The 144,179-nt window shown below is 42.3% G+C and overlaps 4 protein-coding genes and 2 long non-coding RNA genes across 6 annotated transcripts; 3 read left to right on the top strand and 3 right to left on the bottom strand.

Annotated features, from left to right (window-relative positions):
- Window positions 1–7,005: 7,005 nt before the first annotated feature.
- On the bottom strand, window positions 7,006–8,079 carry waif2 (Wnt-activated inhibitory factor 2). Its single transcript, XM_041953030.1, has one exon. It carries the CDS (start codon window positions 8,077–8,079, stop codon window positions 7,006–7,008), a length of 1,074 nt encoding a protein of 357 aa, XP_041808964.1.
- Window positions 8,080–23,027: 14,948 nt separating this feature from the next.
- Window positions 23,028–29,033, bottom strand: smyd4 (SET and MYND domain containing 4). The gene is made up of 10 exons (XM_041952755.1): window positions 28,854–29,033; window positions 28,387–28,531; window positions 27,926–28,015; window positions 26,178–27,153; window positions 25,515–25,781; window positions 25,127–25,317; window positions 24,852–24,999; window positions 24,632–24,748; window positions 23,355–23,478; window positions 23,028–23,211 (listed from the first exon to the last, which is right to left on the bottom strand). The coding sequence occupies exons 1-10, from the start codon at window positions 28,988–28,990 to the stop codon at window positions 23,088–23,090; spliced, it is 2,319 nt and encodes a 772-aa protein (XP_041808689.1). The 5' UTR covers window positions 28,991–29,033; the 3' UTR covers window positions 23,028–23,087.
- A 515-nt stretch (window positions 29,034–29,548) lies between these two features.
- Window positions 29,549–66,801, top strand: LOC121617082 (replication protein A 70 kDa DNA-binding subunit-like). The gene is made up of 17 exons (XM_041952102.1): window positions 29,549–29,675; window positions 30,193–30,240; window positions 30,700–30,778; window positions 31,093–31,201; window positions 31,306–31,397; window positions 31,488–31,586; window positions 38,401–38,695; window positions 40,537–40,639; window positions 40,766–40,834; window positions 43,322–43,514; window positions 47,711–47,847; window positions 48,422–48,570; window positions 50,587–50,716; window positions 57,594–57,770; window positions 57,915–58,022; window positions 58,253–58,339; window positions 66,131–66,801. The coding sequence occupies exons 1-17, from the start codon at window positions 29,643–29,645 to the stop codon at window positions 66,230–66,232; spliced, it is 2,010 nt and encodes a 669-aa protein (XP_041808036.1). The 5' UTR covers window positions 29,549–29,642; the 3' UTR covers window positions 66,233–66,801.
- A 43,511-nt stretch (window positions 66,802–110,312) lies between these two features.
- Window positions 110,313–118,096, bottom strand: LOC121617576 (reticulon-4 receptor-like 1). Its single transcript, XM_041952768.1, has 3 exons — window positions 118,066–118,096; window positions 112,181–112,629; window positions 110,313–111,212 (listed from the first exon to the last, which is right to left on the bottom strand). The coding sequence occupies exons 1-3, from the start codon at window positions 118,094–118,096 to the stop codon at window positions 110,313–110,315; spliced, it is 1,380 nt and encodes a 459-aa protein (XP_041808702.1).
- A 17,250-nt stretch (window positions 118,097–135,346) lies between these two features.
- Window positions 135,347–136,354, top strand: LOC121617796. The gene is made up of 3 exons (XR_006007411.1): window positions 135,347–135,435; window positions 135,955–136,153; window positions 136,297–136,354. It is a non-coding gene; the product is annotated as an uncharacterized LOC121617796 (long non-coding RNA).
- Window positions 136,355–138,276: 1,922 nt separating this feature from the next.
- LOC121617797 lies at window positions 138,277–139,284 on the top strand. The gene is made up of 3 exons (XR_006007412.1): window positions 138,277–138,365; window positions 138,885–139,083; window positions 139,227–139,284. It is a non-coding gene; the product is annotated as an uncharacterized LOC121617797 (long non-coding RNA).
- The last annotated feature ends 4,895 nt before the right edge of the window (window positions 139,285–144,179 follow it).

Consider the following 144,179-nt stretch of genomic DNA (forward strand, 5'->3'; position numbering starts at 1 on the left):
GCAGCCAATTAGCAGAGCTACAGTAGGTGGTGGGGAGATTAATGGGAAAGGAATTTAATGAGCCCCAAATATTGAGTCATTAAGATGAATAATTGTTAGAAGGCATTTTAATACTTTATCATTTTTTCTAGAATTGCTTCAGTGATTAATAAACAAACAATGTTTTTAAATACATTTGGGTGTTGCTGTAATTAAAATGAAGCCACAGTGGTGTGCTTCTGTTAAATGTACCACAGAAAATAGAAATAGAAATCTTTTCCCTCATATATATATATATATATATATGTATATATACTTTTAAGGAACACAAACACATTGCATATCTGCGAAAGTTAGGACATTACTTATAATTGTAATTTACTCTTTATCTGTATTCATAAAAAAGACAGAATGTAGCTTTTATGTCCCACAATTCGGGTGGATTTTTCAATTTTTCTTCATGTTTCCTCTAGTTTTAAGGGCTCATAAAGCTTTCAAACATAAAAAGTGTGAGTTATTCTCCTACTAAAATTTACTGTTGAGCACGGCCACAGTCCACAGAAAGTGTACGCCTTAGACATCTAATTATTCATTCACATATTGATGGAGTGATTTGTGGTTGTCCTTCAGAGGACAGTGCAGCCCGTGAAAAGGCTTAATTAAGCAGCGAGGCAGCTGCTGAGTTGTGTTCAGTACTGTAGACGACAACCTGTAAAAGCTGCTGGAAGGTTTTTCTGAAATGATAGTGCCACAAGGTCATCGGGAAGTCTGCCTGTGATGCACGGAGAAGCACCCGTGGTAGGATGGTCGAGCTCTCAGCTCCGTGAGAGTCCCATGCTGATCACTTCCATGGTGCCTGGGTTTGTGCATCAGCTGCACCTTTTCAATCATTCTGCTAAGCACGGACATGAAGGATATTAATGGTTCTATCTAAGCGATTTATCTGATCCAAAATGAGCACCTGTGCCCTTCCTGCAAAGAACTTGATTGAAATTATGTGTGAAATGTGAGGAATTAATGTTCGTCCTGAAGTGAGAGACTAAGGTCAGGACTCTCTCTGCATCTTTCCCATAAGATCATTCCTCACACTGACTGTTTCTTTTTAGAAATTTACAGGCAAGTCAGCAGGTTTTAATTAGTGTATAGATCTGAGACACCGGTACAGCTTATTAGCACAGGATCTGTTCTCCTGGTCAAAGGCGAATCGACCAGCAAACTGTGTTTACACACGCTGTCCAGGGTGAATTTTAACCCAGGCTAGGACTGCAGTTATCCTCTTTATGAGCTGATGTGGACCTGATCAAAACACACATGACCTTTGATCCTAGAGGCCAGACAGAAGTTCACAACATCAGACTTCAGCTCATCGGTTCCCATCGTTTGTAATAACACTGTAGAGTCCCCAGAAAGAGGAAATATTTCGGGGAGTGGTGCAGGTGGAAACTGAGATTGATGCGTTATTTCCTAATTACCTTCCTGATTCAGACAGAACCCTTTGATGTCTTTCTAATCTGATCTTGATCTTTGGATGCATGAAGTAAATCAGCAAAATAGAAATAAAATGATGACATACCATCCCTTGGTTGTATTTATCACCAAACAGGACAAGCTAACCTCAGACAAAACTTGTGGGAGTCTGTTTAATGAGCTCCCTTTATGATGACATTACGCCCGAACGCTGCTTAATGACCTTGCCTGTAACAAACAAACCTTTTACGGCTCAAATTTAACCTTAATTAATCTCATAAGAACTTGTTAGACGCCCCAAGATGGCCCTCTAACAATTAAAACTGGAAGGAAATTTGTGAGGGTGCACACTAATAACGAGTCATTAAGGTCGTTCTGGAAAGCTGCCACATAATTTAAAGCAAACATGTTAATTGTCAAATGGACAACCCTTCTGTGACACAGATTCAAAGCTATGCAGCGGTTTAACGAGCCCACGCTGACTTCACACCCTCCGTCAGTCCACCTGAGGGCAGGCTTCAGATTTCAGAGGACTGAACCGTCAAATGAGAAGAGAAATGTCCTGTGAAAATGCATTTTGGTCGCGAATAGCCGATATTATTAAACCAAATATTGCGATCTAGTATCAGCTGGGCTACACTAGAGGCACATTTCTCTCAATACCCAGAAACTACTGGAGTTTGATTTCCAGCACTAAATGTAAGAAAACCAACACTGTGATATTTGAGGACCTGTATATGAAAGTAACACATGAGGTTTTAATTATACTTAACATTTAGGTGATCACTGTGATCATTTTCACTCCTGTTGCGCTTCTCAAACCCCTGCTCCTTTAGTCTGTGACGTACTGCAATAACCCAGCGCAGAGGAGAAGTAAAAAGCAATGTCAAATGATGTCTTTGTACGCCATGACAGGCCCTCCATTGACGTCCTTTTTTCTTTCATATTAACAGTCCCCGTCTGTGCGTGAACATTTCTGTTAACACTGAGTCAGGCTTGCAATAAATTTCTGGCTGTTGTGACTGCCTGCTCGAGATTTATGTTTTGAGTCAAAGACGCTTGCAGGAGAAAGTTCTGCTCGCTGGTTTTGGTTAGGACACTGATAGCAGAGGAGGGAAACAGAAAATCACATTTGCTCTCAGTTCATTTCACACAGTGCAGACGAAGATGCTTGTACACAGTAATTTCAAACATATTATGTAAAGTTGCACTGATGAAATGACACTGTGAAACATTAACCCTCCTCTGCTGCTGAGAGTTTAACTTGAGCTGTGTCTGAGCAGACAGATGAGACCCTCAACCTCCTCCTCCTCCTCCTCCATCTCCTCTCCTACAGAGCTGAACCCCTTCCCTTATCTCTCGACAGCAGTTGGGGCACATCCAGCAATCAATAACCAGTAATCACACTATGGACTTGCAGATTTATTTCCATACGTCACATCATGAACTTCTCACAGTCTGCTTCCCAGGATGCCGGCCTCACCTGGGCAGGCGACAAACATACACTCACATATGGCTATGTGTGACCCACAGTGGCTTCACTGCACCTTCAGTCTGCAGCACCTGTAAATGTAACCACCCTGTTCAATCAGTGGTTGATGGGCTGTGAGACAACTCATCTTCACGCCACTTTCTGAATGTCATAAGAAGTGTCCAGAAGTTCAGATGTGATTGAAATTTCTGGTCGCAGCAGCTGTTCAAAATAAAGCTAATATTTCACCCCTAGTTTGCAGTTGGGCTTTGGCCACCCAGACGTTCATATATAGAGCAAGACGATGAGTCATCCCTTTGCATAAGGCAAGGACATTTGGTGCCTGGACTGAAGAACTCTAATGAATCTTTTCTCTCCTTCTTTTTTCTTTATCTCTCTTTTCGCGTCCTTCCTTTTCGCTGGGCTCAGCCTAAACCCTACCCCCGCGTCCTTACAAAGTCACTCAACTGGATAAAGTCATTTACCTGGATGAAGAGGAGCAAGAGAGGGGAATAGACAGAGGGAGAGCGAGAGGGAGGGTTGGTCGTGCAGGGCGGAGGGGATGCATTTGTGAGGAGAATGTGTGCAAAATGGAAGAGGAACAAAGAAATGGAGCAATGCCAGGTGAGGTGCACGGAGAGTGCAGAGTTGAAGTACTTTGAAAGACAAGTTCAGTCTTGCCTGTTTGACCAACAGTAGAACATTGTGTTATTTCTTCCCCTTTTTTTATGACCTGGAATACCAGAAAGTAGAGAAAGCCGATTATTTAACAGAAATACGACACAGGGGAAGGGAGAGGGAGCATGGCAGCGAAGGCAGGTTGAAGATTGTTAAAGTAGCAAAGCAAAGATCATTAAATATCTGTTACATACAGCAGTGTCCATTTGATTATGTAACATATGTTAATGTGTGGTGCAGTTGCTTACAACACAGTGTATTCTTAAGCCTTAAAACTGTGATAAACAGAGATGTGTGTGTGTGTGTGTGTGTGTGTGTGTGTGTGTGTGTGTGTGTGTGTGTTTTCAGACTTTTTGAGGCCAGGTATTTCCAGATATTAAATGCAGTACATAACCATTAATCTCAGCACTTGTGCTGATGCAGCACATAAGATCCTCTCTTTTCGTTTTATTGTGTCTGGCTCTGGAGAAAAATGTGATCGTCTCTGCGCTTTGTTTTGTTTTTTTCACCTGGTGTACCTCTTTGATGGCAGTACTCGTTTTATCGCGAGAATCAAATGTTACTCCGATCTCACTCAGCTAATTATCGGATGACAAGAAAAGTTGTGTGCTCAGTGGTGTGTCGTTTCACATCTGGATTTGGTGCATGCTGTCTGATCCAATTCTGACCCATTTTCTAAAACCCAAAGAATTACCCCACAGTCACATTAAAGTGTGTGGCACATTATAGACACAGTTGCACATTAACACTGGATTGTTTAAATTAAACCTTGAGACTTTATTTGTAGCCACACTAGCGGCTCTACGGGTGGCAATCTCAGTCTGTCGGCTGCTCGGTTGGTTCAGACTGAAAAATTTCAATTTTGTGCAGGAATTCAAAGCCCAAGAGGATAAATCTCAAGGCCTTCGGTGACCCTCTGACTTTCAATCTACTGCCACCATCTACATACCTGCAAAACTAATGCCATTCCCATCAGCCTCAAATGTTCTGTTTAGTGCTAATTAGCTAGCATGCTAACAAAGTAAACTAACATGGTGAACTTTGCCAACATCAGCACTGTTAGCATGCTGATGCATACAGCTCCGAGCGCCAGTCTGACTAAGCACAGTCCTTCAGATCCACGAGCACGGCTGCAGACTCTAGTTAGCACAGTCCTCCAACTTTCAGCCACCGTCACAGCATATTTCTCACACACTGTCATGTCTAATTTATATCATTTTCATCGCAAAGTTTTGTCTTTCAGTCCCATCCTTTTCTGACTTTTCCTACCGCATACTCCCCTCCCACACACACACGTGGGTGTTTCAGTTGTTAGCTCTGTTCCTTTATTGATGGATGACTTGGCTGTGCATCTCTCAAAGCTCTTAATACAACACCCTGGAAAAGAGTTTCTCAGAAGTGTGAATAGATTTGAAGTGTACGATGTCGGATTGAGTCAGCATACTTTTATTCTTGAACATTGCTTTCCCTGTGAATCAATGCATCTTCTCAGCCCTCATATACAACATGACAGTGTATGGTGTGCTGTCATGTCACCTGACATAACAAGTGACATGTCTCTCATTTTGATGTCGCTGTTATGTAAAGGCAGCTCCTACGCTGCTGACATAGTGAAGTACTCTCAGCGCTAGCAAAAAGCCATGAATGCATTGTCTTACTGTCTAAGTTTTCATCTGTAATTCGTTTTGAAGTGTTAGACGCTGTCTGTTTCAACAGTATTCATCTATGCATTTGATCTGTGCAGCTGAGAGCATCCGGTGCTAATCATCAACACCCTCTTTGTCACACAACTGCACTTCAAGTCTACTGTAGATGATTAATTTCCTGCCTCGCTGTCTTAAATCTGATGCGTTTTTATTAAGATTTACAGGCGAGTGAAATCTCACTGATCGCAGATAGTTTTGTCGACCACTTGTTTTCACGTGCAAACACATTAATTACATTAGGAGAGATGCAAACTGTTCCTTGTTAATGAAACAAATTGAACAAATGTGTCTTTCATCTGTTCTTCGCGCAGCATTGTTACACACATGGCTTAGATTAACATGCTCACACAGACATTCCCCCTCTCCTGCTTTTCTCCCCAGCTTTTCATGATTGACCTTGGTTTCCAAAATCCCTGTGATCGTAACTTTAGTTAAGAGGGTTGATGAGCTCCGGGCTATAGAGAGATACTGACTCCACAGGTCGATCATCATTCACCATGGTTTATTAGTCACAGTGCTGATGAGATTAAGACTGCCTTTCTGTTATATATCTCTCTGTGCAGACCTCTGCCAGCATTGCACACTTTGGTGCTTTAAAAAAGAAGTGGATGAGATGGTCGAGACCTTTTCTGCTGAGCCCAGAGGTGACGATGTGACACATTACAGTAGTTACAGATGCACTCACACCTGCTTCTAGCATATTAACTTTTTTTAAAAACAAAATACAACATTTCATCTGCTTAATGTCCGGCAAAGTGCTGCGTGAAGGCAACATTTCCTGACAGTGATGGTAAAATGTACTGACGTAAAGAACACTGCTAACTCACCATTTGTGTTTGACCTTTTTTTTATTAATGTTTTGGTTGGTTTTCTATGCCTAAAACAATCACATGCATGGTTAGATTCTGTCTCTTCCCCTTCTTCCCCTTTACTGATAAACCGCCCTGCTGTTCAAATGATGCACGTGTGCTATTTTCGGAGATCAAAGGCTGCTCATAAAGACGAGGTTGGTGACTTATGCCATGTGGCTGATGATGAAACCTGACAGTTCACTCTAGCATGGCCTGCTTGCACAAACATCCCTGCCTCATCTTTTCAGCCTTAGTGTCCTTCTCTACCACTTTTCTCTCTCGCTCGCTCTCATTGCATTATGCGCTCTCCCCGTCAGCAGATTGGAAACAGAAATACATTGTTTTCCCTGCAGGGTTTCCTGGATGCAGACTATTAGTTTGCAGCAGTTTGCAAGGGCTGCAGTTTTCAGTAATCACACCGATTCACCATTTCATTCCACCTTTGCAAATCAGAAATCCTGTATACCTTTACTGTATATTTGTCACTTGGTTAATAAGATAAATAATGCTAAGTCTGACAAGCTGCTGTAGACTGTGTAAGTTGACATGATGCATGAAAAGCATTCCTGTCTTGAGGAGATACCACGTATTTGTACAATATGTACAATAATAGTCTCTTATAGTCATTTGAGTGTCTTTGGCTCTGTGCATATTCCAGTGTGAGAGGGATAATTGCAGTTAATTGGCCAGCTGCTGAAAATGATGAAACTGGTGTTTAAATCGATTGTGACAGGACTCTGCCAGGAAATCCTCCCAGTCTTTTCGATTAAGTACATCTCCGGCTCGCCATCCTTCCCTGAAGCACTGCCTCCCCTGCCCCCTCTCTACAGAGGTGGTCTGATGTGTCAGCAGGTCAAACAGCCACGTTGGCCAGTCTTGGGTCTGAGTCCTGCTCGTAACGGTAATGGTAGACCTCCATCTGGTCTCTACACGCCTCTCTGATGTTGTTGAGCCACCGTTTGATGCCTCCCCGGTTCAGATACAGCACCATGAGAAACACCACGCCTATCAGAGCCAACACTATACCGAGGAACACGTACGAAACCGCCTCAAGGTTCTCGTTCATACAATCCACGTCCTCCCCCCGAAGCTTCTCCACGGGGAGCCCCCTCTTGGCCTCCGGCTCGCTGCACAGGAGGTGTCTTGCATCCGGGCACTGGGATGAGTTCTTCAACCAGTAGTAAAACGCCTCCAACTCACAGTTGCACCGAAACGGGTTTAAAGACAAGTAGACGCGTATGCGCCGCTGCTGGTACAAACTGGTTACGTTCTCCCGCCCAATGCTCTCTATTGAGTTATTTATCAGCACCAACGCGTGCAGGTTATACATGTCTAACCTCATCAGGGGTATAGACATCAGCCTGTTTCCCGCCAACTCCAGTCTGTGGAGGTTGCGCAAACTTTGTGTGCTGAGCGCATCCGAGAGCTGCGCGGTGGCCGGAGGCGACAGAGAGTGGTTCAGGTAAAGAGAGCGCAGCTCCAGTAACCCGTGGAACGCCCGGGCGGAGATAGACTCCAGCTGGTTGTGGCTCAGATCCAGCAAATGCAATCGGGGGAGTCCCAGGAAGGCGTAGGGTTCAATAGCCTGTATTCCGTTGTAGGACAGCGAAAGTGTGACAATGTCCGACTCCGTGCCGTTGATCATGAACGCACCGCGCTGTAAAGTTGAGATGTTTCTCCCCTTGAGTATCAGGGTGGACGTCCAGGCCGGGATGTCTCCCGGTACCTCAGCGTCCTCCCCGTCGCGGCAGGTCACCGTCCCGGAGTCTCTGGCACAGATGCAGGACGACGGGCAGGCGTCATCCGTCCTGACAGGCGAAAACAACAAACACACCACCGCTGCGTAACACAGACACCACTGATTCCAAAGAGAAAAAAGACACTTTGAGTGGTCGGCACTGTGAAATATCCACATCTTCTCCCTCATCTTAGTCTCAAAGCAGCTCGCCTGGATGCCGATGCGTCTCGCAAAGATTTGTCCGACTACAATCCTCTCAGGCATGTAAAGTCGAATCGGTCCGCCACCGGTTACTTTGAACCATCAGGACAGGAGAAAGGCGCTTTCCACGGTCATGTCGGCGCGTTGCGTCCCCGTCTGGAGAAAAGATGACTTTTCCAGGAGATATTTACGCATCGGACGGTGTGGAAAGCTGCTGATCCGCGCTCCCTTGGTGGTATTTTTGACGCCTGTCACTAAGAGAGAGAGAGAGAGAGAGAGTGAGAGAGAGACAGAGAGTGAGAGAGAGACAGAGAGAGAGAGAGAGAGAGATATGCAATACACCAGTACAAGGACTCCCAAGCCATCCTAATTTATACTTTTTTTTTTATATACTAGAAGTAGGATCAGCAGAGGAGGCCATGTAATACTGAAGCAGTGATTCTATGAATGTTATTGAGAGTAAAATAATTTTAATGTTCACATGTTGCCTGAAGACAGACTCTCTTGAGTTCCTGCCTCCTCAAACCCAATTCTCCCAGTCTGAACGACAAAATGAGCCCATTTATCATGTCCAGATGGTTGTAGGATAATTTACACTCCGAGAGAGTTGGCGGTTTCCTCCCCACACCACGTTTCCATTATTACGGCCTTAATTTATGGCGTCTTGTGCTTGTTGCAGATCAGTCGCTGTAATTATGTGCGGGCATTGGAGCCTGTTTAATGGGGCTCTGGTCGAGAAAACTCTCTTTTGGGGAGTTGGTCACGCTCTCCACGTCTACAGTATGGAGTTGGCAAACAAATCAATAAGCTTGAATACATAAGCCGCTTTCAATGCAGATTTGCATGGGGTGTGTGGCGCTGGACTGACATGGGACTGATCCCGCATTACTTGCCAGAGATGAAACAGGAGAGTTTCACATTCAGGCCTGGAAATAATGAGAGTGAAGTGAATTGTACTCTAATTAAGAAATATGGTGGCTTGAAGGCGGCACGGTACAGAGCATCTTTTATCTTAAGTGGAAAGCGCTGACAACATTTTCACCAGTCCCCCCAGCAACCAGGATAATTCTGTGCTGAACAAGGTGCTTAGTGAAGGACACATAAATAAGTTAGAAGTGCAGAAGGTATCAGTTTAATAAAGTATGTCAGTGGTCAGCAAGAAAGAGAGAAAGAGAGTGTTCATAGGAAGAGAGAGAGAATTTGAGGTCCAGCCCTGTGGACAGCACAGAGCGCTTCAGTGCTGCACCTTCAAGGAACTTGTGTCAAATGGAGGCAAAAACAGAAGCAGCTTCCAAGTGGAAAGATGAAAGGCAGGAATGAAGAAAAGAGGAATAAGCTTTAGTTGTTTTTTTACCAACAGCAAATACCACATGAGCTGAGGAAGGAAAAGAAATAACGAAGGAGACAGGAGAGAAGTCAGGGAAGACGAGAGGTTCAGCACCACGGATAGCTCCAAATGGCAGAACAGACACTGGATACAGAAATAACTTTCAGGATGACAACCCAACAAGCCAAGTTCAAACCAAACCATTTGGGGTTTACTTAATTGGAGCAGATGCAGAGTAACAGGAAGCTGTCATTGAACATCCGTACTGACTCCTAATCACGCTCACAGAGAGCACCACTCTTCTTCTTTTTCACTCTGTCTCTCTGCATGTGTGTGTGTGTGTGTGTGTTTGCTGAGCGAGTGAGAGCACACACCAAGACAATGAGCATCAGACCATGTGTGCGTTTCCTGTCCTGATAAGCAAAAGGTGCACCTGCAGTCTGCTTTGTATTTAAGTGCCGGCTTTTTCTTTTTCTCTGGACTGCACAGAAAAGGAACATGTCTGATGCAGAATGGTAATTGACTTTTTTTTTCTGCTAAAAACATATTCAAAATATTTTTGAACATCATCTGCATTGATTATTTGCTTATAATTCATTATTTCAATGATTTTGACCCTTAATGCTATATATCCAGCCTATATATGCTGGCCTCAGGGGGCCAGCTGTTTATACGCAGGTATACCGCGTAGCTAAAAGTGTTAGCTACAAACATTGCACCCATTTGTCCTTGTTAAAAAGCTCTCTCAAAACTCCATTAAAGCCGCAGCAGCACAGGTTAGGTTGGGGAATGATGGTGGACAATAAACTCTTCAGGTCTCAATTCATAACGAAGGTGTGGTATAAGGCGGAGGTCTGGCATGTTCTTCTCCACCAAACTGTGAAAACCATTTTATTCTTGGACCCGAGTGTGTGCGTTTTCATGTTGAAACATGAAAGGACCTTTCCCCAAGCTGGCGCCACAAAGTTGGAGACATACTGTTAGTATATGCTGTGACATTGAAATGGAACAGATGCCAGACTTACAGCAAGCGAGCAAATAAGTGTATTTCCCAAAAGGACAATAGGAACCATGGAGGACATTTAGACCTGTAGTGTTTGTTCGTATTTGATAGGGGCCGTGGCACTGGGGAGTCTTGTGCTTATTGCACTTTGCTGTGATGCCCAAGAGCACTAAATCTGGAGCGTATGGACAGAAATGGCTTTGGTGGGGATGTAAATATAGACACTGGGAGACGGTGAGAATAAGAAACCGAGACAGAGAGACAACAAGGCAGGAAGAGATAGAGAATGATGGAGAATGGCCTCACCGCTGGTGCTCCCGATAAGCACGAAGGGCCGTATTAACGTCGGGTTGTTTTGCCTATTAAGGCATATGGGATAGTATTTCTTCCTCCAAACAAACAAGGACATCTGCTCGGCCCTCTTCTCCTCTCAGGAGCCCTTCGCCTGCTCCACAGGTGTCCGCTCTATCTGCCGGTGCAGAGAGCAGATTTAGTGGTGGCTGCTATTCACAGGCCGTTGCTGGGATATTGTTATGGTGCCCTCCTCGTGGCCTTCAACTTGACACTGAACCTCGTAATTGATTTCCTCAAGGCTGCCCATCCCTATCTCCTGACTACAGTTTGTGTGTGTGTGTGCAAACTTGTGGGTGACCAGTTGGCAGTAACCTTGGCAGGCGAGTTTTCCTCCTATCCTCAGGTGTGTCGTTATGTCTGACAGCTCTGGTGCACATGCTAAATGAGCAGCTGCATACTGTTTTTGCTTGTGTATGTACGCACAATGACATTTTATGTGTGCTTGTGTGTAGAATTTATATTTCTGCTGCAAATTGCTCCTGCAGCCTGCTCTCACATTGCGATTCCCTCCTTCATCTTTGCCGCATCATTCGTCATTCATTAACCTTGTTTTAACGGCCAACCTGATCTGTCCTTCGTCCTCCCTCCAGCTGGTACATGACTGACACATGCTGGACTTGCTCATAATTGAATACAATCCAGTATGACCCAAGGACACAGGCATGCATATGGCATATAACAGTCAAGGCCTGAAGGTATCACAATGCAGAAAATAGTTGGTACAGTAGATGTAGACCTCCCAGTATGACTCAGTACAGCGTGTATCAGTTCATCAGAGACATTTTCTGCTCCTTGAGGATCTCTCTGGCACAATATCAGACACAAGATGCAACATCAGAAAATACTGTAGCCTAAAGATTATGTGATACCTTTATTGACAGAACTGACATTTACATATGTTGAGCCTTGCCAAAGGGTGTTTTTGGCCAGTTCTCTCAGCGGTAGCTGTTGAAACGAGCATTGCTGTTTATGGATAAATCGGGATGGACTGTGCTTATAATGCTTATGATTTGCAGCTTTGGTTGTGAAACTGCCAAAGAGATGTTATTCAAATAATGATAGAGGTGCTGTTCCATTACTTTGCATTATAATGCGAGGCGTAAAACAATTCTGCCCTTCCGTTTCTCCTCTCCAACGTCTCCCACATTCGTGCTGCACTCAGAAACCCATTCTGAAATCATGACCTTTAACTAACAGATCGCTCTCTTTAACAGCCACGTCAAACTGCTTTCCCCTTCACCCAGTGTGCAGTATGCCACCTTCAATGGATTCTGCCCCTCTTCTTACCTTTGACGGATTAGCAATGTTCGTTTAAGTTTTGCATGAAAAGGACTTAAAGCTTGAGGACTAACTTTAATAAAAGTGAAAATTTCTTTCCTTCTTTCCAGAGGCATAACTCTGCTAGCCATGAAAGTGACTCTAGGAGCTTTTGTATGTGCAGGATCATTACTGGCTGGAGGCACACACACACATACACACACACACTTATCCCGCTGCTGTCCATTAGATGGGTCCCAGGGGACATACTGTGGTACACCAGGGTGCTCATGGGTAACAGTAGTTTCATCAAAAATCTTCTTTAATCTTTCTCCTTGCACTGTGTGTATGTGCGTGTGTGTGTTTGATACTGTCCATCACTTAAAAAAGCAACCGCGGGTGAGAAGTTGAAGGACTCTGTAGCGACTGTGAATAATGTGGTTTACACACATACACACAGACACACAGAGTCATGTTTCCAGCACTTTTGGGGACATTACACAGACTTACATTCATTTCTTAGAGACTTACCATAACCATAACTACTCCATGCCTGACCTTAACTCTAACCTTAACCGAAACCTAACCTCACCTTAACCTTAACCCAAGTCTTCACCCTAAAGCTAAATCATTTACATTATGATGACTTGATGTTTTGTCCCCATAATAAAGGCAAGCCCCCACAATATGACTGTGCAAACACATTTATGTCCCCACGCGAGTCATTCAGGTCCAAACACACACAGGGTCTGAGTATCTATCTGACAAACAACATAAAACTCTTCAGAGAGGAGTGTGGGTGTGCTCTGCTCGTAGGCAGGTGGAGATCAGGGTTCATCTATCTCCCCTCCAGACAAACGACTGCAAAATACCTCAGAGTTGAAAAGAGCAGTAACGATAGTAGCGCATCACCGACCTCGCTATCTCTCTCTCCCTCCCATCCCAAATGCAGCTGTGCCTCTATTTGTCCGGTCCACCTGTCTCTCAATCTTCCCCATCCGTCTGCCCGCAGACCTGCTCCTTAAACAGTACTCCACCGCCCGATGAATAAGAGATGAGGGGGATGAGTGAGGAGAGGAGAGGACGGAGGTGAGGGAGAAGTGAAGAAGTGCAGTGGAGTCCAGTCAGAGCCCTTGTGGCGATGAGGGTGTAAATGGATCTTGAGGAGCCGGTGTCACCTGTCCCAGGACCATTAATTAGTCATTTAGACTTGTAATGGAGTGAGCCGAGGCCAGACAGACACAACCGGCCAAACAAAGCCAAGTCACTCAATCAGAGGACTTAGTTGTGGCTGCTGATCACTCTGTGTGGCCAGAGTGGAAAACTATAAAGTGATCAGAGGAGTCACTGAGTCCATGTCATAACATAACATATATGATTAAACACATGCAGATGCACGTCAAGGTGGATATATTGCCTTTGTTGATTCTGGGAATTTCGGAGACACAATAATCATGATAATAATAATAATAATGAATAGCATGTTTCCAGTGTGAGGTAACATCAAATGCAAAAATAAGTTACAGGGTACAATTAAAACAACAGCAGTAAATCACATTGACTTAGATGTATAAACAAAATAAAAACATTTGTAGTGGCAGCTCTAAAAATAGGGTGGCAACATTAGCAGCTAGACAACGTTGACACGTAAAGACAACAACAAAAACACAGAGCGACAAAAGAGAAAATTTAGACCTTTTCTTGGTCACTTCTTTCCTTCATATATTATTATGTAATATAGAATAATTTATTTAAATAATATGATAAATCTAATATTCCATTAACCATCTTACTTGCCCACCAAATATCCTGCATATAATGAAAAGTTAATATTCCATTTCAAGGCTGCAGATGAAGGATGCTTTCGAACCTTTTCGTCACTGTGATGCATAAATTCATCATTTTTCACATTACAGTCTTGACTGGGGGCACGATGCATCAAATTCATTCAGTGGTGTTCCACAGTCCTCAAACTCTTATGATTTACAGTCTTAATGTAATCTGATCTGGAAATCAATAGTTCAGGGGAGTAGTGAAGACCACATTCACACACTTTCCTCTCTAAATCAATATGCAGCTCTTTGAAATCATTACGTAAGCAGGTAATTCAACTTCACCTGGACAAGTTATATTTTTATTGATTCAAATCCACAAGGCCATTTTTGCTCTCAAGTATTATGTAGAAGTTTTGAACCGTGCCTACACCCTGAAGTTTTTTTTAACGTTTTACTGACATATCTGTAAGTTAAAGAACACTCGTTATGTAATGATCATGTAACAATCGATTGATATAAGAGTCACACAAGAGGCCTTCTGGGTTATAACAGCGTTGCTTTGGTCCAAAAGGTTTTTGTAGTTCCTCTACCCCCACTTTAACACCTAATTTGTGTATTAATCCAGTTTATTTGGTCATAGAATAATCCATTAGAATATAATGAATATGATGAGGCATTCAGGGGTGATAGGAGGTGATACACAGATAAAAGTCCTGATGGGTTTACACAGTATTACACAATAGTGACTTCTCCAGCAGCCGGTTGGATAAGTTTACGTCTCGTCCAGGCCAATAATGAACTTTGAGTTTCTAACGATCACGACAAACGATATGGATACTTGGCTTGCAATTACTCTATTTAGATCAAATTACAAAACGGTTGATATCTGATGTTCAGGTGACCGCCGTTTGTCCTTCTGGCTGTCATTGACTGACGACACCGAGGTCCCCATGGCAGTTAAGACACTCATGCTGAAGGGTGAAGTGTATCAGTGACACCTTGGAAAGTGAACCTACTGCCTGAGTCCGGGCAAGACGCTGGCCTGCTGCCAGTCCTGTTAGAAGGGGTTAGTCAGTTCCATTGGTAGGTGATCCAGTATCAGTGCCACTATACGGATAAAATGCTTTGGAAAAGGGAGAATTGCTTCCATTCGTCTATTAGATAATTGCACTATAAATACTGTATGTTTTCTTTCTTACTCAGTCACTCGTTTGAGTCCAATAACATGGTGGTCCCATATAACAAATCGGGGGTGCCCAACATTCTTCCTCTGGAGGGCCAAAGTTGAAAGTTAATGGTGGGCCTGAAGCAAAAGCCAACACCTAATGTATTGTATTAAGATGCAAAATGGTACTGGGATCCCACTCTGCCCACTGCCCCACTCAGATTATGTAAAATAATTAATAAGAAGGGGTCCTAGATATTAAAAGAGCACATTTTCCCCTAGAAACATCTGGTGGGTCAAATCAAACTTTATAGCAGACCAACTTTGGCCCACGGGCCCCTCTTTGGGCAGCCCTATAATAGATGGTCACATTTTATGAAGAGACAACATTACAATGTTGATACTCAGCTTGCAACCACAGTAAAAAGTCTGTGAATATGAACAGACCTTATATACACTCTGTTCAAGTGTGCAGTTGGACTGGGGTCATAAGTAACATTAGTCAGGGGCAGGGTGAGTTTCCAGAGTCCATAGAGGTCATCAGATAATCAACTGACAGTGTGTTGAAACCAGTGACCTAATCGTTAAATACCAATGCGGGGCTATCCAAATATAGACCATAAATTAAAAGGGCAAATAAACAGAGTCTAGATGTTCATTGTGGCATAGCCAGCCTGACATCACTGCTTCAGCCTCTTTCAATAAACCTTGATGCTGTCAGGCTGTGCTGAAGGGGCAAAGTAAGAGAGAGTATTTATGTTTGGCAGGGCCAGGCAATGAGAGCAGTTGTACCCTCCATCCATCAGCAACCACTGTGGACTGCTCATCACTTCTACCCACAGTCAGGGTGAACTTTGCAGGGCACGCCGCCGCTGTGCTGCTCTGCACCCACAGCAGCAGGACACTGCGGGGATGGACAAGCAGCGACCAGAGTCTGGTGCTCTCGCCTCTCATTTATTCAGTAATTGATGCATTTGTAGCTGCTAGGAGATGTGACATCTGTAGGACTGTGTGTGATACAGTTTTGGGTTTTGGATACTTTATGTGAGTATTTCCATTTACTCATGCTCTATACTTCAACTCCACATTTGAGCGGAAGTGTTGTACCTCTTCCTCAACGACATTTATTTGACAGCTGTAGTTAATTCATTTGGCCATTTTCAATTTAAAACTTGATAAGCTTATAAAATGAAATGCAACACCAAAGATTCTCAGCCTTTTGGGCTTGTGGCACCTTACTAAAAAGCAGTGCCTTGTCACATTTCTCGTTAGTAGCTCCACCAAAGACACATTTCCTCTGTACATTTCTGAGATGGTTTTATTTAAATGACTGTTCAAAACCCACAGAGGTTAAACTATCTAATAATTCACCAAAACAGCAAAGCTTATAGAAAAGAATATGAATTAAAATGTATGCAGCTGAGCTTCTTCTTCTTTCTTGCCCCATTAATCATCTTGTGACCCCCCCAGATTTATTTTGTGACCTACCCCTACTGAGGTTGGGAAGCACTGGACTAAACTACCTGTAAAATCAAAACTAGCTCCACCTCAACCATGTTGCGTCAGTATTAACAGTCTAAAAATGCCATTTATAATCATACTGAAGTAGTTTCATTAAGGATTATCACTTGTAACAAAATACTTTTACTTCAGTTAAAGGTCTGAGTACTATCACTACCACCATGATTAACTGACCAAGCTCTTTAGGACTAAAAAGGCAGCCAGGAGATCCTTTGTCAGCAGGAGAACCAGCAAGCACATCCCTGCTAAAATGTCCTTGCACACGACACCAAATCCCTACCTGCTCTTTAGCAGTTCTGCACTCCTTTTATGAAGGCAGAAAGTGAAAAAGAAATTTGCCTACAAAGAGCGATAAAGGATCACATTACACATTACAGGGAGGGACAGCTGAAGGAGAAGCATGAGCGGTCATCGAGGGAAATGTCTTCATCATCCATCCACGTTTCACCACGTTGCTGAAAATACTTGTGCCATTATGGCTGAGCACAGAGCAGGACATTTGCAGAGAAAAGGAGCCTAGGATAGATGGACAAGGAGGAGGGAGAGATTATCTTACATTTATTATGGTGGAGCTTATTAAAAAGGGGAGGTCATTATTTTTATCTGGAGAGGAGAGAGAGAGGGACCTATTCTTAGCTCTTACCCCTTTGGCTGGACAAGATAGATCTACAGTTTTATGTGAGCCTGTTTCAGAAAACCCAAGCCCCACTGCAGCTTCATCAAACACACACAGAGTATGTCCTGCTTGTATTATCATTGCTTTGTCAGACGAATATACTTTTATGGCAGTTATGAAAAAAGAGAAAGAGTTGCAGACCTTTTATTCTACAGTTAACATATTTAGTGCCCCAGGCGGCAAAGGGGAGTGCTGACACCACAGAATATAAACTAAGTAAATAAATAAATTTCCCCAAGGGCAACTCTCTCCTGAATATTTTTTATTCGCTTTTTAAGGTTCGAAATATGTCACCAGGGTTATTATCCCCTGGAGTGGGATGAATAATGTCAGCAATATTCTGCTTTCATATCTTGGTACATCATAACAAGTGAGCAGACAGTAGTCAGTGGGCAGGAGAGAGCACTCCTCCATAGAGTCTGTCAACAACAACTCCTGCCATTGTGGAAGATCATGTGAAAGCAATGACATTACAATAATGCTAAAGTAAAAAAGTTGTTTAGTTATTTAGATTTAAATGACGAGAATCAGCTGATATAAGACAGGTCCCAAGTTCATAGACAAAGATACTGGACTAAGAGTCTCCAGCCATGAGCTCTGTGAAGCTGCACAGTGAGGTTTTGAGCTAAATGCTAACTTCAATATGCTAACCACACACATACAACATACTCACAGTGACACGAACATGCTGATGGTGTAATCTTTGCCATGATCATAAAGTTTTCTTCCATGCTAGCACGCTAACATTCACTAATTAGCACTGTAAACACAAAGCACAGCTGAGGCTGATGGACATGTCCGTTTTGCAGGTATTTGGTCATAAAATTGAACATTTGACCTGATGATGGCGCTTGATGAAAAATTAAATCATCCTGAGAGGGACATGAATGTGCACTTGAAATTTCATGGTAATCCAGCCGACAGTTGTTGAGACATTTCCACTTGTAACCACAAATGTCAACCTCTTGGTGGTGCTAGGGGAAAACTCATGGGCTCACCAAAGTCAGTAGGATTCATCCTATGGGGAGCATGAATAAGGTCACTAAAACAAACAGTTGTGAAAATGATTTCAGTTGGAGCGAAATTAGTCAGCTGAACTAATGACCATCCACAAAGCTGCTACACTAGCATGGCTGAAAATGCAGAAGATTAGAGTGCCAATCAAACCCTAACCTTGAATGGTTCAGGCTGTTTATTCACAGGTGTGTGACTGTGTTCCAGCAAGGTGAACCGTTTTGGGAGAGTGATTGCCGGCGGGTCTGCCGTCCCGGCTGACCCTCATCTTGTCCAGCAGTGCACACGTCTCTCATGCACACATGCCAAATTTAGCAAGCCCCCGTCTCTCTGCAGCCGATATTACACCAGCCCTCAAACACATAGATCACGATTCTCATTCAACCCACAATTCCTTTCTCTCGCTTTCTAATAATGATTTGGATGTTGAAACTGTTGCTTGCAAGTGCAAGCAAGAGCAAATGAGCGTTTCTATTTCTGTTCCAACAGAAATCGAGACCATCCCGAGGCTCTCCAAACTTTTAAACACATCACTGTACTTAACATTCAGTCTTGAGTGACCATTATTTACTGTCATCCATTTCCATAATAGTCAGTAATAACCTTGCCTGTGTGAGGGAGTGATGGGGATTTTATTTTTACATGAGCACCAGCCACATTACCATCGTCTGCATCATGTATCAGATGTCCTCTGCTGTGGAGAGAGGGGCTGAAAGATGGAGCATCGAGGATACTGACTGAGGGAACAAATCCACTTAAAGGCAGGTGCAGACATTGGAGAGCTCGAGGGGGTCGGAGCTTTCAGAGCGTAGAGTGAGGGGCTCATGTAACTATCAGGATGGGAGGAAGGCAGCAAGAGGGGAATTTTTTTTTTTCTGTCCAATAAAGGTGAACATGAAACCCTCCACAGGGGTTTGCACAGGAGGATCTGAAGTGCAGGTTGATGGATAAGTGGTGAAAGGGAGGTCTTGTTACTGTGTAGTGTAGCAACAAAAAACTGTTGAAGCCGTAAAAATATGGGGTTAAATGTGAGCAGTTTCAGCATGACAACATAGCTTGCCTTTTGGTTTACGTTTTCGTTTGTCTTTTGGGCTTTTGTGACCTTGACCTTTGCACTCTAGTGGCAGTGATTTTAAGTCTCATCCGCCCTTCTACTGTCAGACAAACTGACAGTAATGCCTGAAAACTAAACTCCAAAGCAAAAGGACACAGACCGAACGGCAAGGGGGCACGCCACCGGTTTTACACGTCAGGATCAGTTTACTTGTAATGAGCAGTACCTGTGAAAACAGTTGTGTAACGTCTCCTGAGGCTTTAAACGAGCTTTGTTAACTTGAGAAAATAACATGAGTGGGGTCATCGAGGTAATCATGGCTCGGGCTTGGAGGACACAACTTTTCGCTGCAAACCTGCGTTAGACACTAGGAGTTTGAAACATGTGGGTGTTTATCAGACATGGCGGGTCTAATTTAAAAAGTCATGAGTTGCATTTGTGGGACTCATAGTTTCTGCAGCTTGATCCAGGTTGAGGGTTAAAAGTCAAAATATCTCCACCTCTGCTGCTTGGATTTTGACCATTCTTTGTAGCCACTACTTTCACAGTCCTAGGATGAATAAATCTTGCTGACTTTGGTGGTCCCCTCACATTTCCTCCAGCACCACCATGTGCGTAACATTTGTGGCTCAGAGCCAAATATCTGGACTATTGGATGGATTACTGTGCAGTTTGGTGCAACGCTGGCGATCACTTTTCATTTATATTTCGTTTGACCAATTTAACAGTTGGGCTTCCTTTACAGTGAAGCCTCACAGAGCTGCTAGTGCAGCTATAGACTCCAAGTCTTGTTTAAATCTGCCTCTTGTGGCAGCGCAGTACCAAATTGCTATATTAATTAGTGATTTGGGATGGACAACCAGGCTCTTTTGACTCTCAAATATGCAGCTCTTTTTGATAGACGATCTCATTACAAGTTTGCTGTTTTCCAAGCCGTGACAGAGGCAGCCTGTGTTTACCAGAAGAACGGCGGGCATTACCAAGTGCCGGGTGAGGACTTCACAGTCAGCGTGCTGGTCTTCTCTGTCCGGTCCATACCTTCACACTGAAGGTCAGACTTCATTGTTATGGTTACAGTGGTGTGTATAATTCATGCAGGGGTGGTTGTAACGTTGAAGACCAGCAGCTCACAGGAGACACGCTGGGTCAGGCCCGCTCAGCTGTTAGTAACTCTGTCGGTCTGTGTTACAGATATTGACGCAGGCCTTGTTACAGAATACACACGCGACAGCTTTTTGTTTGCGGTCTGGCCAGTTTTGATTGCATTATGTATAGCAAGACATCTGATGAGGCCGAGATCGCGGCCACTGGAAATGGCCTCGAGTGGCACCGGACAGTCAAATAAGGAACCTGTGATCTGATACTGGAGCAGCAAGGAGATGTCTGCAGCCTTATTTGTGCCAGCTGTGGTTGTCTTCCTCCCTCCTCCCGACTTCACAATATTTATTTTGCTTTTGTTTTTCCTTTTGAACACGAGCTCACATTTTCTCCCTGAGCTCCTGACATGTATAGAAGCACACAAGGCTTATCTTGCAAAAGCAAGCAAACAAACAGAAACATCTCAGAGAAACATGAACAGGCAGTTTGTGTTTGTGTGCGAGTGTGTGTGGAGTGCAAAGACGTACAACTAGAACCTGACTCATAATCAAAGCATCAGTGTATTTAGAGAGGGGCATTACTGGATTTTAACATTCAAACACTGCAGCTTTAATATCTCTGGGATTACTATGACAACTGCGTTATGACAAGCTCTTACATGAGGGAATGTTAAGCTACATTAGAGAACATCTCCCATTGTACGCTGCATCAATTCACGTCTGTGTAATCAATGTTATCTCCGGCTCTACGTTTGAGGATTTTAAGCTGCATCAGCGGCTCTCCCGCTGTAAGAAGACATTATCTGACACGTCATGTTAACATTGCGTTAATATACAGCAGCTCATTAGAGGATGAACTGTACAAAGGGGGGATTTGAGCAATTCCATACTATATCAAGTTCATTGGAATATAAAAACTCATTGTTTGAGGAGTGGATACAGACTGTATATCAGCATGACTCAGTCAGTCAAAGCTCTGAGAAAGTGTTTGTTCTACATAATACAACATGGAGTTACTTTGACTTTATAGCCCACTGAGGTATGTCTTGCATAGTTAGTTGGGACATCTACTGTTCTGTAAGGCAAAATAAGCAGCAATAAAATAAAGATATCAGATCAATAATAACAAAAATAAACTAATGGAGCCATTGAAAATTGATTTTGAGGATGCGGGTTTCTATTTGTGGCACTGATTGTCTGTTAGATGATATATGCTCTTAAGAAGGTAGGGTCAGCCTTCTGGCTTTTCAGTTCCAATGATTATGGATTAATTGCTAAATCATTGAAAAGAAAATCAATCCACGATTATAAATAAGTCGTTTTTCAAGGAAAAATGCCAAGCATTTGATGGTTCAAGGTTCTCAAATGTGTAGTAAATTCAGTTTTATAGGTTTGTGAACGTTGGTCAGACAAAACAAGACAAGTCACCAATCGTGATTATTGATCAACTTGTGCTCTGGGATGTTATGATGGGTATGTTTAACAGTTTTATGATGTTTCCTCAACCAAAAGATTAATTGAGAAAATAATTAGTGGATTAATAGATAATGAAAATAATTTTTAATTGCAGCCCTACACTGACAGAGCATGGTGATATTTATGTGATAATGCCTTATTCTTTCGACTCAAAGTTGACCCCAGTTAAGTTCCAGTGATTTATGAGTGACCTTATTTGGTCCTGGACCTGCAGCAACCTCGTCATGGAAATAATCAGCAGGAATCTGTCCCGTGGAGCCCTTTCAGTTCCCCCTTACACAACATCTCAGCTGATCCCACCAGCTGCCTCTCTGAGTTTTTTGACTTGACCTTGACTCCCTGTAAGCACGTATCCACGTCTGTTGGATTGGCTGCCCTCCAGATACTGGTGATGTCTAACTGGCAGATGCCTGAGGAGTTCCAGCTGTGATTGTGATTTTATTGTCTTTGCTTTACGGGAGCGGTCCCTCATCTCTGGAAACCAATAAACCTCTACATCAAAGTTCACTGTGATTGGGCCCCTTATTTTTTTGGCAGTTTATGTGGCACACCAGGAATTAGTCCTCATCTACCAGTGAATGATTGATTACAAGCTGAGAAAGAAAATATTCAAACATTAACAGGTTCATAAAGACTTTTAAGTTGAATGTATAAGGTCTTGGAGGACATGGGGTGGGTACTGTAGGTTAAAGAGCCAGAGCTGCATCTTGCTTTCCAGCCATCGAAGCATGAAATTGAATTTGTCGGTGGATAACTGCTGCCACCTAAAGGTCAGAGGGCTACCTATTTATGTATATAGTAGCTGAGGGTATTTGCAGATTGTATAGATTGATCAGCTTGATGGAGTGTAAACCATTTCTTAACCACAGTCATGAAAAAGGCACACAGTTGCTTCAGTCTCACGTAGAGAAGTACATGTAACCTGGAAGCAGCTGGTGGATAAGTTGCCTCACGCTGCAGGACCACCACCGAAGCATGAAATTGAAATTATTGATGGATACATTCTGACACCAACAGGTCAGAGAGCCACAATCAACTGCATGTATACCTGTGGCCATTTGGTAGCTGTGCAGACGTGCATGTCGCCTCTAAAACAGTAAACTAATGTATATCAGCATAAAGGTGCCTGTATATATACACACACGCACAAGTGCTTATAAATAGTAATATATCAATTTCTTAAGACATACAGAAGTACAGAGAAAATGTCACAGATTTTAATCAGTTCAAAACTGTAATTACAGCCTAAAGATTTTCGCCCTTGTGTATGAGTAAGACTACCCCCGTAGACAGTCCTCCATACATTGCAGCTCCTGTATTTCATGACAGTGAGGGCCACAGTGAAGGCAGAGGAGGCGTCTGACCTTGGGGATGACAGAGAGGGCTGGGCCTCTGGCACCGCTGGGAGAAGGAGAGGAGAAAGACAGCAAATAAGAGCTGTCATTTGTGCTAATAAAATCATAAAATTACAGGACCTATTTGTACAGTTAGTTAGTTATACATTGAAAACAGAATTTTCATGGCCATCTGCACAACGCACTCACCCATTGAAGTGTAGCTGAGCTAATTTGAAGAGCTGACGACCCAGTTCAATACTATCTTCGCCGTACTGGGAGCCAATAGCTACAGTGCTTCGCTCTAAATGGGAGGCGGCGCTATTCCAGTCACCTGCAGAAAGAAACAAAGCAGTATGAGGACTGAAAAGTCTTAACTGTGCACAACTCTGCTCATGACTAAGTAAAGGTCACAATGATTTATTTGGCACCCATTTGGTTTCTTGGGTTTAGCTAGATGTCTGGAGTTAAACGTGATCCTGTGAGGCATTTAGGCTAATTATCACAACGCCTTTTGGCAAGTCATCACTGTGGTTGTTCAGTAGCTCGTAGTACTGCTCTCCTGTTGAAGTCTGCTGCAGTACCAAGTGTCAGGATGTTTTTTCTGACCTAAAAATAAGCTTTCCACTGCCATGCTGTTGCTAGGGCTACATTTTTTCATTCCTGCTGAAACACACAAAAAGTTCCTGCTGTTACAGACTTTAATGAGCTGTGATATCTTGTGATACCAGGAAATAAGTGTCAACATCATGCTAAACTCATCAGGAGAGATGTCAAATAATGATAAAAGTGCATCTTTCCAAATTGGTTGAAACTTCCACTGATTTCTTTTCTTTACAAAAGCTGACTACTGCCATGGAATACAGTATCTCTCATATTACAATGTAGAAAATCTGATGAAACTAATGTTATCCCATTGTACATTAGATGAAATGATTATATCAGCATCATATCACACTTTTAGATGTTTTCAGTGAAAATACAGTCACTGTTCAGGTAAATCCACTTGATACTTTCATTCCACACTTTACCATTGAAATGATCAAGAAATAAAGGAAATATAGTTTTCTTTTGGTTTTATACAAGTCAGCAGTGGTCAGCACAAGAGGAGAACCCATAACTCCCCTCCTCTGGTTTTACTAGTTTTACTGACTCACATTGTGTGTGACTTTCTATCATCTTCATTTTACCATCATTTCTATTTAGTCATCTAGATGTGTAATTAAAACATGGCTTTAATTTCACTTCAACAGAGACAAAACGTCAGGCATCCCTGCTGCTTGGCAGAGACGTACTTTTACTATAATGACCATTAGAGGGTTTTCATGAATAACAGACACACAGAACAAAGCACAAACAGACCCCCTGCACCTGCCCATCACCACCATTTAGGTAAATCTACCTAAACAGATGGGCACCACATGAAACAGTAGGGGTGTCTTAACTACAAAGCTCATCTGTAAATACTCATGCGTTGTTATGCTCACCCATTGTAGCATATGCTCTGGCCGTGGCATCTGCCAGCTCCCCCTGTAGTGGGTGTGTCTCTGCGAGGATCAGTCCAGACTGACACTGGGCCCTCCTCAACAGTTTCAGAGCCTCATCTGATGGAGGGCAGAGCAGAATAACATGGAGATGTCAGAAAATGCCCCTTGAACAAATGGCACACACATATATTACTGGATGTGCAAATTGCATCACAACCACCTGGCCTTTCTCCCTCCATGAGGTCCACAGCCTTCTCCAGGTGGACCCTGATCTCCTGCAGCCTGAGGCTCACTTCAGATGAAGACATGCGATGGCCGCAGGATGGCTGTGAACATATAAATGCTGTTCCTCTGTCCTCACCGCACTTCTGAAAATCACATAAAGGGTCTCAAAGGTCAACGGTGATAAGGTAAATCTCGAAAGAAGAGCAGCGATCACAATAAATCATGTGTAATTGTTAGAAAAAATCCACAAACACACAAATGAAAACCTACTTTAAGAGATCCTTTGCACTTGCCACACAGGAAACCAGAGTCACGTGGACTTCCTCCAGCACCTGATGACTCCTGTCTGCCGTCTGTACCCTCCTCCCCCAGAGTGCATGCCTCACACTGACACAGGAAGTAGTACTGCTCCTGCAGGAGAAGCTGGCGTTCTTGGGTTGCCGTCCTGCTGCTGTGGGGACCTGAGGGAGGGAGAACAGGGGTTGATGGAAGCACAACAGTTATAACTCACACTCACAGCGAATTGGAAGCAGTGACATAGTAATTCCAGTGGAGAGTGCTGTAAGCGTTCTGCTACTCACCCCTGTGTCTCATGAAATATGTCAGCACTCAAACAATCCATTTTGCACTCACTGGACTCAGCAAAATGACACATTACCATAGCAGTGCAGGATCTCTTGTCCAGCAGGGATCTCTTTGGCTGCTCTGACAGTTACACAGACTCCACGGGCTGTGCTTCTGTCCTCAGCTTCACTCTCACTCAGGTGTGCAGACACATCTGAACCAGAGGGATCAGCGGCGACTCCAGTGCTGAACACCAGGCTGGTGTTGGGACAGCAGGAATGATTCAGAAGACTAAGAGTTGGGAATATTGCCGTAGCGACGCGGATTTCCCTGCTGGACTGCACTGGCAAGTTTGCTGCCCCTGTAAGATACAAAAACCGGAAAGTAAAGGTCACTCATAGCTATCATTCAAAAGCATACATTTTGTTATAGTGTATTGTACTACAGTCTAAGCACTGGCACAGTTATGGTAGAGCTGAATCAATAATTCAGCCACCAGAATATTAATTGACAGCAATTTAGATAAACAGTTACAAGTTTTTTTTTAGGCAAAGGTGTGCAAAATTATTGTACACTGCAATATTTGCACTAAAACAAGATAAATTACTGTTATACCTGTGGAATCATTTGTTTCCTACTGATTCACTGAAAATATATGTTGATGCAACACTCATTAAAAGAGGGAACAAACTGTTTTCATGTTTCTGACTTTCAGACAAACCTTGAGGCAAGGTGATGCCAAATCTATATGAGTCACCTGTATCTTGCAGCATGACAACTGCCTGGGCGTTACACCTCAGCTGCAGGATGTGTCTCAGGACTGCACTTCCCAGCAGCCACAGCTCCGAGCTCCGATCTGCAATACCTCCCTCCTCGTTTCCCCCCGGAGGTCTGCTGAGGTCCCAGGATGCAAGTGGAGGTCCAGCCTGACTGAGCTTTAGGTAGAGAGTCGCTACGGTGACTGCACACAGGAAACGCAGACCAGGGCTGTGGCAATTCAGGTGGTGTAGCAGGTGAAACACGCTCAGGTAAGAGTCACTGTAGTATGAAGTGTGACATGGATAGGAATCACTGGACTCTCTGATAAAACAGCTTTGCACTAACTTTGTGTGCTCGTCTCTGACACCCCTGGCCATGTGGATGTTTTTTAACCCCGCCTTCAGTGTTACCCTCAGAGCGAGCTGCGACATCACACCCATCATCCTCAGATCTGCTCCCAGTGGACACTCCCAGCGGTGATGTTCCTCCCAGGCGTCTCGCTGACAGGAAGCTGAGCAGTATCGGCTGTAATTGCACCCCTCACACGGCACAGGACACAGTGTTTCCATTAAACATCTGTGACAGCGCCTGTGTTCCATTCCAAACAACAGTCCTCTCTCCGTGTCCTGCCTTGCTCCCTCTCCTTTCACCTCCACCATTCCTGGTATAAGGACACAGCTGTATGGCCTTTCATTGAGGATGACTTGCCCAGCTGCTATTCTCTCTGTGGCCACTAGGTGTCGACCTTTCTCCAGAATGAAGTCAACAGCAGCTTGAGGACTAATCCCAAATGTGAGCGGCCCCTCGCTGTCTGGACCTTTATGATCGTTTGAGGCTGGATTGTTATGATCCTCTTTCTCCTTTTGACCCGCAGAAAGGTGCTTCAGGCACTGTGCGCGACGCTCCTCCAGTTTGTGGACAAGATGAGAGGGATAGCCGTTCTTTAGAGCTTTGTCGATGTCATGACAGGATTCCTGAGGAAAAGCAGAAACCCTGGACTGTGAACCACAACCAAGTTCAAGATTGTGAGCTACACCAAAAGGTGACTGACATTATATTAATTTATTAATTAAAGTCAGCATTTTATCTTTAAGACTGTGAGACAAGTCTAGGAGGAGAGCGGATCTAAACCTTATCCAGCCCTGATTTAGCCAGAGACAAGTAGTTACAACAGCACATAACGGATTCTGGAAGAAATTAAGTTGCAAAACAAGGCTGAGTCAATTCACCAATCACAAGGCCGATAGACTTCAATTAAATAAGGCATTATGGAGGATGAGGCCCTGGTTTCAGAAGTATATCTATAATAATCTCTCATTTCATGAGTTCCTGGAAAGATTTCCTGCAGTGAATATCATATATTACCAGGGCGGTCTAGTAAAGAATGCACTTTAATGTCAGTGATACATGTGAAAAGGTCAAATTAAGTGATAAAACTGTTTTCCCATAAAACCACTTATGTGCTAGTGCAAATCGTCTGTTATTTGTGTGGACTTTCAGTACAAACAGCATGTGAGGGTCCATATAATTAAATGTAATTAAACATATAATAAAAAAATAATGAGAAATTTTCCCTGCAGGATTCCTGCAATCAAGCGCTGTTCAAACTCATCACACAATGGCACAATCTGTTGAGCATCTACAGGCCAACTAATAAGAAGCAGAACTGATTTGAACAGGTTTTAATGATGACCACAAGTACAACACAGCGTCATTACTTGATTGCGGAAGATGGCGCCAACTCACCTGGTAGTGCTGCAGATGGTAGAGTGCAGCCGAACGGTTGGCATAGCACAGAGACAGCTGCTCTGAACTTAGGGGGGCAAAGCATATGCCCTGTCATGACAGGAGAAAAAGAAGCTGGAGGTCGATACATGTTAATTAGGACTGGGAGGCATGCCATGTTTAAGGCATACCGCTATGCAATCCCAAGTATATTTTTATACTGCTGTTGGCAAAATACACACACTTTATATTTAGGGTACATCTGATTTTAAATTAATTTATGAAGACATTGTCTTAACCAGCTATATACAGCTTTATCAGATGAATAGAGTTACTTTTGCACTGCATCAGACCTATTAGATTAAGAATCATGTTCAGCCATCTTCTACTGATCCCATAACTAAAGAATAAATTTTAAACAGCTAAATGAAAGTAAAAGAAAATACCAACATAATGTGATCATAGTATTATTTTCCTTTCACCTGTGAGTAGTGCAGAGCAGCTGCAGTGTAGTCTTTGATCTTGAAGCTACAGTTGCCCCTCTCCCTGCATTTGGCAGCTTGCTGTGTGTCCTTCTGTACAGAGTGTCCTGCAGAGACTGACTGCACAAGGTCCAGATCATCTTGGCTATGAAACAGAAATGGAGAGCACAACTAAATTAGTGCCTCTGAATGTGCCCCAGCATCATGGATACATTCACAGGCCCACAGTTTACTGTTTATATTCCTAGACCTGTTCTGAAAAAGCCTATACTCACTTTAGCCAAGTGAATTTAGTCTCTGCAACAGTGACATGAAGCAACATGTCTATGTTCCCTGTGTATGTTTGAAATAGTTCATGGCTGTAATAACTTTATTAAGATCATAAACTATGGTCTCAGATTGCTCAGATAGTGACTGGAAACTCACATGTATAAAACTACAGAAGTAAGGCTAAGCTAGCTACTCACGTTGTCAGAGTTAGGGCACATTTAAAAACATCATCTATTTCATCCAAGGATGTAAAATGTTCCTTTAGATCGGGGTCGAGTGCGGTCCATTTCTGGGAGACATGGTCTTGCCACTGGACGCACGGCAGGTCCATCATGCACTACAACAATACCACATGGGCTAAACTGGGGTTTGTTTTTAGTCGGTTTCACGCCAGCTCGCAGCAGTCAGAGAAACTGTGACGTTGGCGTGGATAAAAGGGATGTTTCCGACACCAACATTCAAAATAAAAGCCGTGCCGTCAAAATCCATTGCGGCGATTAAAAAACATTGGATTATCTCTACAATGCATTTTTCGTTAATCCCAAAACGAGACTCTCTCACCAGGACGTTAAAGGCGATTTGTTTTGGGAAATAGTTTAATTTTTCACCAGACAGTTGCTGTCACTCAAATTGGTGTGAATGAGTATCCCAGTTATTAATAATAGAACATTCATTCACCATTTACTTAAAGTTTCCAATCAAACTCGCTTTTAACATTTTAGCTTCAGAATCTGGTGTCTAGACATTTCACATCCTAATTATTCGTAAATCTAGAGTTGTGAGCGCTATAAAAGCTGTCCATCTAACTAACCGTCTAATATACTCCTTTATTTTGAAAGCAAAAATGTACCATATCCGGGTGTTTGGATAAACTTGGCAGTAACGGAAATACCGTTTGTCTCGCGAGAAGTTCCATACCTTTAACTTGACTACGCCTGTTAAAAGCTAAAGTTTGCTGGCTCTGGGAACCACTGTACTCAAGAGACATGAGTGTAAAGCTCACCCAGGGGGCAGTTCAAGTAAGCATAAATATTAATGTAACTGAATTGCTGTTTCTGTCTTGACTCGATGTCTTGAGGCTAGCATTCAGTAGTATAGCGCTACTAGCTGTAGCTGCTAGCACTGTGAGCTAGTGAGAGTGACTGTCACAGATGCATCAACAGTACCATTTACAGATCAAATTCCATATACTTTGCTGTTGTTTTTTTTTTAATGTCTCGACTTTCTGCGTTTATGTGGTGAAATAAATGCAGGCTTGCCTCAATTATTCAAATATTGACGCAGAGCAAGTTCTTACCAAATGGCTCATTACTCCCTTATAAGAGAGAGATTTAATGAAAACAACAGGACGGTCTGATGTAGTCCTGTCCTGCTTACCCACTGATGCTTGCCTGCTGGGGGCGGTACATGAAGTGCCACTTCATTAAGCTCCAATTAACGTTAGACTGTACCTTTGCATTATCAGCATGGTAATGTGATGGGACAGGATGAGGCCAGGCAGTAGATACTGACATGTCCATGTGTGTTATTGTCTAGGCCCTGTTCAAAGGCTCGGAGGTGAGCAATCCTGTGCTGCAGCTGCTGGTAAGTGTGTTTAAGGAGTTCACCTGACTATCCTATTCAGCCATATTTTATTTCAAACTCTACTGCAGAAGTGTGGGATTTGAATAAAAACCCTTGTCACGATTTAAAGAATCTTTAAGAGATTCTTTCCAGACATGTTTTAAGGCATATAAAAAAATAATCTTCTTAGGATAACATTTTCTGTCTGATTTGGGTTTTTCACATTTTGATGCCTCTTTCCAAAAATTACAACCAATGAAAATAAATACATTGACGCATAAAGTCTCTTATGTTGCACTTCACTGAATTGTCCATTCTCAGTGAACGTACACTGGAGGCTTCAGGTTTATACATCACCCTTGTGTAAAATGCACAGATTTAAGAGCACAGAGAAACTTTCACCTTTCAGCAGATGAATGCGAAGACAAACTCCTTTGTTGTTGTGCTCATAAAATCCCTCCTTCCCTCCGTGTTTGTTAGAACATCCGTAAGATCTCCAGTTGCTCCGGGCCACCCCGGTTCCGGCTCATGATGAGTGACGGTCAGCACTCTTTGTCTTGTGAGTATCCTGCGGCAGCCAGAAAACTTTCAGTCTGTGGTTTCAGTTTGCGAAGGTACACTTGGTCTCTTGTTGACAAACAGACATGTTGCATACAACTACGTCAAAATTGTTTTTTTTTTTTTTTGGTTCTTTTTTCTTTTGATGATTGAAGTGTATTTATGACTGAAATAAACCATCTAACTAACATACAATAAGGATAATATAAATTATAAAGTGCAAAAGTAGTGGTTAGGAAAATTTGCAGGTCAGAGGATAATAAAGATGTACATAACTATATTTGGGTGTGTGTGTGTGTGTGTGTTTGCATGTAGCCTTCCTGTTGGCCACACAATTAAATAATCTGGCAGACGAGAACCTCTTGGTTCCTAACTGTGTATGTAAGGTGAAGAAGACCATCACCAACACATTGGCAGATGGCAGGTATGTGTTTTCATTTTTGTTTCCCCCTGGCCTCTCCCCTTCTTCTTATTTGTTTTCGACACGTAATCCCTTCTGGCCTTATTTTTACCTGTCTTGTGTCCTAGGATTGTGGTGATTGTGATGGACATGGAGGTATTGCAGTCGGCCGAGGAAATCGGAGGAAAGATTGGAAACCCCACTCCATATAATGCAGAGGGTATGGTTCTTTTACAGTGCGCATGTATAAGGTAAGAAGCAGTAATAAACAGCTTCCGCAGGTCCCTTAACGTGTTTGTTCAACTTGCAGGTAAGACGTCATCCCCACAGGAGTCAGCCTCAAGTTCCTATGTCCCAGAATCCCCTCCATCTGCTGCGGTACCTGGACCGTCCTATAAGAACAACAGCTGTGAGTTCCATGCCAAAGATTTTGTGTTTGGTTTCATGCTTGTGTACATAAAATGCTCCCTTCCTCAGTCATTGCACATGAATACTCTGACAATTATAAGTCTTATGATACTGATAAAACTATATACTGATATTTCCTTTTTTGTTGACACTGCTTGGTGACCCTCTTTTATTGGTCACATGAATGGCAGAAGTAGCTGTTTGAGTTGTTGACCTTTCATTCACAGCAGTAACTAAAGACAAATGCAGTTAATGTTGAGCAGTGTCATTTTCTGCAGCGAAGAGGTGGTAAATTCTGAGCATATTCTGCTTGAATCTTCACAGCTAGAGCCGAAGGAGCGGCAAGTCTCCACTTATTTTATGAGCATTTTCAACAGCCAACAAATTGGATGAACTTAACTTGTATCTCGCAAGTACACACTTATTGATTCCTGCTCTGACATTCTAGTTGGAGCAAGAGGAAACAACAGCTAAACCTTTGCTTTCCATGTGCAAGTGGGCAGCATGAGGCTGATAAAGCTTCAGAACAAAACATTTCAGTATAAATCCAAACAGACACAGAGTTTGTTTTAGCTATCAGAATCATTTAGTGAAAAAAACAAGAACTAAAACTAACCTTTGGTCTGTGTTTTTTAAACCTGTAGCACACATGGACTATTGGCAGCAGCACCAAAAAAATATATGGATGCTTTCCCGAGCCACTGCAATAGATGACTGAATAAATCACAACAAAACAATGCATCCAAACGCCCTCAAGCTCTCTGTTCATGGATATTACATGGCAAATAGATTAATACTACTTATTTGCTGAGCAGATTACTGCAATTAAATATCTCACTAATATGAACAAGATCTAATTTCTTCATTTAGCAAAGTTGGATGCACTGAGAATTAGGACGTTGCTCAACCTCAACAGAGTTTGGCTGGCTAGAAGTCAAAGTTTATTCTGTAGTCATGCAGAATGAACTCTTGAAATGTGCTTATGGGGGATCAAACCACATTTCTCAATAATAATGTGAAGTCAGGGAGTGTGTAGGGATAATTTTTAAATAAAAACTAATTCAACATCACTTTGGTCTTAGTGAAATGTGAACTTTTCAGATAGATGATGAGTTATTGTGTTTTTAGTTTAAACAACCACCTGCTTCTTAGTTAAACTTAACATACACTTGTTTCTTGTTTACACCAGTGTGCCTGTGTTAAGAATTGAGTGGTTCTTTCAGATTAAGTCTTAGGAATTGGTTCGGTATTTGTTTTAGAGAAAATGTGAATACTTTGTCAAACCCTCATTTCACCTACAGAGGGAGCCATGTACCCATGACAAAATGATTTGCAGTCCTCTCAACGGCTTTTCTCCTCATTACTGTTGTTCTGAAGCCATAATTTGGGTCCAGCAAAGTCTTTGTTGTTCAGTTTTCAATCCCAATCACCATATCGCACTTTAACCAGCAGTATGAACTGAGACGTTAATTCCTGGTTTTTATCCCTTTGATATTCTCAGCACGTCAGTGTTCAAAGGCTGTCGTCTGAGTGTGGGTTAAGAACTAGATGAAACGGGATCATACGGCACAGGATGGTTTTCAGCCAGCTGAATATAGCCACAGGAAGTGCCAAAGTAATGGAAGTTCCTTTAGCTTAAGTGTCCCTTTTTCATATCCCATTGTGCACTTTTATCATACTGTATTTACTGCTCTGCTATGAGAGCAGAATCTTGTTGCCCGCTGGCCACTGCGGCTGGGGGACTCCATAACTCTCACCTTTCACTGTTTTACCACCAACAAGGTTTTTATAACAGAATAGGGCCTCCAAATGATGGTTGGTTTTCTGCCAAAATGGCTGGTGCCATGTATCATGCCTAAAGTAGCTTGTGTTTTATTGGATCTTCTTTTATTAGCTTAGCCTTTGTTTCACTCAGTTGTTTTATACCTCCAACCGCTCTCAGCATCGACATTGATTTTTGTTATGTGGCAGAAACATACCAATAGTCCTCCTCAGTGGAGGATGTAACCATGTGGGTGGATAATGAGGGCTCGGTATATATATTGTGTGTGTGTGTGTGTGTGTGTGTTGTGACTGAGGGAGCTTGTGTGGGCTGTTGGCTCCTCCAGTTCATGGCTTCATGAATATTGTGTTGTGGACTGAATCCCCTTGTAGCGATGCACAGACGGAGGGAAAGGGAGAAAGTCAACTAATTTGACTCAGCAAAGATGAGGTTCTGCATTAAGTAGTTCATCAGACTCTTTCCTTTGAATCATGTTACCTCAGAGATCCCGCCAGATACAGAAAACCTTCTGCTCTGTTTAATTGTCCTGTTGATGAAATGTCCTGCATCCATCTTTAGAGCCATAAACAAGCCTTATGAATGAAGTCTCAAAGTGTTTTCTGTGCTCAGTGTTTGAATACTTGTCAATATTTTTCTAAATTGCATTTTCAGTAATTGAGTCAATTCACAAGATGCTGAACACCACAAATTAATTGTTTCCATTGAGGTGTGGGCGATGCAATGATGAGGGAGAGTGCTGTTTTATTAGAGTTCAAGCTTCTCTGAAGACAGAGATGCCTTGAGGAACACACTGGGTGCCTCTGTTTGGCTAACATGCTTCCTTCACTTGCATCTCTTCCTTGTGTCATCGCGCCTTCCAGTGGGGACACAAGTGAGAGCTAAGATGTGAGGAAGAGACGCAAAGACGGAGGCATTGTATTTAGCAAACGCTACATCTTGGCAAACTGTAGCATAATTTTCACGAGATGGCTCACAGTATCTCAACTGTCTCATAATGTGTAGAAATAATTAAATAATCATTTTAAACAGCTCCAATAACAATTATAGATCTATTCCTGTGTCAGAGCATGGCAGTAATAACACCGGTAGACTAATAAATTAGTTTATTACTGAGAGAATGGAACAGACAAGAGGGAGAATTAAAATGAAATCAGTAATTTGCCTATGAAAGGCTGCAGGTACAGTAAGTCTGTCCTGTTCAGGCTCAGGCTGGATATTACAGAACTGTGCAGCTGATTAGTGCAGACATTTTCCTGACTAAGCTAAGAAACACTTGGAGCAGAAAAGAAAAGTATTTTGGTCGATGAAGAAAGTGATTAATTTGTGATTCAGCTTATACACACATCTGATCATTTTTATTTTCTAGATGAATATGAAAAACGTCAGAGCTGCCATTGGTGCTGTTCTACAGTAGTTTGCTCCATGTATTACATTGCAACCATGGGACAGTACTAATATTACAATACTGCTGTTTATACAGTCCATCAGTCCATTCCTTTACTTTCCCATCAGATCAGCTGACCAATCACTGAACAGATTCTTATTGAAACAGCGTTACTGTCCAGAAAAGCTTACCCATAGGACATACATGCAGTTCCTCACTCCTTGTCTTCTCTAAGACGTACTTAAAGAGTGGTGCATCGTTCATGATGGAAAGACCTTGATCAGTTTCTAGGAAACAGGCCAGAGGACGGAGGAGCGAGGACGGAAGGAAGCGTAATTAGCTGAACGGAACGCCCCCCCTATCAGCTCCAGGCGTTCTGCTCTGTAGCGAACCCTGACCCCTGACATCCTCATAGTGGGAGGATGTGGTCAGAGAGCATTTTTCCTCTGGCATCAGCAGAGTTGGAAGAAATAATTTCAAATATTTTAAAGCATTTAATACTGTTAAATTATGCTGCGTAAGCTCTGTCAGTCACCAGTGACTCTGTACTCTCTCAGTTAAGAAACAGCAACAATTGAGTCACAATATTAATATTCTGGAAAAAAAGGCTAGTCCTTCAGCAGTAGGTGTAGAGTCAAAGGTCGTGACACAGTTGTCAGTGGCGGTTCTGTGTTTTCATTTACATATTCATCAGCAGCTATCCTTGAAATAGACTACCTTCAAACTGCTTCGTGGATGATATTTAAATTCCAAAAAGAGATCTGCACTTGCTGAAGTGCACTTAAAAAAAAATTCATTATTCATCAGTAACCATTCTCTGCAGGTTTCCTTTGTCCTCACAACTCTTTCCTTCTCTTCCTCTCATAAACACATGAACTCACTTTCACACACTCGCTTTCTTATTCACTTTCTCTATTTATAGCTTTTTTCTTGTCTATATATTTACTACTTACTATGTTTTTCTCTCATTCTCTCTTCCGAAAGAATCCTCCCCACAAAGCACTCTTCACAAACAGGCACTGTTGAATACGTTACCGGCATACATATTAGGACTCGGTACTGATCTTAATCACAAAAAATGAGGATCCTTGATAAGCCTCTGTGCCCCTGTCTTTGCTCTGTTCCTCACTCCACCCACCCATCCCCACCTATCATCTTCTCTTCTCTTCTTTCGCTACCAGCTCCTTCCCTCTAACACTCCATCCGGTTAGCGTGTGTATGAATATTGATGTTAATTACCCCTCGCCTGAAAATAGCTGTTCAATCTGTGATTTCCCCCAGGAATTTTGCTCATGACACACACACACACACACACATATACACACCCGGAAAGGAGGGTATCATGGAGGTGAGTGTTTGTAGTGCACCATAATGGGAGCTTAGATCAGGGGAGTGGTCTCACTGGAATTGCATCTTTTTATTCCTAACAATTCTTCCCTCAAATGCTGTGGCTCAATATGGCAGATGATCTGTGCCAGAATGAGGCGTTGCATAAAATGTGTTTTGACAACAGCCAACTATCTTGCCTGAATCACTGCTGATGGGGCTGATGCTACTTTATGGTGGGAGGTGAGGTAACACCTTGTGATTCTGTGGGCTGGTCCGAACTGTTCAAGTGTTCTGGCTTTGTTATTAAAAAACAATGATAAAGAGAATAAGAAGCTGAGCAGTTGTTTTAGACACAAGGGGAACTTATTCTTAACTTTTTAGTAATTGCGTTTTGTTTGTAAGTGAGATTTTGTGTTAGGTCTGTGTTGATTAAGTGCACACCTAATCAGAAATAATACTGCTGTAACTCAGGTCAGCACAGAACAGAATACTTATGTTACTGAAATATTCTCAGCTTGATTAATTCGACGTTTGTCTTCAAGTGATCATTCAGTAATATCTGACAAATTCAACCTTTTAGTGGCCAAAGTGCCCATATATGTTGTTCTGACATGTTCTGGTAAATATATTTTAATTACCGTAATTATTATAAGCATCAGTTAGAAACAACCTATAATCTTAGGCTTTCTCATATATTCGTGCTGTTGTATACTATACTGCCTATTTAAACTAATAGTTTCCTTTTAAAACGTGCATGGTCTTTCACACTGACTCAGACTAAATCTAAACGGGTGGTGATGCACAAAGGTTTTTAAGACTAGTGTTTCCAGATTTATGCCTGGTGTCTTGGCAAAAAGACTGATATTCTGGTAGCTAATCCTAATTTTTCTTTTTCCCTATGACTGAAAAGCATAAGTGCAGTAATTATGAAATTAATAATTGATTGGCAGCCCAAGAAGAAAAATGCAGCTTCATTCATTGGCACTGGCTGGTGTTAACAGGGAATTGAGTAACTCTACAGATAGATCTGTGGGGAGAGTTTAACTTTCTCAGGCATTTTATCATTTTGGCAGCTGCTCACTTGATCAGATAACGGTGCTACCACTAGTGTTTAATTAAGTTTCCACTGCCTAATGGCGTACTGGTAAGTTCTCCACCAGTTCCACTTATCAGTATCAGCAAATGAATGAATCTATGTAAACTACTGTTATAAAAGCTTTGGTATGTACTTTGAGGTAATAAGTATCTCACAATGTGTGGAACTTCTATACAGCCAATGGCAAAATTATAAATAAACATAATTCATCCCGACATTTATTTAAGGAAGAACTCCAACGATTTCACATATCAAAGTCTGTTTACAGGCTTTGAGGAGTGCTACTGCATATGTGAAAAAAAGTTGCATAAAGTCTTTTGTGGCTCCAGAGGGAGCTGCATGAAGCCTGATAAAAGTGACATCACTTGAGGCAGCGTCGGCTGGGTCTGAAGACTACAAGCTTGGAGATGAAAAAAAAAAAAATCTGGGGGATGCAGAGTCAGAAAGAAGTGAGTTTACCAGACCTCCACAGCCAGCTCCTCGTCTCTGCTTGAGGCCAGAGGCTCGAGGCTACATTAGCTGTTACGAACAGAACACGCTCCAATCTCCAACCGAGCTGTTGGTAGTCAAGTTGCATTGTGGGTAATGTAGGCAGCAGGTTTTGACAAGGAAGAATGTGTGGACTAAAATAGATGATACCTCTGGTTCTGCTGCATTAGTATTTATAGTTTTTTTTTAAATGGTCCATCATGAGTCTGACAATGTTATATGAGTGCAATGCTAAATTGACGGAGTGGAATTGTTCAATTTCATGGTATATTAGTGACAATTAATGATTAAATATTTGGTACTCACAGAGATTTCTCACGAGCATTGCAGTACGCAGACAAACTAGCATAGGTGGTTTACTTGTAGAGCTGCAGCTCACAATTATTATCATCATAAATTAAACTTTATTTTTTCATAATATCATGTTTTAATAATACATCATCTTAAAAATGCCAGGAAACAGTGAAAGATGTGCATCACATTTTCTCTCTTTTTCCAACCAACACTCTGAAAACCAAAATATTCAGTCTACAGTTAAATAAAACAGAAATGCAGCAAATCCACACAAGCTAGAACCAGCAGATGTTTGGTATTTTTGCTGAATGAAGTTATATATCAGTTACCAAAATGTAGTGAATGTCAGTCCTCTTATCAACTAATTAACTTTCAGCACTATTAAACTGTCATCTTGTGAATTTGGAGTTCTCTTATAAGTGTCTCTCTTTGTTTTCCAGCTGCTCTCTCTCCTCCTCGAGGCAGTGGAAGTGGCTTTGCGGGAATATCACCCTTGAAGGCTTCACCCATGAAGACTTCACCAGCAAAGTTTTCGCCCATGAAGGCTTCACCCATGAAGGCTTCACCCACAAAGTTTTCACCCACGAAGGCTTCACCCACAAAGTTTTCACCCACGAAGGCTTCACCCACAAAGTTTTCACCCACTAAGTTTTCACCCATGAAGGCTGCCAACACCTCTCCAGGATCTTCAACAAAAGTGATTCCTATTGCTCAACTCAACCCCTACCAAAGCAAGTAAGTTTAAGTGTGTGTGTCCATGTATGCATGTGCCTGCTTTCCTATACACATATGGTATCTGTAAAATAATTTGAACATGGCTCAATCTCTGTAGTGGATAGTTATAAAGCATTACATCTGACTTACATGCATTTCCTCCCAAATTGCAAGCAAACTCCGCACTGTTTCATTTATTTTGATTTTTCCCCCTTTTGCTCATTCATCAGCTAAACTATTTCCTCTCATGCTGCGACTCTGCTTCCCTGTTTGCTGCCATTTCTGAGTAGCACGTTGTGTATGTGTGTGCGTTTGTGTGTGTGTGTGAGCATTATTTTTTTTGTAGCAATGTGTGTGTGGCTAGTCAGCCCATCTGCATGGAAATGAAATGAAATGACCGATCTTGCCTCAGAAATGGACACTTTAACGGCAGGTACTGCTGGGTCTTTATGGTCTGCTGCTGAGGTTTTGATTCTGTTATTTGGCCTGGTGGGGATTTGGCCAACCTCTTTTTTTTCCCCCTCCACTTCCTTTCCTCTTACAATTTCTTTACCTCCTCCGGGGCTCCATTTTACTGCTGTTTTTTTTTTTCCCTCTTGCTTCTTATCATTTCATTTGGCTTAAGTCTCTGTCTCTGACCCTAAAGTTGGCCACAAAAAGACAAGAGAGCTGTATAGCAAGATGTAGTGGTCCAGATTGGAGTAAAGGTAGCCTGTCAACTCTCCCTCCATGTTTGGGCTCTGATAACATAGCCCTGTTTGAAATTGCAAGCTGTAAAGATAACTGTGCCTCTAGGTGTTGTAATAAACTGATGACTGTTCTAACTTTGAAGTTGGGGGAGTACCTACAGTGAGTAAAACAGATGACTTCAGCAGCTGTTCTTCTATGTATATTTGCCTGAAATGAAAAGCGCTTGCCTTTGTGTCTGTGTGTGACACATACTGTGTGTGACACAAGTAGATTATATAGGGATGCTGTGTATGTGCACATGGTCTTTTATGGCCGTTCGCATTGCTTTCTCATCTCATTCTCCTGGTGTTAAGTAATAGCATCTAGAGCAGGCTATAATTGGCTTTTGGCTGCCATAAACCTTGTTGTAGCAGTCTTATCCATACTGAGCAGGGAATGGGGTTCACTCTGGGCCGGCAGCTGCTCTCATGATAGGGGATTTAATTGCAGGCAAAGTTATGGTATGAATATCCTCCACTGCACAATTATCAGCGCAGTCAAAAAGCTCACTGCTGCATAAACTGCCGAGCTTGGCCGGCTGTTGTTAAAAACAGAACAAGAAGCACATTTTAAATGCATCCAGGAGTTGGCAGATGTACAACACCTAGTTCACTGTTTGAAAGAAAAGTTGCTGGATGTTTTTTTTTCTTTCTTTCTTTCTTTCACGGAACTTTAAAAAGACTGAAAGACCCTCATCCAATTTCCTTGGGAATTGTTCTTTTGTGCAGTTGTTTCACTTTGGTGATTGATGTGAGCTGAGTCGGGATGCTCATTAACAAAAAAAAGGAAGGTCTTTAAAGTGTCTCTGCTGCATTATTTGCTGTTTCTGCTGACCTTTAGACTCCCTGTGCAGCTCCTTTAGTTAAGTTGCACATAACTGTTTTGGTCAAAGGAAACTTTTTGTAATAACTGATGGAAGGCACTCAGGTGGCTTTTTCAAGTCAAATTTATTCAGAGCTTAGATTTTGATCAGAGGGCATGATGTGATTAAGATATTTTTAAGTTTAAATTTTGGGATGTTTCCCTGCCATAAAATCATTTACAGCATATCGTGTCTTTAAGTTAGTTTGTTGACATATACTTTTTAAGTGCTGAGCTGTTATTACAAGCATCTACTCTGTGTGTATCCCTAGGTGGACTATCAGAGCCCGAGTCACCAACAAGTCCGGTATCCGCAACTGGAGCAACTCTAAAGGAGAGGGCAAGCTCTTCTCTTTTGAGATAGTAGATGAAAGTGTGAGTAGATGAGTGCAGAGGTCTGAATATCTTCCTGTCATGTGCTTGCATGTTAACATATGTCACACATGGCTGTTTTTCATTTTGAGACAACATGTTATTTCATGGAAATGTGCTGGTCAACAGGGAGAAATCAAGATCACAGCCTTCAACAACGAAGTGGACAAGTTTTTCTCTCTAGTGGAGCAAGGCAAGGTAGGCAGCTCCCACTCACCCATATCCATCCTCACTTGAAGCGATAAGAGCTTCTTGGAAACTTGACTTAAAAATGTTAACTATTGTGCATATCGCACGTCGCCAACAGCTTCGAATGCTGCATGGAAATTCTTCTGAACGTGGTCACCATTTTGTTTCGTCAATGGAGTTGATTGAAGAGCCATTTTAATGACCAATAAGACAATATCTGAAGCTGTAATTCACAAACCACTTAAGAGTAAACGTCAGTGTGAGGTATCCATTTTGTGTGCACATAGCATCAACAACAAATGCATCATTGGTAAAATAGTGCCTAATAAACCCTTCTGCAAAATCTTGTCATGCATGCAGGACTTCTGGCCAGTAACTGAGCCAGAGGCAAGTATTAGTGGATTTTGTGGAAGGGATATTTAAAATATGTCTGTTTGAGACATTAAGCATTGTTGGATATATGCTGCTGAAACCAGTGTGAGAAAAAACTTGCCAAATCTGATATGTGGATATTGTCTTGGCGTTCTTAAAGTGTCTGGTTATCTTCATTTTATCAGAAATGGCTGCCAGTCTTGCAGGCTGTTTTTTCCATTATAAAGTTTTATAAGTTATAAGTAATTGATACAGAGATTATAATTTTTTAATTTAAGTACTCCTTTAAGACATTAGAGGATAGGTTAGGGTTTTCAAGTCTATCTCCAAACAACACTCACATGCCATATGTATGTTGAGAGAGTTATGGCTCACTGTAATCGCTCCTCTTCTCACTGCCGGTAGTGAAGTGATCCCTTCAAGCGAAAACACTGGAGGAAATGGGGCGAAAAAAGTCTTTGTTCTGTGCAAAAATGTATTCAAAAGTTTGGCCAAAGCTAATGTGAAGCTTCAGTGGTCTGAGTTAGCCTAATTAAGTCGCTTTCCTTGGCTGGTAGATGAGTGTAGGTTTATTGCCAGTGTTGTGTACTGGCAGTGTAACTGCCAGGATGCATGAGCCACGGCTCAGTAAGGACACACTGTAAGGGTAAACAAAAAGGCTCACATTCTTAAAAGGCCGTTAGTTTGGAATATACCCACTCTATCCATAAGGGTTTGTTTGCGTTTATCATATAGTGAGTATATCAGAATTAAAGTCATTCAATCGCTATTGTATTTGAATCTTTTTGGTCTTAGAGAATCTTGGACGTAGCATTTGTTAATCAGACCATCTTTCAACCAGAGGGCCCTGATTCAAGACCTCGTGTCGGCAAGCATCTGCTTTACTGTCCTTTAGTAAGAGATGTAATGCCTACCAGCTGCAGCTCCCGTTGTGTAACTGACGCTGACGTTGACGCTCACCTCTGACCTTGCTGGAGGGCCGCAATTCTGAATTCTATACAAGAATCAAAGTATATACATAAGGATCCTTAAAATAATCAGGAATTTTAAGGAATAATTCATATTTAGGAATTCTTTGTGAAGACCCACTTAAGTGCCGCCCTCAAATGAACCTAATGAGTTCAGTTTTTCCACATGTGAAGTCAAGTACTGAGTGTATATTCCATTCAAGCAGTTAAACTAACAAAACAACCAGTAATAGACAAGTGATGAATGTAAAATGTCAGATGGGATATACAGATGTGGGATGACAGTGAGAGATAAACAAAGACAGAGTTGGCACCAATTATCAGGAGTCTCAGGGACCAGCTGAAAGAACAGCTGTTAGTGCTGAAATGGGTGGTCGTCAGTCTGAACACCCAGAACATGCCCTTTGCATGTTCCTGTATACCTGTGCAATTACAGACAGGTAGAACACATGTTTAAGCTCTTGCTCAGCTCAGTCTGGCCCACAGAGCTTAATAACTCAATTAACCCCGGCCATCATTTTGCCAGTCACACTGGCTCAGGTATCAGCCACTGGCTGTGACTCCCAGCGCAGCCCCAGATCCAATTTGTGCCCTCTGCCCTCCAAAGATAAATAAAGGAATGAATCCGTCTTCCCTTCGTGATCTGAGTATTGACAGAACAGTGAGTGGGTGTGACTGGCTCTGAGCGGCCAGAATGCTTATCACATTAGTTTCATGCTCCTATCTCTGTGTGGGGTAAATCAGAGAGAGAGGGAGGAAGGAAAGGACAGCGAGTAAGCTGTGGAGACAGACTCTGAGGCAGAGAGAGAGAGAGGGGATATTGGAGGGTTGGGAGAGTAAATGAAGAAGTGCGCTTTGCATATTGAGTTTAAATTGTGCTGTTTAGCTCTCAGCTGCTTCTTATTTTCTGGTGAATTAGAGAAGTGATGGGGCTGATATGACACCCCATCTTAGTTGGACCTGAAGGTTTTTCCCATTGTTATTAAGAGGTTTTGGTGGAACAGAAGCTGTATTGTAATAATGATAATTTCCCTTCCAGGATCAATAAAGTGCTCGCTAAAATTGATTAGTCATAGTTGCTTCAGATTCACAGGAAATAACTGGTTTGATTGGGGCTGATTGTATAATGCCAGCACACCTTGCTCGGTCTCTGTAGGTGTACTACATCTCCAAGGCTACGCTGAAGGTGGCCAACAAACAGTACACCACACTGAAGAACGACTACGAGATGACCCTCCACGCTCATTCGTCCATTGTGCCATGTGATGACAGTCAGGACATCCCCACAGTGCACTGTGACTTTGTGCCCATCGCAGAGCTGGAGAACAGAGACAAGGACGCCATCATCGGTAAGAAAAGGAGTTCAATCAATGAGACTTCATTTGTGCATTTGCAACGGACAAAAGAAGAATGTCAACAGTGAGTGAGCAGGTAAAGCTTTAGTGCAGAGAGTTGAGAAAAAAGGGGAAGATGTGGCTGCTCAGTTATGTTGCCCTCACAAAGCCAGACTACATATCAGTATCTCAATTTTTGCAATCCAGGCTTGAAAACATTAATAATCAAGTGATTCAGATGCAGTATGTGTTTGTGGCAAACCAATCAGCAGTGTGTGGTGAGGGCTCAGATAATGCCTTGACTCACTCCCTCTCCAAACTTTGTGAACAACCATTAAAACAAGGTGTTAAAGATAGTAAATCAAGTGTGATACAGAAAGTGTGTGGCTTAATCTTTTGCTACAAATTCATTCAGATATTGATTTCTGTGGATAGTTCCGGAGATATTTTTTACCACATTCCTGAATGGCTGCCACGTACCAAACGTCTATTTGAAAACCGGAAGCAACGGCCAACAACTGCTCAGGGAGTGTTGCGTTGCCTGCAATCAGGTGAAGAAAGTTCTTTTTGATATCTGGGAGAAGAAGAGCCGTCAGTAATCTTTTGCACTACAGCTTAAGTAGAGTTATGGCTCCATAAAGAAAAGTCTTGCCAGAACACAGTGGGCCTCATGCAAGAACATTTTTTTGTATTTTTATCCTTAAACCTCATTTACTTTCTTCTGTGTCCCTACGCCAATGTTCCAGATTCACCAGACTTTCTTAACTGGACAAACTTCACAAAATTCACTGGTTTCAAATGAACGCCACCTGTTCCTGATAAGTTTTCATTCTCAAAAATATAACCAGAGTTTCTGCTTTCAGAAATCAGCAGATGGAAAGATAAGTTTGGTCGTGGTTGGCGAACCGAGGCTGTTAAATGAATAACAAACACAACCCCAATTCCAAAAAAATACATGAACTGTGTTTACGGACAACAGTTGAACTGAATAAGTTGAGTTAAATATATATATAAATGAGCAAATGATCACATTCTGTTTTGTTATGTTTTACGCAGCATCCCGACTCTTTTATTAATAGTACAGCAGCTGTCGATGACGTGTCATCAGAGCAGCGATGCACAGTGACGGAAACAGAATGGTTTGAAATTATGTTAAATGCTAAAAGAAGCCTTTCTAAACAAAGCACTCAGTGACTAATATAAGAGATGGTCATGTGACGAGATGATATTAGAGGTGACGTTACACTGTTTGGCAGAGAGTCTGACTTTATCTATGTATCCATATCTACATGAAATTCATTTATAACTAAGAAAAAATTGTATGTATGACAAAAAATCTGTTAAATCACTCCTATGTGTGACTTGAGAACAAATCTGTTCTGTGCTAATGGTTCTTGCATGAGGCCCATTGAGTAACCAAAAAGCCAGCTGGTGTCAGGCAAGGACAAGTTAGTTGTTGCCAGTATTAGAACATCTGGGATATCAGCTGGATCACCACTCCAACTGCTCAATTAACCAAGGCAATTACTGGTTATAGATATAGATGGTAAAAAAAAAAAAAAAAAAAGAGCTAATAGACAGGCACGTGCCAGTCAGTCATGTTTCAGGTGTCCTGGAAGAATACATTATGACAGGGTCAGCAGGAAGGTTAATTTAGGCACATAGTAAAGAGGAGAGATAAAAAGAGGATAATGCTCATTCCACTGTTTTTATGAAGGTTAGTTGCAGTGCCTGCCCTCTGCGCCTGACAGGAATGTCTTATCTCTGTGACAGGTAAATTGGGATGGTCCAAGTGCAGATTGGGGTTGAAATTAGTGATTCAACAGCGTGCTCTTGGCAGTCTGCTCAGTATTATTAGTGAGATGATGCACAGGTGTGACAGTGGTGTTTCTGTAGTTGTGGCAATAAGGAAGTCATTTTTAGAAAACTGCTCTTGGTCTGTATGCAAATGGTAGGGGCAGGACACAGTACTGCATGTTGCAGTTTTTGACCGTGTCAGTTGTTTGGCCAGCTTTTAAGACTCACATTGATAAGTTGTTCTTGTTGTTTATGAAAATGGATGATTATCATTTAAAAGTTCACAATAGTAGCATGGATTTGATGAGTGTCTCATTTGATGAGACCAAAACAATATTTTTTTATTACTTTTTTTGAGGAACATGTCTTTCATTTAACAACAGAGGTTTAAGTTGTCAAATGTTATATTATGTCTACAAAACAAGGGGACAATGTGCCAGACGGGTTAAAAATGGTGCAAGCACAGTGAAATTTTAGGAGCAATTTCAAACATTCTGTTGGTTGAAAGGTTAACTTCCGTTGCATTTGCCACCACACCCAACTGCAGAGGTCGGTCTGGTGCTTTTTACTTGTGATGAAACGCCCACATATAGTTTGGCATTGCACAGGAATGCAGAGCTGTGCTGCGTAAGGTCTGCAGAGCGACTGTTAGATGGCCGAACGAGCCGGGCTATCATTTCTTGTAAGTGTCGGACACGCCATATTGCAGAACAAATTAATGGTCGTAAAGAAGTGCAAACAAAATGCTGTAACCCACTGAGTAGAAGATTTATGTAGGTTAATATTTGTGATTATAGCCGTGTAAACAATGAGCAATGCACAGCAGCCCACTGCACAGTTTAGAGAAGCACTGAGAGGTTTACCTGGAGGAGTGTGTTTGTGTCAGTCGCAGAGGGCCAGCGTTACATGTCCTGTGTGTCATCTGTTTTCTCTCCACTCGCTCCCTCTGCACTCCCTCTCTCCTTGCTCCTTTGTTAAATAGGGGATTATAACATGGTAATGAGAACTGTCAGCCTGTTCCTGTGGTGATAATGGAGTTCAGAGGTGGATGACATCGTCTCAATCATAATGGAATTAAGAAGGGCTGAGAGAGCACAGACAGAGAGCAAGGGAGAAACCGGGGAGGAGGAGGGAGAGGCAGAGTTTAGAAAAAGGTTAGCAGAGGTAGCAGACGGGAGGATGGAGTTCAGAGGAGGACTGGTTTGCTAAATCTATATTGTAACTCTTTCCAGTTATTTTATTCAAGGCATAGTCACTATTTCTGACACCATGGAGCTGATCGACAGAAAATCATTAAGTCGTTCTGTGGAGTTTTTGACCACTAGTAATGCTACAGAGCAATGGTTTCACGAGCAGAGGACAGCACGATACACATATCTGCCACCCATTTCACGCTGTTCCACTGATCGACAGGTGAAGGCGATAACACGCAAAGAAGACTGCAATCTTAAAAACAAAAAAAAAATATATATGTTTTCAGAATATCCCAAAATTGCTGTGCAAATATTTTATTAGTGAGGAAGTGCATTCAACCCATTTGTCATGTCCCAAGGATACACACAGTGTGTTTTTGTGAGTGACACTGAATGTAAACAAAACTGTGTTTGTTTACAAGAAACCTTCCAGAGGGCATCTTTAGTTATTCATCAAGTGAAAATGACAAACCTCTGCTGCTTACATCTGTGGCTGCTTCTCTTGTTTCATAGGAATGAAAATGGCTCGTAAGACTGTTTTATCAGAAAAAATGGGGACTTTAGAATTATACACACACACTCTTATCAAACCATGTGTCATAGCATTGATAGATGCATTAATCCTGTCTTTGTACACTGCTTCTTGATTTAATCTTCATTTGTTTCCTTTGTTTTCAGTAACCTTGTGACGATCCTGTTGGTTGTACAATAAGCACTTTATGAACTAATTTGATTTGTTCTGATGCAGTGTTTAATATTAGTCATGGTAGGCCAGCCTCTTCACCTTGTTAGAGCTCAGCAGTGTCTGCTCCTCAGTGCAGTAATCCTGAATGAAGTTTTTAGGCCTTGAGCATGACAGGAAACATGAATGAGGAATGAGTGTGTTTGTTGTGATTTGGAGTGTGGGCCTGGGTGTTAGCCAGCCTGTTATGACATTTATGTCAGTCTGCTCTGACTTGGCAATATCAGAGGGGTGTCAGCTCTCAGCCGTGTTACATCGTTACACGTTGCTTGTGATGTGATACCACTTCATATTATATAAACTATAACCAGAGGTTTTTTTTTTCACGCTACACTATGTAGAGACATTTCAAAAGGCTCCCGTCACATAACTATTGCTTTTCCTTTTCCTTACTTCATTGAAAACTTATTTGTCTACCTGTTTTCATAAGCTGTCTGTGTCTATCTATGGAGATGTAAAATGACTCTCTCTATCTGTAGATGTGATTGGAGTGTGTAAGAGTGCGGAGGATGTATCCCGTATCACCACTAAGAACAGCAGAGAAGTCTCCAAGAGGGCCCTCAACCTAATAGACACAACTGGCAAAGTGGTGGCAGTCACATTGTGGGGAGAGGAGGTAATAACTATAATCTCTCTCTCTCTCTTCTCTCTCTCTCTCTCTGTCGGGGATGGTTTTGCGGTTTAACATAAAAACACGTAGAGCAGGCTATAATTAATCGTGTGTTTATGAAGGTGCCCATCCGTGTTCGTGCCTATGCGTCCGTGTCAGTAACATCTCTCTGTGTGCGCTCTTGCATGCACGGCCGTTTGATTGGGTTTTCTGGGCTGTAAAATTTGGATCGGTCAAATCATTCCCGTGACCTTCAGGAGTATTTTGGACCAGAGTCCCCGATTTGAGACGGAAGGCTAAATAACTCTCGAATGTGCATGAAATGGCGCTATTCTTCTCTAAGCTCATTCAATCTGCAAGAGCTAATCCCTCCTCTTTGCCAAAATCCAAAAATGACTTTCAAATTAACTTGTAGGTTGTCCAATTATAAAAGCAAACTATACCACATATTGCTTTCTGGTCTCTCCAACAAGCTGAAGACTGAACATATGAGACAATCGCACAGCTGCTTTTGCCGTCTCTTGTTTTCCATCTTCATCTCCACAATTACTGTCTTTGACGCTGTTTTTTCTCTCTTCAGGCGGAGAAGTTTGACGGCTCTGAGCAGCCTGTGGTCGCCATCAAAGGAGCTCGCTTGTCTGATTTTGGGGGCAGGTCTCTATCTGCTTTGTTCAGTTCAACAGTCATGGTCAACCCAGACATACCGGAGGCCTTTAGACTGAGGGCCTGGTGAGTCACACTGGTGTGCACTCACGCACCAGCGCTCACACACACATTGATAAACACACTCACCATATAGTTCACACATTGTGGGCATGCGTGCAAGCACTACACAAGACGCAGTATGTGCAAACAGACAAACAAATCAGAGAGATTGTATGTTCCTGTTGCTGTAATACGGATATGAATAAAATAACCTAACCATGCTCACACACATAGATGAACAAACTTAAATGCAAAGCCCTGATGATCACGTGTCAGGAGATATGGTGGCATGTGCCTCCTCAGTCCCAGTGGGGCTCTAGACAGGATGTAGACAGGATCGGGCGGAGGGACTAACAGAAAAGCAGAACAGGGATAATTCTGGATGCCAGCTCTGAAGTGCTACTTTAGGTGCACAGAAGGATGGAGCCGCATCAAACTGGATTCTTATTAGCGGTTCCTGTGGAGGCATTTTAAATTATGACTCATTCACTCATTAAGGCTGTTCCCAACTCTGGCCACAGCTGAAATATAAATGCATTTATTCTTTTTTTCTGCGTGTGTGCACACGCGCGTGTGTGTGGACTCATATAGAGGCTTCAGTGTGCATACGATTGCCTGTGTGTTACACTGAAAGCTATTTTTAGGCATTAAAAATTGCATCAAACGGCACGTTCACAGCTTCAAAGTGCGAATACAGTAAATACAGAGGTGTGTTTGTTAGCAACTGTTCTCGACTATTTCAGTCGTTAATGTCTGTTATGTGAATTTGGCTAACTGCTCCATGAACAGTAGCTTTGGACATTTGTGCGTGCGTGTGTGCGTGTGTGCGTGCATGCGTGCGTGTGTGTGTGTGCATGTGTGTGCTGGAGAGGGAGAGGGAGAGAGAGGAGGGGCAGGTTCCATTGCTCCAGCTTTAATCTTGGTCTTATTAGTCTCTGGTCAATACACCATCTCATCCTGACATTCAAAGAGCTAAATAACTAAAAAACGGGCCCTCCTTCCTTTCATTCCTCCTTCCATTCTTCTCTAATCCCTGGCTTTTCCCCACTGATCTCTGCTGCGGTTCGGCCCTCTCTCCAGTTTACATGTTGACAGCGGTGAACGAATGACAATGAATGTTATTCAAGGAGCACACACACTGTTTTCCACTCCTATTTAACATTTAGGTCTGCGCTTCACAAAGACAAAGTGTGTCTGTCTGATTCTAGTTCCTGTGGTGATGTGGTGCTTTGTGGGATTGTTTTTTACTAGGCTTGCTTGCATAATTGAAGGAAACTGATGAATTTGGATGATGCCTTGATTAGATTGCTCTGCCTGGCTAGAATACAGAGCAGTTTCTGATGCATTAAGATTTTAAAGGGAATATTAAAAAGGTAGATAAATTAATAGATGGAGAGGGTAGACAAAAAGACAAGTTTAGTTTTCCTTTTTTCCTCAGGGGAGAAACAGTGTGTATGGACAGAAATGTATGCAAATATAAAAAGCTGATTGATGTGTGAATGCATTTGTCCATGACAGACAGCCATATGTGAGATAAAATAGATTGCAGGATTTAGATGCAGTGGCTGTAAAGCAGTTAAGGGATTAAGGGAGTCATTCAGTCATGGCTGAAGATGGTTTCTTTAGATCATAGCAGATACAGTGCAGTGTGTAATCCAGTATAGTACCTCCTTTGCAGGAACAGTCTGTAGTAACACACATTCTTACATGTAAACAAGCACACACACTTGCTATCACATTCTCTTTTTGACAAAGAGGTAGATACTCACTCTTGCAGATGTTCAGTGACTAATATTAATGTTGTATCTAGTGTACTTTTCACTTTGGTATCCGGGGATCATCAGTTTGTTCTCAAGCACGCTCTGTTTCTGTTTTCATTTGACTCAACAAACCCTTCTTTCTTTTTTCTCCCTGCACTCTAAATAATGCATGTTATGCTGTATTTCACATATATGTGTCTGTTTGTCCTGTTGTAAAAGCATGTTTGCGCATACATTTATTTGTACATTTTTGCTGCTTGTTTTAATTTCAACTCTATAGGTATGACCAGGAGGGCTATGAGCTCGACAGCCAATCCCTGACAGAGACGAGGTCAATGGGGAGCGGAGCAAAGATGAACTGGAAAGCACTGAGCGACGTGAAGAGTGAACACATGGGACAAGGAGAGAAGGTGCAGTGCGGTCTCTACATATAGTACATATATACACAAAGCCTCACACAGTGTTGTAGCAGGACAGTCATGTAAAAGACTCTAGTACTAAACTGGCATTCAAAAGTGACTCTTTGAAGGGTTGGATACACCCAAATTACAATAAATGTCACACAGATATCTAAAACCTGAGCCAAAATTCCTTCCCTGCATGGCGAGACACAATAAAGGTAAATGATGATTTTGTGAACCATGATTTCGGTCATATCTTCTTAATTTGTGGGTCTATGTTGCCCATCCACCTGTCCAAAACCCAGAGATGATCAGTTTACAGTGACGTGGAACAACGGAATTTTTTGCTTGATCTAATTTTATGTTATTCAACTAATCGATCCAGCTCTACAGTGAAACAATGATTAAATCTGTCCATAAATCAGATGAATTTTCATTCATGGAGTTGGAACTCATACTTTATTAAAGCACTATGAGTGGCGTTGGTCATAAAAAAGATTAAGTTGAAGACTAAAAAAGTGGTGGAAAATGAAGACATAAACCAAGGTTTTAGATTGATTTAGGCACTTGCATGATTCACATGAAAGGGCATTCTGAATGGAAGAATTATTATGAGATTCACAAGCAACTGTGACACTAATCACTCTTCTTAAAATGCTTTCATATGGCCGTGCAAATTAAGTTTGTAGTGAGTCTCAGATGTTCAGAGATCAGATGGAAATTAAGCCACGAGGTGTGGAACTTCAAAAAGCAAATCTTGTTATCTGTGTTGCAGTTTTAGTCAGATCTCTGAGCTGGTTCTTCATGAAAACTTTGGCTGGTAGCACACTGTTTGTGAGTCAGAAAATCCTTCCCTCGCTCGGCCAGCTGGCTACTGTTTGAAGACGAATGAAAAGAAAAACCTCTACAGATGATGTAACATCAGCACAGCTACAGTACAGCAGAGTTTGATAGCAGAAAATCTCTCAGCGTTGTAATACAAACACCGTAAACACCAGGTTTTGGTGTCAGTCCCTGAGAATCAAAGAGTTGGCGCTTCACTGTTTTGCACCAAAGTTTCGCAGTCACACAGGGGACGAATCCATCATTTTGACGGACTTTGACGATTCTGAACAGCGTGACTACCTGCTCTTTCTACCTTCTCACTATATCTTATCTCTAGCTGCACGTATAGTATAATCCACAGCTGAATTCAACTGTCAAAAGACATCTTGGAAAAGTGTTTAAGCCCACCCCTGCTGCTAAACATTGGTTTGTATGATCAGCTACATAGACATTACATTGAAGGGGCCTTATTTAAGACTATCAGAGGATTTTTTCTGTGAACAGACAGATGGATTTGGTGATTTTTAAAACTGACCGCTTCCCATTCTCATTTGGATGTAAGCATTTAGACAAACAAATCCACAATCACTCTCCCATTCATTGTAAATAGAGCTGCTCTAGGCTGCGCCTCGCTGTGACTTTATGGATTAGAGTCGTGCCTCTCTTGTTTTAGCTGTGGGAGGATGATAGTGAAGCTCTCACATATTAGCAGCACTGATTTGAATAACCGTACGCCGTTGGAGGAGCATGTGAGAACTCTCAAATTGATCCATGTCCCATTTTAAGAAGTCTTATCGCACAGAATTATCATGCTTTTGACTAAAAGTAGAGTGCGTGTAAGTGGTATGTGCCACTCATAAACTTTCTGCCTAATTAATTAGGTTTATCTCCGACTAGTCTCCCTCATCCCTCACGTTTAATTAGAAGACACTTACGAGTAAGCTTCAAGATCAGTTTCGTTTCTAATAAAGAAATTCTAATTATGTGTTGGAGGTGGAGGAAGCCTATAGGGCATAACATTACCGGAAGGAAAGCAGCGCGGACGGAGAACGTGGGAGAGTGAGAGACGGGCAGAAACGCCAGGCAGAGTCACTTTAAACTTCATGTCACTTACAAACTTGTGTTGACGGATGGAAAGGAACAAGGCCACAGGAAAAAAGTAAAAAAAGCAGTGAGGAGTGTGATGACTAAGAGAGAACGGTGACACAAAGAATTGAGGAAAGGATACAGATAGGAACGGTTAACTGGCAGATGTGGGGAAAGGAGTTGAAAGGTGAGAATGTGTAAATAATTTGAGCTCAGATTTCTTTCTCCTCTTTTTCTGTGCCCCCCCCCCCTTCCCTAATGCTCTTTGTCTTCTCGTCTTTTCTCTCTCTGCACTGCGTACCCCCAACCGCTTCTGTAATTGAACGGCTTTAAGGAGGCTGTCTATCACATACTCTGAGGCTGCAGCTTGAGTAATAATAATAGAATCCAAATCATTAGCTTGTAGTTTGAAGAAACCTAATTTGACATTCTACCTGTTTGCCTCCATGTATGTGCGTGACTGTGACTCTGTTTGTATATCTGTGTGTGTGTGCGTGTGGATGTAAGTGTACAAGCCATTTCTAATTAATGTAGCTGTGTGTGTGTGTGTGTGTGTGTGTGTGTGTGTGTGTGTGTGTGTGTGTGTGTGTTGGGATTTTGGGACAAGCATTAAAGTTGGCATGTGCAGCCACGTCAATTATGTGAAGTAGATTTTCACTTGGTTGCCCTTCCACATACAAATTTTAATTGCATTTAGGTGCCAGAAGGTGACGCAGGGATTTGGTGTGATAAGAATGAAAACTGTTTTCAGAATGTTGGCTGTGTGTGTGTGTGTGTGTGTGTGTGTGTGTGTGTGTGTGTGTGTGTATGTGTGTGTGTGTGTGTGTGTGTGTGTGTGTGTGTGTGTGTGTGTGTGTGTGTGTGGATCTTTAGGTAAGTCTGCACACATACTATTTTTGTGTTAGTGTGTCTGTGAGGATTTTTTTTGTGTGTGTTTCTGTGTTTGTGCTCTGCGTTAGTCATGCTGCCCTTCTAGGTTCTCCTCAGTGTGCTTAAGGTTAAGACTTTGCCCCAAGGCTTCTGTGTACACACTGGAATACAGAGGGAGAGGAGGAAAAGCACAGAAGGAGAAGGGGAGTGATGATGACAAATGCAGGGGGATTTATTTGGAGTGGTCTAGTTGTGATGGAATCGCTATGGTCCAGATTCTGCTGACCTCTATCTTCACGTTGTCGGTAGCATCTGCCAACATCACAAGCCCTCAACGAGCCCCCAAAGAAAAGCGTCATGCTCTCCCCGCCACGTGCACCCTCCTACCACCTTCCCCACCCATCGCCTTCCCACCTCTTCTAGCCTCCCAGCGCTCCAGTCTGCCCAAGTCTGCAAAATGTGATGAGGCAGGCATGCGGGCGGAAACATGGGAGTGGAGTGTTGAGGGGGAGAGGGCTGTTGCTAACGGGAGAAATTCTCCTAATTAAAAAAACCTCCTTAGTAAGTGTTTCGGAGGGGTTCTTGCTGTGTGGCATGGGCGCTGGGTAGATGGACGGGTGGACAGATTATGAGGCTGTGAGTCAGTGTTAGCTAGCGGGAGGAAAGTGTCAGAGAGCTCTAAGTCTGACTGACAGTATCTGCAGAGGTCGTGGGGACACAGGACCGCATCAGCCAATCTCAGAAGGGATGCAGAGAACACAATGGCCTTTTCACATTGGATGCTCTTACTGAACACTTTACAGAAAGTGTGGGTTGTATAAAGAAGGAACAGCATTGCTCAGTCAGTGTGTGTGTGTGTGAATTTGGCCAGCGTCCTAGAGAGAGTCTTTGATAGACTCATTTAGGCCAACATTAGTAATGAGTCTGGCCCAGCTCTAGCTTGTAGTTGTTGTTTAGAATGCATTTTAAAGCATTTCATTTTAAATTCTGGCTGTAATTCCAACATCTTGTTTAAGGCCTGCTCTCCTGGTAGAAGATATACCCTCTGGTGAAGCGAAGAAAAAGTGTTTTTTTTCCTGTAGTTTCTGCGTGTATATCGTATTTATCGCTTTGTGTTATATCCATGTGTGTGTATGTTTGCATGCAGGCACGTACACGTGTGTGCCTCTTCCCAATGAGACACAGTTCATCTGCTGTGTGCATTCTTTATATTTATATTTATGGAAATCGAATGCCGTGCTTCTCCACAGGCTGAGAGAAAAGCCTTTTTTTCCCCTCACAATTAGCATTTCTTTCCTTTTTAGCTGTTGATTTTAGCAGTGTGAGTTCTGGCGCTTAAGGTGCTAATATCTGTTTAAATTACAGCAACATCGCTGCATTTTAATTTGATTCTGTTTGACTGTGTACACTTCAATTTAAATTCATAAATGAAAGAAGTTCAACTCGTTGTATCTGTATTGCAAATGTCGAAGTTTGGGTCTCTGCGTATGACCTTGCATGTTAGCCATGTGCCTGTGTGTGTGTGCGTGTGCGTGTGCGTGTGCGTGTGCGCGTGTGTACACATTAGCACAATTTATGTATTAGAGAAAAGGAGAGAGAGTTCCTCTCATCTCACATCTATTATGCATAGAATTCTCAAACTCCCTCTGCTCTCTTTTTAAACTGTTCCAAGATTGTTTGGAAGTCAAATAGAGATGTGTAAACAGCATGCATCTACCAGCTGGACTGACTTGTTGGCAACAGTTTTGCTGATGAAGCCAAGTTTGATCTGAGTTATTTTTATTTTATTTAATGTTTCTCTTTTCACCCTAAGCCGCTTATTCGCATTCTTTAAACCGTTCAACTAATTTTTTTCCTCACTTCGGTTTGATGGGCTTTAGTTTCTTGACATTTGTTGTGTGCTGCGAAGTTTAAAAATACCAATAATGATAAAACGAGAAAATGCCAAAGAATACTCATCCCATTTGGATGAGAACAGAGCATCAACCCGAGATTATTCACCCAAATGAGATTTGATGAGAGAATGTTTCTTTCTAATGTTGCTGTGTTTGACTGTATCTCAGAGCTGTTTAGTGGGAGTGATATCACAGCATTGTTAGGAACCATCTCTGCTCACTAAACTGCTGCCAAACCAGCTCTCGTTCTCGAATCGGTTCTGTTCAGGATTCTTGGAACTTTGGCGCTATGTTGTGAACCAGCCCGGGTTTCCAGCAGTTTTGAGTGGAACGAGGCATTGTTCGATGCAGAATGGAAGTTAACAGTAGTATCAAGACGCTTTTGTTGATTACTTGTAAGCTTTTGTTCTGTTATCACATTTGTTTTATCCAAAAAACAAGCATGGACCAACTATTGATAAGATTGATGAGAAGACATGAAAGACTCTTGTGTGCAAAACGAATGGCCCTCTCCATCCTCTCTTTCCAACCTGTGGAATATGACACACCCACTGATACTATCACGGTTTGCGCTTCAGCTCAAGGAAAACCAGCATTTGGTTCCAGCTGGGACCCAACTTTACGGGTTCTGAATCAATTTATTTTTGTGCAAAATGCTCCGAATGGTACAAAATTAGAGCGTGACTTGGAACGGAACTCTTTCCACGCTGGTGGAAAAGGGGTTTCTGTACTGATTTTAGCATTATCTTGTTCACAGTGCTCATCACCTGAAGCTACATGGTGGTCATGAATGAAGGAATATCACAACACTCTTGGTCGACCGTTATGGTTCGAACATCAGACAAGACAAGGTTTTTTTTCAGTTATCGATAGTTTCAAAGCCCACTTGCAGCATGTTTCAGTTTACGCTTGACGGGAGAGCTACCCTTCGATTTAATCCACCGTTGTACAACAACAAGAAAGACTTTAAATGTGTTTTGAGATTTGTCATCGTACCCGACCACCGTCATGTGATATTGACTCTTGTACTGTGTACTAGTGATTACTCATTGTGTTCTTACGGCTTGAGCCACCTGGCGCCTTGTTCATCTACCAAGATGCCGCCTCCTACATAACAAACGCTTTGATGAGATGTCTTGTTCCGGTTTATCCTTTATACACCTTTAAGATTGTCTTTGCAGTGCTCAGACTTGTTCTCTCCCGGAAAACATAAGCGTGCATTTTTTTAATTTTGTGAAATCACATCTGTTTATGTCCTATTAATGTAATAATGTTTACAAATGTTTACACCAGGCTCACAATGAGAGAAAGATGGTACCTCAACCAAGACTGACTGAATCTTTATTTTCAAGAGGAAAATAAGTGTTTGAAATGGGCCAGGTTAAAGAGCCCTATCTTCAATAATAGTACAATTTGCAAATATTATGCAAAAAGCTCATAATTGTCTGTTACTAGCACATCAGTGGAGTATTTCTACATGCATCTAGCTCCAACAGTATGTAAGTCATATAGCCTGAAATGAGAAGATGTTTTTTTGTCTGTGTATGAGTGTGTAGGCTTGAACTCTTGCAAGTTCTTTTTTTTTTCTTTTCCCATTGGAAATGCAACTGAAAAGCATCCTGCTAACACAGTTTGACTCAAATCTAAGACTCCAAAAACAAGAGTCAGATGGGTATGTTCTGAAATTTTTATGAAACAAGGCAAGTATACAGCAGTCACAAGAACAAGTTACAGTTATCTTCATGTTTTTAACCTCTGCGAGTACTACAAGCAAGCACCAACACATTCAAAGGAGAAAGCTGCCAGTTTCTCATGAGATTATCCATTAACATAATGAATTCCTTCGTCCTGCAGCACTCATAATCAGTCAATTCACCATGTTTTCAGTGACTTGATTTCTGCTTTTGAGGGTCAGTTTTAATAAGTGGTGAATCATCATCAATCTTTTCTCCCGGCTCCACCGGGAATTATTCCACTGTTGCGATTCCAGTTGCCAAGTGACACATTTAATGCAATGCTCTGCAAAGACGTCTAGTCGGGATTTAGTTTGGGTGGATTTTAGATTTCTCCTCAGCACAACATTGTGAAAGGGTGCAGCACCTTTATATTAAGTGCGTGCTGTTAGACACTCAAATTGCAGCAGTGTGATTTGGTAGTGTCTATCCCCATAATTTGATGTCTTCTCCTCTCTCATTGTCCTGTTTTCTCAGGCGGACTATTTCAGCTGCGTGGCAACTGTGTTGTACACTCGTAAGGAGAATTGTCTGTACCAGGCCTGTCCATCTGCAGACTGCAACAAGAAGGTCATAGACCAACAGAACGGGCTGTACCGCTGCGAAAAGTGTAATCGAGAGTTCCCCAACTTCAAATACAGACTCCTCCTCTCTGTAAGTGCATGCACTGCACATCATTAACACTTGTTTGTCACACATGCCGTTGACTTTGAGGAATATTGTCACTTCTGTGATCACACATACACACATGAATAATCTCTCGCCCCCCTTCATCTTCCCTGTCTGTCTGACTCCCAGGCCAACTTAGCAGACTTCGGGGATAACCAGTGGGTGACATGCTTCCAGGAGACAGCTGAAGTCCTGTTAGGTCACAGTGCAGAAACACTGGGATATCTCAGAGACACAGTAAGAAACACACACACACAAACACAGATATACTGCCACACACTGTTCTCCTTAAACTAATTTGTTCACGTCTGACAAGAAAATTGCCTTTACAATTTTTCCAGGAGGTCCAAGTTTAACAGACTGCCTCCTGTAAACCGCTAGCCCTGACTTTGTATCTACCATCTGTGTGTTTGTGTGTGTGTGTGTCTGTGTGTGTGTATCTGTGTCTGTGTGTGTGTGTTCACAAGGATGAGGCTGCATTTGATGAAGTCTTCCAGAAAGCCAACTTCACCACTCACATCTTTAAAAACAGAGTCAAGCTGGAGACGTACAACGTAAGTGACTATAAACAGGGGCACAATGGAATTTGATACAATGCAATGCAATTTAGTTTCGCAGGAATGAAAGAGCAGAAGATAATGCCATATGACGGTGCTCGTCATTGTCCTGCAAACAGTGAAATTTTTTTTTCAGTGGTCTCTGCCTTGCAGGAATCCTCAACCCTGATTGGCTAGTGCTTGTCTGTTACAAACATCTGTCTTATCGCTGTTCTGAACAAATACACCAGCAGGCATTTTTATTTCTCCCGTGCTCTAATAATGGTTCTGGAAAAATGGGCTTTCAAAATAACCTGAATCCTGAACAAGTAGCATTGTTGTAAAAACGTAAATGGTCTCATTTAAGGTCAATTTTACGATCTAACCAAAAAGTCGGAAGCAGCTACAGTAAATATACCTAAGCTGTAGATTTGTGTGTGTGTTAAAGAAGTGTATTTTATGTCACAGTGACCTCATTTCAGCTACAAAATTGTCAGTGGAAATTGCTGCCTTGAATGTTTATCAGCCTCACAGGATTCTGTTTTCGTCAGATTCAAGTAGCACTTCCTCTGTCAAGATTTCTGCCGACAAATTAAGTATGGCGGTCGCAACATGATGAGATGGCAAAGCTTGCAGTGTTAACAGATTTACTACAAACCCGACTCCAAAAAAATCGGCATGCTGTGTAAAATATAAATGAAACAGAATGTGATAACTTGCTACATCATGTTTGACATATACTCAATTGACAAACAGAACAAAGACAAAATTTTTAATGTTTTGCCTCATCAGGTTCATTGATTTTTGTAAATGTGTGCTTATTCTAAATTTGATGCAGCAACATGTTTCAAACAAGTTGGGACAGGAGCAACAAAAGACTGAGATAGTTGTGGAACGCTCCAAAAACACACAGGTGATAGTATCATGATTGGGTCCCAATGGCGCATCCTGGAAAGGCTCAGTCGTTCACAAGCAAGGATGGAGCGAGGTTCACCACTTTGTGAACACATGACTGTAAAAAAGATGTTACTACATGGGCTCAGGAACACTTCAAAAAACCATTGTAGGTAAACACAGTTCATTTACACATTTCTGACTTCTGTTTTATTTATGTTTTACACAGTGTCCCAACGTTTTTGGAATCAGGGTTGTACTTTGATTGGCACAGGGTATTTGCCGAGCAGCAGCAAACTTCAGGATGAGCTGGTTGCAGGCAGAGGGATGCTTTCCAAATAGTGAATATCATAAATGTGTCGAAGCTGAACATTCACTGTTTTATGTTAACCACCCGTGGTGTTAAAGCATGATGCGTTGTGGTATGCTGTTTTAATTAACGGGCTGCATGCCATTTGTCAATATGTAACAATGACTCGTCATCAGTGATTATGTTCTGCTGACCTTCAGTCCTAAGTATGTGAAGCCACAAAACAAGATGCACTTGGTGTAATATAATCGTGACACAGTGTCAGTCAGACAACATGAATCCAAAATCATTTCAATTAGTATCACAGTGACGAGGGACTTGTTATGTAGCCAGTGCACTTCGGCTAACAGAAAACAAATACAGCTGTGGATTCATTTCTCTTAATTAGGCACTAATTAGCATTTAGCTATTGTCTGTCTCAGCCTAATTATCTTAATTATTCAGAGGCTCATTTGCTACTTGGGGCACATACCAAGAGTCTGAGTGGAATGATTGAGATGTAGGATGAGCTTTGCATGATCGTGACCTCCAGAAAACCTACAAGGAATGCACAGCTCACAAGCCATTCCTGATAGACGGGAAAATAATGCAAAATTTTCCGATGAGTCTGGAGAAATTATTGCCGTTCAGTCTTTATATACACAAATGCATTGTTTCTGTAGCTGTATCCAACGTACGGTGACATTAGTTAAAGTGAAGAGGAGTCTTCAGTAATGAAGTGAAATGCGGTTGGCTCTCTGTTTACACTAAATGTCAGCATGCCACTGCTACCACCTGTTGTAACCACCACCAGCAGAAGCTGGAGGCTAGAATGCAGTGTTGCAAACAAACAACATGCTGATGATTTTGCTTCTATTACAGCTTTCCTAGTTGTGGAGCTCAAAATACAGTTTGTCCTCAGGGCTTCATTACAGGAAGAGTGATGGGTTCATCGAAAATAAATCGTGCAGGTTAGAAATACATTACATGACTTTACTCACAGCAGATCAGTTCAACACAACAACCCATTATGAATTACATAACAAGGCACAAGAAGCACATGTCCTGAAAGGATCTGCAGTTCAGTGCAGGTCTGCATTTCAGCCAGAAAAGTGAAGAATAACAATAACAAAATCTGCTCTTGTTGCTTATTTAATTAAATTTAATGGTACAAATTTAAAAAATCACCTCCAGTTGACAGTTCATGTGGAAAATCCTCACCTTTGATCTGTGGGACTGAACCTACGTAAGGAGGTGGCGGAGGTGACGGAAGTGCACAAAACAGTGCACAGCAGTGCTTGTTTAAGTGCTGAACTGGTGCTAATGACACACCTCAGGAATAAGCTGCATGCAGTTAAATAGTCATGACTGTAAGTTTCTTGTACTCTTTTAATTAATCAATGTATAACTGTCACATTTTTTGAATTGTTGGAGAAGGAAGTTCAGCGTTCCTCTGATAATGAGCTCAGAGCAGATACATATGCTACAAAAGGCTTATCAGTGTATTCAGAATTTATTTTCAGCGGGTTTTAGTCAAAGTTGACTGTCTTTGTTTCAAAGCTTGTTATTTAAAAAGACGAACACAGAGCGGAGAGTCTGTGATTCATTTGTTCAGAGCGTCTTTCTACCTCCGCCTCAGTTCTTTCCCAAACTTGTGACTGTGACACGAGACAAAACGATCACACATCCAGCACAGTGTTTTTATAAAAATAGAGAAATGTAATGAAATGTCAGAGCTAACAAGATTAATGAAGTTACAAAATGTGTGCTTTGTCATTTTTTAACAAGGACACACGGCGAGAGAAAGGACAACTGAGCTTAGGATCATATTTTAAAGTCGCTGTTTGAACATCTCTTGCATATAAACTTAAGTTTGTTTTATTTTAGGGCAGAGCAGAGATGATAAACTACCGATTTTCAGACTAACAGTTAGATATTAACTGATACCCAGTTGGTGATTCCAGTGCTGCAGCAGTCTTCTATTGATTTTCTGATTTAATTTAGCGTTTTTCAAAAGCTTAACTATCTGGAAATGTTGGACTATAGTTCATGACAGATTTGCTCAATTTTCACATAAATGCCTGTTTTCCGACTCTATTACTGATGTGATTCAAGAGATAAGATGTAATTTAAGGAAAATCATGTTAGAGGACAACAGTGCAAGAAACAGTTTAAAGGGGTAAAAAAAAAGTGAAATGAAAAACTGTTTAAAAGAAATAAATGAAATTAAAGAAATTACATCCAAAAGCTATGTACATTACAATACTGTATACATGATTATCCATTATTTATGCAGCAGAGTCAGTATGAAATACCAACATCATAAAACAATGCATAAAATATACAGAAAGTTTATATATAATAAACAGCATATGTAGTATATATTTGTCTGTCTGTAAAAAGAAAATATATGATCGAATATATCAATATTATATATACATTGTATATAATATATATATAAAGGGTAAAATATGTGTCTGTGTATCTGTAATTGGAAGGCAGAAGTGTTTGTCATTGTTCTGAGATGGAGCAGACCGTCGTAGAGGGGGGCGAGAGGTGATATTCCTTTACATATGGGGACAAAGGCACACATTTCCTGACACTTTCTCATGGCTGACATTCAAAGTGTTGCACTGGGTTGTGCGCACACGAGAAGACAAATAGTTGCGTAAAGATTGAAAATAGAGACCTCGAGGGAGAAGTTCGAGTTCTCGGCCTACTTTTCTCACCTCTGCACACCTGGCCAGTCCCTGCAGGACGTGGACTTGGATTGTCATGTCGTTGCTTTCGGAAAGTTACAGAAATTGTCAGCCCGCCCCAGTTCCTGCGCCGCGTGGAGGGAGAGGGTTTCATACGCTGTTCGTCTCTTCTGTTGAAGCATGCCGACCCCTCATCGGTGCTGTTTTCCATGTGATCTTCCTCCACGCAGGAAGTGATTAGAAAGAACAGGTCAGACAGTTTGTGCATCCGGCTCAAGTGATCTGTGAAAACAGCAATGACTGCTAATCCATTAGTAATGTTGCTAGAAAAATGTATCGTAATGTCATGAATGATAGCAACATTTATACCTCAATCTCAGGATGTAGATACAAGTCTAGACAGTCTGACAAAAAACACTTTACCGTATTAGGATAAAATGCCATCCCATTAAGGTGGAGCCCACAGAGGCAGGAGGTTGTGCAGTTGAGCAGACACTTGTGCTGCAGGTTACAATGGTAGTAGAGGCCCGTCTCACTCTGCCACAGGTGGAGTTAATGGAATTCAGATGATGGTGAAGATCACATTTGGACTGCAGGATTGGATTTGCTGAACACAGATGAGTGCATTTTTCACATAAATTTTGAATCATTTGCATTTATTTAAAAGGTAATTGATGCACTTAGAATTTGGGAAAGTGCATCTGATTTCCAACCACAAACTAGATGCAAGGTTTGGTAAATTTATTCCAGGCTGGATGTTTATCTTAAAACTGTAGTGCTACACTGTATTAGTAATATATGTAGAGGTACAAACAGCTATGTCAGTGTAAATATCTGTGCTTGTGTAGGAGTGCATCTGTCTGTCTGAAGTAAATTAATTGATTTTTGTCTCAATGAATGCATTAGTGTCAGAGGGGACCTGTTTTTTCCTGCCTTATGTTAACAGACAGGCCACTGAGAGCAACACACTCACTTTACATCGTCAACAAGCTTCACTCTGAGCAGGCCTCGTCAGCACCAGGCTCAGGTCTCTTCGCTGTCCCTGGCCTGACTCATTGATTCTATCTGACTGAGGTTTGTTAAAGTTAAAGAATCTATGGTCTGGACCATGACTCTGACATACCAGCAGCCTGACTCTGCTGTCCTGCCTTTCTGTCAGTTTCATCTTGGATCTGTGAAATCCGATAAGATGAATAGGAAATGATACAGCTATAAAAGTATAAAAGTATGTAACGAGACATAAGAGTGTACAGCTTGTTCGCTCTTTGAGGCCGTGCTTCGGTGCAGAGGTGCTTTGAGCAGCATGCTAACACAAGTTTAGTGAATTTTATTTATGTAGCCCAATATCACGCAGCACAAATTTGCTGTAAGGGGCTTTAAAGTCTGTACAGAGCACCTCTATCCTTAGACCCTCGACTCAGATGAGGAGAAAACTCAGGGAAGAAGTGACAAAGCTACCATGCTGATGTTTAGCAGGTAAAATGTTTACCGTGTTCAACAACTTAGTTCACTGTTAGAACATTTGGTTATTAGCACTAAAACACAGTACAGCTGAAAGTCATGGTTATGGTCATTTGTTCTAGAAAATTGTTCTTATAAAATCTATAAATGACGGCTCTATATGAAAAGTGATGTAATCCTCACTCACATGTAACTCAACTGTGTATTCTATGATTTACATCCTCATTATCTCCACAGGGCTCCTCAGCTTTATGTTGTTTGATTGTCTGGTACAGTACAGTACCTCATTAATTCTCCGTGAGGTCGTGGCACCCGTAGGAGGTGCGTGTTGGCTATTTGCATGTGTGTTTCTACATGTTTTGTCAGCGTGTCAGCATCCAGACGTTGTATTGTTCAATTCCTCAGGGGACGAGCCCCACCATCTGAAACCGAGTCAGAGAATAGGGGTGACTGTTAGGCCACAGAGTAATTGTTTTCTCCAGATGTGATTGGAATATTAGTGTACGCACATTCAATTAATACGTCCTCTTTCTCTCAGTGCCTCGTCCTTTGGAAGACCATTATTTTTAAAGAAGCTGTCACCTTTTGTGAAGTGGCACCTTTGTCTCAATAGCCCCCCCGTATTGTTTAATTTGCCTGCTATCCTCAGGTAGATGCAAATTGAAATAGTAATAGAGGTGTTGAATCACATGAGATAATGAGCAAATGTTAAATCCTTGATGCTGGTTATGCTAGCTGAATTGCTAATTGATTAACGAATTGTCTCTGGATTAATCTATTTTACATTGGCCGTGATTTTAATGGAAATGAGTTTTTCTCATTCATGAGAGACCACTGCATGATTTGATCATATTTAATGTGAAGTGCTGTGCATCTCGCCGATGGTGGCTGCTGCAAACTGTTGAGACTGAACAACACTGAGTCTTGTGTTGAGCTCTCTCATTGGAAATCTGCATTATCTTCAAAATTCCAACAATAATGTTTGAGAAGTAGAGGTACAACACAATTTTATCAGAGAATATTCCACCTTTCACCCTCTGTTCCCCCCTCAAAGTACATTCACCATAGAGGTTTTCACATTGGACGACTTGGAGCCAAACTATATGCAGTCCAATCAGGATGAGAGGTCCTGTTGTGTTGCTGCAGTTCTCTGATCCGTGCCTCTGATACTCTTGTCGATCTAAGCGGAGCTGCTGCCAGCTCTAATCACGTGGTATGTCGTGATCGCTGCAGGAGAAAAATATAATGTAGAGTGGGCTGTGAAGTGCAGGTGAAGCCACGTGCATTGTTACTCCTTTCAGCCATGGCTGGCCTGTCCATTTTGGCGTTCTCGCTTCATTTGGATTCTGTTCATGTCAGACTGGGTCTAATTAGCATCGAGTCTGTTACGATCAACTGTCTTTGAGTAGGTTTTTCACCTTGTTTTGTTTTGTTCAGAAATCCTTGAATCCGTTATCTGTATGAGGCCTCTGTAGTCTACAGGAGTGGTTCCCAAAGTGGGCGCCTTCATGATAAGCGAAGGACGCTACGAGATTCCTTCATTTTTTTATTGTTTATTGTGCATTTGTAATAACTGTTCACCATGTGAAGAAAAGGCACCAACCACATTTATGTTCTTAGTGAAGCTGATGAGGTCAAACATTAAACATACTGTCTTTGCACAGTTTTAACCCTCCTATTGTCTTCGGGTCAATTTTGACCTGTTTTCAAGTGTTTGCATATCATATAGTAGATGGGAAGACAATACGAGGGTTAAATTGAGTGTATGTCTCCAATAAGGATGATTAAATCACCACATTCTGCTATGTGCTCTATGCATCGTATTAAAAGTCCTGACAAACATGCAGTTTGGCCTGAGCTGAGGACACGGTGGCGCAGGCCTGCCAGCAGTCACAGTAACAAACTTATGAGTTTTCCAGGTGTGCATTCGAAAATAATGACCGTCAGAGCAAGCAGTGGAAGGATTTGTCACTTTAAATGCTGATACAGTCCGAGATAACCAAACAAACTGAAATTGGACTGTGCAGGGAAATCTACTGGGCTTATACTTTTCTGTATAGATTTTGGCTGCTTTTGGGAGATCATTGTGCTACAGTGCATTCAGTGTGATATTGCCAGTCGCATCATATATCTCTGTGAGCTGTCTTTTTCATCCTCGGTGTGAATGAAAAATAAAATAAGGGCTTGCCTGTTGCATAAGAAAATACCTATGAAGGTGTGCCATAGTTTGGAACATTTTAGAACCACAGATCTACAGAAAGCCAAGCCAACAGCAGACAGTTCAGAACTCCACCAGAACCACTTTCCACCATTAGATGACAGACTTTACATGGATTTCTGCTCTGGTTATTATTTAAACCCATTCACGTGTGTTGGTTTCAGGATGTTCAGAATGCTGCTCATCATAGAGGTTAGAAATATCTTTTTCAGACATTGCTTCACTTAATTCAGTGTTTCCCTCCTCAGGATGAGAGTCGAGTGAAGGTAACTGTCATGGAAGTGCAGCCGGTCGACCACAGGGAATACAGCAGGCGACTCCTCAGTAACATCCGCAAATTGGCCAGATGAACTTGGTCCCAGTCATGATGGGCTGCCTGGTGATTAAACGTGTGTCCGACTTTTTCCGCCAGCGAGATAACAGCATATCTGACTGAGGCAGCAGAGGGGCGGCCGGTGATTCATCTGATTAAATGGCAGCCAAACAAAAGACTGATATTTAGTTGCTCACTTCCTTCCACAGGGCAATTATAAAACACCGGAAATTTGACGGAAATAACATTTAACTTTTAATTTAACGACAATTCAACAACAAGATTTGAGGATTTGATGAACAGTGTTTTAGACCGGCTTGCATTTTTATTTATGTCATGTGTCATATACTAGGATCACAGCATTTTTAATAGAAATGATTCATCTCTTTGGTTTCAAACATGTGTTGGTGATGCTCAGTGTTGAGTAAGACATGTGTAGTCAGATTTCTTTTAATTTTAATTGTTTCTTTTAAAAAAAATGAAGATGGGGCAAAAGTGTGTGAAGGATGCACATGTTGGCATTTGTTTTAACTGTACTCTGAATGTTGTTCTAATTGTTTTTTGAGTTTACAAAACAAAATACATGTTTGGTCTGCTGGGCTTCCAAAAAATAAAAAAAAATCACACAAGGAAAGAGTGATTAAAAGTGAGTGTTTGTCTTTAACACTGTTTTTTTTTTTAGAGTCTTGAAAAGGCTGAAAAATCGTTGAACTTTGTTTCAAAAAAAGCTTTAGAAGGTTTTAAAAAGATTCAAGATTGTCAGGAGACAATAAACACCTACTACACTAGTGTTGGATCGCAAGTTACTTAAAAGCTGTTATCGATTAGTCATCACACATTACTCACTGAAAAAGTAATTACACTCCTCTAATGAAAATGACCAAAATGCATCCACTCTGTTAACCTGCCATCACCTCTCCACCCCCCAGCTGCAGAGGGAGTGCAGGGGGGGTTGTTTGGTTGAATATTTTAGACTCATTTGATCCTTTACCTGACTGAGGTGTGTTAAAGTTAGAATGTCTGTGCTGTGTATTGATAATCCATGGTGCTGTCCGTGGTGCTGAAGTAGCACAGCTTTGTAATTGCACCTTTTTCTCTCAGTCCTGGTCTTCTGTCAGTTCATCTTGGATCTACAACGTCCTCTAAACTATAAATACTCAATTCTACTACTGTACTTCTACTGTAGCCTTTATTCTCTGCAGAGTTGTGTCACCTTCATGATCAAAGTGACAAGTAGCAACATGTAGTCACAGAAAAGCGAGAGGATCATAGAAACACACTGCTGCCTGTAGTATTCCTCGAATATTTCTGTTATCGTTTCGTCGTGTGCTGCTGAAAATAAACCCCAGAACAAACCACTTCTGTTACAAAGTATTTCGGTGGAGGCAGGACTACGGATGTAGTTCTTTAAAGGTTTAGGGTTCTGGCCATCTCTTCTGGCTATTATATACTGCTGGTAAGAACTCAAAAATATGTGAAGTTATATGTAAGTTATGACTATTTCGAGGCCATATCGTCCCTACTGATTTTCCATCATTCGGATTTTTGTATTCTATGTGGCGTTAAAAAGGTCTTACAGAGTCTTAAGTTTAACTCGGTGAACACTGTTAAAGAATCAGACACATTTCACTGACTGAAATACTTGTGTATCAGCATTTTGAGCTACTTCACGTTCACTGTGAGTTTCCACTCAGACGCTGGAAAGCAAGGACAGAGCTTCAGCGACGTGCCTCTCTGAGGTGTGGCTCAAGGGCATGACACTGATTTATGTTGGCAGCGAGCCGCCTGCTCCCCTCGCTCTGAGCACCATCAGCACCGTCTCCTGCCTGCCGCTCTGCGTGTGGAGGTTTGGGAGATTAAAACACACAAACGCCGATCTTTTCATCCTGGTGTCACTTGCCTTAAACTTTTTTTTCCATTATCTGTTTTCTCTTTTGTGTTTTGTTCAGAGCGGTCCGAGGCCGCAGCCTCTAATCATCTCTATTGTGATAACAACACACTCCGACTTAATGCATTAAACACAGTGGCCTGATGTTCGAATACAGAATGCATTCACAAAGTGAAAAGTGTAAAAGGAGTGAAGTCATTGATTAAAGGTTGCTTTTGATTCATGTGTCAAGGATGAACAAACGGAAATGGTCCCACACAATTCAAACCGCCAACAATTCACATGACACCTACGTTCGCTTTACTCAGAAAACCTCGACATGTCAGAGAAGAAATCAGGACTTTTTTAATTTGCCGGCAGAAGCAGATGCAGCGAGCGCGACTCTGTGTTCTGTTCAAATCTAAGAAGGAGCCAGTGAGATCAGAAAGTCATTTCCAACTTAAAGCCTTGCTGGTGATTGAGACTTAAGATGGAGACACGTCAGTCTGCAGCCCCAAAGCATTATGGGACAGAGGAGGACATAGTGAAGAGATTAAGAGAAATACATTTCTTGCATTATCCTTGGAGGACTTTATCTGAATGTGGCGTGCTGAGCAGTAGTGAACCGAGTTGCCGGTGAGGTTGTCATATCTTCTCTCTGGGAATGTGGGACCTTCAGTCTGGTGAATATGCGGTTCGTCTCTATCTCTGTGTGTGCGTGAGGCTACAAGGACAGCAAATGGAAATGAGCTGCGGTTATCGCAGAGGTCGTAGCCCTGATCACAGTCTATCTGACCGCCGTCTTATCTTAAAACACACTTTAGTTCAATCAAGCCTTCCTGTGTGTGTGTGTGTGTGTGTGTGTGTGTGAGAGAGAGAGAAAGAACAGTACATGTAACACCTACACTGTGTTGCACAGGGGCCCAAAAATGACTGAATAAAATGAGTCATCTTTATTATCAAGACAGCTTCTAATTAACAAACAAAGCACAATATGAACACAATTAAAGAAATGTTTTCAAGAAAATTAAGAAAACATGCACGAATATTAATAAAAGAAAATAACACAAATCCTTTCAGGGTAAACTGCAAGATTATTCTGTAAGGCTGTATAGAAACCAACAACTGCTGACTAGAACATGTTCAACCATATTATCAGCAAGTGATAATTAATTTAAAAAAGAAAATACAAATAAATATAAACAGAATTCAAAGTCGGGTGGCCCCCTGGTGGTTAGGGGCCCCACTGCAGTCATTTATCATGTAAATAGAGCTGGAAGCATCACTTTATAAACATTTACAGTGGAAACACACACACACAGTAGGCGTAACTCTGGAATAATGCCTTTGACTGTGGTACGGTGTCCATTCATATTCAAACAGCATTCGCTACAATGTAAAATGTGCCCACGCTTAATGGCCCTCCACACTCACACAGCTGTTTTCAGCCACTCTGTCTGATCAGACCTCTGGTCAGGAGGAGGTTGCAGAGGAACTCTATGACCTGATGACAATAATGTAAACCAGCTGCAACAAAACTAACCGGAGAGCGAGGAAGATGTCAATCAAGCACAAGAGATTAGACAGGTGAAAACATCTGGATCAGTGGACGGTGGTGCCAATTACAATTTTCATTTCAAATTCAATTTGTTTCATAGGGTAAGAATATATTGTGAAATGTAATTTTCACGAATACAGCAAACAAGTGTGAAGATGAGCCGATGAAGCAAATAGAGACATGTTTAGTTGTTCTTACTCTGTTGACTGTTAGCCATCAGAGAAATGTTGAGTCGAGGTACATACACTCGTTAAACTGCAATAACCGCTATTTGGCCACTTGGGGGCAGCAGAAACAACCACACAACACTGACATATCACCACCTTTTAAGTCGATATGAAGGACTTTGTTAGCAAACAGTTGCTTATTTACACTTTCAGCACTTATGGAGCAACATAAACATGGTTTTTGAGTCATGTCTCAGGCCGTCTGATGCATTTAAGTCTGATATTTACTGTCTTTTAGCTCTGTTCTTGGTCTCCACCAACTCCTCCAACAGCTGAGGAAATATCTGGCTTTTTAACTGGCTGCGGTTACTAGCTAGATGCTAACTTGTCTACGTGGATAGTGTAAAGTGAGGCTCCTTCAGAGCTTTTTCGCTGAGATGAGCGACGGGCTGCAGAAAACAATGCTACGAGGCTGGAGGTAAGTAGGGATTATAGCCGCTTTAGAAAGATAAAAGATGCACACAATGACGTGTATTCACAAAGCACAGCGATAAAAGAGGGGGAAATAGAAACGTGGATTGTGTTTTTGTAGGCAGTCAGTAGTAGTCAGTAGAAGGTCTGCTGTGTGAGAACCTAAAGGCTGCGGTTGAAAAGTTTGACAACAAAAACAAAAGAGTAAATGAAGCTCAGAGGATTGTTTCTTAGTCTGATCTGAGAGGAAGTGCTGCAAACTTCAACTATCACACGCTTGTTTCTTCATAGTTTGTTCTGACAAGACTCAAAACAAATTTGTGAACATTAAAGTGCTCCGGCGAGTCAGACTCAAGTTTGTGAAGAACCTGAATTCAGCCAGCATCCCATCAACCATCTACATGTTGCGCTTTCATGTGCATAATTTAGAAGTTCTCGTCTAATCCGCAACGCGCATCCGCTGGCAGGAAGAAGAAGCTCAGCGAGGACTGTGCTCGTCGCGTTGCCAACTTCGTCTCTGCTGGTCTCACAGAACATTTTGATCGACTGTCTGACTGTCTGTTTCTGCTCAAGGATTTCACACTGTTATCAAGGACACTTCACTCTCACAAGGGTATTTATAGGCTCTGTTTCCTGCGTGCAAGTGTGCATGAGTGTATGCAGGATCTCAGATCTCAGTTATCCGAGTTTAAAAAGGCCTCCGGAGGCAGCGGCGTTCGTCTTCATAGGAGGAAGCTATAGGTGCAGATTTCTGGCTCTTACTCGCTTAACTTTCCTCTCTTGTAGGAGGCCATTCTTTCTTATCTTCAGCCCTCCGTCCTCGCCTCCGTCCACTCTTTACATAAATTACCCAATCCCCCTTCAACGCCCTCCTCATTCCATTATTCTGCTCATCTGTCTTTTCCTGTCCACCTACAATATCTGTTTTTTTTTCGTACTGTTTCGACCGGCATCATCATCATTTCTCTCTGAGCTCCTCATCGATTTCTTTCTCCGCTCCACGCTGCCTCTCATCTTCTCCTGTCTTTGTTTCTCTCCTACCCACCACCAGTTAAATAAACCTTCCCCACTGCCCTCTCTCTCTCCATCATAAACAGATTTGGCCTGAGGGCATTTATGTATGTTTTTGTCTGCTCCACTCGGAGAGCCAGAGGCCATGCCGACGCCAAGGCCGGCATGCACCGTGCACGCTATGCCCCTGTACTTATGCATGATAACTCTTCAGAGGTGGAGGGGTTTTAAATTGCCAGTGCGACCCAGTTTATAAAGCTGCGAACAACACGACGGATTGTGACTTAGGTGGTGAAATTTGCTGGATGCAGTTGTGACATATAATGTTTTGGGCACACATTAGTGGCCTGTCTGAGCAGGTGTATAAGTGCAGCTGGCAGATTCAATTGACATTGTCATGTTTATATGACATGCACGCCTAACAAGTGGATGATAAAAAGGCTATGAGAGGGTGTTGGAGCACTACATTAAATGTCATAGTGGCACACACTTGCCCAGAAATAAAGGCTAACACTGACACCATTAGATACATCAAGCATTACTATGCAATTGTAAATGCATAATCGTCTGAATATTGTCTGATGTAGATTTTTAAAGCCATTATGTACAATTTTTATGTGATTGTTGCATCTTTCAGGTGACATGACTTTTGTACCCTGTTCTCTGTTCTCTACTTTATTTACTACACACCTGATCATTCTGCTGAGCCCATCTAATTCTGTTTTGCATTTGCGCCCAAAAAATTGAAAATACAGTTTCTCACAGCATGTGTGCGCCGGAGGTGGCGGGTTTCCACATCGCACTCCTGTAAGTCGCACAGCACATGAATGTGAAAACAGCCTTCTAGTGTCAAATTCTGCACACACATTATCCTGCGGAGTCAAGGGGAGGCTGTGGCTCAGGAGGTGAAGCCGGTCGTACAACGATCACAGGGTTGGAGAGTCCATCCCCGCCTCCTCACGTCCACATGTCAAAGTGTCCTCGGGCGGGACGCTGAACCCCGGTTTGCTCCCCAGCCACTGGGGATGCACCAGCCGGTGCAGTCCTAACTGCTGGTCTCAAGCTGGGATGAATGCGGAGGGAAGCGTCAGGAATCCTTTTCCAAGTCAGATATGTGGATCATAAAGAATCTGATTTCCATGGCAGGTTAAGTGAAGCCGGTTTGCCAGCGAGATGGAAACAGATGATCTGCTGTTGCGACCCCTCATTGGGAGAAAGAAGAAGCTTTTTTTGCCCAGAGAAGGTCAAACATCCAATTGGAAATAAGAAAGATGACATTTTTGAGTGGAGTGGAAGAGGACTTATTAAAAAGTGACATACAAGCGGATGGTGGTGCTTTATGAGACTGTCCTCACATGCAAAACCAGAGTATCAGCAAACACCCCAAAGTGACATGTTTATGTTTTTTTGTTGTTGTCTTTATTATATTGAGGCTTAAAGTTCTGCATAATTATGGGCATGGCCACTTTGAGCAACAGCCAGCTGCTTGTTTTCTGCAACCTGGTTTCATTCGGCCCGCCTGAGCTCCACCCACGCTCCACCTCTTTGCCCGTTTTTGGATTATCATTAGATTTACCTCAGTGCACAGTAAAAAGCCATCAATTCTCTCTTGCTCAACTAGTCATGCACTGTATGGGTGCACGCAGGCTTTTATAGCACATTTAAGGAACTGAATTGGAACACAGTGCCGACTGCTTCCTCTTTGGTTAATGATTTCCCAGAATGCCTTTCAGCACCCCTCAGAGATAGGATGAGAACTTCTTGCGCTTATGATGTCGGTGACAAGAGCAATGGCAATATCAAGAGAGCAGGAGGACCATAAATTTAAGAGAAACAGATTGAGAGGAATGTGTGAATAGCAAGCATTACTCAAAACACTGTATTATATTTTGGTCTATTGTGGCTGCTGTCGACGGACAAATTGGTGTCTCTGGGCTCTGTTCTAAAGAATCAATGGTGCAGAGTGCTGCGCTCAAGCTGTGGCAGCTGACTTTTGGATATTTCATCGCTGGAGGCATGTGGCACAATTGAAGTGCAGTTGGAAACGGTGTGATTATGAGAAATATATTATCAGGATGTGGAAGGGGCTCGCGTCAGTCATCATCAATCAAACAAGCTTTTTTCCCCCCTTTCTGTACTGAAGGATCGGCCTCTGCTTCATGGAGCTCAGAACAGTTGGGAGTGGATTCATTACAAAAGCTGCTCTCTGGAGGAAACTGATGTCTTTGTGTGGGAGATGCAGAATTGCCTTGAGTGAAGATGTGGTGCCTAAAATTAAATTAGCTTTGATGATACAAACCTGATTCCAAAAAGCTTGAAACGCTGTGTAAAACATAAATATAGCAAAATGCGATAATTTGCTCAATTAAAAACAATGCGAAACCAATATATTTAATGTTTTATCTCATCAGTTTCATTGATTTTTGTAAATATCTGCTTATTCTGAATTTGATGCAGCAACATGTTTCAAACAAGTTGGGACAGGAGCAACTAAAGAATGAAAGTTGTGGAACGCTCCAGAAACACCTGTTTGGAACATTCCACAGGTAAACAGGTTGATTGGTAGCAGGTGATAGTATCATGAATGGATATGAAAGGAGCATCCTGGAAAGACTCAGTCATTCACAAGCGGGGATGGAGCGAGGTTCACCACTTTGTCAACACATGATTGTATAAAGGATGTTATTGCCTTACCTTATGACCTCAGGAGCACTTAGCAAACAGCTGGTTTGCGAATGATCGCTTTCTGTTTTTATTTACATTTTACAGCGTCTCAACTTCTTTGGCATCGATACGTATCCAGAAACTGTTTGATGACAGTCATACAAACAGAACCGGTGGCAAAAGTTGAGTTTTTCTTTTTGAGGGGCATCAACCAGCCAGGATGATCATAATCCACGCTCGGCTCTGTGGCAGATGGATGTCAGGCCGTACAGCGTGCATCCAGCGTATGTTGGATGACAGTTATTCACATCGCAGCCAGATCAGCTTACAGTCAGAATGACAGATTTTCTCCCTCTCTTAGGAATTTTATCAGGTCATTAAGCAGCACATGATCTGAGACAGTGTGTTAACTGACTGGAACCGTTCTGGAGTTAGTCTCCTCTCTCTAACTTTTTAGCAGAGAGTAATTCACAGAATAATCAGTCTTTTAAGATACACAGCAAATAGTCAATCTGGCAAAAATGCTGTTTTCAGTTTCAGCTCTTGAATATTAATGAAGCCCTCCAGATATGTTCTTTCCCACAAATAAAGCGAGACTGCTTTTATTGGTATTAAAAGCACATCTACCTTGTTTCCCCTCATTGATCATTAATCTATGAATATGTTTTCTTTCAAAAAGTTTCCACATCACACTGAAAGGGAAAGTTGCACATTGAATCACGATTGGCTGTCACATTGTGATGTACCATCACAAAATCGTGAAGATTTAGGATGAGCATCGAGAAACTTTCCCCCTTCAGCAGACGAGGGAAATAACAGTCTTCAAGGGTTCAACTCTGCGCAAACAGTTCAAAAAGGTTGGAATAAGATAAGATAAGATAAGACTTTATTGATTCCACATGGGGGAAATTCTTCTGTTACAGCAGCAGAATATACATACACACACGCACAACCACACACACGCACACACACACAGCATATCACCTGTTATATTGATGTTTTCTTCTGTCCTTCAGTCGTGGATGTTTTACATAGATAAAACAGCATAATTCAGACAGGAAATGTATTATTTAAAATTGGAATAGTTTTAGCCCCAATAATGATAATTAAATGATTAAAAGCCCTCATGGTGCTGCACGACAGGAGAATATTGTTGGATATATATATTTTTTTGGATTTGTTTTGCAGTCCAGAAAAAGATCATTGCTGAGCCAGAGCGGTGCGACTGGGCTCTAAATATTTGGAGAACCTGTTTGTCTTCGGGTCCTCTGCAGTTCTACCCAGTGGTTCGTCTGAACAGGTTTAAGCTGTGACTCGTTACTGATGTTTGGATTTGCAGAAGCACCCGTTAACTCCAGCCTGTTGTGCACTTGACAATGAAACAGGAACGTGTTACTATTAAATAAATCTGCACAGATTTCAGTGCTAAGCTTCAAATTTCTTTGACCAGCAACTGATGAGCTCTCATATTTAACTGCTGCTCAGAAGAATCTTTGCCTCTTTCTGCCCCCTCAGTTGTCAGTCTGGTTGAAAGATTGAACAGCGTTTTGTTCTCCGTCTACAAAACATTGCCTTTTTTTGCAAACACACTGCACAGAATAACATCTATTTGCAAAGAGAACTTTCTACAACCTAAAAGCTTGAAAGACCACTCAGAGATACAGAGCAGTGCTCTCAGCCATCCGACTGTAGCGCATCTGGCTTTTGTGGGAGGCGATTCCAAACTTTTGAACGGTAGTATCATTCTGCACAATGAAGGTCAAACATCCAGGAGGAGTAACAATAAGCTAAACTGTCAGAGTGGAGGAGAGCTGTAGGTCATTTATACCTTCATGTTTCTGGGGAGATTTGGAAAGATACAGATTTGATTAGCAGATTCAGTTCTGGATTCTATGAAGTGCTAAACAAAAATGGCCTTCATCATCACCACACCTCAGCCCAGATGAACACTGACGGGAGATTTTGGGCTTACAGGACGTCTTTTGACTTTCTTCAGTTGATTTTAGAGGATCTGTGCTGAGAAGCATTGAAGCTGTTCCAGTTGTGTTGCTTTTGTTTAATTTGTCCTCGCATTAATCACTCCCATGTATGTTCATGCATACACTATTCGGCAAAACAGCCACACGTGCGCAGAACAACACAGCATGCTGTGCTGTAATACATGGCGTTGAAATTGCGCCGCCTCTTGTGATTGCTGCTGCCACAGCTATTCAACCACCTCTCCCAGTCAGGTTCCCAGTAATTGGAGAACATATCAGCAGGTGGGAAAACAACCTGTGTACTGCTGTAAAAAAAAAAAAAAAAAAAAAAAGTCACTTTACTGGGATAAAGTACGTGCTGTCTTTTCTTTGATGGTTTCCCTCTGTTATTATCGGACATATACAGTAAATGTAAACTTTACACAAACTGCAGCTCAGTTTGATGACTGTAGGCCTACTGTGTGTGTGCATGGACGTACAGTTTTGTTGTTTGCTGCTTTAAAGTTTACAATCGCAATAATGAAGACAAAGATGTAAATGCTTCTGAGGCAACAGCATACATCCAACTGGTTTATAATAAATCAATTAAGGTTATAGTTTTGACAACTATTTGACAACATTAATCTTTTTGCAGAAACAGTTTCCTGGTTACTCTGGATTGTCCACAGCAATGTCAACACCTTTCACAGGGACTCTTTCTCCACTTGAAAGTAGTTCCCGCGGTCAGAATGCGAACATGCTCACACTGAAAATGTAAACATCCTGATGTTGTCAGAGTTAATGTGATGAATATCAAACCTATCACGAGTGACATGTTGCGTCCCAGCCATCCTGTACAGAAAGAAAGGGAATGAAAATCCACCCAAACACGTGTCAAAACTCGAGCGTGTGAATCCAAACTATCTGCATGGCTCCTGTAATAAGAGAATATGTGATAGTTTGGGTGTCATTCCTCACCTGTCCACCAGGCTCCCGCGGTGTTCTCTCTCCACACCTGTCACTGATTCCCTCATCGGCCCATGGGACCTGCCTCGCCAGCTGCGCCTCATTTCAACATTAGTGTCTCTGTATATATAGAGAGAAGTAATGATGCCTGCTGGCTTTTGTCAGGCTGCCTTCTTGTCTGATGTTTTGTTTTTTTTCAGCCATCCGCCTGCCTCCATGCCTGTTTTCTGCATGTATGTTCCTACTTGCTGTTTAATTATAGATTTTGCTGAAATCTCTCAACCCTGCCAGCAAGAGAAACACTCCACAAAATCCCACAAAGTTTCTGGAGCCTGACACCTCTGTAAGATGCTGATCTGGGGGAATATTTCAAAATGTAATTTATCCTTAGTATGTTTATTAATTCCTGACACTGTGCCCATCTGGCGGCTCGGTGTTGTTCAGTCAGTCCACGTGACGCCGGCTCTGCGTGCACCTGTAGTGGCTTCAGGATGAGCCGGCAGATAACGGGCTTAAGCCTCTATCTTCATAACCTCTAATCTGATCGCAGACAGATGACTGAGATAACTCCCCCCTTGTTTGTTTTGCTTATCTGCAGGATTAGATACACCTACTGGGAGAGTTCTACCTTTCCATTACCAGGTACAGAGAGGAGGCGAGGTGTGGGCTTTCATAATGAAGTCTGCACAGATGAGTGTGATTTTGTTAATCACACATTCATGAGAAGACTCGATGTTTTTACAGCTTTACGTTGCTGTGCATTTTGAAGCTCAAACTCATTCAGGCCTCACTTGATGGTAAAAGTTAGTCAGATGTTTTACGTGCTGCTCGTTTAAACAAAATCGAGCATGTTTTTTGTTTCTCTCCCCTTTCTGTCATTTATTGAGCGTTTGAAGCTTCTTTGAACAATATTTTCATATGAACAGTGGATCAAATGATAATGCGTGATGCAAGAGGAATCTCAGTGTTCAACGCACAGAGAATGATCCCCCGACTCCCCTCAGCCCTAAGGGAGCATTTTTGCGTCTTTCAGCTAATTGTTTTGATGGCCGGCAGCGTCGTTTCCAGCTGCAGTGCATGTTTTCACGGAGCACTAATAAACATACTCTAAACTACCTGCCCAGCACCAACAGATGATAAAGTTAGTGACTAATTAGTGAACAGAGTAGAGCGTTTAGCGGCTAAAGAGCTGGTGGAGACCAAATAGAGCTGAAAGGGGAGTGAATATTTGTCAGGTAAAAACATGATTGAATGAAGGCAAATATTGCTCGGAATATGCTGGATGTGTAAATAGCTAACACACGTTGCATATGAGCTTCAGAGGGTGATGATCTGTTGTGTTTACAGCTTGTTGTGCAGTCCCCAAGTGGTCAAATCAAGCAATGCGTTTCAAGTCAGGGACAAACAGAAAACATACAAAACCACCCTCAAGCAAAAGAAGCACGCCCTGAGAATACAAAAAACATGGGACGAGGAGAAGAAAACAGTAATGAGAAGCAAACAGGAGGGTTATATTGCCAGAATCATCAATATTTAATTTGTTAAATCATTATGACCAATGATGACGACGTCTACGACCATAACGACACTCACAGCAGCCTGAAGCCTTTTATTCATATTCAAAATAATCAATACTGAGACATTCTGCTTAAATTTAAAAACCAAATCAGATATATTAGATGAAGAACACCTGAAAAGAATGCATCTTGGCATCCACACCCCGTGCACGAGTGCGCAGGCATCCCAGTGCGCTGAGTTTATTTCCTCTCAAAGGCCACATCACAAGGGGGGGGGGGCTGAGCATAAAAGAGAGGCGGGGTGATTATACATACAGCATATGGATAATTCTCATTATGCCAGCATGTGCTTTGTCATGATTTGTTTAGGAATTGCATTATCCTGCTATGGAATCAGAGTCAGCAGATGTGGCGATGCGTCTGTCTGCTGCCTCGCTCACTCCTATCCATGTTTCCAGCTGAGAGCTAAGTGGAGACACAGCTAATTACCCAGTTTACACGGCAAACGTAATTACACCCCTATGGGAAGTTACGCGTTGAGTGTGCAGTACGTACTGAATGTGAGGAAGTGGAGTGGAGGCTCTTTCCTCTGCGTGTGTGTGTGTGGGGATTCATCGCAGGTACATCGGGGAAGATCTCCTTGAAGCTTACAAAGCAGGTTAATATTTAATTAAGCATTGAAACACCCTTTAAATGTTTCTGTTCAAGCAGGATTAATAGAAACAAATAAAAGAGGCATTTGAAAAGGCGGGCATAATAGAACATGTCTGCCTTGCTACTGAGCTTTCAATACCTGCTATCTGACTTAGAATAAAACAATCCAGCTCGAAGCTCATAAATCTCTCTCCCAGAGGGACGTGGCTAATCGCAGAAGCACCACATGTCTGAAGCTCGGTTGTTTAGCCAGATTATCAGTGCAGGAGGTAGCCAGTGACAATGCTGCAGACCACGTTCCTAAACACACAACCTCCAGAGGTGGTGATCGCTGAAATTTTTGCAACCTTGTATTAAATTAGATTTAAAAAAAAGGGGGGGGGGGGGGGGGGGGGGCTTTATTAAATGGGGGATTGGAGAGCAGAGGCTGTCAGTGTGGAGTTAATGTGTAAAAATGATCTTTTCTTCCTTCTGCTATTATATCAACCTGCTCAACGACTGTGTGAGTCCGCCCACACTCACATATAGCATATGAACATGTGAGTGCACATATTTAATCACACACACACACACACACACACACACACACAAATCCATATTCATGCTCTCAAAATGCTGCAGTTATTTCATCTCAGTTATTTTAGTTTTTTTTCTTTGCTTTGACATCGTAGCCTCGAGTCTCCTTTTTGCCTGCTGAGTGAATTTGACACAAACCCACAGGAAGAGATTAAAAACACAGAAAATTCATACTGGTTTAACAGCAAAAGCACCGATCAAAAACCATCACCAAATGCACGTAAGGTGCAAAGTCGCTGAACAACAACAACGGCACCTTTTAAGTTTCTAAGAGAAGGAAACAGGAGAGCAGAGCAGCATTTCATTATCCCTGTAGGGAAATTTACCTGGAACTCATTACGGCGCTCATGTGACAGCAGTACCGTCTCGCTTCAGGTCATGAAGTCGTCACAAAATTCGTGTGCAAGGGCACAAATTTTACATTGGCTTCGTGTCACTCAGCACAACTTTCAGCCTAATTTATTTCAACTGAAAGCATCTTTCTAAATCCGCAGCAATTCAGAAATAATAGACGTGCAACATTAGGTTAGACCTTCAAAATAAAGCTTGCTGAGAGCTGCAAAAACTTCTCCTGTGATTTGGGTTCAAATAACTAGATGACTGTTGGTTTCACATGGGAATCAATCCTGTGTTTGACTCGTGCATGTACGCTGGCCACCCGACACACACACTTTCAAGTTGTGCTGAGTGATGTGGATGCGTGCGTCCATGTACCTGAACCTAATGAACCAATTTTCGTGACTATTTAACAATCGGCCCTGCTGCTGGGCTGGTGCCAGACGTAACCAGCGTATTATTAGAAACTGTTTCCTCTAAGGGATTACATAATCCAGCAAAATAGAGGGAGAAAGCAAAAGGCAGATCGGATGCATCCTGTCACAGTACACATGTCTGTCACTCTGCACTACCTGCGTCTTTTCTTTGTGCCATAAAAATTGATGCTTGCCCTTCCATCCTGCAGACTGCTCCGGCATTGTTGGGAAATGGAAAACGCAGCTTTGTTGGAGGACACACTTGAGCATCCTTTTAGAAAGTAATTTTACTAAGCGGCAGCCACATATGGCTGAGTGTAAAGGCACTTTAAAGGTGGACGTTTTTCCCCGTTAGTAGCGCTTTTGTTGATTTTTGTTGAGCAGCTCGTCCACATTATTTGTAGCTCACGTGCAGGAGGAAGCACACGCACGCTGCAGTGTGTCCTCCAAGCGGGAACAATAAAAGACCCCACGGTCACGGGCTTATACAAACATCCCTGGTTCTCGCCGAGGACAGATTATTTGGAATATTCCTGATGATTAGTTTTAGAGATCTGGTTTTGAATCATTCATGCTGGCTAGTATCATGTAGGCTTGATCCTAAATGCCGTGAAATGTCTGTGGCCTATAAAGGAGATTACACCTACATAATCCTTATTTAGTGCATGTTTAATGATGGCATGCTGGTTAATTGTCACTGCACAATAAAACAATAGGAACTTGAATCTGCCTGTGCATGATTAAGTCCTGTGACTGTCCGTCCCCTGGTTCATCCAAACCTCACAGCAGGAGAGGAACAATTTTGCGGTCAAAGGCTGGTATCTTTATGTGTTTTGTAGACATTACGGATGCCGCTGCCCTTAGCAAATGAAGAAGGTGACCGACGGTGGGCGAGCAGGGCAGGACTAAGAGTACACTTCCTGTCTGAAGTTGCATATTGAAGGTAACTTTTCCAGCTCAACCACCACTTAACCTCCATTACACTGCGAGCACTTTGCTGCTCTCGTCCACTTTCGGTGCATCCCAGTGTGTTGTTCTCTTCATGTTTTAGAAAACTGCACCTACGTGATACTTGTCATGACTGTTAGCAGTCTTTTAATTTATGCTGTCGCTATTAATGAAGAATACAGTGGAAGAAATCCCAGACGATTTTTCACTAGCTTTTATTTCTATTTTGTTTTTAATTCAGTTTAGTTTTTATTGCTTCAAAATGTTAGCTTTGGTTTTTATTAGTTTTAGTTTTCGTATTATAATATGGGAAGATATTTGTCAGGGGCAAGATTTAAGAAGTTCAGAGTAGGTCTTAAAAGACAAGATAAAACTTTATTAATCCCACGCCTGGGAAATTAAATAGTTACAGACAGCAAAGAATAAAACAGAGACACAGAAAGATAGAAAAAAAAAGGATACAGAATAAAAAAAATCTAAATCAACTATTAACTATATGCATGTACATAATATACAAGAGTATAAGAATACTGTTGGGATGAAGAACACGTTTGTAAAACACGAACACTTGAAGGCAACTTAATAAACAGTCTTAATAAACATATGCATGCACCACTGCCTCCTCGTGCTGGTTGTGTTGACAGGTTTGACCAAACTGACAAAGACCAAAAGACATTTCCTGCATGTTTTCATTCTATTCTAGATTTGTAAGTAAACAGCATGGTTTCAGTTAATTGTGTTTTTTTTCTCAACTCTTGTTCTTATTTTTATTTCAGTTAACTAAAATATTTTTTCACACCTAGTTTTAGTTTTTTGCATTAGTTTTAGTCCAGTACAATAACCTTGCAGGTTAACTCCTCGAGTTAATTTACTCCAATAACCTCAACTGTTCAAGCTCTTAATATTTGGGGTTCGGGTTTCTTGTATTAACTAAATGCAAAAGCCGATGAGCCCTCTGGTTAGCCCATCAGCAAGGAACAATATGGAGGGATACTGACATCCAGTCCAGCATAATAATTTTGAGGCATGGCTCAAGCCAACCTGCAAGGGATTTGAAAGAAATGCAACATGTGCTGTAAACCGAATCAGTCGTGAACCCAAGTTTTATATACGTGTATGGAAACGTGGCTGAGCGGCGTGAAGCTCCCTTGGTTTAGCTACACACTCTGTTTTTGCAGGTTTCTTACACGGCGTCATGGAGCCTCAAGGTCGCTTTAGTGTCACGTGTTCCAAACATCCTTCAGTCGTGAATGTCCACGTCTCCGCCGAGCTGCCCACATAAACATGTTTCCCTCATTCAGCCTGCACACAGCAACACTGAACTCCGTATTGAGTGAGACCCCACCCTCACCTCCACCGGCCTCCCCCTTTATCAGCATTTAGCTGTAAATTGGGAATTCCGAATGCTTCTTTTAGTACGTGCTCATGTGTATGTGCAGCTCTGCTTTGGGGGGGGGGGGGGGGTTAAATCTCGTAAACTTGATTTTGTCAGCAAGCACCCAAATTTATCAAGGCTCAAAGCATATCAAAACCAGGGAAATGCTTAAAAGGAGGTATTAAGATCAATAATAAAAAAAATAAAATAAAAATTGTAGTGTAGAGTTTGATGTGCTTTAAAAGGGGCACATACCCTTTAACAGCACCAGCCTTTTTAATCTTCTGTAAGTGGCATCTTCTCTTTTCCCTTTTTACATTCAGCCTCCTTTGTAATAACATAACTGAGATCGTCTTTGGTCGTTTTGTCTTCAGTCTAATTAGAATCACTCTCTCCTCACTCCTTCGCCTTCTCATTTATCCCGAACCTTCTGCTAATGAGTTGAGCTTAATCAGGCATTCCATTTCACTTAGAAACCAATGAAATGTTGAGATCATTCACAAGCGAGCTTCCATTTAAAAAAAAAAAGAAAAAAAAAGCAAGAGTCACAGAAGATTACTTCAACACAAAGAAGTCTCTTCTCGCAACGTTGTTTCTGGAGCACGGACATAATTGGAGGAAGGTTATCACCCTGTGGAAGGCGAGCTGAAAGAGGTGTTTCACAGAGGAATAATAACATATTTCATTATGGATAGACTTGTAGCGAGGGTGTTCAGAGGAATGGTGACTTATTGTGTTGTCTCAAGATTGCGGGAGGACATTGTTCACGAAGGATATTGTTCGTCCCTCCTGTCCCTGAGACCAGAGAGCCAGAGAGGAAACACACAGTGTGTTGAGCGCTGCATTCAGGCGCAGGCAGTGTAACAACTGATCAGCGTGGCTGCTAAATGATGAGCTAATTTATGGCTTTCCAAATGCACTGACTCAGAAGGCGACAGGTTGTGAGTAGGCCGCTTCAATCAGTGACACACCTCCTTCTGCTTCAGAGAGGTAAGGGGTGAGAAACGAGTGGCAGATTATCCTGCATCAGCAATCAGGGGAAGAAGTGCAGTGCTGCTTTGAAACCGGTTCATAATCGCACAATTCTGTACACAAGCCGTGTGTCAGCTATTAAGTTTTACTGTTCATCTGCTTTCAGAAAAAGTTAAACCTCCCTTTTGTAGGCTTGGAATTTAAACCTAAAGCTTCATGATCTCAGTCAGCAGCTGTATCTGAGTCCTCTGTGGAGCTGGTGGCTGTTCAAGCATCTGGACATTTTTGGATGGTCCACTGCTGATGCTCCACTTAACATCGAGTGATTGTGAAGAGTCCAGTGAGCCGCAGGTGAGTTATTCAGCGTCTGGGTTACAATTGATCCGAGGGTTGAGTATGCCGTTAGAATAAGTGTCCTGGGCTGCGGTGAAAAGTGGAGTCAGGTGTAAGGTTTTCACAGTTTAAAGTGAAGCAGTAAAAGCAGCGGGTGCATTTGCAAGCATGTATGTTTGCTGTGTAACATTACAAGCATAAGTTTGAATTTTTTATTACTGTGTCATGCTTATATAACTATGGCCTGCCTGCATGGGCCCACAAGGTACTATAAATTCATACAAGTCAGGTCCAGAGCTCTGCGTGCACATTTTATTTCCAAATAGAGACACAAATGAAGCCTCTTTCATCATCATATCCTCAGACCATCACTGTGTGCAACATAATTCAGAAATCAGTGACAAAAACATCAACCACGTAGTATTTGAGAAAGCAGAATAAATATTAATTATATAGTCCCTCTCGTCGTCTTTTCCAGGCTACTGAGACAAAGTTAGCAAACTTAAATTACAAAGGCGCTCCAGTTTTCGCTCATCTACACACCAGAATGTGTCGAGCCATTTCATGGAAAATTAACTCTCTTAAATCATCATCGTTTGAACAGCGCAAAAGAAAATGGGACTCACACAGCTGACACTATGGCTTTTCCTCTGGGATACCTGTGAGTAGACCAGCCTTAACGGCCAGAGGAGGAACGCCAGCCCTGAGCTGGGCTTCCTCCAGTGCGTTTTAGTCCTCCCGTTTTCTGGCTTGAAAAATCAAGTTTACTGGACAGCATTCATTCATCTACACATTGTTTCACAACATGATCCATATCTAATTATCAGTATGAACTTGTGTTTTCTCATAGCCTTCTAATTCTCTAATGTGTTTCAAAAGAGCACAACTACACATATTAGGAGAATAAAATATTCAACCTTTCAGCTGTTACATGAACTAAACTCAGATTCAACCATTAACATAGAACAGTCCAGTAGTCTGCATCTCCCTCCTGTGAGGTCAATACAAGCAGGGCGGCGTCTGGCCGATAATGGGGGGGATATCACATAATCCACGGCCGCTTTTCTTTTTGTTGATATAAATGTAAAAAATGTAATTTAGAAGGATTTTCTGCCATTTTCAAGAACAAACGAAATCAAAAATCCCCTAAACAACCGAGAATCACCTGTATGGAATTTAAATGATCATATCCAGTCAAAACATTAGAATGACCGTGTTCACATGTTTTGCGGCTGGTTTCAGATCAGACACATTTCTGCAGCTTCAGTGCAGTAAAGCCGTTTTTAATTGATTTCAGCCAGTGAGTGTGCAAGTTCAAGCTCCCATTTGAGATCAACATGGTGATTAGCTCTTTGGATCAGGGCTTCAATCTCATTTTATAGTGACCGGGCTCCTCACTTTTCGGTGTTCCCTGCGAAAAATGAAACTAATCAATTGAGGCGGCACGCTATCATATCAATATCCATATCAGATGTACAGAAAGTAGCACCTATGAACTAGCTCTGTCATGTGATCCAGTTCACTTGCCTCTTGTTTGCTGGTACAGTAGTTTTCTATTTGCTTTCCTCTGGATCCAAGGCTGCTGGGTGAGAGACTGAGCCACAGAGTTCATATAGCAGCATGTTGTGGTAGCCAATATATGTGAGTTAAAACTGAGGAAATGTGAGATATTCTCATTTCTGTACTGCCTTTGACTTGGTTTTTTAACTTTGTATAATGTCAAAGTGTAACCTTGTTTTTGATAGACAGGGTGAGACGTCCCTCCCACCTTCCAGAGAGCTGTCCTTGGCAGGCTCAAGCAGGCAATTGGCTGACGGGACTGATGGTCACCAGTTCGCCTGGGCTCCCGGGCTATGAAAGCTGACCCATGTGCTCGGTCCTGCTTTCCTTCTTTGAGCTGACATCCACCCAGCATCACCTTCTTTTCCTTGTGCGCCTTCAACACCTCCACAGCACACATCTCGCACATCCACGCTGTCATCACCGGAGTTGTTCGGCTCACACCCTGTTGTTTATTTTGTGTTAACGTCAATTTTAAGTAAATCTAGTGCACCTCTTGCGTGGACTGGCTCCTTGTTTGTGGCTATCCAAAAAAGAAATTCCCTTTGTCAGGTGTGCGAGAAGAAAAATGTTGCAGCAGAGTGTGAGACGTGAGTGAATAGTCCCAAATTGAATCTAATAAAATGCAGTGTCGAATAAAAACTTGTCAGCTTTGGTTTTCTGGGATTTTTATTCCAAATGTGTGGTGTGAAGAAACTCAATGCTGCTCCTCCATGTTTAGTTTGGACGCTGGGGACAGTATAAGCACACCTGTCCCAGACAATCTGGACTGTACTCAACGTAACAGCAGGTTTTAAATGTATTTTGAAATCAGTTCTTTGATTGTAAAATGCACAAGCCAGTTTGCAGATCTAAGAACTGGACCTGCGGAGACGTCATCACAGCAGCCGAGCCAAGTGAAGACAAAAGCATGAACAAATTTTTCTAAATCCAGCTGAGACGTATGTTTTTTAATTCTCCATTGGTGATGAAGGCTGGTGTATTTGTCTTAAGTAGTTGTCGTAAGGTCTCCCGCTTTGTAGCCAAAAGAACAATTCTCAAGAGGTTCTTTATGTGTGTCTGTTTCCACATTCATGAGATAGAGAGGTTATGCAGACCACCAAGCATAACTGGGACACACATACAATGTAGGTTAGCATTTATGAGGGAACAGGACTATCTGTCTGGGGCTATTCACCAGAGACAATGTGTGTGTGTATAACCTAAAGAGCAATACCTGAGAGGCACATTTATGTGTGCATGCCCATAAGTCCTGAGAGGATACGCGAGCAAAAGTTCCCCGGCCCGTGGAGTAAGTTAGCCGTCATCAGTAAATAGCTGCCTGTGTGGTACTGGGCCACTGGGCAGGCAGAAATAACGAGGACTGAAGACGGAGCCAGATGGATCTTCACTTCACACAGCATGACTCTGCTCGACTTTCTAATGGACGGCGTTTTGTTATGTGAGAGGAAAACTTGGGTCAGTTTTCTGACAGTTGTCAGCTGTCTAAAAATAGACAAATCTTTATTAGTGTTGGAAATGCTGAGCTGGAAGTACTGAAGGCACGAGGACAGAACGTGCACATGGTTCAGCAGTCGGCAGTCGTGCCGGAGCAGTCTGGAGCCTCGTCAGAGCGCCATTATTTTAATCTCAGCTGATAAAATAATATTATTGTTGGACATTGAATGAAATGACAGTAGAATCACGAAGAGGCTACATAGACCGTAGATTATGCAAACATTTATTTACTAATATGAGCTGAAAAACAGAATTTCAGACAATCATTGCAATTCAGCTGAGAAATGTTGCATAAGGGGTCACGACTCGATGGGGCTTTTTGACAGAACTTAGTGCTAAGCGAACATCTTCACGCGCATGTGGGCACGTGTGGCTGTGCGTGTTAGTTCTTGTGTCTGGAGCACTGACATGTGTGTTTGCAGAACAAATGGTTTAGTGGAGTGTACAAGCACGGCCAGCTGTATTTGTCTGCTGTAAACCCCCCAATCTGGTATCACCAGAGCACATTGTCTGAGTCATCCAAGTGTGTGTTTGCATGTGTGTGTGACTTAAGCTGGAACTCATTGTGCATTGTGGGAAATTGTATGAAAAGCAAATGCACTGTTTTTCTCTGAGCTCTCTTTTAAATTTTGAACAACAGCCACGCAGCAGTCACATAGCATGAAGTGATTGTGGAGAAGCTGGATATGGTTATTGGATGCTGTAATATGTTGCCTGCAGTGAGGCCAAATATTACATCAGGCTGAAGTGCTTAAACAACACAGGCTGTTAGTGTGAACGACTATTTTTACTCTTACAGTCCTGGGCAGAGCAAGGAGAAACGCTAGCTTAAAAGGCTTAATTTAGTGGGGCTTACTAATGGTTTAAAGTGCAGAATGGTTTCTACCTCACAGGGTCTTCATCAGGGTGGAAAGGCTAAAAACAGAACGCACCATGTAAACCATCATGTGACTAAAACATGCAAACAAAACAATAACAGAATATATCATAAAATACACTAATAAAAAGATCTTTTTTGACCTGAGTCTATATCATCGAGAAATCCAATGGCACATACAGTAAGTGCTAAAACAGGCAACCTGGCAGCTTCCTCAACATCTGTTCATACATGCAGAGGTATTAAATCAAGGGGATAAGACAAGTTAGAGCACACAAGAGACCACAAAGACGACTTCAAGCCTGTCTGTGCCTTTTTAGGGACATTTTAAAAACAGCATGCTTGGCCACTCGGTGGCAGCGGACACACAACACGACACTGACAGGGGTGCATACAAACACTCAAATCAGCAGATACTACTGTGTAAATCCAGTCTCTATAATGACACAGAGCATCTCTAGCTTTCAGTTTCCAGCCACCTGGAGAAAGTAAGTCCAGTCTTTGGTCTCTGCCAACTCCTGTGGGAAATATTTGGCTCTCTAGCCGCTAAATGCTCCACGATGTTCGCCAGCTCGTCGCGAACGGTGTCTGCCTGTCTTTTGGTGCTGAGTAGGTAGTGTACGATGGGTTTTTAGAGCTTTTGTTGCTGAAAACATCTGCAGTGGGAAACGGCAGTGATGAGAGCTGTGGGAGTAAATCAAAACAGCAAGCTGTTGGCTGCAAAGCCCAAAAAATTTGCAAAAAAAATAAATTTGCAGAAATTCCCTGTAGAGCTGACAGAAAGTGCAGAGTCGGGGGGTAATTCTCTGTGGGCTTGTCAATATGAGTGTTTTCACAAACACAATTTTGATCCACAAACATTGAGTGTAGCAGCTTTTTAAAGACTAAGCATCATAACACTTACTATGGAGCCATGTTTTTGGCTTGAACAGTGCTCCCTCTAAAATATATGCACACCTGGCAGCACCAGACTCCACAGACTGAATGTGAACCCTCTGTTTAATACAAATCTGAAAAGGACACACATATTATTAACAATTGCTAACCAATAATGACCTGAAAGAAGTTTTTCACTGAAGTTTGCTTTTAGAAAAGGTCACAGGAAGCTCATTAACAGCCTGAAAAGCAGCCTCGGGTTAGGTAGAGATTTGCTTTTGCCAAAACTTGAACTCGTGCGTTGTATCTTATCAAGATAATCAGACCTTTAATCGCATTTCTCAACCCTCACTGCCACCTACAGAGCGATTTAGGACACAACTACAGGTTGTAAATTCAAAATGCTGCATCGCTCCTGCTCAAAATCTTTCATGTTAATGCATTATAGTGTATGGTCTTGTTTATTTTGATCCACCATGGAAGGCTATACAGTCTGTAGCAACTTGACAACTTTCTAGCGGGGCCATCACGAGAACAAGGTTGAAGCAACTTCGTCACAGCAGAACACAAAAAAAGTCTCGCAGAGTAACACGGAGAGGGAGGAGGTGATTTACTTGACAAGGATGGAGGAAGGGATGGATCTCAGAGAGCTGCAGAAGAAGAAAAGACGGGAGGGATCCACACAGAGGGGATGAAGGGGGAGTGACAGGGTGACATGGGTGGGTGTTGCACCCTCCTCCGGTTCTATTGGTCTTACAGTGATGAAAGCGTCAGTAGCGAAGACAGTTATCTAAGAGGCGCAGGAGGGTGGGGGTGGGGTGGGGTGGGGTAGAAAAACAGTGGGAGAAGGAGAGGAAATGAGGAGAGCAACGAAACAAGGGAGAAGCCATGAGGATGAGGTAAGAGTGTGAGGGTGGGAGGAAAGAGAGGAGCAGCAGGAGGTATAAACACTTCGAATGTGAATCATAGGCATCTGGCAGGAGAGAAGTGGGGGGGGGCGGTTTGAGATGTGAGACATAAGGAGAGGTGACAGAGTTAGAGAGTGGGGGAGTGAGACAAAAGTAGGCAGAATGATGGAGAAAATGAGGAGCTGAGAGGGTTTGATGGAGGGAACAAAACACAGCAAGTAAGGCAGGATGATGGGCAGAGAAAGAAAGATTAATTCATGTAAATCAGCATGTTTATCTGTATGTCCTCCTTCATGCATTCATTTGGTCCGAGCTTGTAAGGGATGGGCTTCCCCTGTCCGGGTGTGTTTCAGTGTGTGTGTGTGTGTGTGCGAGAGAGAGAGAGAGAAGGAAGGGAGAGTGAAATGTGACAAATCTTGTCAACTTGCTGTCCTCCCACATAATCTGCTGACAGCTTTTCTGTCCAGTAGAAATAAATAAATAAATAAAGATTTCAATTCCATCATTTTTCCTCCAGATATTAATGGGCTCTCCGATGGGGGGCTCGGAAAAGCTTCAGAGAGAAGCAGCGAGTGAGTGACAATGAGTGAATTGCTTTCTTCTGGAAGTTTTTAGCCGAGTATGAGCAATTCACAGCTCCGCCATGTTTACCACGAACCAGCCGGTCGTGGATTGATTCCCCCCCTTTCTGCAGAATTCTGCTGGTCTCTTGCATACAATAAAGAAAGTGAAGGCGTGTTATGTGTGTGACACAGTCAGACTCACGCGAGCACTGCTGCCTCTGTGTGTGTATGTGTGTGTGTGGGGGGGGGGGGGGGGGGCTTCAACTACAAAGGGCTCCCTGCAGGTTCTGCTTCTGACGATGTGCCTGTTTGAACTCAGGTTGAATTCAGGTTCAATTTCGTTATACGAGCTTGAACGAGTTGTCAAGAAATCTGATTTTGTGTTTTGTTTTGTTGTCTGTGAGTTCTGTGTGTTCATTTTTTGAACTGTTCTGTCATGATGTTTTACAAGCTTTGGTCAACGTAGCACCAACTCAATCCTGGGTTTACTTTACCCCTCAAACTGGGCTGTTTCCACCCAGTTTCAGTTTTTATTTTGCTCTTGGGCTATTTACCCAAAGCAGATTATGATTTAGTTCCTAATTGTGATAATATTCTCCGGCTCCTTTTAAACTTATATATCACTATTTGTTTCTGAATGTTTATAATACATTTTGTACAATTGTTAATACATTTGTGACAGTTTTCAGGTAAAAGCTGGATCAAAATAACCATATTTTGGTTAAAAAAAAACAAAAAAACAAAACAAAAAAACAAAAAACACTAATCATTGTGCCTGTATTGCCATCTTGAAGAAATGCCACAGCTGATTGTGCCGCAGTGATTTTCTGTGCAGATGTGAGCCCTCTTTGTTATCAGACTTCAACAAGTCCTCCAAATGAACCGCCTGTGAAAATAACCCGTACGAGCATTTGCAGACGTGGCGTCCTTATCAACAGGACGGCAGATGATAAAATGGCGAAATAATCTCAGCTCAAGCAAGATTATTTTGTCACGCATACTCATCCCAAACTCAAGAATGAACTTCCACGCTCCAGACTCATGACTGTTGAACAATGCCTCCCAACCCTTTGTGTAATTTATTTGGATTTATGCCAGACGCTCGCCCCATTAAGCTCAAGTGGTTGTAACATTTACCTCTTTAATTGCTACAAGGCTTATTCTCCACCTAGCTTCACAAGATGGATAAGAGACGCTGCATTTCCTAAAATTAAATGCTGACTCAAGGGGCAATACAACGGTTTATACAGATCTGTCTATATATATAGTTTCTAACCATAGTTACTATGACTGTTTGCTGTTATATAATTTTTGCAATACTGTGGATTACTGCTATCATATAGGCTTCTTATGGGAAAGACGTGGAAATCAGCACCTAAATGTTTTTTCCCTTGACTGTAGTAAGAGCATTTCTATATTCGATGCTCTGATGTGCACAAAAAAATCAATGAAACATTCCTGCCACTGCTGTGTTTCAGGTGTGGGTTAAGGCATAAACTCTCCTTGGTTAGGTGAGGAGAAGACTTTGGTCGTGGTTAGAAGCAAACAAGAACCGCTGGTGGAAACAGGAGGTAAACAGTGGTCAATGTCAGACTTTGTTACAGACTTTGCTCACAAGGTTTTGAGGAGGCGTCGCTCCCTCCACGGTTTGCCTTTGCTCCTGACAGAAAGGGGTCATAATTTGCACATCCAAAACAAGTCCTTCTTAGGAAAAAGTAAACAACTAATGCGGTTTTTGGAGCATTTCACCCCTGCACACTAACTTTAAGGCTGGAAAAATCTTCTCATGTCGATCTCATATATAGATTCTGTTTGAGGGGGTTGAATATGCCACTCCATCGACCTGGAGCAGTGAACAGAAGGCTCAGAGGCCGTCTGAGGTGATTATGATGAATTCCAGTCAGTTTTGAAGATGTGACTCCACCTTACTCTCTCACTCAGTGCTTCTGTACTCGACCTTGCGGTCACTTCAATTTAAAAGAGCGGCCACAGGAACACCACAAGTAAACAGCCCACCCAACAAAATTCTTATCTGTAATGATGATAAATGCCGTGGCAACCATCCCTGCTAAGGATTCGTCAATAAATACCATGGCAACACGTTGTCAGTATTCCTGCCTTGAGGAGTTACATGAATGCTACATTAGCCCCAGTCTCTAAAGACACAGTGAGTAGTCTTGTGACTTGGAATTGATGATAACCAAATACACACTGTTTTCTTTGTTGTAGCCCCCCCGCCACACACACACACACACACACACACACTTTAGGGTGTTTGGGACACACAAGGCTTAGGCGGGCTCATAAAAAACAGATTAAACCATGATGGATCAGGGAATCTGCAACAGAAGTCAGATAAACAGGGTGAGGGTATGAAGAGGAGAAGAAGACAGGAATGAGAATGACAGGAAACTCTTTTGTTTCTCCTCAATTTTCTGAGTCCTGCTCCCTCCCTGTCGCCTCCCCTCCCCTCCCTGCCTGCCATTATGTGAACACTAAAAATGTGCACTCACACACGAAAAAGCTCAAGGCAGAAGCCACCTACACTTAAGTTATTGTTCTCTCTCTGTCTCTCTTCCTCCCTCTGTGTGGTTTTAATTTTCCAAATGCTTCGGCTTTAATTAATGAGGGAAAGAGAGAAGCCCTTAATTGAAAGCATTCCTGAGAATATCTACTACTGCTCCTGAGGACTGCTCCATTTTCTCCCTCTAAACCGCACAAAGCCCAAGCAAAGCCTCACACTGCAACATTACGTTAGACAGCACTGGTTGATCTTAAAATACAAATTTACAAAGTACACATTCTTCAAATTTCACAATATTTATGAAATGATACACCTGTGGGACTTTATTTGAATTAAATGAATTCGTACAAAATGAAAACTTGCTCAGATATCAGAGCAGTCACACAGGTATGAAAAAGTCAGTCACTAAGAAAAAAGTGTAGTTTTTGAGCTATGTTCATCAGTAATTGTGATCTTTTTGGCCCAAGACATATAGAATTTACAGTGCTGTACTGCAATTGGATTGTTTTTTTTACAGGATAATACTGCTTGAAAAGTCTCAGTAAAACTTGGGATTGAGTGTACTGTACATTTGTGAATGATAAAGTAAATGAAGCAAAAAACTGAAAACACAGTAATGACAGACAACAGTAACTGAAACAATGATGATACTGTAAATGAAAACACTGTTATAATACTGTACTTGAAAATACAGTATCATTCTGTAAAGGAAACAATATACTAATAATTACAATACAGTGATGATAACTGAAAATACAGTAGCAATAAAAATGCAGTAGTAATGATACTGTAAGTGAGCATTCAGTTATAGTAATACTGTTAATGCAAATACAGTAATTATGATACTGTAAATGAAAATACAGTAATAATAATGTAAATACTACTACTTTTACACTTGTAAACCTGCAGGTCTCCTAATGGTCTCACTGAGCTCTGCCACTGCTGACTGGAAGTAAAGGTTAAATATAACTTTGTCAATCTGCACTCAGTCACAGACGACACTACAGTGTGTGATATGATGAAATCTCTGCTTCAAAAGCCTCAGACACTACAGAAAATTGATGATGTAACACATGCATGAAAACATGTTTTTGGCCCAGTAAGTAACCTTACAGCCGGTTTCTGAGGCAGCCGATCAAAATGGAGCGGTGCAGAGTTGAAACCTGCACTCCAGGCTAAGAGGATTACAGCTGAACATCATCCAGCGTCCGCAGTCAGACGAAAGTCATTCTTGACTTTAAGAAGGACGGTCTCAGTATTGTGTGCTCTGAGGCCTGATTGGCCCTATTGTACACTGGCCTACAGCAATTTGAGATACTCACAGTATCTCCACTGTTAACAGCTGCACCAAAGCTGCTCCACTGGCTGGGAATGTAACCTTATATTGTCATTCTGTTTATTCTGCTCTCATACAGTTTGATGGAGTATTGAACCTCACACCCAGGACGAAGAGATTTAACACTGAACATTGCCCGGTGTCTCCTGACTACAGACATTCATGTTGGCCATATGGTACATTTGTCTTCCAGATGATCACCACCTCCACTTCTTAAAGCGCTGAAATCTGCCTCCTACTAGAAGTACAACAGTTTGGACAATAAATTAATTCTCATTTACCTGACAAGCCCTGCAGTAAATTGCAACTATTTTCTTTGAACAAAAGGCCTGGTGGCCCACATAACATTATACATAATGCCAAAATAATCCAGATAATGCAGTAAAATAATGCTGCTCTTTATATGGTCAGACTTTTGCTCTATGTAACTATGTGCATTTTTAAATTTTTTTTTGCATATTCTGCCTAGCCGCGTATTACAACAGGGGCAATTTGGGGTTCAGTATCTTGCCCAAGCCACCATGAGACTTTGACATATAGGCTACCGAGACCAGGGATTGAACCACCAACATTCTGATAAATGGACTGCTCTACCTCCTCAGCCACAGACGCCCCCGATGCGATGTGTCCGAGAATGTCACCTCTTTGGCCGAGGTTGTGAATTCTATTATTGATCGTTTGTCTATATTTATAATATCTCCACCTGACAACCGAGAACCAAAACTTGTGTGCTGTTTTAACACTATTGTCCTGGGTGACATCATGAATGCTGTGCAAGATAGAGCCCAACTGCTTCATCCGCTGCAATCTTCTGGCACGACCTGGAAAGGGGGGGCAGCTGCAGTGGAAGACAAGACAGCAGTGCTCTTTCATAGAGTCTCTGGTGACCTGGCCTTCACTCAGCAAGGGCTGATGAATATTCTGGAGGAAGGAAACAAATGTTTAGATCAGTCAGTAATATTATAGTTGACTCATAATAACCATATGATAGCTTCTCTTTGACAACCCAGACACCTTTGGAGAATCTCAGGTAAGGAATGCATCTTATATGTAGCTCGCCATCACTGGATCGAGCAACCGCTTGGCTGCCATTATTGTGCAAATGCAGGGCTGCCAAGAGAAGCCCGTAGAAAAAGCAGATTATACAGTTCACAAGTTGCACTTATGTGAATAAACCCAGAAGCAGAGACAACATATATTCTGCCAAGGAGGCAGTCAGTGATCAATACAGAACCCACAGTTCAACTACCAATGAATGAGTCCTTATCTCAAGAATAGCTCCTCTTTGGAATCCCTGGAAGTAAACAGAGACACTCAGTTTGAAACCTGACACAACAACTGGCCAACGAAAATAAACCATTGTCTGTTTGACCTCACATCAAATAGACAATCTTAGTGATTCTTAGACACCTCCAGAGTTACCCTCCCGCAGCCCAGCTAGTGCGCTGCTGTCGGCTCCGGGGAATGACCAGCCTGGGAGCTGAGTGGTTCGCACTTTCTAAAGTGTTTCTAATATTTTGCCCTCCTACATTTTGGAAATGGAATACACTGTTTCCTATGGAACATATATAGCTAATGTTACATATACTGTAAGAGTAAAGTAGGAGCTGCAGATATAGATTATTTCAGTAATCAAGTATTCTACCGATTATTTAATAAATTAATTGAGTAATTGGATAAGAAATACTTTTGCTTTATTAAAGAGCAATGGTAAAAAAATACAAACGAGACAATAAGACAGGTCTCTCAAAATGAGCTTATTGGTTTCTTTTTTTTAGAAACATCATTTTTTTTAGTAATTGTATATTGTACAGATAACGTTATCTATAAAAAGTAAACCGATTTAGTGCATTTAAGTACCATATTACATCCTGGGTTTTAAGATTCTATTTCAAATTACTTTAAATAACACATACGTACATACAACTTAAAACTAATGTATAAATAATAATAATAATAACAATAATAATAATACATTGGCTTTAAGTTGTGCAACTTGCATTTCAGAACTCTAAGTTTGAACCTAATTACAGCTCAGGCATAACGTAAGCCTTTTCTATCTGAAGGCTTTGTGCCATTTGTAGAAGGCAAAAATGACTGGACAGGAATGCTGGAACAAGAGTCCATGCATACAATTACATCACATACTTTTCCTCTGAGTGCTTTAACAAAGCCAACATGTAATGAAAGTTATTCATGAGACTGCGCCTCTTTGCATGTGTCTCTACACACTGGCGTATGCATGTGTGTGCATATAAGCCTTTAAAAGGAGCATATGGTTGCAATGAAGAATAGAAAGAAATAAGGCTTGCACTGAGTTGTGATGCAATGTTTCCTGCTGCATAAAACAGATGCTCTGATGGTGTGGATATTACCTTACACAGCAAGGACTTTGCCATTGTGCAGGCACTGGATACAGCAATGCATTTGTTTTCCACCATGACAGCAGATTCTCCGTCTTGGACAGGGGATACGTCAAGACCTCCCTCTGCACAATTCCGTTTAACTGCAGCTCCTCATCCCGTTAATCACTTATGCTGGAGTCTGATGATGATCCCACTGGGCTGTCTTGTTCTGTGCTGGAGGCTCCATGTTCACTTACGTTGGGCTGCCTCGCTTCTTTTTTGGCAGCAAGTGCCATGGTTTGTACCGTGCTTTTGACCTTAAGTTCTTGCTAAAGGTTTGCGAAACCAAGAATCCATAGCAGCAGCAATGAGGACTGTATTTGGAGATTCAGGTTGAAACACAAATAGTCCTTGCCATTTTGCTGTGATCCGGTCTGCCACATGAGCCTACTATGACTTGACTGGTGTAGTTTCAAAAGCTGAACTCTATGGCCTGCGCTTTGTCCCACACAAACACTGTAGCTCCTTCAAATGGCTCAAGGGCCTGGCTCATCTCCTCAGGCTTGACCTCAGGTAGCAGTGTTTTGCTCTCTGAGTCACTGCTGAGTCCGAGAGAGCAGCAGTCCCCTGCCATCTATGTTCCAGCTGCCTGGATATTATTTGATAGGTGTTCCAGCGAGTACTTGCGACTTGCACCAGCATGTGTTGCGGAGTGCTTATTTGTTGCTGTTTATCCTTTAGCCTGGTGCATGCGGCCAAACTCTTCTTAAAATGTGACAGGGCATCTTGCAGCAGCCGCACGCTTGGACGTGACTTGGTGGTTCTTCAGAGCACTTTGAGAACCAAGGTCAGGGTGTGAACTGCACATCGCGCTGATGCCCATCCATGCTTTTCTGACAAAATCTTCACTGCTGCTTTGACATTAGCACCATTGTCGTGGACAATAGCTTTGATTTACTCTGGTTGAATACCGAATTCGGCAACAACCACAAGCCACTCTACAATATTTGTAGCAGGGTGTCTCTCTTCAGTGGACACTGTTATCAGGCTGTGGGACTCAATTTCACAAACCTCCCAAGAAAGTGACACGTCACCCACAGATACGCCTCTGTAACAATGACCATCTAAATGTCAGTTGTGACTGCAATGCTGTCAGTCTCCTTAAGGGTGTTCTTCAACTTGCCTTTGATTTCTTCATACTTTTTCTCCCTCATTTTCATGAAGTAGTTTCTTGAAGGAAGTGTGTACCTGGGATTAAAAGTGGAAATCATCCTCTGAAAGGCTTCATCCTTCATGGACAGCGGGTGCATGTCTGTGACAGTCATTTTGAAAATGCTGTCTGTGCACTCAGCTGCTTGCTCAATTGAAATGGTGCAGCTGTCTGCATGAAGCTGTCCATTCGACTCTGTGATTTACTGACAAAGAGCTGAAATAATAATTACTACTGATATGTATTATTAGGCCTAAATATCATACATTAAGTTCATACTTACTGACTGCACTGCAATCAAATTAAAGTGAATATACCTGCTGTATTGGATTGACGCATTTCGGCTCCAATTGCTACCTACGCTACCTGATATTTGGCGTTCTGGGGTATCTTATGCATCACCATGAGGGGAGTAGTGGTGTGTGTGTGTGTGTGTGTGTGTGTGTGTGTGTGTGTGTGTGTGTGTGTGAATAAGTGACTGTCAGAATAATAACATTAACAAACTCAGGCTTCCACTAATTGACTGCAGCATATTATTGTCTGTGGTTTTCTTGAGCAAAAACTTTGCTATCTTACGGTTGTCATAACTAGCCACCATACTGATTTACGTTCTTAACTAGCCTTCAGGTCAACTACCAATCATGTTGGCTCCCCGGTTCAACTGCTAAGTTGATGCATTAGGCAGGGGAAGTCATCGAGACAGCTTTAACTAAGCCTTTAGTAAAAACTACACCTGTAGTCATGTCTCCCCTAAAGTTGTTCCAGAGGTGCCTTGTTCTGGGGTTGAATTTTCTGTTGCACAGACAGCATCGAATGATTACTGAAACATCATAGGAATATATTAGGAATACTACAAGCAGCAGTGTGTCTGAATGCTTCTCTCACTCTCCTGCTACCACACGTTGCTACTTGTCACTTTGATTGTGAAGGTGACACTACTCTGCAGAGACGATAGACTACAGTTTAGTATAGAATTGAGTGTTTGTAGTTTATAGTTCAGAGGATATTATAGAGCCAAGACAAAACTGACAGAAGGGCAGGACAGAGAGAAAAAGGCACAATTACAAATCCATCTGCTACTTCAGCACCACGGACAGCACCGTGGATTTATCAATACACACCACAGTAAAGCTGCTGGTATTCCAGAGCCGTGGTCGAGGCCATAGATTCTAACTTGCACAAATCACAGTCAGGTAAAGGATCAATGAGTTAGGAAGACTAGATTAAAATATTCAAGTAAACAACCCCTCTGCCCCTGTACTCTCTTTGCTACTGGTCATTTTGCTAAGAAGGGGAATGGCATCCCCCTCATCCCATTTCATATCATCTACTGGTTATTTGGATTAAATGAACGACAAATGATTTTTGGCAAACAACTTTCTCAAGGAATTATTTCAGCCCTGAACTAAAGTTACACTACCTGATGAAGGACGGAAAGGTTTGAGGTTACATTTTAAGCCACAGTAAAGCACAGATGGTGGTTGAAGAGCCGGTGGAGAGAAGGTCTCTTGTTCTGGGCACTGCAACTCTGGGTGCGTGCATCTGTCCCTTTGCAACTGGTAAGCTCCCAAAACCTTAAAACACACCATCATTAAAAAATTTAAAAAATGAAAAATATATTACAAATGTATGTAACTACACTTTAGGGATTTAATGCAAGCAAACTTAAATTAAGGTATGCCTTATCAAATGGTGGGCTTTACAAAATCCCCAGCTCACTGTTGCAAAACAACTGTGATGCTAATGCTAGCTAACATTAGCCATTATGCCTTAACAGCTGGTGGGTTTTGAGATCGCTGTGATGCTTTGTAACAATAAATACCTAAAATAACAAATAAAATAGATAGTTCTCATTATTCTAATCATCATGCTGACTAATCTAATCAGCCAATGTTACGAAACAAGACTTATGGTGCACAGTTCATGCTTGAGAAGCTGCTGCTGAGGGCGATGAAGCAGCTGTGTTTAAGCAACTGAAGCGACCTCACCAGCCATCAGTCTCACAGGGTCCTGGATTCGACATCCGATCCTGAAGACCATCATTGCTGGGGGCATAATCCCTCTAACTAAAATGATGCTGGACAGACCGCGTCTTCTGTTTCAAATGCAGCAATGAAGTCCTGTCTCTTCAGCTGCAGAAAACGCACCCAGAAACAGACACCAGCCCTGTTAGGAAAACTGTGGACTCTATGCCCTGATAGGCTGGAGCTAAACACAGTAATTCAGCAAGACGGAAAATGATGAAATGCAATGTAAAACCACTGCAACTAGTCACATTTCTATTTTTAGATGCATAGTATTGTTATTATGTACACGTTATCTTATCTTAATGTATACATATACCCTATACTTATACTATCATATACTATTTTATCATTCATCACATGTCTAGAATCATAGCTGTCATTGTTATTGACACTGCTGTGCATATCTCCCTCCACCTCTCTGTACCTCTCTAACAAACCGGTCGCGGCAGATGCTCGCAACCCACAGCCCGGTTCTGCTCAAGGTTTCTGCCTGTGAACGGGTTTTTGTCGCTGCTTGCTCATGGGACAACTGATGGGTCCCTGCTCATTAAAGAGTGAAGTCCTGACCTGCTCTACAATAAAAGTGTCCCGAGACAACTTCTGTTGTGATTCGGCGCTACACAAATAAAACTGAGCTGAAAGCTGAATGGAAAACTACCGAAAGAAAGAAATTAGAACCGCTCAGAATGCTACATAACATGACGGGATAAGATAAAAACGGCAACATTAAATCCTCTTCAATCAACTTTTCAAAAGATCAACTTTTCAAGATCAACTTTTCAAAAGATCATTTTCAGAAAACTTTTAGAATAAGTTAACTCAAGTAAAAAGTTCAACCTGTAAGTTGTTATGATATATAAACACTGAACCATCCGCTACGTATCAGCCACTTACACACCGGAAGGTAGGTTTGCAGCTAACGTTGTGATAATGACGCGTTCACGGAGATCGTTTATGTAAACACTGACTCTGCACTCTGTTGTGTTTTTTGATACCAAAAAAAAAAAACAAAACAAAACAAAACAAAACATAAAAACAACGATCATTCTTTTTAAACATTAACATTATATATTGAGTGTTGTGTTGTGCTTGACTGCGCTCAGTGAGTTTCTGAATCAAACAACAGTCATGTTTTGGTTGGCCAACTCGTACTATTAGGCTAATATCACCACTTTACACACACACATATATATATTAAGTCAGTTGCTAACGTTAAGGTTAGCTAGCTATAGCCAGCTAAATTTGAGGGACATTATTCCAGCCTGACAGTCGTCAACTAAATATTTTATGTCTAATAGCATGTCAGGATATTATTAACGTCAGTAGTTGTTGTTACTGAGGCTGTTAGGGTTTGAAAGTTGGTAGTTTGGATATAGCATTAGCTACACTTACTTAACCGTTCAGCCCTTAGCTAACGTTTCGGCTGACATGTTGCTAAGACATACATCCAACGCAGCAGCGGTTGCGGTAACGCGGTACATTTAAACCAACTGTGCCAGGCCTACTCTTCCGTTTTGCTCTGCTGTTCCTGCCATGTACAGACTCTGTTACTTGGTACTCGTGTAGCATTTTGTGAAAACACTCACCTGCCAGCAGTCTAATCATGTCTCTCCAGGATGGTTTTGTGAAGGGAAAAATAATCCTGTGTGGGTCCTCTCCATGCTGCGGCTGCTTCTCCCCTCCATGAATCAGCCTTATTAGCCTGGAGCTGGAGCGCTGCTGTGATGCAGGAGGGTCACTGATTCACTTGACAAAGGTAAGCATCTTATGCTCATGCCAACATGCATGTCATGAGTGAATGTCTGGCATCTGTTCAGTCTGTTTGTGTGCTTGTGGCTTTCGGCTGCTGGTTATTTCATTGTTGTCTAAGCCCTGTGTTGTGTTGTGTGATTGCATGGGGTCATAGTGTTGTTTATATGTGGGTCATAGTAAGAAGTTGAAAGGCAGAAATGCCATAGATTGGTTTTTGGGATCATTTAGATGCTGTGTCGCCTTTGTTCGCTTTGTCCACCAGAGTGCCTGACTAGGTCATCTTTTCAGTTCTTTCATAACCTGATTTAAGGGATCCTTGTCATAAATGTTTGCTTACCTTATGTGTTATGTTAAAAAAAACATATTGTTGGATTGGTCTTATGTGTAATATCAGGTGTCTGCTTGCTGCTGCCATCTATCTTTGTGCATTATTTGCATTGGTATCCATTATGCATGACTTTCTTGTTGTGACTTGTTTTTCTTTTCATTTGGTTGTTGTTTGGGTGTTGCATTGACGCTTTCAAACTGTTGATTTAATGTACAAGAGGTGAAATATCATGTTTGGGTATTGTTATGGGCTAAACTGTTTTTTTTAGCATATTTTTCACTAAAAACTTTTGCTGTTTAGAGGATTTCTTATTGGCTTAGTACAAACTTGGGTCTTTAATATGGATATAATACGTTTGCACTCAAAACTGTTTTTTGTCACACAGAATAGGTCGTCATATTCACATTTTCTCCACACACTTCATTTTCACCCAGACATACATAAATATTTTACTTCAACTCAATGGGAGTATGTGACATCTTGCTTTACTATTATTCATATCATAATTACATCGTAAATGCCCCTGTTCTGTGGTTTATGCTGCTGGCACAGCTGTACTCACTGTAAATCTTAAGCTTGTGTCCATGTGCCGATGGTCATCTGCTGCTTGTCATTGTCTGATCCAAGCCATGAATTTGTGATTTTATGTGCTCGTGCTAAGTGAATTATTACTGTAGATACAGTGGAGGTGTCTTAGCCTGCATCTGCAATTCAGGTGGATTGCCTGTTTTCAATTTACCCATATCAGTGCATTAAACAGCATATTCCCAGCATTGGTTGGAGTTGCTCTTTTGGGGAATAACCACATGGTGCTCATGTAATATCTGCTGCTGGGCTCTGTATCTAATGTGCTTTTGGAGGAAGTTTATCATCAGAATCTCTGCTGAGCTGAGCTGAGCTTGGTATGAGCTTGTGGAGAGTGATGAGATCAGAGCGTAGACGTCAAATATCAACTCTGTACGTGTTCAGTGTTCACAGGAATCCAGTCTGTGGGAGTTCTCTCACTATGTACTGTGTGTTGTATATGTGCATGTGCATGCTCAGCACCAGTTTAAAAAGTGTTGCCTTACCTGCCCAGAGCAAGTCAAATACATTCCTACATTTTTGTGTCATTTCAAACAGCTTGAATACAACACCCTTTAATTTTTCTGCTGAATTATCTCACATCGCAGTTCTGGCTTGGCAGTCATGCAACAACTCCAGTTGGACTTTAAGATGTACAGGTTCATAAATGTATAAATTACAGTAATACTTCCTGCTGCATAGTTATCCAGGTAACTTGAAACAGTTGAGCTAGCCTTTCTCACACCCTCAAACTGAATGATGAGATCCCGCTTTCACATTCTGCGTAAGCAGGGAAGATGGTGCAATTCCGTGTGCCTTCAATGCATGCGCCAAGTGCAATGGCTTCATAGGAACCCAAGCTCAGCAATTGGGACATAGTTAGTGACAAGATCAAAAATCAAGACAAGCTTTTTATCAATGTAGAGGGTCTTAAAACTTAAGCTTCTTAAAAACTAAAAAGAGAATGACTCTGTTGAAAAGCTGCAAATGATTAATAATATAGAAGAAGTTATGGTGAAGGAATGGAGTTAGGACAGCATCTAGATGACAGGTGGAGGACTAAAAGTGAGATGCTGTCTCCTCCAGGAATGGTTTCAAACCACCCAGCACAGCAGAGCACTCAGAAATAATAGATAGGACCCCATTAGCGGGGGAGCTCTGGGTGATGTTCTTAACTGTCCTTTTTTTTTTTTTTTTTTTAGAAAATACAGATGTGGAAATACAGAAAAGATCTTTTTCATACTTCTCAGGGAAGGTTTTTAGTGGAAGGTGCTTAGAGTACATGGCATCTACAGCTGTGGTGATTCTTGACCTTGAAGTGGGTCATCTACACAGGCCACTGGACACAGGACAACCCTCTTACACTGATGCTTGACTGGTGTCCGATTTGAGATCTTGGTGTGTATAATCTAGGACAGTCAGGCATTTTCTGCAGAGGTCTAATCAGTCAAGCCAACTGAAAACACCTTTGTGCTGAGCTGCACTAAGGCCATTGCTCAGGCAACCAGCTAACCATGCACAGTTCATGTGGGCAGCCTGTAATGGGTAGAGTGGGCAAAGCTGCGTGATGTTTTCTAGTCAGACTTTTCACACATAATTTTACAACCATTGACCACCATTGACATGCTTTATTTTTTATTTTATTTTATTTTTGAGCCATGCTGCTCCAGCCAGTCTGTCATTTTGATGGTCTGGCTGCCACCTCTAGCGCCGCCATGAGGTCGACATATGGGAATTTTGAGTGAAATGTCTTGACAGCTTTTGGATGGACATGAAATTTCGTACACACATTCATGTTCTCCTTGGGATGAATTTAAACAACTATGCTGATCCCTTAACTTTTCCTCTTGCGCCACCATCAGGCCAAAGTTTTAATCTGTCCGGTACCGAATACCTGCAAAACTAATGACATTCCCATCAGCCTCAGTTGCGCTTCAATGCACTCAGCTGTGTTTAGTGAAAATGAACAAGTGTTAGCATGCTAGCACACTATACTGAGATATTAAACATGGTAAACACCTGTTAAACATCAGCATGTTAGGGTAGTATCGTCATTGTGAGCATAATAAGATGCTGATGTTAGCATTTTCGCTCAATGCACTGTGCTTAAGTACAGTCTCACAGAGCTGCTAGTTTGGTCCAAAATACATTTTTGCAAACTCTTCTTTGTTTCACTTTCCACATTATGTATTACATAGGCCTGCAGATACTTTCTAAGCTCCTCCTGTGTTCGATCATGGCTTGTCAGTGCAGTGCAGCTCTCAATAATGCGTGTGCATGATGTGTTTAAATTAGTTTCGACATCTGTTTGAAGATTGTTTGGTTGAGGGAACAGCGCATTAAAAATGTAGTTAGAAACACAGATATTGTTTCTGAGACAACACAGTACAGATCCAGACTTCACTTACTTAAAACATTAATCAGGGATGATGAAACATTTAATAACGCTGCAGCAAGACTCCAGAACTGATGAAGATGCACTGACACATGTTTGATTTAAAATTAACACACAATAGGTGATGAAGACATCGGCTGCATATTGAAATGTCATTTCTCACATTTCCTTGTGTAAGGCTCTGCTGCTAAAAGGTTGAAAATGTCTCCAGCTGTGGCTCACTGTTCCCCTTTTTGTTCATTTGCACATGAACTTTTGTTACCCTTTAAAACTGTGATATTTGGACTTGTCAAGTGACAGTAATATGCACTGTAGACATACTGAATAAAGGAACCACTCAGTATGGCGGGTTGAGACTGAGATGGCGTAAAAGGGCCTGTCAATAAATGTAAAAATGCCAGTGAATGTGATGAAAGTTTTGACTTGAAACGGACGGGCATTGCATTTTTCCGATGGCTTCAGTCAGATCTGGCAGGGTAAAGGCTTGTGGTTTCATGTCTACACACTCTCTTTTGGCTCCATTACGGTTCCACACTTTGACCTTCTTCCTAATTAGAATCAGATATCTGCCTATAATGAGTGTAATGTAGCCTGATGGAGTTATGGCAGCGAAAAGACGTCTGGTGTGAAACGATGCTTACAGGAAGGTACTGTAAGGCATGTGAGCTGGTGCGTGATAGATGCCGTGCGCTTGGATGGTGATGGGAACCAAAATCAAATCACGTAGTGATTCTGCTTGCGTTTTTTTTTTTTTTTTTTTTTTGAGGAAAGAGACAAATGGCGTATGCATCAGTTTGGTGGAGACATCACACTTTTGCATCTCACTGAAGGGGTCTCCCATCTTAGTTTTCCGCTTGTTTCGCAAAATCCACTACTGTTCTTTCTAGCAGTGCTTTATTTCTTTTTTTTTCCCACTCTCCCTTGCTCTTTTCAGCTTTTCTTTTGCTGAGTCTCAACTCTTCAGGGATTCACACAGAGAAATCAATTTTGCTTGGCCTCTTTGCCTTTGGAAGGGAACATAGGCATATATAAATATTCACATGCGGCTATTTCAGATCCTCAGCTTAGGGACTGAACTAGTGGATGAGCTGTTCTTCTGTTTGATCATGAAGCCTGTATACATGCGTCTCTATGGATGATTTCTCTTTCCCTATGCATCCCTCGTTCCACAGCTCCTTCCTTGTTTTCTCCCTTAACTCCTTCCCTCCTTAACTTAACTCATATTCCACTGATCATCCCCAACACCATCTTCATATGTTTTGATTTCTTTTGCCTCCTATCACTTTCCCAGCTCTACCTTCCTTTTCTGCTTTCTTTTCTCTCAGCTCTCTTCCTTTCGTCCCTCCCTCCTTCTGTCATTTATCACTAGTTGTTCCCTTCCTTTGTTCTCTTCTTCCATCTTTCCCTCATTCTGTTGCCTTTCATTTTCCTTCCCTCCTCACTTATCTTCTTTGTCCCTAACTTTTTCCCTCATAGCCTTCACTTTCCTACTATTTTTCTCCCTTCATTCCTTCGTCTCTCTTGTTCCTTAGTGAGTTTTTTCTTGCTTCACCGTCCTCTGTTGTTTCTTTTTATTACTAATTCTTCCTTTCCTCAATGCTTAGCTCATTTGTTTCTAACCTCCTTCCATTCCCTCATCTTTCCTCCTTTAACCTCACATATTCTTTATTGCTCTCACATATTTGTACCTTTATTTCGAGTCCCTTCATAATTAATCAGCCTTTACGTGTGTGACTTCAGAGTCATATTTCATATTCTCGCTGAACTCATTGAAACAGAAGCTCTGTGCACTGATTTAAGTGCTGCTCCTCATCACACCTAGTGTCTCTACATGGATGAACACATGTAAACTGCAGCCCAGGCTTTGCTTGGGACACATGCAGTGATGGACCGAACACAGCTCGGAGCTGATGCTGCAGCCACCCATATTATGCCCCCTTCCTCTCCCCTGGCTGCTGGTCTGTTTGGCACTGATAACTACTTCATGGATTTCTTTCGCAGATATCTCCACCCGTCTGCCTTTAAATCCCTGTGCTTTTCCTCCATCTTTTTCTCTCTGTCTCTCCCAATTGTCAGCTTTGTTTTACAAACAGAGCAGTGATACTGTCTCTCAGAGGCACACCTCTTCCCCTGCCCTCGCCGGCTGTCAGGCTGGATCTGCCGTGACAGTGGGCATGCTTGGAACACACCGGTGGACACGCACATATAGTACACAAGCACGCACAGACAGAGCGATTCAGTGCTGCGTGCAAACACACATGCATGAATGTGAACATCGCGCAAGCGATCAAAGTGGACGTAGCACACGCGAGCGCTCTGTTTGACCTCACCTTGACCTGACACACGACACCTCCCTCGCGCCCTCACAGCTAATACAGCTCGACAGGTGTGTGTTTTTGCGAGGTTGTGTGTGCGTGCGTGCGCTTACAGTCATTCTGATGCATATTTTATACGAGGCTGCTGAGTGTATGAGTGAAACTAGGACATGAAGGAGGCCAAAATATACCCTGGTTAAATGTGGGTGTGTTTCTCTCCCAGCAGTAGATGAATTTGTGTACTCATTCCATTACCTTTTTACTTTTTCACCATTTTCTTTCCTTTCATTGCCTTATCATTCAGCCTCAGGGCTCATTTTGAAGGTCTGTCTATTAGCCACACTGACATACACGTACACGCACAGACAGATGTGCACAGCGCTAACAAAAGGGAGGCAAACAAACAGAGACCACCTCAGCCATTTGAGGACACTTTCTGTTTAATGTTATTTATAAACAGCTTTTGAGTCTGGCATTGTTTGATAACCACATACAAAACATTTGTGTTGCACAAATGAAGAGAGGAGAGGAAAAGAATAAGGAGATAGATGAGGGAAAGGAGGGAGCAATGAGGGTGGAAGAGGAAGGAGCGCAGGAGGTGGAGAGGGAGGAGGAGACTAAGCAGACAGTCGGGGAAGGAGGGAGGGAGGGAGGAGGCGAGGTGAGGAGTAGGAAGGAGGGAAAGACGGAGGGATGAATAGGATAGAAAAGAATAGAGGAGTAGCAGGAGGGGGGCAGTGCAGTGTGCTGTTTATCTTGAATGAGTCAGCAAAACAAAAAAAGACAGAACTGAAAAAAAATATATAATGATAATAATCATATTAAATAAAAAATACAGTTCCAGCCCCTGGCTCCCTGTTTATTTTTTAGGGAACCTCCGAGACATGACGGACACTTTTTTCTTTCTTTCTTCTTCTTCTCTCTTCTCTTCTCTTGTCTTTTTTCTTTTTTCTTTTGTACAAAAAAAAGTCATCCTCACAGGAATAAACAGACACAATTTACATCACCTCTGGGTTCACAGCAGCACAAACAAGTTCACCAGTAGAGGTCTCTAATCCTACATGTCAGAAGAACGACACCAGTGACAGGCTCCTGTTCGTCCCCAACATTTAGATAGATAGACACGAAAAGGCGGGGCTCAGCAGGAAACACACACGGGTGGGGTACAAATGTGGCCCCTGCTCTTGGATTCCCATCCAAACCACACATTGTCAGGTTGTCAGTGAACCGAAAGGAATCATTTTTTGTGCTTTTTGTCAGCATGTCATGATTTTAGCTTTGTCGCTAGGTCATACTTTGCATACAATGGCAGCTCCTTTTTAAAATAGAATTCATAACTTTGTAATGCTAGAAGTAATAAGGAGACTTTTAGCATTACTGGCTAGTTAGGGTTCCTGGACGGCCGTGTGTATCTGTACAGGTTTCACATGTCATAATCGAGCACTAGAGACTTTGGGTGGGTGACTCCGAAGTAGTTCACTTTTAAAGTCAAAACCTATACAGCATCTGTGGTGCTCTGCTCTGGGATTTGAAAGCCCTGGACTGACCGGGGTTAGTAGTTTGCAGTGGGACAGGAAGGAAGGCTGTGAAGGTGATCAGGATTTATCAGGGGTGTGTGTGCTTGACCTGCTCCAGTTCATGCAGGGCACTGTGTCCCGCAGTCCTCTCTGTCCTCGTTATTTCCTGAAGAAGACTCCTGAGCCACAGAAAGGGCTCTTCTTGGACGTAGCAGCATTAAAATCCAACTCTCCAATCAGGGCTTGCATATTGTCAAGTCCATCTGTTTTGGAGTGTACTAAACACACCAGAGAGGACAAACGGTAGCAGTTTGTCAGTCCCTTTGCCCTGTGATGGTCATCACAGATTCTGAACTGCATTTGTTCCCCAGTATCAGCAATTGATTTTACCATTGCAGAAGATATATTGCGGTGTTGTGGTGGTCGTCAGTACTGCTCCCTGATTGTAGGGCCTTTTTTATCCAGCATTTGAAACCCTCCTGTGGCTATTTGGATTGAATCATCTCTGCTCGAAGGATGCATTTTCTTTCTACCATCCTCCACGGCATTTCAGGAGGAAAGTGCATAACAGTTTCTGGGAGTCAGAAGGTTTGTGTGTGAAGCTCAGGGCTCAGCTTCTCCTTGGCCTCCATCAGTTGATCTTTCAGGCTCGTTGGGGCCTCTGTTTTGTAGCCAGTGAGGTCGAAGAGTGAATGAAACCATCTCTTACCTCCATGGTTTGTCCTCATTGGCCACTGGCTCTCATTAGGCACTCTTACTCTCGTGTCGTTCTACCCGCATGGCTTTAGTGGGTTTTTTTTTTTTTGTGGACACACACTCACACAAACAGTAACACAGAAACTCACTCACGCACTTGCTCATTTACACTGACTGTGGCCGGTTGGCTCTTATGATTGGTTGGCTCTGAATGGCTTTTAAGTTGATGGGTTGCAAGGATAAGGACGACAGACACCTTTTAACAGGACTAGTTTGAAGAATTGTCATTTATATAGATGTGTCACAACTCCAGTGGTGTTTTTTGGAGCTCAGATTAAAAGCCAAGGATGCAGATGTGCATTAAAGTGGGTTCACCCTGCATTGAGACATGTAAGTAAAACCACTTTATTAGTAGATATGTAGTGATTATAGTTATTACTGCTGAAATGATGATTCATTTTACTGCCACTTGTGTCTGCAGTATTTTGTTTCTGGATCTTAAGGTGCTGTTCAGTGAGCAGTGTGACAGTTATGAATGACTGTGCCTTTGTCTCAGCATGAATGACAGATGGAGGGTGCGCTGAGAGAACACTATTGTGTCAAGAGGGCTAAACATAGAGACTCAGCCGTGAACTGTTTTGATCCTTATTGTGCGTTCTTCTTCGCTATTATTCCAGTGAATCACTGGCTTTTGATTTTATTTGGCTGTACAGTTTTTATAAGTACATAAATTCAGTGAAGCAATCAATGCCACAGAGACAAATGTAAAGTTTTCCTGTTGTTTCCTTTGGTGACATCATCAAAGCTATGGGCTAAATCGTTTTCCCTGACTTCTATGTTTTGATTATGACTCGTGAAGTTTCCTGCCTTAATACTGCAGGGACACTTCGACAGTAGATATTTGATAATGTTCTTTATACACAGTCAGTTACACACACAGTTATGCACGCATGCCTCATTTCAAGAGCCAGGGCAGGGTGGTTCAGGAGAATGAATCATAAGGTTGCATCACCAGCACAAAAGTGTCAATCTCCCATCTCAGCGTAGGATCACAGAGATGAGTGACAGCAGCAGAGCTGATGGTAAACAGAAAATATAATCTGCAAGGAGTGACCCAGCTTTATTATTGGCTCTTTGGACCCCACTTGGTGGGCCAACAGAAGTTCTGGGGATGCACTTGTTCTTCCTCCTTGCAGTTGCAGATAGGTCATATTTACCTCCATCTGGAGTGTAGTCTTTCTCACCCTCCTCCCGTAGTACCTGCACATCATTGAGCCCCCCTTTTGCCTTGCGGCCCCGGCGGGTGCAGTTTCTGCGGCCTCCCTTAGGTGGCCGTGGCAGGGGCGAGGGTGAAGGCAAGCTGTACTGGTCCCCGTGTAGCAAGTACGTCTTCTCATGGTGGTTGTGATGGTTTCTGTGACGATTCAGGTGGTTCAAAGACTCTCCATGCTCCATCTCCCCGCCTGGGGCACCATGTGCATGACCCTCACCTGACAAGCAACTGGGCAGCTCCTCTTTCTTCACCATTTTTAGGTCCTTCCCCGCAAGCTCTGGTGGTGAAACACATATCAGTGAGGAGGTGGAGCCTCTGAACCTCCGCAGCCAATCCCAAAGTGACAGGGCCTTGCAATCACACTCCCAGGGGTTGTCATTAAGTCGTAGGTACTCCAGGGCCGGCAGTAGAGTCAAGCTGCCACCAGATAGCTCAGTTAGGGAGTTATTAAACAGGTAAAGGGTGGTGAGGCGTCGCAGGTCGTGGAAAGCCTGGCGGTCAACCCACTTGATTTGGTTCTGGTGGAGAAGCAGGCGGTCTAAGACCCCCAGACCACGGAAAGTGTTCTGGCTAAGGCTCCATAGTCGATTACCATGCAGGAAGAGATGACTGAGGTTCAGGAGGTCGATGAACAGATCGTCCTCCAGGAACTCTAACTGGTTGTCCTGCCAGGATGTAGGGAAGGAGGAAAGGTTAATACAGAAGCACTGAACATCACTTTGATTATTTTATGATTCATTATACATTCACTCACTCTATTATGATATATTGTTATTGTATAAATAGTTGTATCATTAATTTCAGCAACAGTGTGCACTTTGTGGCTTATAGCTCTGTTCTGACCTCACACAAGGAACCAGTAACATCACATTAATATCCATTATAGAACACAAAGATTTGTCTTATTACACAGACTACAATAGCAAAGCACAGTGCGTGCAGTAGATAGCTGGACTATCAAGGAATCCAGAGTACGTGTTATTTTTTGATGCAGCATGGTCGGACATTCAGTGGTCTGTACAGCTTCAGAAGGCATTAGCCAGAAAAAAAAATGGTTGGAAGTGATTGTCTTTGCCTTGTGAGTGCTGCATTTCAGGTGGAGGACTCAAGGGCCAATGGCCAATGATCGTGAGTGATTTACTCCCAACTAGGTGCCGGTCTTCTGTATGTTTGACAAGCTGTTGAACCAAACTGTTATAGATTATGAGAAATTATAGATTATGTAAAAATATTGTCAAACATTTAAGCTGTAACCTTTACTCCACTCACTCAGCATCAATATCAATTGATTTTCTAATGAATCATATGATAGGAGGTCCCTTCCATATAACAAAAGCTTTTCATAGCTCTTCATAAATCCACCATGTAATTAATTAAATCATATTCTCCATCCTGGATTTCAATTCCTGTACTGTTTTCCTGCTATGCTTCACTGCAGAAGCTATATTACTTTAGTGTGAGGGCTGCCATGTAGTATTTTCCCAGCACTCAGTGTAACAGCTAACATTTGATCAGCATCCAATTCATAGGCAGTAAGTGCTGAGCCGGGCTGATGGACAGATTACACCATAATGCGATTGTGGCTGCAGATGCAATATACAGTAGAGATAAAAGGAGGCTATTATCCATGCACCTGTAGGTAGAGATACTGAAGATTATGGAGGCCCGCAAAGATCCCTGGAGGCAGGCTGATCAGGCCACAGTGGTATAGGTGCAGGGCGTGTAGCCTACCCAGACCCAGGAAGGTGTCTGAGGCGATGGCCTTCAGGTGCCGATTGTCCCCAAGGTCGAGCTCCTCCAGGCGATCGAAGCCGTGGAAGGTGGACGGCTGTATGTAGGAGATGTTGTTGGAGTAAAGCCACAACATAGTGGTGGTGGGCGAGAAGTGGCCGCGAAGCAGCCGCTGGATCTTGTTGTTCTGCAGGAAGACGCGCTCGCTCTGGGCGGGGATGCCCTCGGGCACGGCATGGAAGTTGTGGGCCTGGCAGGAGACGGTGCTAGGTGAAGTGTAGCAGATGCAGTGGCGAGGGCAGGGCAGAGAGAGATCCAGGCCACACAGCACCAAGAGTAACTCCACCCCACCATAACCTGAGAGACGAGTGGAGAGGAGAGGAGGATGAAAATGGAACAGAGAAACAAAGAGATGGAGGGAAAGAGAGCGTGAGAGAAAGACAAGCTGAATTAATTGAATTCATACAGCAGAGCTCCTGTTATCAGATGCATCTTAAATGAAAAACTCATTGCTCTCAGTTTACAAGGACAACAATGGGCATGGTTCAGTGCAGACAAATTACAACGCTGACACAAATCTTGTACAAACACACACACACAGAAACGCACACAAAAATTCATGGATTGCTTCATGAGCCCATTCTCCTCACATATTTTTCAATCATTCCCAAACTGTTTACCCCTTAACCTTAACCTTGCCTAGCCGTTACCGTTATCTTCACCTTAAACAGTTTCAAAATCTAAAGCCAGGGGACCATTTTCTCATGTTTTGCAAAAACCCTGAAAATCTTTAATACCAAGAGGCCGTCCTACTGCCACACACAGATGCATAAAAGCACCGCTCAGGTATACAAACACTTTCTGGAGCAGAGTTTATGCGGCCTTGTGTTTTTTTTTTATCATGCTGTAGCATGATTGTCACAGAGCAACACACATTTTTATTTATGTGTTCCTTGAGCAAATCTTGATGATACGACACACACAGCATTATGTCACACACCGCACAGCGTTATATCCTTTGGTTATCCTCTAAAGGCGACAGAAAATCGATGCTTCTCCTGCTTGCAAGTGAACACGCACCACACCTGTAATACATTCCCACAATAAGGGAAACCGAGTAAAAAGAGATAGAAGGGGAGGGAGAGAGAGGAGGTGGAGGATGGAACGGGAATCATCTGCTGCATGCCTGTGAAGTGGATATTACTTTTTGTTTTCAGATTCCCCTCGTCTCAGTTCTTATTCATTTGATTTTTTTTCCCCGCCTTGGATCATTCTGGTGTTTGATGTATTGTGGGGCTGGAGAGGAAAAAAAAAAAAGGGGTGAAGAAAAAGTGATGAGGGTGGAGAAATGCTGACCGGGAGTAATTTCCGAACAGGGAGCGGGGGATGCGATACAATATGAACATCATGTGATGACATCTGTCCAACCTTGTGTGTGTGTGTGTGTGTTTGTGACAGATGTGATGGACAGATGTCAGGCTGACCAGGACACTGCTGCTCTGTAAAGAACAACATGTTCTGAAATGTTAGTGGAGGACAAATCTGTATTATCCTGTGTGGTACACATGTGTCTGTACCGTATAGCTCTGTACACTTGTGTAACCGTGAACGCACAGGTACCATGATGTGTTTGTGTGTGTTTGTCTGCATGTCTCTCTATATATGTTTCATTTTAACTGAAACATATTGTGAGAGCAGTGTGTCTCTTGTATTTGACAAGGCTGACCTTTTCACCAAAAAAAAACAAAACAAAAAAAAAACACCTAACACACAACAGCTGCTGCAGCCCATCTTCTGTCCTGTTGCACCAACAACAAATCAATACTGTGCAATCATCTTTAAGACTGGATGAATTAAAAAAAAAAAAAAACTTTATCTTATGATGTATTTAGCTGCAATAGCGGTGTAGCTCTGTCGATGGCAATGTCAGTGACAAATATTGCCTTCCATCCACTCCAGACAGAAACATCTCCACAAATACTGCTCATAAATTTTGACATTCGTGATCCCGAGAGCATGAACCCTACTTACTCGTCAGCGCCACCAGCAGGTTGCATATTTGTGGATTTTGAGTGGAATGTCTGTCCATACTGGATGGATTGGTCGATATTTCAGTTTGTGCAGTACTTTGGTTTATAACCAAACACCTGCAAAACGAATGACATTTCCATCTGCCCACAACTGTTCTTTTCCTTAGTGCTAATCTGCAAATGTTAGCACACCAACACGCTAAGCTAAGATGGTGACCATGGTAACCATTATACCTGCTAATAATCAGCATGTTAGCATTTTCATTTAACTTGGAGCACGGCTATGCAGAACAGTGTCACAGAGCTGCTATTTCAGTTATCTAGATAACTAAGATAAATTAATAATAATAACAATGATTATGGACATGTTAATCCACAGTGTGCCAATTGATCATTTTTGTTATTAATTAGCCAGTGTGCAAACATAACTCATCGGAAAACTGCTAGTTACCACCGCCAAGGAGGTTATGTTTTTGGTTTGGTTTGTTTGTCAGTTTGTCAGCAGCATTATGGAAAAACTGCTTGCCCTTCTGGTTAACAGTAATATTTTTTACATGTTTAACAAATATACAAACACCATGAATATAATCTCTGTCTGCTTCTGCCTTCAAGTCTTTACAGCTGTGTCAGGTGAAATATTTAAATTTGCATCAAACGGAAATCAAACGGAGAATAATTTTAAACACATTTTCATTCAGCTTGACGAGATGTTTTGATTTAACCAGTTTGGCGGTGTGACATGCATCTATATTGATGGACCCGCTGTTGGGTTGAAGGAGGGTTGCATGATAAATATTTCACATTGATCAATTCACATTTATTATTGATGCTTCTTTACAGGGCTTCACGTGTGCAGCCCTCTCCCTCGTCCTCCTCTCCTCTCTCATCTGCGATCCTCTTCCTTTAACTGTTATCTGTTTCGCACAGATTTTTTATTTATTTATTTATTTTTTTCCCTCTGTCTGCCCACAGGTTTGATTGGTCAAACGTTATTGTTATAAGCCGGAACATACAGTGTGTGTTCAGTCCCTCGGGGCATCAGAATGATTTTATCTCTCTATTCTTTACTCCTCTTCTCTACTCCTCTGCTTTATCTGTTCATCTGTGTTGCCCTTTGCTTCATGCTCCTCTGCCTCCTTTCTCCAGAACGTTCACATTTCCCTTCCTCCACAGTTTTATCTTCATGCCCCGCTCTGCCCCGCCTGCTGTGTCTGTTAATTAGGTATAAAGCTGCTATTTGCTGCTTTGTGTGTGCGAGTGTGTAAAAACGTGATCCGTACATGCACGTTTATACGTATGTGTGACTTTTTGTCCTTGTGTTCATCAGTGAGAATAACTTGACAGCACTTGACCGAGCTGTATTTTCTTGGCTTGAGCAGAAGCTTGTTTTAACCTTTTGTATCAGACTTTATTAGATGCTTTCAGCTTAAAGGGTTTATTATCGCAATGACAGTGACATTTAGCTCTTTGTTTAACATCTTAAGGTCTTCATGTCTTGGTAAGGCATGCTCTACATGTAACTAGCTTCACAGTAATTTTCTTTGTTCAAACCTCAAGTCTATGATGTTAAACTTGTCAATTGGATGCTCCCACTGGTCCAATTAATTATTTTTTTTACATTCAGATTGTCTTCAGTACAAGTCTGCTTGACATGTACTTGTGATAGTGCTTCCAGCATTAGTTTGCATTTCCAATCGCTTTTGCCTCCTCGCTGCCGTCTGTTTACCCCTGCAGTCTTCATTTTTTTCTTTTTGTGTTTTCATCATCATTGCTTTATATCTTTATTTTCCTTCTTCCTCCCCTTTACCTCTTTGATTCTTTCCAATTATTATATCCTCTATCTTTCTGCTTTTAACCGTGCATTATACGGTGTACATATTTAGAAAAAAATGACGATCCCTAGTTGTGCATGTGTGCATTTTGGCCCATCTGAGGAAAATGTGGGCCGATGTGTGTACATCTCGACTTGCAGATTAACTGTGGGTGTTCAAAGTTTACAGAAGTGATCAGAAGTGATGATACTAGATAGAAAAGCTGCAGACTGCCATATATGGCTTTGACACTGGGGGCAGGATATCTCCCACCAGCATCCAGTCATTTTATTTATTTATCATGTGCCTTGTAAAACATGGAATTATCTCCGTTCACTCGTAGTGTTAGTCTGCTTTTGATAGTAAGGCTGCAAAAGAGGGGGAAAAAAAAGGTTTGTGGTTGAAGGTTTCAATAGTGTAAGCATTTAGATAATGCATAAGCTGTTCTAAGCACCGCTGAGGGAAAATCTCCAATCCTGCACCAACAACAAATTCTTGATACCTTGTTTTCCAATGTTCAAAACATATTTTCAAACACCTTCACTCCAAGTCTGCACATCCATGGATTTTACTACTGATTTTCGGCTGTCTCCAGCTCCACAGCACTAGTGCAGCCTGGAATACGTACTTAAATACACAACTAATTGCGAAACAGCAATTAGCCGAGGCATCAAGGTGGCAATAAGCCAAGCCTCAAACCTGTAACGGCTCCCAGTAAGGAGCATCAAGGTACATAAAAATCTGTTTCACCAGTAATTCTTCATGAGGCATTTCCCCATATGCTGCTGTTAAATCGGCGAATGAATGAGTGTGAATTTCCATTAAAATAATTCGTGCCTGGTGTGAATCTCTGCTGAAGGGGCGTAATGTTTTAAAGCTCATTTGATACCTAACACCTTCTTAAGATTGAAATATTTCTTAGTGGTTTTGTCAGCCAGGTGCTCTGTTGAACAAAGATGGAGAGTGGTATGTGGGCTGTAGCTTAATTGTGTTATGTTCGCTTGTGGTAAATCTTTTCCAAATTTGATTACATGAACGTGGGAAAAGTGAAAAGGGAGCAATCAAAGACTTGCTTTTCATCTAACATGTGTTAAATTGCTGTACAGTAATGCTTTACAATTAAATTAGTAAACTTCACAGCCACTGCATTCACAAATATAGTAGGAGCACAAACAAAAAGCAAGTAGTTGATCATGTCATTCCCAAAACCATGGGCATTAATTTGCTGCCAGCTCAGACACTGACCATGAACCACAGTGTCTGCAGTTTGAGTCCAACCAGGGACCTCCGTTGAATCTCTCTCCCTCATTTCCTGTTGTCTCTCCACTGTCTGTAATACAGGCTTAAAATGCCGCAAAAAATATTTAAAAAAACATAATCTGCTGCTACCAAATAACAGCCTCCAATCTTCTGGAAAAGCCTTTTATAAGATTTTTTAACCTGGCTGCAGGGATTTGCATTCGTGAGATCGGACACTGATGTTGAGTGATAAGGTCAGCGTTAATCCCAAAGGTGTTGGATGGTGTTGAGGTCCGAGGTCACGGCTCTGTGCATGATCGGACTGCACAACTAACTGGGAAAACCTTTTTTTTTTTTTTTTTGTGCATGGGTTTATTTTGATTATGATACAGGAAAGTGCCTTCCCTGAATTGTCAAAATACTGGAAGCACGTTATTGTCTGAAAATAGATTAAATAATTTCTCAGAAATCATCATAAATATTCTGTTTCTTTTGGTCACAATTGTATTAACAAAAACAAAAGCCAGAAATGCCGTAATAGTGCCCCCAATGATGTTGGTAATGATGTTTGACTGATCCAATATGTGTTTGGGCGGAAAATGGCTAATAATATTGCTAAATGTGATATTAGGAACCAAAGTCATTAGCCTTTGTGTTTTGCCATCACCACAAATGGACCCATGAATGAGAGACAGCTAAGCTACCTGAACCTCTCCTCCACAGCACTAAGTAATCCATGTTAATGTTAGGAAGCTACGCTAACCGTCTTCCACTTTCCGAGTGAAAAACAAACCTCATAGCACAATGGTTCCTCCCAAATGTTGTAAAGGGGCAGATGTCTTAAACCATAAGCTGTTTTCCACGAGTGTGACTGATATCAGTTTGTATCCTCTTTTGAAAAATGAAAAATTTGATTATATTTCCTTCCTTCCTATATAAAAAGTGTGGTGCTTGAAATACCACTCGATGCTTGAGGGGTGTCCACATACTTTTGGGCATATTGTGTAATTCTGCCCTCAGTAAGGTAATAGATTACTGTCTACTGCACCACACAGTTGAAGATGTCTAACTGGATCCCTATCACAGGGCTGATGATGTCCCTTTGTCCTCCGTGTTAGCATACACGCTTCGCTTTCACTTTATCCCAGTAATTGTCCATTTCAGCAAGTGGTGCCTTTTTAATCAAAACTCTCTCTCTCTCTCTCTCTCTCTCTCTCCTGTGTTCTCTCTTGCTCGCTCTGTCTCTGCGTCAGTTTCCTGCTGGTTGTTTGTCTAAATTCTCATCTTAGTTTCCCCGGTTAGATATTTGCTGAGAGCTTCATCAAGCACAGTCAGGGTTCAATTACAAGAGCGATCTCCCTCTTCTGCCTCTCTCCCTTCCTTCCACTCCAGTCACAATGTTCACACACACACACACACATACACACACACACAGAAAAGGGGAAAAAAACAACACATAAGCGCATACACATGCTGCTTGTCAGGCCATCATCGCAACCGCCTCCCAACTACAACTTGGCATCTGGAGGAGACACCTGTCACTCATTCTGGCAAACACAAGGAGAACGCAGGGAGTGTAAGAGGGGGAGGAGAAAGGAGCGCGGGAGTGCCAGGGAGGGGAGGAATGGGCAATATCATACTCAAAGGGAATGAGGAGCTCTTAAAACATGAAAGCAGAGGCAAGGGGAGATGCACAGCGTGGCGGTGTGGGAGGGAAAGAGAGCAGAGCGAGGGAGACTGTAGCTAAAAAAGGATGATGGGGATGACAGGGATCTACTGCAAAGCGTAGACCATTATATAGGTAGGTGTGTAAATGTCTGTCTGCCCCGCACAGAACACAACTGTGACTTCCGACTAATTCTATGACCTTCTGCGAGGTGAGTCCGATAAACACTTGCAAATTGATTACACATAACACACGTGCACACTCACTTGAAGAAGAAAGCCTTCTGTCACGCTCGGATGCATTCTCTTGTGCATCCAGGTGCACACACACACACGCATGCATAAGTACGTCGGCCGCAGGCGCATACACCCACATGCAGACACAGATAATCAACCTTAATTAAGCAGCAGTGGCAGGATTTAACCAGAGAAAATATACAAAAATGTTTTTTTTAAAAAGCGAGAGTGAGAAAGGAGAGGAATAAGAGTGGAATTCACAAAAAATGTGGCGAGGAGGCAGGGAGCGAGAAAAGGGTGCAGAAGGGATGACGTCCTGCTCAGACACTCAATATAGATGCTGCTCCTCTCTTGTTGGTGGTTGATTTAGCTTAGCATAATCCCAAAGATCATTTAGCGTTGCTCATTCAAATGGTGATAAATCTCTGGCAGAGTTAATGAGAGATTTAAATGGCGTCATTGCCTCAAAGACACAGCTGAAATATCTCTGCTCTATATAATCCTCCCCTCTCATGTAATATAGTACATAACCATTACATCCATCTTCATATTGGAGACAAATCAGGTCAATATCGCCGGCTCTGCACCACTGATCCTCTGTGGCCTAGGAATTACTATTTTGTAGTCTCTAAAAAGTTTCTTTTATTTAAAGTCCCACTTCTGTGACCCCAAACAAACGAAAAAAAAAATCAAACAAGGCTTACAAGCAAATCTCTGGCTGACCGGGCAGAGTAGGAGTAACAATTGATTTCTCAAAAACAGACGCAAGAGGAACTACATCCCCGTCTTGATCCTTGATCCTGTCTGCCTACAGAGCATTGTGGAACAAAATATTTCTGACCCAAAAAGAGTTTATGGATCCTAATCTGTCTGAATTCTCTGTTCAATGATTTGTTTTTCATTTTTCTGTTTGGTTCATGTCTTCTTCATTCTGGTATTTAAGATAAGATAAGAGATAAGATAAAACTTTGGAAATTTGGGCAATACAGCAGCATCTGAAAGCAGTGGGAAGAAAAATAGCAGCAGACATAGAACATTCGGAAAAAAACAACATACAAAATAGACTATACATGTACATATTATACAACAACAACATCAACACAGTCTTATGTTAAGTGGTGCTGGAGTTGACTAATCTGACAGTTGATGGCATGAAGGACCTGCGGGAGCGTTCCTTCTTACACACTGGATGCAGCAGTCTGTTACTTAATGGCAGTTGGGCATGCCTTTGAAATCTTAACATTTTACTTATTCATGAAGTAAAGTGAAAGTTAAGTGAATGTGGAGAAGAAACGTTTATCTCCTTTACTACAAATTGTGTGTATCAATGAGTCCACTGACAGACATTAATCAAGCATTAATTAAGCAGCTATTGTGATTATCACTTAAGGAATGTTTTAGCAAAAATAACTGAAACTTGTTCCGGCTTCTTAGCTAATGTTCGGGGTTTCAATGAGAGTAAACCTGAATGCCTTTTGGGTAATTCTTGGTAATTTCTTTACACAATTAATAGAAAAACATTTGGTGGATAAATTAACAATGAATATATCATTTCCTTGCAGCTCCAATGTGTATTCACATTCCTACTGGACTTTTTTTAAAGCACACCATAAGCTTTTGTTTGCACTGAACCCTCCAGACAGCCCGCATGTTTCACTACACCATGAAAATCAGCTTTGAAATCTTGGATACTAAGCGTGTCCCTGATCGTGCTGCTTGCCAAACAGAAACAACCAAACTGCTGCGATCCTTTTTTGCAGCCTCCACATTTGCTCATCGGTTGTCTTCTAGCCACTGTTTTGTGAAAGCAACGCAAGGATTTTCAACAGCTGACTGAAGTGTCCTTGAACACACCACCAAACTTTTCGAAATCGGCCTTGCTTGCGAATCTGCGGTGTCAAATGAATGGCAGTGAAGTGCACACTGTGATGGATGCGCCTCTCCAGCAACTTGAGGCCCATCACAAGTACATCAGTGGCTGCTTGGAAAGGATGATATCTAAAAACTTACAGTATGGTATACTACAGGAAATAGCCATTATTAATGCGCTAATGCATGCAAATCCTCTAGTTATAGTCCTTTAAATTTTGTATTATAATGGGAAACTGCAGACTCTTTAACCTCAGGATCTCCAGCACAGCGGTGTTTTCTGCCTGTGTCCAGCAGGGAAGCAAAGTGCTTAAAGTTGAAAGAAAAATCGATGTTCATTATCATGAAGCACCTTAAGTGGTACCTCGCCTGTTTAACAAATCCGAGAAGGCCTGCTTGAAAGCTATTTCTCAAGGTATCTTATAATTAGCGCTTGTCCTGTGTGGTCTTTCCTCCGCTGCCTTGCACTCTCAGTCGTCTGATTCTCTGCTCCGGCCCCCTCGGCCCCTGGCCCGGCCCTGTGACAGCTGTTCGGTGCACAACATACTGGCCCATTAAAAAATACACACACTCGACTCTGATCAGGGTGAGCGTATATGTCTCTCTCTCTCTGAGTGTGTGTGTGTGTGAGACAGTGAGGCAGAGATATTGAGAGAGAGAGAGAGAGAAAATGCAAAAATAACCTCTACCCTCTTTGCATGCAGTAATTGGGTCATTTGAAAGGCTAAGCTTATCTCAACACTAATCAAGCTCTAATTATACTCAGAAAAACTTTGCCCACCCCTCCCTCCAGTACACACACACACACTCTCTCTCTCTCTCTCTCTCTCCATGCATAATCAGATGATGCAGGTCACAGCTTTCCCTATTTAACTCCTGCCTATTAGTGGAGGAAAGATGTGAGCAGGAGTACAGTGCTGCTGCTGCTGCTGCTGCTGCTATCGCCGCCCTCCGTCTCGTCCCGCCTCGATGAAATCACGATGATAACACGGGCCGACAGGGTGACATGTGTCAGTGGGAAACAGAGGCCGTGTTCAGACTTCAGTAAGTAGGTGTGGCACCTCCTCCTCAGGCATCAAAGACCCACGCACTCCTTAATCAGCTGAATTTAAGAATACCATCTGCAGTGCATAGAACTCTATCCAAACTGCTTATTTCTGAATTACTGAAGGTGCTCGGGTGGACAGTCGGTTGCTCATTTGCTGTTATCTCGCCATTTATCGCTTCACTTTCCATTAGCGGAAGTCTTGTTTGAGTATCTGAGCCGCTGGTGTTTATGTGAGAACCCTGTTTATTGTGAATTGTGGTGATCAGAGTCCTCTTAAAGCAGAATGTTTGAGTGAAAATGTGGGTGTAAGTATTTTGTTGAAAAAAAGAAAGAAGCATTCAGCCATGAATGCAAGTTGCAAACACACACACACACACACACACACACACACACACACACACAAATGTATACCCCCAATGGAGAAAATACAGTACACACCAATCACAGGAATTTCACAACTGACTGACCCTGATCTGGCAGACAGCATCTGTGCCTGCTGAGACGGAGTGTATGAATGTGTGTGTGTGCAGATTTAACATATGTGTGCGTGTACATCCACACACACTCCACAGTGATTATGGCTGAGGTGCTGGCTGCCCCCCCCCCCCCCCCCCCCCCCCCCCCCCCCCCCGCCGTGTGTTACCATCACTGGATCTGGAGCGCTCTTTGGCACATATTCTCAGCGGAGAGCGGCGAGAAATGAGCCTGTCCAACAGGCCAATGAGAAGAGGAAGAGAAAGTGCGGCACGGGGGTGAACTGGTTCTTCTCTTAATAGCTGTTTGTCCAATTCCCCCAGCACAGGGAAACGCTCTCTTCCTCTTCTTGTGACTAAATCTCTCCCTGCTCTCTACACTGCAGGTATGAATCACCCTTTGTCACCCTCCTCCGCTCTCCTCCCTGTTGTTCGTTTAGTTTCCCATCTGTCTCTATTACAAAGACTGTTAAAAGTACATCAGGACGTATTATTGCATAAATCTTTCATAGCAATGACTGCCTGCGCTCTTGCACCTTGTTTCTACAGTATTTGTTTTTGAGGCTCTCAGAGCGAGAAATTTCCGTCATGCTCCGGGATTACACTTGTAAATCAGACATGCACAGATTCAAGAGAAGAGAGAAGAAAAGAGGAAGAAGGCAGAAGGCGAGCGACATGAAGGGCTGCAAATCCAAATATCCAGAATGACAAGTGAAGTGAGCGATTTCAGCGCGGTGACACGTCCGAGGGATCATCCGTCAACGGGCTGTTTTATCGGATAACACGCTGCTCTTGCACACTTGCCTTTGACCAAGCCAATCACAGGCAGGCGCCGGCCATTTTTCCGTCTGATTGGCCCAAACAAGAGGGGGAAATCGGCATCAGGTCTCTCATTAAACGGGCTCCCCATGGAGCATGATCTTAAACACTACACAACTGTCAGCGCTTGATGCGATGTGCTCAACTCCAAAATGAGTTATCCAGCAGCTGACAAATGTGAGACCCACAGCAACAAAATGATTAATGACTTGAGAGCACGGCTACACATACAGTACACTGTGCTGGAATGAAAATGCTGGATCAACCCCCTCCATCCAGAGTGTCAAACTGAACTGTTTCTAACAGCTTTCAACTGACAGCAATTCAGCCATTCTCACAAACACCATTAGCATGATATTAGTGTAGCAAAGTGCTAAGCTAACCCCTTTGGCCTGCTTTTTCTTGTTGACATTTTTCACACCGTGCCGCTTGCGGCGTTCAGGCGAAATGACAGAGAAATAACGGAGAGGAGACATCAGGCAGGAAATATGAGGAGGGCAGTGGAAGGGAGAGGAAGGATGTATGACGGGAGAACAGGAGGAGGTGTCACAGCTTTTCTCCGTCAGCTAAAGAGAGATGGATGAAGCGAGACGAGCAGGTCGCTGAAACTCCCTCAATAAGTCACTGAATCTGGCTAATCTGAAGGTTGCCGGTTAAAGTCCGCCATCAGTCACGGTGTTTGGCTGCTGTGAAGGTTAGAGTCATCCGGAAATGTCTTGTCCTGTTCTTCTTCTGTGTTCTAGTTTGTTATGCTGATCCCTCTATGTTCCCTCTTTGGTTCCTATAAGGTTGTGTTTTGTTTCTAGATCATGAACTGGATTGCCCTCCCATTAAAGGAGGTCCTTTTTTCTAGTTAACAAGATACTGAACTGAAAATCTGTCTGAGTTTGAAAAGTTTGAAGTGGCTCTGAAAGGCTCGTAGCTTTCTCCTCCGCTAAGGATAGCGACTGTACAGCTTGGATTCACTGCAGTTACGATGGATCCCACTGGTGACTCTTTAAACATACCGAAACATTCACAGAAGCCTTTCAGACCACACCTGCAGTACAATCATTTTCTCTGCTGTGTTCCAAACAATCCTGCCTATCATTAAATCACTAAATATACTGTACCACTTATGAGGAGGCACTATAGATGTGGGCCTTTTAACTGTGTTGTGAAGAAGCTGAGTGTTCCTGTTTGAGACTATCGTAAGGAATGATTCAAACCTAATGCGGAAATCACAGTAAGTGAAAATCAATGCATTTTATGCATTGCCTATTTGCAAGTGCTGTGAAGGATGACTTTTTGTTGGGCCTACTTAGCCAGTCGTGAGCTTCGGTGTTTTTTGTGTATCAAAAGGCGACAATATGCTTCAGCAAAGTGCATGACTGGTGTGGTGCTGACTGAGGAATCATGTCTCCATTGTCATCACAATAGGAACGTGCACAATAAACAAATCAATCAGCACATCAGACAATCGCAAAAGACTGCCCGAATATGATGAATAAGAAAAATAATTTCATTTTTTGCGCCACACAGGTACTTGATGGCGCATACAGGTTCACCTCATATACTCTGTAATCTGCTTCATCTGCTTAATCGGCAAAGCACATGGCGCTGACAGGGACGTCTCATAAACGCAGAACTCTGAGATGGCCACAAAGGTTGTCTAAAATTGGATTTTTTTTTCTTATTTCCCTTTGTTGAAATACATACACCGACATCTGTCATTACTTTCATGTTCTTGCATTATTGATAATTCTGTATTGAAATCATGGTAATACCCATTCATTTCTACAGATTTTAATAATCCTTTTCAAAAATTCTAATTATATTGTTATCAGTAAACTCACTCTTTTACAAGTCCCTAATTAACTGTAATTATTTTCAAGTTGTTTTACTGCAGCATTTTTTAATAATTAAATACTAAAGTACCTACCCAATATGCATACATTTAGGCTGGTAAAAAAAATTGTCGATATTTTTTCAATATACTTTAGCAATATTTGTTGCAATGTTTCATGTTATCGCACATTGCACATTTTTCTCACACTGTGCAGGCCTGGCCTTCCTCCAACGTCTTCCTCCACACCTTTCTAATGTCAGAATTGTGCAAAATATGCATTGTGCCAGGCAGGCCGTCCCTCACACAGTGATTGGCCAGGTAAAGGTGACATAGCAGGCAGGGTCTGAACTTTTCAAAATCTCTTTATCATTCTTCAGACAACTACTTCTGCCACTTTTCATGTGTATAAACGAGAGCAACGCCATGAATGCCTTCAGGGACAGTCTGTCTAGCGTACACCGTTATCCCCATGAAGACCGTCGTGTCTCGCCCCACCTTTGAGCGTGTCCTTTGGGCGCGTTCCAAAACCCGTCACTGTGCCTGTTTGGCATGCTTTCCACTCCATTTGAATTCAACACACAAAACGGCACATGCCATTTATATCAACCTGAATCGACTACTCTATGTAGCACATAAACAAAATGGAATGGGTACTTACAGCACTGTAAACGATACAGACCAATAAAAGCATAATCCATACAGCATGTATGGGCTGAATCTGAATAGAAAAGATACTATAGGGTCTTACTCACAAGCTAATAAGACTGATGTATCCTACAGCATCTCTACCACCTGCTGCTGTTTGATTAACCGATTGCCCCACTGGGACAAACAGAAAGTTACTGATTGATTGATCGATTGACCAACCTGCACTGCATTTAACCAGGTTTCCCCGCCTTCGCTGCTACTTAACGAGCCGACACGGCCAATGAAGCGCTACACGTACTTTGCCTTCAGACAAGGTCAGCGTACAATGTAATGCCAAAAATACCTTTCAGATAAAACCGACTAAAAGCAACAGAGCAGTGATGAAATATCGCCTTGCTTTGTTCTGGGGAGGATTTTCTGCGTTTTACTGCTCATCTGAATTGTGACTTCCTTGAATTTTGCAGCGTCGTTGAAGGCAGATAAAAATAGCCAAAGGCACACTGGCATTCACGTTCGGAAATCTGATATTTCTAAAAATAAACGAACTCGAGATTCAGTCTGTAAAGAACTTCTGTTGTACCGTGTGAGGCGGATTCAAAGAGAGAAAAACACGACACACACTTTTTCTGTGTTAAAAATATACTGCAGGTTTGCAGAAACAGCGTCAAGGGAGGTTTTAAAAGACATTGTCGTTAGGGCTGCAGTCAACTGAAGGATTGATTATTTTCTCAGTTTAATTGATTGTTTTGTCTCTAAAGTCTGAAGTGTCTGTGAAGATTCTCATCCAGGTGAGAGAAGAGCTGAAGAGAGAGAGATGAGGATGCCAGCACTTTGAATCATTCAAGCTATTCTTAAGATTTTCTGACAATATATATTCCCACAGTCAGCCACCATAATTGAATCACTAATCATTCCTCTGTTCATTCACTCCCTGTTGCCATTACTTTAATTATTCCTGTGGTTTTATTCGGTTTCTTATCACTCTCAGCTTCTCACTTTTTCTGGCCTTGTCACCACACTCTTATGCTCAGGTGATTGTAGTACACGCTACCTACAGGAACTCTGAAGTTAAATTTAACTCTAAATTTCTCTTTCAAGACCCTTTCCACACATTTTAAGACCTCATCACCACTTCCAGTTCTAACCGGTTACATCAGCGACGCACTTTCACTTAACATTCATTATACAGTGATTGTAAGAAAGTACAACCAAGCATGTGATAACACCATCAATGCAACATAATTCAGATAGGTGGGTGGGAACAAAGCCCAAGAGAATGAACTGAGTGACTAAAATGATAGAAACCAAACCTAGCAATGTAACCTTGTTCCCTATTACACAACACACACACTTTTTGTTATTAGGCTACTATATATCATCATAATCAATTCTTTCTGTTATTGGCATAAGCAATGATTCAAGCAAATGTTAGCAAGCAACCTCGTTGGACAAATACTCACTTTCTCATTCTATTTGAATGAGAAAGTGAGTATTTGTTGGAAAGTCCGTCCAAAATTTTGACTGGTTCTGTGTATTGAAAACAAGCTACACAATTTACCTCTGAAAATTACGTTTCAGATGTTTTAATACCCTTCAAAGGGTTTTTAATTGTTTTTGTTGATTAATCAACTTTTAATATTTTTTTCAGACCCCACGGACACTCTGTAGTAGCCCTCAGTCCACTGTCACTGTTTCATTAGACAGTAGATTGAATGTTAGCAGTTCGCAGAAAGGTCTGTGGATTATCCAGCGTCAACTGGCACAAAGGAAAGACTCTCATTACAAACACACACACACGCTTTGTACTGCTATCCTTGTTAGAATATTGCATTGACTTCCATTCATCGTGAAGTCTAACCCTAATTTTTACCTTAACCATAACCAATTCATACCTAACCTTACCCAAGACCTCAGAAATTATGTTTTGCCTCATTAGGACTGGACTTTGGTCCCCATGAGGACTAGGAAAAGGTCCCCAATAGGTAGCAAAAACGCTTCGCAAGCACACACGCACACACGCACACACGCACACACACACACAAGGACAAGGATTCTTCAACAAAAGACCTGTTCGTGATTGAGGATTTTGAATTAAACTAAAACATTTTATTTCAGGCAGTGTGACTCCCATCTCTCCCTCACCGGAGGCGAGTAACAAAGAAAGAGAAGCGTGTGTGTCCCTGATCTTTTCTCAACGCGGGGGCAACGGCGCTCATTGCAACTCCATAAATGTTTTGATTTCCTTCCTCAAGGCCACGCACGCCGTACGCAAACCCACCTTTCAAACGCGCAAACCCGTGAGTGCCCTTTGAAAAACACAGAAACACACACACACGCACACAAAAACATACATTCACAGGCACACACGAGCACACCCACACGCATGTGCACACATCACTACACTGGAGTGGAACATGTGCAAACACACTCAACACTGCACCCTTGTTTATATGCAGAAAAGCACGCATAAGCACACACACATTTTTGCTTCCACAAACGTGTACTCCTTGAATAGTTTCACAAACACATGCCATCCTACGCACACGCACATCAAAACACACACACACACACACACACACACACACACACAGACAAATGCACACACCAGCTGGAAATGAATTATGAATGCATATCCCCGGCTCCATCCTCCTTCGCAGCTCACAGTGTCCGTCCACTCAATCCACCTTCACCTTGGCTACATAATCCTCTCAATTTCTCACCCATGTTGTACCACCTTCCTCTGACCCCCCCAACACACACACACACACACACACACACACACACACACACACACACACACACACACTCTGTTCCCACTCCTCTATTCCTTCTCCTCATCTTCCTCCTCCTCCTCTCTCCCAAATGTGTCTGAATTAGGTCTGACCCATGCAGAGTGGCTCTGAATTCTGATGCTTCATTTGTGATGCTCTGCATTTAAAGATTTTTCTAAAGCTGGTGGTGTGATGTGCGTGAGAGATAGAATTAGAGGCGGTTCTGGTCTATTTGTATATCTGAGTCTGCGCTCATACTGAGCCAGCTAAATTTGAACAGGCTGCTTGTGTGTTTTCACTGCTGTTTGAGGTTTGTTCTTATGCCTGAACACGAGGAAAACTCCTGGATCTCTTCTTTTCCTTGCACCCTTTTCCAGGCTGGCAAAAAAACAAAGCCACACTTCACAGGTTAAAACTTCGTTCTGTGCCCTCACAGCTGAGCTCACGATCCAGTTGTTCTCATAAATACTACCTGCTAACTACCAGGCAACCGGTATTTACTGTTCTCTGCACTCAATCAAATCTCTATTTTATAATTGTAAATGAATGACTGCGGCTGCACCATTATAATCAGCTATACAAACATTTAAAATGAGTCATCAGAGCATCATAACAGAAAGTTATGGGCAACAGAAAGTTGGCTTTTTACCTTAAGTGCCACACAGCACCAAACCAGGCACCTTTGTCATATTTCGAAGCCTGTGTTTCTTCATGTAAACTAAAGCACAAAGGCTGGAGTTTTTATATTTGAACACCCTGGAGCAGCTTACTGCGGACCACAGCTGAAACGATTATCAATTAGTTGGTCGGCAGAAAATTAAACAACAACTTTTTTGGCAATGAATTAATCATTTCAGTCATTTTCTAAGCTATTGTGGCGAAACACTCTTTTGTTTTTTAGCTTCTCAAATGTGAGGATTTGTTCCTTTTCTTTGTCATATATGATAATGAACTGAATACTGACAAAACAAGTCATTTGAATACGTTGCCTTCGGCTGTGGGATATTGTAATGCCATTTTCACTTTTTTCTGACATTTTATGGAAAAAATTAATTGCAACAAGTAATTTTTACATTAATCAAACATGAAAATTACTGTTGGGTGCAGTCCTAGTGTGGACAAGGCCCAAAATGGAGACAAACAGTAGTTCACATATTATTTTATTTAGGCAGAAGTTGCTGGACTGCTGCATTGTGTTAAGACAGATTGAGGTATATTTTTGTTATTGATACTGAAATTTGGAGTGCGGACAAAAGCTGATAGAGATGTAAGTGTGTGTGTATGAGAGAGAGAGCTGGTTGACATTTTCACTCCAACAAGCAGAGGGCTGGTGGGCAATGCCAGCAACATAAGTCTGCGTGTGTTGTTGTTATGTGTGTGCTTATGCCTTTTAGAAATGCCACTTTCTACTGCCAGTTTATGACAGCCCTGAAGACACACACATACTCACCCGCACACACACACATGCACAAATAAAGGGGTTGTTACGATTGTTTTCTGCTGCAGGGTTTTTGCATGATGGTAAAGTGTCTCACTGCACTGAGGTAAACTGAATGCCAGCACCTTCTCCACCCCTTATATACATGCGCGCGCACACACACGCACAAAGAAAATAACACACACTCAAACCCATTTTTTTTCTCCGTCTTTATCTCTCTGTTTGTCTGTCTCTCCTTCAATTAGAGCCCATATGCTAGAATGCCCCCAGCTCTCCATGTGCCCCTTTGAAGTGAAGTAGATTAAAAAAAACAAACGTTTGGAAAACCATAAATGAGCATTTGCAGAGCTGAGAATAGATGAACACACACACACACACACACAGAGACATTCTCAGAAATACATTTATTAACATGCACGGACAGTATCACAGACATGCGTATGTACAGAAACACAGATCTCTGATGAGACATGAATAGATTCATCTGTGTCCATCTGAGTACACAAACACACAGTCACGTTATTAATATTTGATTCAATATTCTATATGACCTCTGCCTCTTTCAGAAATGTACTGTATGACGCATGTGCTGAGAGATAGGTAGGAATAGAAAAAAATAGTAAAAATGAGTGGCTTGCCGAATGTATTCAGGAGAAAGCGTTCCCTGCTGAATGTAGAGCAGGTTTGGGAAATTGGATTTTGAAGCCATTTTGTCCACTTCTTTAACTCCATAGATTTCTCAGCTCAATGTATTCACTGCACAGGGATTTGTTACCTGTAGTGCTGTGCACTATCTGTCTCTCTGTGGTTGGTCCTTACAAAACATACACGAGCGATTACACTGCGCATAGCACGGCATATATACTCAGGCACGCAACTTCCTGCTGTGCTCAGCTGGTATTTACATCCCATCCCCATAAGGCCTTGGGATTGCCCTCACAACATCTAACAACTAGGTAATTAACAGCAATGCTTCCGCGAGGGCGAGACAAACAACATCCACGCTTGAACAAAAAACGCACAAGCAGAGAGGCCCAGACCAAAAATGAGCGATAATGAACTGAATCATTACAAAAACAAACAATGTAACGTCATCTTAAAGGATAATCCTGGTCCTTTACTACTTTTCAGAGTTTTATACGTCATTCCTGTTAGTAATAAAAAAGATAATTAAGATATAAGTTAACTGATCATTCACGGAGCCCTGCGCCTCTTACATAGCTACTGTTACTATGTCTGTCATACCGTCTGTTCTTGCACTGCACATATGCTGTTTACACTGATAACAGTGGAAGATTTAGCACACAAATTTGCAGTAACCTTTAAAATAACTTGCCTTTGATTTCACACGGAAGCAAATGAAATAAGCTCATTTGTAGCAGATTTTTTATTTTTTATTTTTAGCTTGATTTGATCTGCTGCAGCTTTGCTATCATATCACATAATGGCTGCATACATTCTGTAATGCTAAGAGGCTTAAAGCCACATGTCCCAAGCAAAAACGTCAGCCAGCTGCCGATCCATGTAGGAGACGTGCATCGCTCTTGTGTTGCGGGGTCGATCTCGTTAGCCCTAGTATTATGCAGGAGTATTATAAATAAAAAATGTTACTGAAATGTGATTTGTTCCAGCCTAACCTTCAGAACCCCACTATAGAAACACATACTTGAACAAGCAGCAGGCTTCACTTTGACGTGAGAAAGGATATGATTCTGCAAATGTCACACTATGTAATGGGAGTTTGGCTGCAGCGCAAACTTCCCAAACTAAGAGCACTCTATGCTCTGATATACTGGCAGGTCGCTTTCACTCAGATACATACTTGTTCAGGACTGAAACATCTATTAAACTTACTTGTAACCCCAAATAATCATATAGATAGCTAATGACACGCCCCTTGCCATTGTAAATTAACCCTACACCCGCCACTACATCCTTGCTCACAGTTTATTTCTGGATAAGCGTTGATCTGCTGTGCTGGCTGAAGTTCTGCACACTCACAGTTTTACTACAGTGTGTTTTGTGGGATCATTAGCAACATTTCCAGTGTGCTCACTTTGGCTTTTCCTCCAAAAACAGTGGTTTAATTAATCTGGATGAACTTTTATCTTGTTAATGTGAGAACAACATTATCATTAAGCAGTGGAAATGATGAGAAGTTGTAATAAACCGGAACTGTCCTTTAAACTCCTGCTCGTAACAGCAAATAATGTCACAGAACAGGCCTGAAAATGTTAGACGAGACTGGCACAAAGCGAACCTTTTGCTTGTGTGAACAGAAAGCCGGACGACACCCCCGCTACTCCAAATTCAAGAGCGACTTTTCCGCGACGACCTCTGATAAGACAGTCTGACAGCATTTCAGGAGCAGACAGGAGAGTGGTTTCTCTTGTTTCTCCTCCGGTCTCCTGAGGTTAAACTATTTGTTTGTTGGGTTTTAGTGGGATCTAGTCTTACGGCCATAATGTAACAACTTCGGCTGCGACGAGAAGGCGAGAAGGGAGCAGTGGGAAATGCTCAGTGCGTGCGTGGGCAGGGTGTGTCAGCATGCATGTGTCATATGTCTGAGTATATTCAGGCATGTTCCTGTGTCAGTGATCCCCAAATGCAGTTCTGTTTTCTGTCTTAGCGTGTATTTAACTGGAGTCACCTGTCAGCTCAGGTGTAAATCAGGCCCTAATTAGACTGCTAGAGAGAAAACTACTTGACAGAGTAGAAATCCAGAATGAGAGGATTTGGGGAACTCTGGTGCATATATTCAAACTGACACCATAGAGCACTGAATCACACCTGCCTGTTGACAGGAGTGACTTCTCCTCGCTGACTACATTTCCAAGCACATCAGACGCCAGATTATTTTAAGGCATCAGATGGCATGTTTGCATATGCTCAAATAGTCTCATTACAGTAAAAATCAAAGTTTACATATAGTTATCTGTTCAGTAATCAGATTTCTTCCCAACCCACTGCACTGCTGCCAAAGCAATGCTTAAAGGTTCGGTAGATAACGTTTATAAAAATAACTTTTTGCTATTTTTGACTAAAGTGACTCTAACTGTCACTTTATCCTGATAGCAGTACATGAGAAAGATAATCTGTGAAGAAATCCGGCTTCCCCTGCTGCTCCAGTGGCATTGGCAAGAATCTGCTCCGCCTGAAGGAAAACAACCAACCAGAGCCAGTTTATTGTTGACTCTCGTTCCCAGGTCATCAAATACCGAAGCTCTGGGTCCAGCAGCTGACTCAAAATGTTGGTATTTGACAACCTCTGTATAAGACTGTACAATCAGGCTACTGCACCTTTAACCTGTCCCGGTCTTTATCGTGCAAATGAGATTGACAGTGAGGTGCCACATTTGATACATACATCTATTTTAAGGTTGCAGGTTACTTTTTTAGGCTAATGGCCGTACGTTTACTGTACTTGCTAAGAAAAAAGCTTTCATTGTTTCCTCACCTTCTAATGCATTAACATAGAAGGTCTAGAAAACAAATGCAGAGAAGCGTAGGTGAGATGCAGACATACTTCACATCCTTGGCCACTGCAGTGTTGTTTTACACCTAAGCAAAATGTCTTCCATTAAACCCACTCTGCATATGTCTAACGCCTGTTCTCCTGTGTAAGGTTCTAAATCCATAAAATATGAATTCGTGCTGTAATGTGAAAGGTTTAATCAGATCTTAAAGGTCTTTATGTGACATTACAGGAAGTTAGCCTGGTGCGTACTCCTCTTGCTCTCTAAGGTAATGGGGTGAGATCTCTGTCACTGTTAAATTTGGTCAATTTAAAATTTTTGAGATAAGTGGAAGGAATAACAGCCCAGTGTGTAGGATTTAGATTTCCTGGTAGAATATAACATTCATGAGCACAGAAACCCCTGAAAATAAGAATCATTGTTTTTTCTTCACCTTAGAATGAACTCTTTATATCTACAGAGGGAGCGGGTCCTCTTCCATGGGTCCACATTGTAGCACTGTTATGTTCATACAGTCGCCCAGAGCAGACGAACCAAACACTGGCTCTATAGAGGGATGCTTTGCACTTTTCAAAAGTTTCGCAGCCAATGTAGGTTCTCCTGAGGGGAGGTGAGGGGTATTCCGTTGATTGCAGTCTGCAACCTCATTGCTCGATGCCACTAAATCCTACACACCGATCCTTTAAGCATTTCTGTTTATGGAGATAGTTCTCCAACCTGAAACTTAACACAGAATGCAAGCATTTGCAAACAAATTGTTTGTGACAGTGGTTTTACAAAGTGCTCCTGAGCCCATGCAGTAATCTCCTTTATACAGTCATGTGTTCACAAAGTGGTGAACCTCACTGCATCCTTGCTTGTGAACGACTGAGCCTTTTCAGGATGCTCTCTTCATACCCAATCATGATACTGTCACCTGTTACCAATCAACCTGTTTACCTGTGGAATGATCCAAACAGGTGTTTTTGGAGCGTTCCACAACTTTCCCAGTCTTTTGTTGCTCCTGTCTCAACTTGTTTGAAACATGTTGCTGCATCAAATTCAGAATAAGCACTTTCAGTTGACTGTATGTCAAAAAGGACCAGCAAATTTTCACATTCTGTTTTATTTATGTTTTAAACAGCATCCCAACTTCTTTGGAATCGGGGTTGTAAATAAAGCATTTATAAACCAAATGGATTTTCTGAAAAATGCATTGTAACAAAGCTGAAAACAGGGCAGCGACACATGGCTGTTGGTGTCTGTGCATGTGCCTGTAAAATTAACATTGATTTATGTTCATTTATATCACCTGAATAACTACATCGCCATAAACAAGATATAGAAAAAACGACGAGGTGGCGCTACCCGGGGACCGACAGACTGGCTCCCCTCCTCCAATCGCCTCTCCCCGTTTCCATCTTTCGCGGGCCAATCGCGCCTCGCCATTTCCATCTTTCGCCGGACGGCCAATCGCGGCTCGCCATTTCCATCTTTTCCCCCGGCCAATCGCGGGCCCTCATTTCCATCTTTCGGCCGGCGGCCAATCGCGGCGCCTCATTTCCATCTTTTCCCCCGGCCAATCGCGGCTCGCCATTTCCATCTTTCGGCCGACGGCCAATCGCGGCGCCTCATTTCCATCTTTTCCCCCGGCCAATCGCGGCTCGCCATTTCCATCTTTCCCCGAGGCCAATCCCTGCCGGCTTCCGGCCAGTACGAAAATAAACCCGGCAACGGGAGCCGGCCGCGGTGTTTACGGCTGAAGCCGCTTCAAGTGTCCCGGTCCGCTTCTGCCGCTCTCAGGTTTCATCCGCCGACATAATGAGGTGAGCTTCTGCTGCTGGCGAACTTATTTTACGCTTATTTGGTTTTGACGACGAGCTAGCTAGCTTCTTTACGCTGTTACGCTATATGACGAGCGCTATATCGGCATTAATGCCGTTGCATAACGTTACTGTCTTGGTGCACGTAGGTGCAGAGAGAGTCGCTGTTAATTACTGTCCTGGTCTGTGTAGATTCAGATAAAATCACATAGAGCGACGCATAATTATAACCCTCATATTAGCGTGCGATTTCAGTCAAGTTAAATTTAGACTTTATGCTGGTTTTCCTCAAAGAACAATACATAAACTTAACGTTTTATTAGCCTCAATGTTCTTACAGTAACGTTATAATGTTAGAGCATGTTCTCTTGCAGTTCTTCTTAATATCATTATTGTGCTTATGATGATGATGATGATGATTATTATTATCATCCTGGAAATAGTGACACAATGAATGTCTTTTAAATGACCAAACACAACAAATTAACCTACAGTTATTGATCACGTGGTTACCATCTGAAGGCAACAGCCTGAATCTCCAGCTGTGGCTCCGGAGGGCCTCCATAGATGAACCAGGACTGTTAGGCTGCATCCCTGGTAGTGAAGCCCCCCTCACTGCTTTCAGCCACTCAGGGGACCCTTTTCACTGTGTCAACATCTACAGCGTCAGGGTGCTCGGGAGGAAGCGGGGCCTCTTTTCAGCCGCCTGCTGTTTACTCTGGTCAGTTATCATGATGAGGTTATTTTTCTTATCCAGAAATACAATAATCTGATGCTGTGAGAAGTTACACTCTGACAGATGTGTTATTTGTCTGTCTGTGATATTGTGTGTTTTTGATTTTGCTGTACTCTTATATTTATCAGGGTGTAGATGAGCGCAGTGTCCCAGGGATGGACCGAGTGGACAGCCTGGCAGAGTATTTGCTGGGGCTGAGGACTCAAACTGGACAAACACTGAGCAACCAGCAGGCCACCACCATCAAAGCCCTGTGGCAGAACCTTCTGCGTATGCCACCAGCAGCGAGTGGCATACACTGCATGGCACTGCGTGTGTCTGACAACAGGACACTTCAGGTGTTGTAAAAAAGAATTTAAACCAGGTGTGGAGAGCATGACATGTTGTGTCTGAGCATCAACAGGATCCCCTGCCAAGTGGCCAGACTGTTGTTGTCTCGTAGAGTCCAACTTTGTCAGACTCTGTAACATTAAGAGCCCTAGAAAACAGGCAGTTAACCTCTGACAAGATGGACTCAGATTCTCAGAGACTACAGCAAGATCAGGCAGCTGGTCCTGGGTAATGGTACGGTCATGCACAACACTACTCTGCAGTTGTTTGATGTGAATCAGACGGTGGCACAACAAGCGACTGACGAGGCAAAAATGTAGTATTCTGCTGCAGGGAGTCAACCTGCCTGCTGCCTCTATTCCTGCTGCTCCTGTCCCTCTCCCACCTGTACAGCCATGCCCCATAGCCTGCTTCTTCTATCAGCCCATTGCTGTAATAATTTAATTATCATCCCATGTAACAGGTCTGGTATTTCAGGAAAGTCAGCATTACAGAAATAACATACTGTATATACTGACAAATATTGTGTGTTCCTGGCAAAGTCTGTCGATATTGTGTTTTAGTATATGCAGTATATATATTGTAGAGCAGTGTTTTCTAGCTTTAATTATTATACTTTGTATTCAGTTTATTTATACATTTTCTTCATTAATTTCTTTGTGTGTGTGTGTGTGTGTGTTATGGTTACAATTGTGTGCATGAGAGAGAATTAAGGTGTATATTTTCTAATAAAATGTATATTTCTACAGCAGGACTAATAAATCATTTCTACTAAACATATCTGTAAAAACAGGAGTCAGGTAAAGTTTAGCTTTTTGCAAACTCAAGCAGACAATGAAATAACAAGAAAGGAACCAAAAAGTAGTTCCACATTGTACAGTCAGCTAGACAAGGCAGCTGCATTGTTGCAGTGCTTTATTCCATTAGTTGTTAATTAGATTGTATCCTTAAATTGCATCTATTTCTAAAGAAAACGCACAAAGTTACATGTGTGTATGTGTGGTTCTCAAATGTTGCTATTCAAAATAACCCATGTTCCTATTTGCGTTTCATTTTTAAGTGATTTTTGAACGATTCATAACACTTTGTAAGAGTTTGGGTTTGTGGAGATATGGTCCATGTTGGGATTGAACCGGCGACCTTTGGAACCAGAGTCCCCCTACTGTACGCCAGCAAAAATTCACGTTTGGACGTATTTCTCAAACTATCACCATAAAAACTCACTCCTATAACTTCCGGCGGGCAACAGAGTCGATAATCACTGTCATTTCACTTCATTTCCTCCTTTTTTCTCTCTTTTTCTTCCTTTTCCTCCTTCCCCCTTCTTCCCCCCTCCTTCCCCCTTCTTCCCCTTCTTTCCGCTTCTTCCCCCGGCCATACAGACTATTGTTCCCCAGCTTTGGCGCTACCCGGGGACCGACAGACTGGCTCCCCTCCTCCAATCGCCTCTCCCCGTTTCCATCTTTCGCGGGCCAATCGCGCCTCGCCATTTCCATCTTTCGCCGGACGGCCAATCGCGGCTCGCCATTTCCATCTTTTCCCCCGGCCAATCGCGGGCCCTCATTTCCATCTTTCGGCCGGCGGCCAATCGCGGCGCCTCATTTCCATCTTTTCCCCCGGCCAATCGCGGCTCGCCATTTCCATCTTTCGGCCGACGGCCAATCGCGGCGCCTCATTTCCATCTTTTCCCCCGGCCAATCGCGGCTCGCCATTTCCATCTTTCCCCGAGGCCAATCCCTGCCGGCTTCCGGCCAGTACGAAAATAAACCCGGCAACGGGAGCCGGCCGCGGTGTTTACGGCTGAAGCCGCTTCAAGTGTCCCGGTCCGCTTCTGCCGCTCTCAGGTTTCATCCGCCGACATAATGAGGTGAGCTTCTGCTGCTGGCGAACTTATTTTACGCTTATTTGGTTTTGACGACGAGCTAGCTAGCTTCTTTACGCTGTTACGCTATATGACGAGCGCTATATCGGCATTAATGCCGTTGCATAACGTTACTGTCTTGGTGCACGTAGGTGCAGAGAGAGTCGCTGTTAATTACTGTCCTGGTCTGTGTAGATTCAGATAAAATCACATAGAGCGACGCATAATTATAACCCTCATATTAGCGTGCGATTTCAGTCAAGTTAAATTTAGACTTTATGCTGGTTTTCCTCAAAGAACAATACATAAACTTAACGTTTTATTAGCCTCAATGTTCTTACAGTAACGTTATAATGTTAGAGCATGTTCTCTTGCAGTTCTTCTTAATATCATTATTGTGCTTATGATGATGATGATGATGATTATTATTATCATCCTGGAAATAGTGACACAATGAATGTCTTTTAAATGACCAAACACAACAAATTAACCTACAGTTATTGATCACGTGGTTACCATCTGAAGGCAACAGCCTGAATCTCCAGCTGTGGCTCCGGAGGGCCTCCATAGATGAACCAGGACTGTTAGGCTGCATCCCTGGTAGTGAAGCCCCCCTCACTGCTTTCAGCCACTCAGGGGACCCTTTTCACTGTGTCAACATCTACAGCGTCAGGGTGCTCGGGAGGAAGCGGGGCCTCTTTTCAGCCGCCTGCTGTTTACTCTGGTCAGTTATCATGATGAGGTTATTTTTCTTATCCAGAAATACAATAATCTGATGCTGTGAGAAGTTACACTCTGACAGATGTGTTATTTGTCTGTCTGTGATATTGTGTGTTTTTGATTTTGCTGTACTCTTATATTTATCAGGGTGTAGATGAGCGCAGTGTCCCAGGGATGGACCGAGTGGACAGCCTGGCAGAGTATTTGCTGGGGCTGAGGACTCAAACTGGACAAACACTGAGCAACCAGCAGGCCACCACCATCAAAGCCCTGTGGCAGAACCTTCTGCGTATGCCACCAGCAGCGAGTGGCATACACTGCATGGCACTGCGTGTGTCTGACAACAGGACACTTCAGGTGTTGTAAAAAAGAATTTAAACCAGGTGTGGAGAGCATGACATGTTGTGTCTGAGCATCAACAGGATCCCCTGCCAAGTGGCCAGACTGTTGTTGTCTCGTAGAGTCCAACTTTGTCAGACTCTGTAACATTAAGAGCCCTAGAAAACAGGCAGTTAACCTCTGACAAGATGGACTCAGATTCTCAGAGACTACAGCAAGATCAGGCAGCTGGTCCTGGGTAATGGTACGGTCATGCACAACACTACTCTGCAGTTGTTTGATGTGAATCAGACGGTGGCACAACAAGCGACTGACGAGGCAAAAATGTAGTATTCTGCTGCAGGGAGTCAACCTGCCTGCTGCCTCTATTCCTGCTGCTCCTGTCCCTCTCCCACCTGTACAGCCATGCCCCATAGCCTGCTTCTTCTATCAGCCCATTGCTGTAATAATTTAATTATCATCCCATGTAACAGGTCTGGTATTTCAGGAAAGTCAGCATTACAGAAATAACATACTGTATATACTGACAAATATTGTGTGTTCCTGGCAAAGTCTGTCGATATTGTGTTTTAGTATATGCAGTATATATATTGTAGAGCAGTGTTTTCTAGCTTTAATTATTATACTTTGTATTCAGTTTATTTATACATTTTCTTTCATTAATTTCTTTGTGTGTGTGTGTGTGTGTGTTATGGTTACAATTGTGTGCATGAGAGAGAATTAAGGTGTATATTTTCTAATAAAATGTATATTTCTACAGCAGGACTAATAAATCATTTCTACTAAACATATCTGTAAAAACAGGAGTCAGGTAAAGTTTAGCTTTTTGCAAACTCAAGCAGACAATGAAATAACAAGAAAGGAACCAAAAAGTAGTTCCACATTGTACAGTCAGCTAGACAAGGCAGCTGCATTGTTGCAGTGCTTTATTCCATTAGTTGTTAATTAGATTGTATCCTTAAATTGCATCTATTTCTAAAGAAAACGCACAAAGTTACATGTGTGTATGTGTGGTTCTCAAATGTTGCTATTCAAAATAACCCATGTTCCTATTTGCGTTTCATTTTTAAGTGATTTTTGAACGATTCATAACACTTTGTAAGAGTTTGGGTTTGTGGAGATATGGTCCATGTTGGGATTGAACCGGCGACCTTTGGAACCAGAGTCCCCCTACTGTACGCCAGCAAAAATTCACGTTTGGACGTATTTCTCAAACTATCACCATAAAAACTCACTCCTATAACTTCCGGCGGGCAACAGAGTCGATAATCACTGTCATTTCACTTCATTTCCTCCTTTTTTCTCTCTTTTTCTTCCTTTTCCTCCTTCCCCCTTCTTCCCCCCTCCTTCCCCCTTCTTCCCCTTCTTTCCGCTTCTTCCCCCGGCCATACAGACTATTGTTCCCCAGCTTGTGGCCGAGTGGTTAAGGCGATGGACTGCTAATCCATTGTGCTCTGCATGCGTGGGTTCGAATCCCATCCTCGTCGTAGTGCAGTTATCTTAGTGAAATTCTCCATTGTGAGATCAATAAAGTCTAATCTGAGAAGCTGATGAGAGTCATGGTAACCTAAACATGAGATGAGTTCATAAGATGAAATCTGTTGCTCTCAAACGTTCTCACCAGCTCTCATTTCTGACCATCTGAAGCTGTTTTATGACATCTGCACCCCAGCAGACTGTGTACGAAGCAGCTGCCAGTATGTAAAACAAATATCAAAGAGGATCACGAAATTCAGAAAAGCGTGTGGATCAATGCATAAGAACAAAAGCAAACATTCAATTCAAAGTGCAACCTCTCAGACATCCCTGAGCCAGTGGTGGGTCAGTCACTACGACGGCGAGCTCGCTCAGCCTCGAAAGTCAGGCCAAGATCTCAAAGTTTCCAAAGATAATGCATAATTAAGTCAGGCTGAGTCTGGGGAAACTGCTCTGTAACATAACGCTCAAAACAGAATATTTCCATTAGGTTTGATATCTGATGTCATAAAACATGGCCTCAAAAACTCAGTGTGGCTTATCGCTGCAGATACAAAGTATGAGACATTGTGGGACAATTTAAGGGCAAAGCTAGGGTCAGTGGGGATAAAATTATTATGAAAATAACAATATTCACATAATAACTCATTATTTATATATCACTTTTCAAGAAAACAGTTACAAAGTGCTTTGTAATAGGACAATTGGAAAGATAACTGATAAGCTATTTATAATATATATATATATATTTATATAAGATTCAGAGTTTGCAAAAGCAAAAGGCTCCATTGCAATTTCTGTCTTCCTCTTTCTCTTTTCTTCATCCCGTGTTCAGTTGATATGAAGTTGCTGTTTTCTATGTGGTGTTTCCCTTTGAGATCATTGTCTAATGTGTGTGTGTGTGTGTGTGTGTGTGTGTAGGAAGTGCATGGTGCTATGCTTTACTGTACCCGGCAGAGCTGCCCTTATGAGATCCTAAAATACTGCACAGTGGGTTTTCTGCCTAGAGACAGACACAGACACACAGAAAGATTGAGTAAGAGAGTAAAGATGAAAGAGGGAGAACAGCACAGCACAAGGCGGGTTGGGCCTGAATGAATAATAGGCAATCTATAATGGATGACAAGTTGACCAAGTTCTTTCTCTTTCTCCGTCTTTCTCTTTCTCTGCCTCTTCTTCTCTCCCTCCCTCTGCTTTCTTCACTTTCTTCTCTTTTCCTCTGTGCTCCTCTCTCTCGCTGTGACACCATGTCACTGCTTTGAGGCACATGTTCTGGAAGAAGACGGCGACTGCCATCCTCCCCTGAGCCTCTTAGCTGCCTTTGGAAGAGAGCCGCTTTACTTTATGGGCTTCTCAAATCTCCTGGAGACGTTCTCTCTACTCCTCAAAAAAGTCCGATTAGAGGACAGGGGATGTAAAACAGGAAGAGGGGAGGGACGGCGGAGGGCGGGTGAGAGAGGAGGAAAAATGACTGGAAAAACAAAGTAAGCACTCAGATTTTCACAAGAATGTAAAAAGGGAAACTGTGTAAATGGGAAGAGACACTCTGAGGTGCAAAATCTGGCACCTGTTTCTGCTTTTTTGCACTTTGCAGAGAAATATCATTATCCAACCAAGAAATGGATAAATTTATGCCTTCAAAAAACAGTGAATCATTCAATGGCTGAGAGCTGTGGCACAGTTGTAAAAAAATATTATTGCCTTTAAAACAACAAACTAACTCCAATACGACTGATTAAACAGACACTAAGAGAGAATCTGTCCATATTTTTCGCTGTTTTTGTTTAATTTCTTTCTTCATGTATTTCCAGTCATAAACATTTGCACCTGTTATGAGAAAGCAGCGCTGCATGATTTGCCATGCTTGGCAGCGAGCAGGATGTAGAATGGCGCAGCCCCTTGTTGTTTTGTCTATAACAGCTGTGTTGGTTGTCCATAAGCTCCTAAGCTGCCTTCCCTACCGCGCCACTCCCAGTGCTGCTCAGACCTCCTGTGGCGCTCCTCTGGTAAGTTTATTGTACACATCAAAACAGAGCACTGAGCATATTACGACGTGGCGAGAGCTGGAAATAATAGCCAGGCAAACATCTCCAGCCTCGCGCCGCTTTGTGTGTCCGTGTTTGAGACTGAATCCACCTTGTTGTTGAGACAGAGGCAGGAAAGAGGCAGGCGGAGGTGGGAAAGACTCTTTCTTCCTGGATCACATGTGCGCTTGTTACTGGATATTAATGTCAGAGTTGAACAGACGTGCACATTCTGGTTGGGGCCAGTTCAGTGGCGGAGACAGTGAGAGGAAACACGGTGAAGAAGAGAAAGGATTAGACGAAGGAGATGATGAGAAAACATGTGAAAGGAGAGTTGAGGTGATTTCTGTTTCCACAACATTGACTCTTCCCTGTTGGTGTGGCAGTTGTTCGGGACTCAGCTGGGACCCAAATCACTCAGCTCTCTAGGGCCAGCTCAGTTTTTCCATCACTCCATTTCAGTCCAAAACATTTTCACTATCATTGATACCCTAAACTGCCGTGATTTTACAGTGAAAGCCAAAGATTACAAACTGTTATTACCTCATTGTTATTGCTATTTTGGTTTAGTTTGATCTCTCCTCATCCATCTTTTAGCTGTTAACCACATCAATAGTCTCCCTCTCCCCTGCTCTCTCAGTACAGCAAACGCCTGCAAGGACATTAGCTGAAATATTTAACACAGCTCTCCCTGAATCCTCACTCGGCGTACAAGCGGCACTGTGTTAGCAGCGTTAACTTCGCCGCAAACAATGTTGATGTTGTCTCCGCTGCACCGCGCTCGCTCCCCATCATTAATTGGCAGCCTTCAAGGTTTGCAGGGTCAAAACTTGATTTAAAATGAATTTGACTTTGTTTTCCAATTACTGCGTTGTGCTCGGATAGGCTGAGACCAGGACGCTGCAACAAGCATACAATAACACCCATTTGACACATGAGGCATGTCGAAGCTAAATATATTCCAGTGAAAGCACATGCATCCTTTAGTGAAACGTAAACAAAAATTTGAGGCATTTGTCACAGCTGGAGACCGTTGTGGGAAGAAAAAATAATTGGTTATTGGTTTCCTTTTCTCTTGTATACAATGATGACTGAAAATGTGTTTTGTTTTTTTTTTGTGCCTCACAACATGGAAATTATATTTTAACAATTTAATGCTTTGCATGATAGATGTTTCTGGTGACTGACAGGGTATTTTTGCTATCTGTTTAGAAATGGGAGTGTGGGGTTTTTATTTTCATTGTATATTTCTCCATTTACT

Source organism: Chelmon rostratus, chromosome 14, assembly GCF_017976325.1.
Source record: "Chelmon rostratus isolate fCheRos1 chromosome 14, fCheRos1.pri, whole genome shotgun sequence".
NCBI lineage: Eukaryota > Metazoa > Chordata > Actinopteri > Chaetodontiformes > Chaetodontidae > Chelmon > Chelmon rostratus.

Bases quoted from the DNA above. Each gene is read 5' to 3' on its own strand.
- smyd4 (XM_041952755.1), bottom strand. From the start codon at position 28,990: ATGATGGACCTGCCGTGCGTCCAGTGGCAAGACCATGTCTCCCAGAAA. The intron at 25,000-25,126 runs GTAGGTTTTCAT...TGTGATTTTCAG, and splicing joins AGTGCAAAGGATCTCTTAAA to AAGTGCGGTGAGGACAGAGG. The intron at 23,212-23,354 runs GTGAGTGCGTTG...TCCTTCTCCCAG, and splicing joins GCTCAGCTACACTTCAATGG to CGGTGCCAGAGGCCCAGCCC.
- waif2 (XM_041953030.1), bottom strand. From the start codon at position 8,079: ATGAGGGAGAAGATGTGGATATTTCACAGTGCCGACCACTCAAAGTGT.
- LOC121617082 (XM_041952102.1), top strand. From the start codon at position 29,643: ATGAGTGTAAAGCTCACCCAGGGGGCAGTTCAA. The intron at 43,515-47,710 runs GTAAGAAAAGGA...CTCTATCTGTAG, and splicing joins AGACAAGGACGCCATCATCG to ATGTGATTGGAGTGTGTAAG. The intron at 47,848-48,421 runs GTAATAACTATA...TTCTCTCTTCAG, and splicing joins TCACATTGTGGGGAGAGGAG to GCGGAGAAGTTTGACGGCTC.
- LOC121617576 (XM_041952768.1), bottom strand. From the start codon at position 118,096: ATGGATTACTTAGTGCTGTGGAGGAGAGGTT. The intron at 112,630-118,065 runs CAGGTAGCTTAG...TCTCAGGTTATG, and splicing joins AGTGCTGTGGAGGAGAGGTT to GTGGGGTGGAGTTACTCTTG. The intron at 111,213-112,180 runs GTGCATGGATAA...ACATCCTGGCAG, and splicing joins TTCAGTATCTCTACCTACAG to GACAACCAGTTAGAGTTCCT.